This window comes from Nelumbo lutea, chromosome 1 (assembly GCF_056320005.1).
Source record: "Nelumbo lutea isolate HS-2025 chromosome 1, American lotus-T2T, whole genome shotgun sequence".
In the NCBI taxonomy this organism is placed as follows: Eukaryota; Viridiplantae; Streptophyta; class Magnoliopsida; order Proteales; family Nelumbonaceae; genus Nelumbo; species Nelumbo lutea.
In genome coordinates, this window is record NC_142684.1 from 220378521 (window position 1) to 220522699 (window position 144179).

General features: G+C 38.5%; 2 protein-coding genes, 1 long non-coding RNA gene, 1 other non-coding gene and 2 pseudogenes across 5 annotated transcripts; 1 reads left to right on the forward strand and 5 right to left on the reverse strand.

The window, feature by feature from the left end:
- Positions 1-2161: 2161 nt before the first annotated feature.
- On the reverse strand, positions 2162-5839 carry LOC148881155 (uncharacterized). Its single transcript, XR_016104757.1, has 2 exons — positions 5203-5839; positions 2162-2875 (listed from the first exon to the last, which is right to left on the reverse strand). It is a non-coding gene; the product is annotated as an uncharacterized LOC148881155 (long non-coding RNA).
- Positions 5840-30195: 24356 nt separating this feature from the next.
- Positions 30196-30302, reverse strand: LOC148881156 (small nucleolar RNA R71). The gene has a single exon (XR_016106337.1). It is a non-coding gene; the product is annotated as a small nucleolar RNA R71 (small nucleolar RNA).
- Positions 30303-47467: 17165 nt separating this feature from the next.
- LOC148881157 (dynamin-related protein 4C pseudogene) lies at positions 47468-49780 on the reverse strand (annotated as a pseudogene).
- A 4405-nt stretch (positions 49781-54185) lies between these two features.
- On the reverse strand, positions 54186-69092 carry LOC148881158 (large ribosomal subunit protein uL30y-like; annotated as a pseudogene).
- LOC148881159 (soluble inorganic pyrophosphatase 1) lies at positions 68161-74078 on the forward strand. Its single transcript, XM_088963445.1, has 9 exons — positions 68161-68310; positions 69111-69236; positions 69335-69363; positions 69762-69827; positions 70046-70153; positions 71002-71067; positions 71150-71270; positions 71386-71467; positions 73818-74078. The coding sequence occupies exons 2-9, from the start codon at positions 69113-69115 to the stop codon at positions 73858-73860; spliced, it is 639 nt and encodes a 212-aa protein (XP_088819571.1). The 5' UTR covers positions 68161-68310; positions 69111-69112; the 3' UTR covers positions 73861-74078.
- Positions 74079-100225: 26147 nt separating this feature from the next.
- DCL1 (dicer-like 1) lies at positions 100226-139598 on the reverse strand. 2 transcript variants are annotated; one of them, XM_088963447.1, is made up of 21 exons: positions 138862-139598; positions 137349-138663; positions 137122-137235; positions 120176-120386; positions 119560-119954; positions 119236-119467; positions 117761-117933; positions 117534-117656; positions 117279-117439; positions 116942-117175; positions 116696-116846; positions 116427-116609; positions 104434-104595; positions 104258-104353; positions 103517-104142; positions 103027-103127; positions 102720-102919; positions 101660-102580; positions 101388-101552; positions 100895-101262; positions 100226-100810 (listed from the first exon to the last, which is right to left on the reverse strand). In XM_088963447.1, exons 2-21 carry the CDS (start codon positions 138654-138656, stop codon positions 100627-100629), a joined length of 6108 nt encoding a protein of 2035 aa, XP_088819573.1. In that variant the 5' UTR covers positions 138657-138663; positions 138862-139598; the 3' UTR covers positions 100226-100626. The 2 variants fall into 2 exon arrangements, with proteins under 2 accessions (XP_088819573.1, XP_088819572.1); XM_088963446.1 differs by having other exon boundaries at positions 138811-139204.
- Between the last annotated feature and the right edge of the window lie 4581 nt (positions 139599-144179).

Here is a 144179-nt window from a genome sequence, read left to right on the forward strand (position 1 = left end):
GCACTTAATTAATTAGCTAAACCATAAGGGTAGTTTAAGAAATTTACCCTAAAAAAATCAACGTAATTGCATATTTTTCTCCTTTAATCAAAAAATAAAAAATAGAATCACAATATCACATAAACTTACTTCACGAATTCATTCCTAAGGCTGTTTTTGGTGTAAATGTAAAACTCCACCATCGGTTCACATTTTCACATTTATTTTCAGTATAAATACGGATCGATGTAAAACTCTTGTTTTCAGTATAAATACGGATCGATGTAAAACTCTAGTTTTCAGTATAAATACGGATCTATGTAAAACTCTACTCCTAGTATGTATTTTCACACGTTTATTTTCAATATAAACCTTCCCATTGGTTGACTTTTCCATCAATAATCAATTATCACATAAAAAAAAAACTCCCAGTCCACTAAAAATTTTAAATCCATTTATTGAATTTTCCATCCATTAAGTTGATGAATTTTCCACTAAAAACAAACGCAGCCTAAAGTATTATTTCTTAGCATATTTGCAAAACCTAGGAATGAGAGGGTACGGAACTTATAAGTATTTAAAGTAAACTGTTTAGGTAATTTAGTAGCAAAAAATTAAAATGTAGAACATATCGAGGATGATTCTACATGACACCGGTTGCTACAGCATAAGCCCTCTTTCCCAACCCAACCCGGATGAACGGTTCTGAAAACATGAGCAAGGGAATCTTTCATTAGAAAATGACTATAGGGCCATGTTGGGTCATTTGGGTCTAAATCGAAATTTTTATTGATTCTAAGTAGCTGAATCTGATCAGAAGTCATAACGTTAGCAACGACGTAAAATCATTTTACTGAATCTTCTAAAGATACTTGATTAAATCGAGTATTTTATGGGTAGGTCAGCCAATGACCAAAGGAACGATTAATAGAAAAGAGAAAAGAAAAAATAGAATTTAGATTACCAGAACTCTATACATTTTCGTTTGTTAACAAAGCACAGAATCTATGTACAGATTAAAAAAAGGACATAGCCATTCTTACAGAGGAATTCCTTATTCCTTTCATTTAAACAGTTGTTTGCTTTACCAAAAAAAATTAATAATCAGTTAAGCGACTGCAGAATTCTGATCACTGATAATCTAAATATCTAATATATGTAGGATATGCTGATCCCTGAGCTTTAAGATACATATTACAATCTGTTTTAGATATGGGGATAAATTAAGATACTCATGGATCAGCTATAAAAACAAATAAATCTCAAAAAATATAACATTAAAAAACACATACTTTAATAGTTTATATTAAGTGCAAAGCATAAGGAAAGACTTGGTAAACATTGATGGAAGAATTAAATAATGGTGTATATATCTGAATTCTTAAAAATGTGTTTAAATTTATAAGGTACCATGTTATAAGAATTAAAGTGGCTGAACTAAAAAGCTTATTTGTCTTTTATTGAATAAGTTTTTAAGGAGGTTGTGGCCTTGTAGGCTCCTTAATTGTTGAAGCTGAAGTTGGGAATATTATTTTCATCCACCAAAAGACAAAGCAATAAGTTGTTCGATTCAGAATCTCCAGCAACTATCAAACGGCTCATATAATTCTTAATAATCAATATTTTAACATTTATTGACAAGAATTGACTAAGAAGAAAAAATGTATAAATGTAAAAATTCACAAAATCCATTCATGACAAGTTGATAAAACATGGCATATTGGTGGATTTGTTATCTTTCAACCTAATGATCAAGGTATAAATCTTCTTGTAATTTTTATATGAAACATAGGAGTTAATGGGAGAGAACTGCTGACCCATTGACCTGGAGAGAACAGTGGTTCAACCTCCTGGCTGGTTTTTAAAAGAGAAATGAATTCTATGGTTGATTTGTCAAGCAAATAAGAAGTGGAAAGGGCAACAATTTCCTGCCCAGTAGTTTTTTTTTTTTTTGCTTGAGAAGGGGGTTTTCCAATTTCTTATACTGCATATGGTTATGGTATAATAAATTTATATTTTAGATTTAATGATTTATAGTTGCATTGCGTGCTAAAGCTAAACCCTATAATTCCTATCCATCGTACTAACATCATATTATCAAGTTACTCGTTAAAAAATCAATCTATGATAATTGAATGCCAATCAAGAGAAACTCAAGAATGATGATGTTCAGCAGAATAGAGAATAAACAATAAACAGATCATCTTCAATTGCACTCTGTTTTTTATGAATAACAGAAAACTTTCAATAAAAATTCAAGAAAAAGAGTACAAAGTATAAGGGGAGAGGTAAACCCTCTTAACCCTCCCCTAGGAAAAGTAACAAGCAAATTACAACATAGCACAAAACAGTTGTTCCCTTCCCACCCCTTGCTTAGCAAGAGTATCCACGAAGGAGTTGGAACTTCTCTTTACCCACTTTAACTGAATTTGCAAATCTTGTGCTAACCGATTAAACAATCTTTTTTCATTAGCGTACTTCCATAGACCACTATCTTCTTTTCAGCCAGCCAATAACCAGTTTTGAATCCCCTTCAACAATAAGCTTGTGCTAACCGATTAAACAATCTTTTTTCATTAGCGTACTTCCATAGACCACTATCTTCTTTTCAGCCAGCCAATAACCAGTTTTGAATCCCCTTCAACAATAAGCTTGTGCTAACCGATTAAACAATCTTTTTTCATTAGCATCACTTGCCAAGATCTCAGCCCGGAGTCACTAACACCAATATGACCAGAATATAAAGCAATGACTTTTCCTTCTTCATCTCTAAAGGCTCCACCAATGCCAGAAGACCCCGGGTAAACTTCACTACTACCATCAAAATTCAGTTTAACGAACCCAGGGGCTGGTGAAGACCAAAGGGGAGTAAATTTGGTCTTTGCCGGGGATGAATCTACCACAAATACCATGCAATAGATAGAAGGATAGAAGATTATTAAACAATGAAGAGCTTGGGTAAGTTTACTCACAGAGAAGAGACTAAAGGGAAACTTAGATACATAAAAAATATTGTAAATTAAGGTCAGAACCGAGAATCGCAATACCAATACCAGTAATAAAGGAAGAAGAGACATCAACTAAAGTGACAGTTTGGGACGTGGAGGGAGGAGACATTGACATAAATATGTTGATTTTCTATACTTTAACATGAAATTTGTACTTTTCTGATGAAAATTATGGATACTTATTAAGGAAATATGATTATGGAACCTAGGGAACTACCCTAGGATACATGTTTTTACTTAAAAAAATCCACCGCCTAGGCGCCCACCTAGGCGACAAGGCACCCCCCCTGTCACCTAGCCTCACCTTGGCACCTTGAAAACTATGGATCTGAGGCTTCAGAATCAATTACTTAGGGTGAAGGTTTGGAACTAGAAATAAGACAAATTGTACCTGACTTCACAAGTATAGCAATGGTATACCAGAAGAAGTAGAACATGAAAAGTGTCCCTTTGTCATTGCCAACACTTAAAGTAGACATATCATTTGTGATGCCTCGATTACCAAGATCATCTTCCTCCATAGCAATGGTTAGCCTAAAGAGGATGGGGGACATACAAATCATAGCAAAAATTGACTGTGTGACCCTCCCTTCCACAATGTGAGCATTCACAAACTGAACCTCGTCCACCACAACTTCTACCACCACTACCACCACCCCCTACACCACTGACCACCTACTTCTCTCCCCCCCCCCCCCCCCCCCCCCCCCACCCCCCACCCACCCCAACCACCCCTAGGCCCATGGCCAAAACCTCTTGTGACACCTCTAACTCTTCCTCATGCTCCTCAGCCTTGAAACCTTCTCCAGAAACTACTTAGGTTGACCTCTATGAGGTAGGAACATGGTCACTAACTCATGAGATGTTGAAGCCCTCCTTATACAGGAGACATGGATTTACTAAACCTTCTCTGGAAACTACCCAAAATTTGTGCCCATATTGATTCAAGCTCAGTTCTCAAACCTGATAAAAACCTTACAATATCTAGGTGCTCCCTTTGTTCCTATTGTACCCTCAAATCAGTGGACAAGGGCTAATGGACATCAAGTTCATTTCTTAAATTCTTCAAAGAAACATGATATTCTTCCACATTTTTATCCTCTTGTTGGAGAAAGATATAATCTTGGTAGTTGGTACAACTCATATGTTCTTGTGACATTATCTTGTCCATAAAGTTGCTTGACATGGTTCCAGATCTCCTTAGTAGTGTCTAGAAACATGAGATTTACACTGATAAGAAGAGAGAAAAGGACTCTTGCTGTTAGGGTAAACAGCAATGGGATAGATCACCTAGAAGAAACAGGTGAGAGAAAGGGGAAAAAAAGAAAAATTTCTTGCAACAACCAGAACATGAAAATCTAAAAAAAAAGTAGCCATGTTCTTAAGACACCAGACACTAGAAAATAAATTAAAAAAAAAAAAAAACTGAAACAATACCAATATCCCATAACCCAAAAATTCTGAAATTGGTACAGGAATTGGAATATTGGTTTTTTTTCCCATAAATTATTTCCTTGGTTCTGCATCAATTATACTTAATCAACTCTTTGCTGGAGGAGCATCATACAACATCGTGGGAGTAGAAAGTTATCTCTACTATGAGTTTAAAAATGATGACTTGGTTCTTTGTAAGAGCTGCAGAAGGTGCATTTCAGCCACTATTATTTGTGGTTAAGGATAATTCAGCCAGTTCACTGTTCCTTTCAATAACTCTACTCACAGATATCAAAATAGATTTTGATCTTTCTCTTTGAAAAAAAACATGCCTTACAGATTTATTTTCCCAAACTGAATATAGATGTATTTCATAAAAGTTCCAGTACCGCAAGAATAAGAACAATATAAAGTAAACAAAGGGCAGCCAAGTGGACAAGGCTCCCACAAAAGGGCAGCCATGTCCATCATAACAAGATTAAGTAAACAACATGACCCAATTTCTTGTGGTGTATAAGCAGTGTAAATTAAAGGAAAGAAACCTTCAAGTCCCATATAAATGGAAAGGAAGTGCAGATTCAAGGTCTACTATACAACTATATCTCACCTTGCAACACCAAAATCTCCAACTTTTAGGACTGGATTGTCTCATATTCTCATAAGGTTCTGTAAATTTTAGCCGAATAAAACAAATAAATGAAGCAAATCACATCAATAGAGTAAAGCCCTTGGCAGAAGGACATCCAATGGGATGCATTAAGTTTCATAGTTAAAATTAAACCTCTTAGGTTGCAAGTCCAATACTAAAATCTCCTGGCTTGAACTCATTGTAATAGTCCATTCTTGAGCAAATCATCATTCACCTTGTGGCTTAGATGCTTCTTATCGATCTCCATGGTGGCAACTTCCAAGCCCAGGTAACGATCTCTCGAGCGCCACATGACAGCGAAGGAACCCACCGAGAATGTAATCTCCGATCAAGTGGCACCGGTTGGCCTATCCGAGATCCATCACATGCCTAACTGATTAGAACTTATTGGAAAAATTAAATCCTCTTGTTCTTGGGATTAAATTGTAATCTCCTTGAGCAGATTATCGTTCACCCTATGCCTGCTTGTTTATTGTTTGGATCATCTGCTTTCCCTCTTATACCGGTTTTGTTCTCTCCTAAACACAATTACACAAGTTCCTTTGGTTTAGCCATCCGCTCCAGAAACAGAGTCACCATGTTCCTTGAAAACCGACTATCAATCACCGTGCTTTGGAGATAGGAAAAACATGGTGACTCTTACGTTTGATTAATAAGAGGCATGAATCATGATGTTCTTAATCAGGTCTCCAGAATTGAAGATCAGAAATCAAGTTCACTTCAAAGGCATCAGAGATCCTCTCACGCAAGAATCGAAAACCCGGATTGCGCCTGTATCTCTCGAATCTCGATGGCATTTTTAGCCATAGAAGCCATCTTCTCCTTCCACGAATTAATTATTTTCTTTTCCCACCAACTTGGATAAGATCTTCATAGGGGAGAAGTACAAATCAGCACAGCTCAAAATTTATTATGCCCAAAGTACAGGGGGAATGCATCCTCACCGTGAATTGATGCCAAATTCACGAGTACGATATAATTTATAGGGGAACAAGGCTAGTTGTCGGGGGGCTGGAATTCAGAATTCTGCATCGATGCATCTGTACGTTTTAGGAAATTCGCCATTAGTAACTTGTACTTTGTCTAAGTGACAATTTGATCCCAAACTTAAAAATATGATAATTTAAGTATTTATCATTAAACAGTTATTAATTAGTCATTAAATGATATTTAAAAAAAACAAATATTCTTCAATTATCATTTAATGATCAATTATCCAAACATCGATAAAAATTTAACAATTCCAAATCCTTGTTTCTTCATTCAAGAATGTTGAGGTCACCAAAATGGCCACTAAGACATGATCCCAAGAAGGGATTTGGAATTGTTAAATTTCTTTCAACGTTTAGATGGTTAATAAAGAAAATTAGATGATACTTGAAAGGCATCTATGTCTTTTTCAAATGCTACTTAATGATTGATTAACAATTGGTTAATGATAGATATTAGATTGATACGCTTTGAAAGTTCAACCGCTCTATTGTCGCATTTTAAAGTTTTGGGACCAAAGTGACACTAAACAAGTACAGGCAACTAATGGGGAATTTTAGGGTGCTTTTTTTAGTAGCGGAAGTTGGCATATCACTTCGCCTTACCCACTAAGGTTTTAGGATGCTTTTTTTTAGAATCCTTGTTTGCCTATCTTGCCAGTGTCTTCCAAAGCCTCAGGTTACAATTGTTTTTAAGCATGGTTTTTAAAACCGAATTGGTCAAGGGTCCGGTTACTAGTTTGAACGGTTCAACTATTTGATTTGAACGATCCAATCATTTGAACGATTAACCAGCTGATTTGATTTACTGACCAAAATCAATGATTTTAGAGAAAAAAACAATTCTAGGGAAAAACGGAACCAATCAAATGACCGATTCTTAGCTTTTCCAGTCCAACCGTCTGATCCAGTCCGATTTTGAGAAACCATGTTTTTAAGAGGAGACTTAGCACTTAGCGGTCAGACGCTTAGAGCTTCCGGTGACGTGTCAAAGTTCGATGACGAATAAATGGAAGCAGGGATTTCTTGTGATGTGAATGTGATAAAAAAGTGGTGACTGGGGTGCCTGGATTTTAGTAGCCTTAGGCGATATATTATTTCTTTTATGGGTAAAATTTTAAATAGCATATCGTAATAAAAGAAAAACAAAATGTCTATTTTACCCTTAAAGTTTAATAATCGCGTGAAAGATAAATACATGCCTGCAACAGTTACCGTTGCAACTTTCGGCCGGTGGTGTAACAAGTCAGAAGCAGCAGTTTCGTTGATCCCTCAGCGATTTGCATCCCTCACCGTGTGAGTTCCATGACCATTTGCATCCCCCGATAACCGAAACTCGATAGTTTCGTTGATCCTCCAATTCTGCCAAATCTCCCCACCGGTTTTTACATAAATTTGGAGATTTGGTATTGGGAAACAAATAACAATGTCATAATGGAATCTGTAATATGAAATAATCATATTAGTTGTGATTAACTGCAAAACAAATAGTCAATAACAATATCATCTTGAGGTCTCCATGTAAGTCAAATTATTGATTCATATTAGGCACTTGGAATCGAGCGTTCAAAGCTTAGGCCCAAAAGATTTACAGGGTTAGGGTTCTAACCTTTTGTTGCCATTAGTTTGAGAATGTCAGTGGCCCTAAGCTGTCGGTGGTTGCAGTAGAGATGGAATGAGAGAGTGAGTAGAAGAAGAATGAAGTTAGAGAAACAAGAAAGCTAGATAGAGAGAGGAGCTCAAGAGGCAGAAGCATGGGAAAGAATGACAAGATTTTAGTAGATTCCTTTCCACTTAGTCGGAATAGAGCCAAGATTTAGATCAGAGAAGCTTCGCCGCTTGGGCCAGATTTCAGTCTTAAGATTTAAGAAATTTGCCCAATTTTAAATTATCCTTAATTTTTAATAAATTAGCTTGGGCCCTATTTGGCGCATCTTTCTGCTCGGGCTGTCGGTTGTTTAGAAGCTTGGTAGATCATGTTTTGGATTTTTTCCCATTTGATTGGAGGAAAAATCTAACCACCAAAATATGTTACTCTGAAAAGATGTGAAAAACCCATCTTGGGAGACTTCAAATAGAGCTTTTCGACTTTTTTATTGCATTTTCGTGCAAAAAAATACATCATAACCAAACTCACACTGCCTTTTAGCTATCAAGTCTACTCTCACAATTGACATTCAAAGGTAATTATTAATGAAAATATTAAAAATACTATTTTGTCCGTTATTCTTTTTTTAAATCTTCAAAAGTAGTTCAGACAAGACAACTATTTGAAAGACCGGCATGTTTTCACTGGAGATGGAATAAACTACAATCGCGGACTGAAATATTTTTATAATAAGAAATGTGAAAGGGAGGGAGAGGTTTAGAGGAGGAGAAAATTAAGAGATTCAAATACCGGTGTGATCCACAGAACGACCAAATTGTATCATCATCAGCATCCCCCTATATATAAACCCTCCAACACCTGTACTCCACAAGAGAGCTGATCATCAATCCTTGACATTTTTCCATGCTTGTTGTCCCTCTTCAAAGGAGAGAAAAAATCTTCTGGTTGGGTTAATTAAAACCTGAAGTTTTTAAAATGATTGCAGAAGTAGCAAGTGTAGGTGATATTGAGTTGCTGGATCAAATATTAGCAGAAGAGTAGAAGCAGCTTTGTAGTGCTTGAGAGTAGGCTCTGAAATAAGAGAAATTATGCCATCACTGCAAGGTGATGTAGTCAAGTCTCTATACATAGTCCTCCCAAATTGGGAAAAACAATGCGACTCTAAGTGGAGGATAAAAAAATGCAGCTGCTTTTAAGTTTTGATGTTGTAAAATATTATTATATAATCGGATTCTAAATTATGCTCAAGCTAATGGCTTAGCTATCAAAACAGAGACCATTGTAATGGTAAAAGACAAAGTCAATATAACTTTGGCTTGTCTCTTAACCTGATCACACCTACAAATTGACATAGTGAAATGATAAACTGGATATCTTTGTTTTATTTGCATGTTAAGTCTTTTGCTGAAATTTTCAGGCACAGAGAAACCATGCATATTCACCAATTGCTCCTTCTAAAGATTCATGTAATGTCTACTGTCAATTACGCATATGCAAGAATGCGTTGGAGTTGTGATGGTAAGCATGGCTGTAAACAATTTGTGGATTTTCTTTGCAAATTTCATTAATAGCTTCAAGACAATAAGGGAAGCTTAAGAACATTGTGGGATACCCACATTAAAGAAAAACTCATGAGCAGCCCTTTCTTCTGTACCTATTTGGAAAACAGAATACCTTCTCTGGATTTCGTTGTAATGTAATCGTTTCAGAAGATGAAACAGAAGCAGCCAGAGGTGAGTTTGTTCAAAAAGGACGAGGGTTTTGAAGGTTTCAGTGACCGGGACAAAACCCTTAAAGAAAGTAGCGCATCATCCACAAAGGGTAACATTGGATTTTATTAAAAAAGATATATACATCACGTAGTGTTACATGTGAGCAGATGGTGGATGCTCACATAGGAGAATATTTAGAAAATTTGGGAGTACTAAGACAATATGGAAACAATTGGGATAGAGTAAGTCAATATCCTAAAACTTAAGAATACTTTAAGAGATTTGCTATTTTTTGCTGATACCCAAGCTAACGTACCAGTCACCCCTCAATTGGCTTGTGCAATCAAATAGACTTAGTCACCTCACGCTTTCACATGGCTCGGTATGTCACATGTGTGTGAAAATTAAACAATAAGTTTAGGTCTTATATCTTCAAATTTTATTTTTTAAAACTAAAAAAAGAAAAGAAAAATAAGTAAACAAATTAAATTTGATGTCAATTCGATGGGTTGAGTGAGAGAACACGCATCTATGACAACATCAATTGCTGCAAGACCAAGGCTCAAAGTATAAGAAACACAAGGTGTATCGGAATGGTAATTTTAAGAGATGTATCGAGATATATTTTGGAAACGCATAGATATGGACGGAAAATCAAGATATGTATAGATACACTAGAAAATCTAAAAAAAAAAATCCTTAAAAAATATGAACAACAATAAAAATGAATTTTATGTGATTATAACTAATTTATTTAAACATAAAAATCATTCTTTAATGATTTATATAAAGTATCAAGATATAATAACTAACCATTGAAAAATAATAGAAGAACTAAAATGTATGTGTGTATATATACTAATATTTATTATATATAGATTTAGATAATATTTATTATGTATACAAGTTAATATATATCTTAATTTTTAATAAATAAATATAATTTGTATTCATCTTATTATTATATAAATATTGTTGGTGCTCGGATTGGCCGAGGTCAACACTATCAATTCACCCTTAAGCTAAGGTGTGTAGCCGAGGTGCGAGGTGCCTGAAGCCGAGGTGTCCGAGGCGGCCGAGGGTGGATAGGTCAATCTTGCAAGGTAGGAGAGCACATCAAAGGCCCTGGGTTGGTACCTAAGGCGGAGACTCTAACGGTCAAGTTAGTAACAGGAGGTGGAAGGTGGGCGAGGTCTTGGGTATGAGCACCCAGATGAGGCCACTAGAAAGTAGGAGATCTCAAAGAGCAATAAGAGCGCTTGGGAGTTCTTAAGTTCTGGGTCATTTACCTTATGGGGGTCACCCCCTATTTATGCTTGAGGTTGTCTGGAGGCGAGTAACCTCAGACGGTCTGGATGTAGTCCATACTGAGGGGTGTAGTCATTTGAGGGCGCTAGGTGACGTTGTGCGATTGGCTTTGTGAGGCCTGCCAGGCCCAGTTCCGCGCGCGCCCTGATTGGTCCCGTGCAAGGTGCCAAGTTCGGCTTTGCGCGTGCCCTGATTGGCTCCACTCTGGGCTTCGTCGCTTGACACGTGAAGGCCTGCCATTGGCTTAACCGAATGCACCTACATCATTTGCCCCTACTCCCGAGGCCGAGGTGGAGGTCTGGGCTGAGGGCTTCAGCTTCAACCGAAGGGAGTGCCAATAATGCCAGGAGGCACCATTGGGCCTCTTAACGAGGTAAGCCCTGTGGTGGTGTCATCTCGATCTTGCATTCGCAGCTGACCGAGGTCATATCCATGGGCGGTCGAGGGGATGCCTTTCCCCCCTGCCCCAGTTCCTCATCGTTGTGAGGCGGGGCTACAGGGGCCTCGGCCTCGGCTATGGAAACCAAGAGGGGAGGTTGAGGTGGCCAAGCTAATGACTCAATTGCTGTGGGAGCAGGTCAGAGCCGTGCGCGGCGTGGGTCCTCGAACTAGCAGGTCGGGACCGTGCCTGTGATGGGTCGTGGAGTTGCGCTCGTATAGGAAACAAAATCCTAGGTAAATCGGGTCGCACGCTTGCTTGGCCCACGTGACCAGACGGGCCGGTGGGTCATGGTGAACAGACCCATTGGTTCGCTCGGCGTCATTTCATCTTCTCAAGGCAAGTGATGCGTGTCAGTCGGAAAACGGGGTCTTGAGGGTGGTTGTTGCACAATCATTGGATCGAGTACGATCTGCACCATCCATTTTCCTTTAAATAGGGGCCTTAGTCGTGATTTTTCTCTCCATTTGGTTCCAGATGCCCTTGCTGTCAAGTGACCTTTGCCTCTAGAGCCTTTAACTAGATCGCCTACCTTAGTTTCTTTCAGTCTTCGCCCTCGCCTTAGGTAAACACCTTGTCTCCATGTCTTGCTCTAATTTCGGTCCTGAGTGCTATGAGCTTCCCGACCTCTTGGGAGCGAGCTCCTATCAGACTCTCATGCCTGCTAGCTCTGGCCGAGGCTCTTCGGTAGCCGAGGTCCTTGCCCCGAGGCGTGAGGTTGAAGTGTTGAGGGAGAGGACTGCCTCTAGGGGTGCCAAGGGCAACCAATGAGGGATGCCCCTAGGTGGTAATGGGAGAAGAGGTTCTTGAGCCCAGCCTGTGGACGGTGGCTGTGTACGCTGCCCGAGGGGTGACAATAGGTCGCCTACCACATTCGGAGTATGACAGTATTTTGGACGTCGACCAAGTGAAGTCCTTGGCCAAGCGATATCATATTCCCCGGTCCTATAGTCTTAGGGTTCCCAACATCGGTGACTGGACGTGGACTCCAGAGGAGGGGGAGATCTGTGTGTACTAGCACTTCCTAGAGTCCGGCATCAAATTTCCTCTCCATCCTTTGATCTCCAAGCTATTGAAGTGGTATGGGATAACCATTAGCCAATTAGCCCCTAATGCCCTTAGGACCATAGTAGCCATGCTGGTAGTGTCTTGGCTTCGAGATGTAGAGCTGACGACGAAGCTATTTCGTGCCCTCTTCGTGCCAAGGAAGCATTCCACCGAGGCTGGTGTATACTACCTTCAGCCTCAAAAGGGTAAACCTGTAGACAACCCTTCATTCGTCCAAAACTAGAGCAAGTTTTTCTTTGTGTCTTGTCCCAAGGGCTGTCCGTTTAGGTCAAAATGGGGGGAAGTGTGTGTGGTGTCCAAGAGGCTCCCCCCCCCCCACAACTCCGGTATGAGAAGGTCGATGAGGTAGCCCACCTACTCATGCTTGGGAGGATCTAGGCCAAGCCCTTAGTGGAGGCGGATCTCCCTTTGGTGTTCGTAGGGCTCAACTCTGCTCCCCTCGGTAGGAGAAGTCCTACTACAACCATTTAACACACTCGGCTTATTTCTTCTTTTTGGTGCACTAACCTTTGCTTCTTTTTTCCGTAGAGATACCGATGGATGCCAAGCGAATGTTATTGGAGAGTGTCCTAGCACGGAAGAAGGGCCAGCTAGGGGACATGTCGGGAGGGCAGACACCGAGGCAGCCTTCTGAGGCAGTTCTTGCGAGAGAGGAGAGGAGGCCTGCACCTACTAGGGGAAGCTCCCAACCACAGGCCCCCGACAGAGTAGGGGGCTCCCAAGGGAAAAAGTCGGCCGAGGAGAACCAGCTGAAGGAGAGTGGCCAAAAGAGGCATGTTGAGGTGCCGCCTGCACCTCCGGTGAAGAGGCAGACATAGAAGGGTCGTCCTGCTAAGGGAGGTGATCAAAGGGGTCTTCTCGATGCTTTGGGGGAGACTTCCACGAAGGGGCCTGCCACCGGGCCTTCGTCTTCTCTCTCGTAGGAACCACCTCGGTAGGATGCCTCAACGTCTACCTTCCTGACATGCCCCCTAACAAATATTAATAATCAAATTTTAACATTTGTTGGAAAACATCCACCAAGGCAAGAAAAATTACTTTAAATATAAAAAACATGTTTTAATAAGCAATTAAGGTTGGCATAATGGTTAATTAATAATCGTTATAATAAACAATTAAGGTCCTACTAAGGGCGGTTAAAACATGTTGTTTTAACAAGTTATTTGACTTAAATAACATTTAATGACATATAAAATGCCGTAACTGATTCTTAGCAGAGGTGTCCATGTCAGCATAAATAACAATTTTCATGACCAAATTACCCTTGAATGGTGAGTAAGAGGAAAAATGGTCTTTATCAATTTTCAATTTTATTTTATTTTTGCATTTTCCAATGTTTTTTATAATTTCTATTTTTTTACATTTTTCTATTTTCTACAATCTATAAAATTTCCTGTATTTTTGTTATTTATTTACAATTTCTGTGTTTTTCTATAATTTTTTGTGTTTTTTCTACATTTTTTATTTTCTGATTTTGTTTTTCAATTTCTATAGTTTCTATAATTTGAAAATAATTTTTTTTTATTTTGTTTGCAATTTCTATAATTTTTTATAATTTTTGTAATTTTTATGTTTTTATGTATTTTATATTTGAAAATATTTTTTGAACTTTTTCCTTTGTTAATGTCTAAATATTAAAATGGTAATATATTAATATCCGTTAATTTATTTTATATATATTTTATATTTTTCTATGATGGTTAAAATGGTAATATATTAACACCCGTTAGTCTGTTTAACGTCAAGTTAGTGACATTGTGAGTTTTAGACATTTTGAAAAAGTTGTGGTGTGTTTAAGAGAAATGCTGAAGACTCATGGTGAATTTTAGATAATTTCCCTAAATTTAAAAAAGAAAGAAAAATTAAATGCTAATATTATTAATGTACGAAGTCGATACTGACGAAAAAAATATAAAACCATCTAATTATACATCTTCCGTATATCAAAACTCTTTCAAAACAATACGTATCGACCGACAAAATTTAAAACCTTGTGCATGACCCAACGTGCGACCTCCAATGATAACTGAACACGACTCTTCTATTAATTTCATTGAGAACTAATGCTATCTTGAACCTAATGGGTGGATTTGTGTGATAGATCCAAAATAATTCAGCGCCTTTTTGATCAAGAAAAATTTTCTTGATCATTTGCAGTGAAAGAGGGATGAGGAATGTTGTAATCTATAGACAAAATTTCCCTATGGACATGGAAAAACCCATCGATGAATGTATAGTTCTGGTTGGTACACATCAATCTACATATTCAAGTTTTTTCTTCAGGTGCGCAAGATAAAGCCATCCATGTGGTGTAGCTCGTCTTGGTGGATGGTTATTCTCATTTGAACATTACATGGAAGCTGAGATGTACAGTTCTTTAGAGCTGGGGTTCAATAGTTCAATCTTTTGAAATGATTGATTTCTTTTTCTTTTAGCTTGAGTTTGTTACCCTTCGACCAAAAAACCAAAAGTTTGTTTCTCATATAATGGTTTTTATATGAGAAATGATCTCTATCTTGGTGGCCCGTGAATTCCAAGGTTATTCAAATGGGGGTAGGGTTACTGAGAGAGACTCAGAGAAGGGAGCTTGGCTGAGAGGAAAGGAATGAATGGGGAATATTCACGAATGGACAGGAAGGCTTCAGTTCTATTTGGGTTTGGCGGAATTCAAAAAGGTGCTGAATTATTTTGGAGTAACAAATCCGCCCATAAGTTTCAAGTTACCGTTAATTCTCAATGAAATTAATAGAAGAGACGTTTTCAGTTATTATTGGAGGGGAAAATTAAACTAAGGATCCGTTTGGTTTGTAGGAATAGGGGTCTAGAATCGGAATCAGAATGGATTCAGACGTTTGGTTGGGTGGAATTGGAATCCAATTCCCATTTCAAGCAGAATGATAATCCCCCATTTGAGGGAATGGCCATTCCCGACTCACCCCCAGGAATCGTAATCCCATTCCCAATTCTTCAAATAACAAAAGAAAAAACAAAATTACATTAAAGCCCTAAACCCTTTTCACTACCCGATTCCAACTTTTCTACCCCTTTCTCACTCATCTTTCGTTTCTCTCTCCTTGCAGCTGAAGAAGAACGTATTTGGACTGAAGCTCCGTCGATGGCAAGGTAAGTCGCTGTCAATTTTGCTCTCTCTCCTCTTCTATTCTTCTTCTTCTTCTTATCCTCTCTCTCTCTCTCTCCCCCCCCCTCCCCCCCCCCTCTCTCTCTCTCTTTCATTCCTCCCCCGTTTTGCTATGGTAGACCAGACCAGACCAGGGTGATTTCTTTTTGCTATTAGATTTCACACACTCTCTCTCTCTCTCTCTCTTTTTCACTGCAGATCTGACTAGACCACTGCAAGGTAAGTTTCCTCCATTTTCCTTCTAGCAAAGTATTTTTTATATAGATCTAGTAGAAAGTATGAAATGCATGTTAAATTTGGTTGTTTCTACTGGTTTGCTGCCATGCTAAAGTGTAATTTAATCTATACCGATGCAAAAATATGGGAGTTGAAATGATCTGTCTGTAAATAGATGCTTACTTTTTTTATTTCAGAATGTGATTTGCACGTTTAGAATTTTGAGGATGGTCTCAATATGGTTATGATGGGTTAAGATTTCCAACATGGATGATTATGCCGAAATTCATCATGTGCTATGATCTCCTGACTGTTGTGGAACTTCAAAATTTCAATAAGTGCAGGTTCCTCCCTCCTTTTGGGAGTCTGCCTTCATTGAAACAATTGGTTATGGCAAACATGAAGGAAGTGGAATATTTGGATAAGAAATTTTATGGATGCAACAATAATAATACTAGAGGATTTCAAATATTGGAGAAATTAATTAGATCTTTGGGGCATGAGTATTTTGAAAGAATGGTGGGGAGCATACAAAAGTGGATTTTTGCTATAAATTTTAATCAGAGATGATACTATTAGTTTAGTTGAAATGATGAGTGTTCATGAGTTAGTTCAGTACGGTTGTAGGCTATTTGGCTAACCAAATGACCTAGTCATGTTGGGGAGTTGGTCAGTTGAAACCGATTGACCTTTTGTAAAACCAATCTACTCAAGTTGCATCGGTTTAGGCTATATTTTTTTTGTTTGGTTAGTCGGTTCAAAAGATTTAAACTTAAAATTTTAATTTAATTTTAAAACTTATAGTACAATTATAAAAAAATAAATTTAAAAATTATATTTATGATATAAACATTTTAGACTAAGAAATATGGAAAATTTCCCACTTTTCCATATTAAGAGTTATATTTAAAATATATCCATGGCTAGGTCGTTTGGTTTTGGTCGGTTTACAAATTGCCAAAGTGAAATAGATCCAACTTGGTCCAATTGGGAAATGTTTTAGCCAAAGCCAACCTAAAATACTAGAAACTGACTAACTCGGGTCGACTTGATCGGGTTAGTCAATTTCATCAGTTTGATGAATAAACCTAACTGAAATTTAGAGTCCGTTTGGTTCACATCCAGAATCAGAATTGGAATTGGAATTGGAATCAAAATCCTTCAGAATTGGAATTGGAATCAAAATCCTTCAGAATTGGAATTGGAATCAAAATCCTTCAAAATCAGAATTGGAATGGTCTATTCCCATAGTCTGTTTGGTTCAAATAGGAATGGGAATAAAAATTAAAATCAGCAAGAATGGGATTTCATTCCTAAGGGAGGGCCAGGGCATGGCCATTCCCTCAAGAATGGGCAATGCCATTCCAGCAAGAATGGAAATGGGATTCCAATTTTGCCTAACCAAATAGTTGGAATCAGAATAGCCCATTCCGATTCCAGCTCCAGACTCCTATTCTTGCAAACCAAACGGGACCTAATTATTATTATTTTGGTATTATAAAAAAATTTATTAAAAGTAGTATAAAAATATGAATAATGATTAATTATTTAAAAGTTTAAAATCTAAAATAATTGTATACTCTTATGTGTTTATATTAGATTCATTTACTAGAACACACTTTATAGTTTTACATATTTAATAGAACACACTTTATAGTTTTACATATTAACTAGAACACACTAAAACATCCCATATATTTTACAACTTATTTACTTAATCAACCTTTCATTAAGGAATGTTTATTTTGCCATTAGGCCTATGATTTTTTATTTCAAAAATACCCTTAACACCTTTTTGTACAAAAAACAAAATTGACCAAATATAGCCAATAGAGTAATTGTTCGTGTCTTATTAAGGGAAAAAATGGTATTTTATTTTTAGTTTATTTTGATTAAATTTATTTAAATGAACATTAGGATCAACATTGTCATTTTCGTTGTCATTTAACGGAAGATTGATTAAATCCATTGCAAATTATAAGTGGTGTTTTAGTAAAATGTTAACAATAGGGTAGATTTTAGTAAATCTATGAAACTATAAGGGGTATTTTAGTAAATGACCCTTTCTATTATTTAGCTTTCGCTTAATAAATCCCATGCATTGCATAGGTCCCTGCTAGTAATTAATTAAAATATTAATAAATACAAATTTAATAATTAAAATTTTTAGTGAAAATTTAATTTCAATAAATATAAATTTTTTTTTTTATATTTTCAATAATTTTGATATTTACTATAATTTTTTAGCAATAATTAATGATTTTTTTAATTTAGAAAAACTAAAATTATAAAAGTTCTAATTTTTCAAATAAATAATTGGTAAATTTTAATAATCTCCATAAGTATTGGATACTACATTTATAATTACCATAAATAATGGAATTATATTTATGGTTTATAACCCCAGGGTAGGAATGGCAATGGGCGGGTTTGGGGTAGGGATCATACCCCCCATCCAGACCTCGAGTTTTAAATTAATCGTTGTCAAAAATTTTAGCCTAGATCCCTGGTCCTCGATAGAGAGGGCTTCCCCATTAGGGACCTAAATCCTTGAATTTTTTAATTAAAAGTTTGTTTTTAGAAACATATTTATTAAAATAAAGGTAAAATTAAAATAAAAACTATTTTAAATACAGTTTGATATATATAATATAAATAAGATTTTAAATAACATAAATAATATTATATATTTAATATAATATAAATACATATTTATTTAATATAAATAATATTATATATTTAATATAATATAAATACACATTTATTTAATATATATAATTAGGGTTGGGGCGGGGTGTGGACTTCACTCCTTGTCTCGGTGTCCCCAATCAGGTACAAGAGGCCAGGTACTTGGTAGGGATGGAGAAAATTTTCCATCCCTACCTCCGGGGTGGGTGTGTGTGTATTAAAACAAAGCGGTCAAGAAATTTTCTCCTTTTTTTGAATTATTTATTTATTTTATTCCATGTCATTTTTGAAACAACCAATAAGATGCACTTTCCCAATAACCTAAATAATCTCTTCTCCTAAGCTACCTCCCCCACTTTCTCCAAAATTATCTCTAATTCCTAAATATCTTCTAAGTTATCTCTAATTCCTAATTATCTCCAAAATTAATTCTAATTTAGTAGAGAGTTTCCCTCCTAAATTATCTCTAATTCTTTTTATCCTCTCCCCAAATTTTTATCTATATCTATCTAAAGAAAGATTGGATTAAAAAACTTAAGAATTATTTAAGTATTCTAACAAAATTATATAATAACTTTAAAATATTTATTAAAAACACAAAAAACATTTTTATATTTTTACAAAATATATCATGAAATTATGTACTAACAATTTAAATTATAATTTTCCGAATTATCAATTTAAATGTTTTTCAAATATTCAATAATATGTAATGTATTTAAATAAATAAAATTCAAATACGAAAAACTATAAATATTTCATATATTATTTAAATATTTAAAAATAAAATATTTATCATAAATACATTTTAAATAGTTAAAATAACAAAATTATGTAACAAATTTAAAAATTTTCTTTAAAGTAGAAAATAATTATAACATAATATTGAAATTAATAATAATTTAATATATTACAAAATTAATAATGAAATTATGTAATAATAGTATAAATTATGATTTTATTGATAATTAAATTCAATAAATAATTAATATCTAAAAATTTAAATACTTTACATATTGTTTAAGTATTTAAATAACAAAATATTTAACGTAACTAGATTTTAAATAGTTAAAATAAAGAACTTACGTAATAAATTAAAAAAATGAAAAGTAGAAAATAATTATAACATAATATTGAAATTAATAATAATTTAATATTTTTACATAATATTGTAAATAACTAATTTCACTTATATCAAGTAATTATTCGAGAAAATAACTTTAAAAAAAACTAATATTTATTAATAATAATTTTAAACTCTCAATCTGTATTTATGATAAAATTATATATACTAAAATTAATATTTTTTGTATTTTCAGTAATTATTTATTGTTTTGTGATAAATGTATTTTCAATGATTACTAGTAGGGACCCGTAAGTTGCATAGGATTTATTAAGCAAAAGCTAAATAATAGAAAGGGTTATTTGCTAAAATATCCCTCATAGTTTCTTGGGTTTACTAAAATCTACCCTATAGTTAGCATTTTACTAAAACACCACTTATAATTTGCGATATAATTAATCAATCTTACATTAGATGACATTGGAAAATGACAGTTGATGTCACGCGATTTGGTCACTCCTAGCCGGCACTTGCGTGGCTCCTGGAAGATACCTGAGAAGAAGAAGAATCCTGGGGGGAGTTACCCGGCGGGAACACTCCGATAATTAAGTTAGTACTCGATAGGAGAAGCAAGGAGAAGATGAAGGCTAAGAGTGAAGATAGCACAAGTATAGAAGATGAAGATACCTCTCCTCCCTGATACTAAGCTCCTTATAGCAGAAATCTGTTACCTCTGGCCCATTGGCCTCTGACAGGGCGGGTATAACCGCCACTGCCAACCTGCCGCAACCGTTATTGGCTAGGCTGAGGTGGCACGTGCGAGGCCGTCACTACTGGGTACGTGCCTATCAGGTGTAAGAGATCCTTCTGCCCTCCTTCATGCAGCTTGCCAAGCTGCCACATACCGGGCTGCATTGAGGTAGATCGGTCCCTGCCTCGAAGCACCAAGGTGCTCCCTCCCAGGGGGGACCTTGGGATTCCTTAGGGGGGAGCCCGGGCTCTCTGAGCTAGGTGGGAGACTGACTCACCGAGGTGTTAGTCCTCGGTGAGTTGTCAGTCTTCGACTTGGCGTTTCCTTCCCATTGAGTCTAGATCATGCTGTCAGGCTGAACTGTTCACCAAACCAGGTCATGCGCACGTGTTCTTAGGCCATGGGGTTGGGCCAAACCGTCCTCCATCAATTGCCCCCCACTCCCCGTGCTGGGGATGGGGCCCCAGTGCGAGGATTTCACGGTTCATCGGGCGGGTTTGGCTCAGTACTCACACTGTCTCATTAGATGGATTAACGACCGGACCGGTTGGGTATTCAGTTTTTTACAGGAACAAACCCACGTCGCGTACAACTCACGCGCGGACGTCACACACTTTATGCTACGCGAACGCCAAAAAATGCACAAAATCAAATTCGCATTGAGAGTCCTACAATCGGTTTCTTTGAGGTCCGTTGGATTGATCCAATCTTGACCATTGGTCATCGGGCCCCGCGTCTATATATAGCGGGTTTCTGGCATTCTCTTCGCTGCTATGTATTTTTTGCCTTGAGCTCATGTCTAAGGTCTCCAGCTCAGGTCTTTCAGCTTGGTTTCGCCTATTTCCGGTGAGTCCCTGAGTCTTTCCTTCTTTCCTTTTTTCTTTCGTCTTTTCTCAGCCCGTTCTCCCTTATGTCTAGCGAGAGTAGCTTTTCGAATGAGCTCGAAGCGGGCACCTCGGGTCATGGTAACCCTTCCCTGGCCTGACCTTCCCGCGAGGCTTGGGCAGCCTTGGGTAAGCTGGCGTCCACCTCTCATCGAGGTCGGGTGCCGGACTAGTTCAGTCCCTCTACCCTGACGCTGGAGAGGCTTCAAGACCTCGTCTAGCAGTTCAACCTTCCTTCTGAATACTCCTACAGCCTTCCGACCGGCAATTTCCCCTGGGAGCACGGTCCGGATGAGGTCGTGATCTTCAGGGAATAGCTTGTCGGCGGGCTTCGTCTCCCTCTTCACCCCCTTATCCCCGAGGTGTTGAGGCGTTTCAATATCACGCTTGATCAGCTCCACCCCAACTCCATTCGGAATTTGGTGGGAACCATTTCCCTCTGTCATGAAAAGCAGTTCTCCTTGGACGCGGACATACTCTACTCCATACTGCTGATAAAAAAGAGTGCCTCTAGTGCTCCCCCTGAGCATGGGCAGGTCTACTACTTGTCTCCTCACCCAGGCTTCAAGCTACTGCACAAGTTTCCGAGCAAGGTCCCGGCTTAGAAGCAGGACTACTTTATGGTCCAGGCCAGCACAGGGTGGCCCTTCCTCACCAGTTGGAGGGTGGCTACCCAGGCGACCAGCATCGCCCACAACCAACAGACGTGGGAGACCTTCCATTCATGGGCTCAGGCTGAGCTCGATCATCAAGAATACATCACCAAAGAAAAGCTCGTTCATGCTGGTTTGAGCTCGGGTAGGTTTATTTATGTCTTTTTGCGCTTTGCTTTTAACTGCTTATCATTTTTGGATTTACTGACGCCAACTTTGTTGTAGGCCCCATGGACAAATTAGAGAGAATCACGGCTACCAGGCTCCTCAACCAAATGAAGAGGAGGAAGAAGCGGATTGCCAAGAAGACTGCCAAAAAGGTTCGTGTGGGGTCACTGAGAGATCCCTCCCTTGAACCTGATCATTCCCGGGCTCCAGCCCCTGAGACTGAGCTCAACAATGCCCCTCCGGCGATAGATCTAAAGGGTGATTTTCCACCCCAAAGACTTGAGGCTGCGGGGGGGGGGGGCTGGAGAACGAGCCAGCCGGGGCTGCCGCTGTGGCTCCGAGCTCTGCTGGGGCGGTTGCTGAGGCTACGGAGGAGTCGGCTCAGCATGCTGTAGACACGGCAGTGTCCAGCTCAAGGACTAAAGAGGAGGAGTCCATCTTGGATCCCGAGGTCAGCCTCAACCGAAGTAAGAGGGGCGTCATCAATGCAAAAGTCGTGAGTTGGGCAGAACTCTCCCTAGGTCAACTCGGGGGTCGCGCTACAACCCACATCATGGTGGTCAGTTCGTATTCAGTGAGCCAACACTCTATCCCCCCCTTTTTTTCTTTTTTTTTCTTTTTTTTTCTTTTTTTGATGATCAGTCTCTTTCTACCAGGCGAACATTGCCGTTCACACTTTGACTCTACAATCTGATACATACCCGAGGCACGCTTTGGCTGCCGAGGAGTCGTTCCACGTAGCTCATGCCGAGCTGAAGGCAGCACAGGACAAGGTCCATCAGTTTGAGAGTGTTGCCACTGCCCATAGAGGTCTGAATGACACCCTGGCACTAGAGAGGGAGGAGCTGGCCCGAGAACGAGACAGACTGAAGGCCGAGGTGAATGGGCTCCGAGTTGGTCAGGACAAGGTCCATCACTTCTTTCAACATCACGAATGACATGGCACGCCAGGCCATGTATGAACCAGACTCTGAAGATGATGGCAGCAACGGGGAGGCTGACGCCACCGATCTGACTGATTCTTCTGAGGAGACCCCTGAAGAAGCCCCGAGTAAGGCTGATGAGCCTCCCAAGTAGTCAGGCGCTCCTTGTATTCTAGGACTGCGAGCTCAATTTCCCTCTCTTTTGTACTGAACATATTTAGGTAATGAAATTTATGTAATGGAGCTTATGTAATGAAGAAACATTTTTGGCCAAACACTTGTGCAACTTTCTTTTACTTGCCGAAGTGGTCATCTTACTAGGCTGATTACCCGAAGTGTGGGTTCCTCAACTATTGTGGTCCCGAACTGCATTCCAACACTTAGTAAAGGTAGTCTTGTGTACATCAAGGTGAGTGACAAAGTAGGGTACATGCCTGACCTGTTTGCACCTGGGTCAAGTTGACATCGGTTGTCCCTTACAGGTTTAACTTGTTGCATGCCAAGGCGGGCTATCCGTCGCAGGGTTCCGGCCGAAATGCCTATGCCTTAGGCATTGCAAGCACTTAGCCAATGCCGATGAGGCAACTAGGCCTACTCGGTTCTTACAGATAGTATTGTCTTAAGTTGACAATATTCCATGCCTGAGGCACTTGTTTCCCTTCGAGGGTCTCGAGCTTGTACGTTCCTTCCCTGAGCACTCATTTTACTCAGTAAGGACCTTCTCAGTTGGACCCGAGCTTGCCAGCGGCGGGCTCAAGTACCATAACTTTATGAAAGATCAGGTCGCCAATGCGGAGGTTCCGCTTCTTGACCCTGGCGTTATAGTACCGAGCTACTCTCTGCTAGTAGGCTGCGGTCCTGATGTACGCGAGGTCCCTTACTTCGTCGAGTAGATCGAGGTTGGTACATAGCTCATCTTCGTTTGTCTGATCACTGTATACTTCTAGTCGTAGCATAGGGACTTTGATCTCTGTGGGGATGACTGCTTCGGTGCCGTAGGTGAGGTTGAAGGGTGTTTCTCCCATGGCGGTCTTCTCCGTGGTATGGTAGGCCCATAGAACACTGGGTAGCTCATCTGCCCATAATCCTTTAGCTCGGTCTAGCCGCGCCTTCAGTCCGCGGAGGATGGCTCTGTTCGTGACTTATGCCTGACCGTTTACTTGAGGGTGTGCAATTGAAGTAAAATTCTATCGGATTCCCATGTCATTTGATGTCCTCAAACTGCTTGCCGTTGTCAGAAATCAATACCCGAGGTAACCCAAAGCGGCATACGATGTTCTTCCAAAAGAAGTTTTGGACGTTCCGGTCTGTGATCGTTATAAGGGGTTCAGCTTCTACCTACTTGGTGAAGTAGTCCACTACTACAACTAAGAACTTCCTCCCACCCGTTGCTGGCGGGATTGGCCCGAGTAGATCAATGCCCCACTGTGCGAAGGGCCACGGGCTGGTGAGATACTTGAGGTTGGCAGTGGGTTGGTGGTGAATATTGGCATGCCTCTAGCATTTGTCACATTTTCTAACGAGCTTAATAGCATCTACCTTCATTGTTGGCCAATAATACCCCTGTCGAAGTGCCTTCTGGGCAAGGGCCCTGCCCCCCAAGTGTCCGCCGTGCAAGCCCTCATGAGTGTTGCGGAGTACGAGCTCGGCTTTGGTAGGTCGCAAGTAACGCAGGTAGGGGAGTGTGTAAAATCTCCGATATAGCCGTTCGTCTATCATGACGTATTTGGTTGCCTGGTGCTGCACCCTTCTTGCATTGCGATCTGTAGGGAGGGTCCCGTGTAGCAAGAAGCTCGCGAGTGGGTCAATCCAGCTCGGCTCTGCTTGAACAACGGGAGCGACCTCCTCTGCCCCCCCGCGAAAATGCTAGGCTAAGGCAAGTCCTCTACGTACACGGTTCTCTTGGTGATGTCGCTGACGCTGGCTAATCTAGAAAAAGCGTTGGCGTCAGCATTCCCTGACCTTGGGATTTGCCTGATAAAGTGTGATTGGAAATTGAGCAGGGCCTCTCTGACTTTGGCTAAGTAGAGGTGGAGCTTCCGAGCTGCAATTACTGCAATTACTGATAAAGTGTGACTGGCTAATTTGGAAGTACAGGCAGAGCTTCCGAGCTGCAATTACTAGTGCGTATGCCAGTTTTTCTATCTCTGGGTATCTCGTCTATGCTCCCTGCAATACTTTACTAACATAATAGATGGGTCGTTGAACCTGATCTACTTCCTTTATTAGTATTGAACTAACCACTTCGTCTCTTGCAAAGAGGTACAGTTCTAAAATGTCACCCTCCTTGGGTCGAGTTAAGACCAGCACGCTAGCGAGGTATTTCTTGAGCTCATCAAACGTGAGCTGACAATCGTGTGTCCATTCAAACCCTTTGCCCTTGATTTCCTTAAAGAACCATAGACAACAGTCCATCGATTTGGACATGAAGCGGCTCAGGGCGGCTATGCGGCCATTCAACCTCTGAACCTCCTTCAACTTCCGGGGTGGTCTCATATCTAAGATGGCCTTAATCTTATCCAGGTTGGCCTCAATGCGGCGCCGGTTAATTATGTATCCTAGGAACTTGCCCAAGGTCACACCGAAAACACACTTGTTTGGGTTCAGTCTCATATTAAACTTACGCAAATTTTCAAAAACAGAATGCAAGTCTTGTATTAATTCATGTGAAAATTGAGTTTTGATGACCATGGCGTCTACATAGCATTCTACTTTCTGCCAACTAATGGCACAAACAACTTATTTACAAGTCTTTGTGATGAACTTACAATTTATCTATAATTTTTGAGGACTTTAGCATGTATTTTTATGCCGGTTTTATTAATTTTTGCCTTAATTTAGCTTAATGCTAAGAATAGGTTCAGGGATAATCAATCCAAGAGAAGGAAGGAAAAAGGCAAGAAAAGAAGATTCAAAAAGACCAATTTCAGTCCAGCCCGGTCGTGGAAGCAAGAGAGAGCACTTCGGCCCAAAAAGAGCAAGTGAATTCCTTGAGAAAACCCCAGAAAATAAAGCCTAGCTATGAGGAGAATTCGGCCCAGCAAGGAAGGCCCATTTTTAGCCCAAATAACAGCCTAGAGTGTAGCCCACATGAGCTCAAAAGCAAGCTAAGTTGTAGCCCAAATAGCAGCCCAAAGGGAGCTAGGGGCGGCAACTTCTAGGAGTTTCTTGAAGAGGAGGGAGCACTCTAGAAGGTTCATGAGGGGTGTAATACACCCCATTCTAGAGGCTTCAAGAAGGGGCAAGAGCCCCCTTGAAAAACTATATAAGGAGGCCTCTAGGAGGGGAGAAAGTTGTTCAATTGCTTGAGAGGAAAGCTCTCCCACTCTTAGAGGTTCGGCCACCTTGAGAGAAGAGAAGAGAAGAAGGCTAGGCGCAAGGAAGAAGAAGAAGAAGGGCTGAAGGAAGTTCAAGACAAGCAAGCTAGAAGAAGAAGGTGAGTTCGAATTGAGAGTTTGTGATTCAAAGATCTTCTGTAATAAATCATTTGTAGTTTCATTCTCTTTTGATTTGAATTCAGTTTCTTAGTTATATGTTCTTTCTTCTTTCTCCTTGTTTCCATTCTTCCTTGATGTATTTCAGCTTGTAAAATTTCAGTTCAGCAATCTAATTCTTTTTGATTCATTCAAATGGTCATGCATTGTATTTGAAGTTTCTTGAATAAGGGTGTGATTGTAGATTAATTCGGCCAACTAACCTTCAAAACTCAGATCTGAATTCTCAGATCTGAGATTGCAAGATCTGAATTGCTTGAAAGAGAATTCAGATCTGCAATTTTCAGATTGGGCGAATTAATCTACAGCTTGGAATTCCTAGAGTGCTTGAGAGAGACTCTAGGAATTCAGATCTACTATTCAAGAACTGAATTGAGTGCAAGGTTAGAGATAACTTGCACAATTCAGTTGGTGATCAATTCAGATTTGAATTGATGCCTTAGAAGTGTTTGAAGAAATGCATGCATGGGGATTAGATTCTTGCTAGAGATAGAAGAACCGTCACTCATGCATAGGATGAACATGCGCTTGAGAGAGGCTGTTCATGACCTTGGGGTTTCACCAAACCAAGGCTCAATCATGATTCATTCGAATGATCCAAATTGATAGATTGCTGAATTCTGAGATTGACATTTACTGCTTACTCTTCTAACCTGAATTGAAGGCAATTGGACCAATGATTTAGATAGATTTTAATTTAGGATTTCTTAGCTTTCATTAGAGTTTTGATTTATTTGTTGATCAGATAAGAAATGTTCAATTTAGTATTGGTAATTGTTTCCTAAATCCTCGTGGGAACGATACTTCACTCACTACTTTATTACTTGAACGGCTAGTGCACTTGCTAGTGTCACAATGAGCAACACATCAAGTTTTTGGCGCCGTTGCCGGGGATTTATAGAAGCAATATTAGGAAACATTGAGCATTCTTAATCTGATCTCATTCAGCATTGCATTCATAGTTGGGTTAATTTGCTAACTTTTTCATTTCAGCTTGGACTGCAACTGCTGTACTACTGTAGTTATGTTTCTTCTTTCTTAAGTAGATTACTTTCTTTTTTTTGGTTTCAGTTTCATTTTAATAAAGGCATATTTGATTTCTATTCAATCTTGGTGTTGTTCCCTTCAAAATGAAAAAAAAAAGGAAAAAAATTCACATAAAGATGAGTGTTGCAGATCTGAGTTGCATTCGGCACTCAGATCAGCAGATTTCAGATCTGCAGCACTCAGCCGAAAAGAGTTGCTTGTGTTTCAGATTTTATTATTCTTTTCTTTCATTACAAAAAGAAAAAAAAAAACAAATAAAAAAAAAGGGGGAGATCTTTTGAACAACCAGAGGAGCAATTGAGAATTCGGATCAGAACTCAGATCTGAGTTCAGATCTGAATTCTGCTATTGCAGATTTGCAACAGTTCAGATCTGAGTTCCTCTGAACTCAGACCTGAACTGATGAAATTTTGAGGGGAATTGGGTGTCATCACCACCCCAATTCACCCTAGGGCACTTCTGCTATTCCCCAAAAACAATTTGGTAGCAATAACTGAAGGTAAGGCAATTGAGATTTCAGATCCGAACTCAGACTTGAGTTCAGACCTGAACTCTGCTATAGCAGAACTGCAATACTCAGAAAAAAAAAAATCTGTTCTCAGCCCTTTATTATTCTTTTCTTTCGTTGCAAAAAGAAAAAAAATATATATTTAGATGGTGAAAAAAAAAGAGAGAGAGAGAAAGAACCATGGAAACCAAGTATTCGGATCAGAACTCAGATCTGAGTTCTGCTGTAGCAGATCTGCAACAGTTCAGATCTGAGTTCTCTTGAACTCAGACCTGAACTGATGTAAATTTAAAGGATAATTGGGGGTTATCGTCACCCCAATACACCCTACAAAAAATCTGCTATCTCCCAAAAACAATTGGATAGTCATGGTTGAAGAAATTCGGATCTGCAACCACCTAGATCTGAACTGGGGTTGTGAACAGAGCAGGATACAGGGCATACTTTGCTGTATTAAATAACTTGTACTCCGATCTATCTAAGCTGATTTGGTTGAAGAAAAGTATATTTAATCTGAGAATTTTTTTATGCCTCAAGAGATTTCATGAAAAGTGGCACTTCCACACCATTTTTCTATTAGAGTTCAGACCTACCGCAGGGCTACTATAGCAGACCTGCTACAGCAAGACTGAACCAGGGCAGGTTTTGAACAGGTTTGTATTACAATTAACATTACTAAATTGGCATTGTGAATTGTCCTAGGCAGATCTTTGAAATTTTTTTTCAAGATAGATAGCTCTGATTTCAGCTGTGCATGAATAGAAAGTCTAACAGATCTGAATGGGTGTGTGCAGCCGTGTGTACTACATTCCAATAAGTGTATAATCCATCAAGGGCTACATTGATGGAGCCATGTTTCTTCTCTTGATACTTGATTGTTCCATCCTTAGTTTCAGTTTTAATGTAGCTTATGCAAATCAAATTTCTCTTCTTCTTTTGGTTCTAAAAAAAAAAAATACAAATAAATAAATAAATAAATCTCACAATGAGTTCAGATCTGAATTGCATTCATCAATCAGACCTGCACTCATCCAAAAAGATTTTGGTTGCATTGCTGTATTTTGTTTTAGTTTTCTTCCTTTAAAAAAAAAAAAAAAGGAAAGAAAAGAAAAATAGAAAAAGAAAAGAAAAAGAAAATAAGATCCCAGCATCCACACCATGGTGAATACAGGTCTGATTTCAGATTATTTTTTTTCTACTGATTGATTTCGGTTTTGTGCAGATCTGTATACAGCATGTTTCATTGCTAATATCAGTAGGTTATCCTACTGAATTGCTCAGTTTTAGTATGGCTACTCCATCTGGTGTTTGGTGATGCATAGCTCATCAAAACAGTGGGCTCAGATCTGATATTTAGTAGCCTTCCAATATGGAAATCAGACCTGAGCACAACTGTACTGTTATCAGCAGCTGCTATTATATTTATTGTTGTTCTCAGTGGCTTCTGAGATTTCAGAGCTGATCTCAATTTTGTGTAGAACTGATGTCTGAATTGCTATCAATCCTTTGTACATTGACTTCAGTTTAGTGTATTGACCTTCAGTAGCACAGAAGAGCCTTTTAATATGAAACTCAGACCTGAACACAATCACTGTTGATCCGCACTTGGCTGTCCTCAGTAGCTGCTAAGATTTCATAACTGTATATTACTGTTCTCAGTAGCTACTGAGATTTCAGCTCTCAGCAGTTTAGATCTGTGTAATTAAATCCCGTCCCTGATTTCAGCAATATAAAGAAGAGGAATTTGTAAACTGTTGTTCTACTCAGAGATTACTGAATTCAGACCTGTTTGTAAATTGCTACTGAATTCTGTATATTGAATAAAATGTTGATATGCTTTTAGTTAGCTGCATTTATTTATTTTAGGATGTAGGTTTGTATATTCCAATACTTCACTTTACATTTTCAGTTGTAATAGGATTAGTTATTTATTTTCTTTTGTGAATATTGGCCTTTTTATTGCTTTGACCTTTACAGTTTATGACAAGCAGACCTGAACTGGAAGAGATCCTTTACGACCCGGAGATTGAACGGACTCTCCGTGTCCGTTTGAGAGTTGCTAAGCAAGTCAGACAAGAAGCACAAGAAATGGCTGAACAAAGAACTATGATGGATTATGCCAAGCCTACCCTCACCGGGACTGTCTCCAGCATTATCAGGCCAACTATTGCTGCCAATAACTTCGAAATTAAACCGGCCATAATCCAAATGATACAAAATACGGTTCAGTTTTGTGGTATGGCCCATGAGGATCCGAATACCCATATTGCTAACTTCTTGGAAATCTATGACACCTTCAAACACAATGGGGTAAGTGATGATGCCATCCGGCTGAGGTTATTCCCATTTTCTTTGAAGGATAAAGCCAAAGCTTGGTTGAACTCATTACCGGCAGGATCTATAGCCACATGGGACGAAATGGCCAGCCGTTTTCTCTCTAAATATTTTCCCCCTTCTAAAACTGCTAAAATGAGGAATGACATCACTACTTTTTTCCAGCAAGAGGGGGAATCTCTCTATGAGTCCTGGGAACGTTACAAGGAGCTACTAAGGAGGGTTCCTCACCATGGCCTTCCGATTTGGCTGCAGGTGCAAACATTTTATAATGGTCTGACCGATTCAAACAAGACCATCTTAGATGCAGCAGCTGGGGGCTCCATAAACAATAAGACTCCCGAGGTTGCCCATGCACTCATTGAGGAGATGGCAGCCAATAACTACCAATGGCATTCAGAAAGGACACCAGTTAGAAAGCAGCATGGCCTTCATAATGTGGATACATACACAGCTCTCTCTGCACAAATAGGAGCACTTAGCAAAAAAATTGATGAGATGCAGATGGCAGCTATGCATATACAGTATGATAAGTGTGGGGGAGGCCATGATAGCACTGAATTCCAAGTTGGCAGTCAGACTTTTCAGTCCACAGAACAAGTAGACTTTGTTGGCAACTTTACAAGACAGCCAGGAAATCAGTACCATCATGCCCATAACCCCGGATGGAGAGGCCACCTGAATCAGCATGCACCTAAGCCTTTCCACCAAAACTTCTATCAGCCGGAACCGAAATCTAACTTGGAGGAGCTGATGACCAAGTTCATAGCTAGTGCGGAAAATAGATTTCAGAAAAACGAAACATCGATAAGGAACTTGGAAACTCAGGTTGGGCAGCTTGCACAGATGATTTCAGAAAGGGCTCCGGGTACCTTACCTAGTAACACCATGGTAAACCCAAGGGAACAAGAGGCTGTTGGGAGAATTCCCAATTCAGATACTTAGTCATAAACTGTCTTACTTGCTTTTTGTTTTTATTTTTCATAGCATTTAAGTTTAGTTAGTTTTTCTTAGAATTTAATTGAATAAAGATACTGATCTCCTCTTCTAGTTTGCAAGTGATTTCTAGCAGAAGAAGTTTTCCACCGACAACATATTGCAGAATTTAAGAATGATCTTCAGGGAAGTCCTCTAAATACCTCCTATTACTTGATGATGCTCTTGCTAGTTTTATTGTTACTGCCTAACACTACGAACATTGAGGACAATGTTCATCTTAAGTGTGGGGGAGTGAACCCGAGGCTAGGGTATGGGGGCTGAAACCATGCACCCCAACACACATATGCAGGCAATGACATAACCAAAAAAAAAAAAAAAAAAAAAAAGACTGGAACCCCTCAAGTTCATTACTATTTATTTGATGATTTTTTAAGAAGGAATTCAATGAGTTGAGGGAGACTGATGTACTTGTTAAGTTTTTATTCTTGTGAATGACCCAATTTGATTTATGCAGGAGAAAAGGGGAGCTGAATATGCCTTTCAGCATGACTAGCCCTAACTTCCTTCATGTGTATGGAAGCCCTTGATTTCATTGTTAATGGTCAAGAGAGCTAGTGCACATCTGAAGTGCTAATTCTTGAGGTTCAATAATTGCAAAGAAGGACAAAAGCCCAAATTGACTCCGCTATTCTGAGCTGAATAGTAAAACTAGCAGCTTAGAACATGAGTCCTATTTACCTACCTCAAACAAGTGACCAGTGTGAGATGGAGCATAAGATGCACTCACACCAAAAAAAAAAAAAAAAAAAAAAAAAAAAAAGAGAGAGAGAAAAGTGTGAGATGGAGCATAAAATGCACTCACACCGAAAAGAAAAAAAAGAAAAAAAAAAAAAAAAAAAAAAAAAGGTGAGATGGAGCATAAAATGCACTCACCCTTAGAAATAAGTAATTGTGGTGACAACCGAGGTTCAAAGGGGCACTCTAAAGTTGAACTCTCATAGAGATTTAGTTACAGATGTGAAACTTAGTGAAATTTGATTATTAACCTTGACAATTAAGGAGCTGATTTATATATGAATTAGGAGTGAAGGCTAGACTATGATGAAATTCATATTCTCCTTTCCTCGGATTTGATACATATCTTAAATGGTAATTTACAAGAATAAGAGTTGAGCACTTACAAAAGTTCCCCGACTACTCAATGCATTTCTATCTAAAAAAGTTCACCAGGTAAATGGTGAGAACAGAAGGGGGGAATGTTAAGTTTATGGCTGATGTCTTTGCTTGAGGACAAGCAAAAGCTTAAGTGTGGGGGTATTTGATGAACTTACAATTTATCTATAATTTTTGAGGACTTTAGCATGGATTTTTATGCCGGTTTTATTAATTTTTGCCTTAATTTAGCTTAATGCTAAGAATAAGTTCAGGGATAATCAATCCAAGAGAAGGAAGGAAAAAGGCAAGAAAAGAAGGTTCAAAAAGACCAATTTCAGTCCAGCTCGGTCGTGGAAGCAAGAGAGAGCACTTCGGCCCAAAAAGAGCAAGTGAATTCCTTGAGAAAACCCCAGAAAATAAAGCCTAGCTATGAGGAGAATTCGGCCCAGCAAGGAAGGCCCATTTTTAGCCCAAATAACAGCCTAGAGTGTAGCCCACATGAGCTCAAAAGCAAGCTAAGTTGTAGCCCAAATAGCAGCCCAAAGGGAGCTAGGGGCGGCAACTTCTAGGAGTTTCTTGAAGAGGAGGGAGCACTCTAGAAGGTTCATGAGGGGTGTAATACACCCCATTCTAGAGGCTTCAAGAAGGGGCAAGAGCCCCCTTGAAAAACTATATAAGGAGGCCTCTAGGAGGGGAGAAAGTTGTTCAATTGCTTGAGAGGAAAGCTCTCCCACTCTTAGAGGTTCGGCCACCTTGAGAGAAGAGAAGAGAAGAAGGCTAGGCGCAAGGAAGAAGAAGAAGAAGGGCTGAAGGAAGTTCAAGACAAGCAAGCTAGAAGAAGAAGGTGAGTTCGAATTGAGAGTTTGTGATTCAAAGATCTTCTGTAGTTTGATTTGAATTCAGTTCCTAAAACAAATAAATACTGCTAACTAAAAGCAGATCAACATCTTATTCAAGGTTCCTTTATCTACATCCATCGATTGCAACATCTGAATTCAGATCCAATTTAGTTGAGTTCAGATCTGCAAGTCTTTGGTATTGTTAGTCTAGAGAAAATTAACAAAATAATAATTCAGATCTGAGTTGTATATCTCATACACACTCATTGGTATACACTACAATATACATCCATTAAGGTTGAAATCAAATCTGTGAAGCTTTAGGGTTGATATCAGATCTGATATGAAAAATAAATTAAAAGGACCTGAAATAAACTAAAACCAGTCCTGAGTTAGGCTTGGTTTAAGGATTTTAAGCTCTACAATTGAAGCCCAAACCTGTATAGTTGATGCATATCAAACACTTGCTAAGACCTGAAAATCGGGTCTGCAATGTTTGGTATTGCAAACTATTCGGTCCACACAACTTTTGTAGAAATCTGAAATCAGGTCTGCTAACTGTTGTACTATAGCAGCCCTGCTACAGATCTGAATGCTAATAGAAATACTTGGAAAGTGCTATTTTTTTATTAAATAACTGAGGCATCACAATTATTCACTCCAAACATACACCTCCTTAGCTAATGTAGCTCGGTTACAAGTGGATACAGCAAATGTTCAGTTCACCCAAAATCCAAAATGTGCTCTGTATCAGTTCAGTCCTCAACTACAGTTCAGATCTGTATCAGTTCAGATCTGAATTTTCTTTCTCATTCTTTTCTATCCAATTACCTTTGGGGTATGTTGGATGTATCATAGGGTGAATTGGGGTGATGATGGCACCCAATTCACCTTAAACTTGTATCAGTTCAGGTCTGAGTTCATCTGAACTGAGCAGTTCTGCAATAGTAGAATTCAAGCCTGAACTCAAGTCTGAGTTCGGATCTGAATTCTCAATTGCCTTACCTTCAGTTATTGCTACCAAATTGTTTTTGGAGAATAGCAGAAGTGCCCTAGGGTGAATTGGGGTGGTGATGACTCCCAATTCCCCTCAAAATTGCATCAGTTCAGGTCTGAGTTCAGAGGAACTCAGATCTGAACTATTGCAGATCTGCAATAGCAGAACTCATATCTGAACTCAGATCTGAGTTCTGATCCGAATTCTCAATTGCTCCTCTTGTTGTTCAAAAGATCTCTTTTTTTTTTCATTTTATATATTTTTTTTCTTTTTGTAATGGAAAAAGAAATAAAAGTCTGAAACACAAGCAATTCTTTTCGGCTGAGTGCTGCAGATCTGAATTCTGCTGATCTGAGTGCCGAATGCAACTCAGATCTGCAACACTCATGTTTTTGTGAATTTTTTTCTTTTTTTTTTCTTTTTGAATGTAACAACACCAAGATTGAAAGGAAATGAAATATACCTTTATTAAAATGAAACTGAAACCAGAAAAAGAAAATAATCTACTTAAGAAAGAAGAAACATAACTACAGTAGTACAACAGTTGCAATCAAAGCTGAAATGTAAAATTAAGCAAATTAAACCAACTATGAATACAATGCTGAATGAGACTAGATTAAGAATGCTCAATGTTTCCTAATATTGCTTCTCTAAATCCCCGGCAACGGCGCCAAAAACTTGATGTGTGGCTCATTGTGACACTAGCAAATGCACTAGCTGTTCAAGTAATAAAGTAGTGAGTGAAGTACCGTTCCCACGAGGATTTAGGAAACAAGTATCAATACTAAATTGAGTACTTCTTATCTGATTAACAATTAAATCAAAACTTTAATGAAAGCTAAAAATACTAAATTAAAATCTATCTAAATCATTGGTCCAATTGCCTTCAAATCAGGTTAGAAGAGTAAGCAGTAAATTTCAATCTCATAATTCAGCAATCTATCAAGTTGAATCATTCGAATAAATCATAATTGAGCCTTGGTTTGATGAAACCCCAAGGTCATGAACAACCTCTCTCAAGCACATGTTCATCCTATGCATGAGTGACAATTCTTCTATCTCTAACAAGAATCTAATCCCCATGCATGCATTTCTTCAAACACTTCTAAGGCATCAAGTCAAAACCGAATTGATCACCAACTGAATTGTGCAAGTTATCTCTAATCTTGCATCCAATTCAGTTCTTGAATAGTAGATCTGAATTCCTAGAGTCTCTCTCAAGCACTCTAGGAATTCCAAGCTTTAGATCCATTCAGTCAATCTGAAAATTGCAGATCTGAATTCTCTTTCAAGCAATTCAAATCTTGCAATCTCAGATATGAGAATTCAGATCTGAGTTTTGAAGGTTAGTTGGCCGAATTAATCTACAAAAACACCCTTATTCAAGAAACTCCAAGTACAATTCATGACCATTCGAATGAATAAAAAAGAATTAGATTGCTGAACTGAAATTTTACAAGCTGAAATACATCAAGGAAGAATGGAAGAAGGAGAAAGAAGAAAGAAAATAAAACAAAGAAACATAATTCAAATTAAAAAAAAATGAAACTACACTTGAGTTATTACAAATGATCTTTGAATCACAAACCCCCAATTTCGAATTCACCTTCTCTTCTAGCTTGCTTGTCTTGAACTTCCTTCAGCCCTTCTTTTTCTTCCTTGCGCCTAACCTTCTTTTCTTCTCTTCTCTCAAAGTGGCCGAACCTCTAAGAGTGGGAGAGCCTTCCTCTCAAGCAATTGAACACCTCTCCCCCCTCCTAGAATTGGGTGTATTACACCCCTCATGAACCTTCTAGAGTGCTCCCTCCTTCTCTTCAATAAACTTCTAGGAGTTGCCGCCCCTAGCTCCCTATGGGCTGCTATTTGGGCTGCAACTTAGTTTGCTTTTGAGCTCATGTAGGCTACACTCTAGGCTGTTCTTTGGGCTAAAAATGGGCTGGGCCGAAATTTCCTTCTTGCTAGGCTTCTTCCCTTGGGTTTTCCAAAGAGTTAGCTTGCACTACTTGGGCCGAATGAAACTCCCTTGCTCTCATGGATGGGCTGGGCTGAACTTGATAAATTTTGGGCTTTCTTTTCTTGCTTTTGCCTTCTTTTTCTTGATTTGGCTGCCCCTGAAATCTTTTTTGCAATCAAACTAAAATAGGGCAAAATTTAATTAAACCGGCATAAAATTTCATGCAAAAACCTCATAAAATATAGATAAATTGTAGGTTCATCATGCTACAAGAGATCAATGAAATTCTCTACGAAGGACACTTGGGGGGTAGGGCATTGGCTTGAAAAGCCCTACAACAAGGGCACTATTGGCCCACTATGAAGGCAGACACAATACAGATCATGCAGGAGTATGATAGGTATCAGTAGCATGCCATCATACTTCACCAGCCAACGACCGACCTAAGATACCTGACTAGCCTGCGGTCATTTGCACAATGGGGGATTGACATACTCAATCCCTTTCCATCAACAACCGGGCAAAGAAGGTTCTTGGTCGTCATGATAGGTTATTTTGCTAAGTAGGTAGAGGTCAAGCTGTTGGTATCCATCATAACTTGGAACATGCAGAACTACTTCTGGAAGAACATCGTTTGTCACTTCGAACTTTGAGCGTGCTGATGGGAAGTAGTTCGAAGACATCAAGTCCTAGAACTGGTGCACCGAGATGGGTATCTAGTGGAAATTCACCACGATAGCTCACCCACAAGCAAATGGCTAGGTCAAGGTGACCAAGAGAGCAATCTTGCAAGGTCTTAAAGCTCAATTGTTCCGAGCTAAGGGTTTGTGGGTGAACAAGCTGCCTAGTGGTGTCAACCTTGCAAACAGAGGCGTACGAAGAAGAGACAAACAATGATGAGCTACGAATCAACCTAGATTCAGTAGAGGAGGTTTGTGATTTATCTTATATCCAAACTATGACATACCATCCACATGTAGCCTGGTACTATAATGCCCGAGTTAAGAGACACCAATTCCGAGTTGGCGACCTGGTACTCAAGAAGGTTATGGTACATGAGCCCAACTCAGGAAAGCTAGGTCCTAACTAGGAAGACGACCCCTATAGATTATGCAAGGTGATCGGTGAAGGAACGTATGAGCTCGAAACCCTCAAGGGGAGATAGGTCTCTCATGCATGGCACATCAAAAACTTGAGAAGATACTACATATGAAGATTACCTAAGTTTCGACCTACGCACACCAAAGTTGAGAAAAATATTCTAAGTATGGATCACCACCTAGGCCGAAGAATTGCCATCCTAAAACCTGACTGCTCGCTTTGGCGACCTGGTCAAGCCACCCTACTAGACCTGTTCATGGGCCGGGTGGCCCGACGGGTCAGCCTGGCCCCCGGACAGGCTTGAACATGCAAATGAGCCCGCGGGCTTAACCTCAGGCCAAAAATCCCGGCCCACAATAAATTCGAGCCGGGCTCGGGATTTGACAAAATAGCCCGGCCTGACCTATAGACTAAACTTAAAAAAGCCTAAGCCAAACCTCTCTTCTCTTTCACCTCTTTCACCTCTTTCCCCTTAGTCGAACCTCTCCTCTCTTCACATCCTCCTCAGTCCTAACACTCTCAGGCAGCCACACAACCGACGAGGCAGCGAACATTCACCGACGCAACAACTTCGGCAGTGAGTCCTCTCCTTCTCTCTCTCTCTCTCTTTCTCTCTCTTTCTTTCTATCTCCCATTCCTCTTCTCACTTCTCTTTCAAATCTCGGGCATCGGTGGCGGCAGTGAGTTCTCTCTCTCTCTCTCTCAAATGCGAACTGACACATTTTTCACTGTTAAAATCGTAGCTCACCGTGAACTTAGCTCTAGCGAACATAGTCACCAGCGGTGAGTAAAAGCCCAGGCTCGGGCTTCGGGCTTTTTATCAGGGCTGGGCTCGGGCCCAAGTTGTAGGCCCATTGGTCGGGCCAGGCTCGGGCTCAGCCCATGAATAGGTCTACACCCTACGTACGCTATGAACACTTTGACTTAAAGATTAAAAGGGGAATCCAAACCGCTTTCAGCTCCAAGGCACCCTTAAGCTAACCTTGAAATATGGTTGTTCACAAATAAATTCAAACTGACCAACCCTGCGCGACCCAACCCAGTTTGGCTGGTTTTTCTTCACCACCGGTCGATTTCGGATTGGAAAGATGCGTAAACCAATAATTCGGTTCAGTCTCAGTTTTCACACATGAAAATTGAAATCGAATCGAGTTATTTATAAATATATTCTCACTGAAATATTATATATAATATGTATATTCCGAAATATATATTTCAGTTTTAAATATATTTCTTGAAAATATATTCTAAAATATTATATATAATATGTATATTTATTATATATATATATATATATATATATATATATATATATAATGCTGAAATATATATTTTGGAAATATATATATTTAAACTAAAACTGACCCAAACTAACCCAAACCGACCTAAACCAACCAGGTAGGGTCAGTTGTAAGAAAACTAGAAAACCGACCCAAGCTGACCTGTAAACAGCCCTACCTCGAAACATGTTGGTAGTAAATGGCTAGCCTATGCAAGTCGACCCCATCCAATCAACTTGCAACATTTTGACTTAGCCAAAATTTTAAAAGGCCAATTCGCTCTTAGCACCTCGGCCTACCCATGCTTTGACACCGTGGCTTACGTTTTAGACATAGTCATTTTCTAAAACTTGGAAAATAGAAGAATATGAAGGGGAGCACAAGTTTCAAAAAAAAAGGGAATTTCATTACTTAGGCAAAAGAAAAGAAAAAGTACAAATTCAAAAAAAAAAGAAGAAGAAAGACAGCAAATCTAAAGCCAAGCATACAGGTTCAGGACACAATAAGTTTGAAAGAAGAAAATATCATAGTTCTTGGCACCTACTCATCCTCATCACCCCCCTCCTCCTCCTCCTCCTCATCGTCTTCCACCTTGGCATCATCCTTGCTGTCCTCAACTCCATCCTCTTCTAGGGTCAAAGGCTCCTGGTTGACTTCCTTAGCTAGTTCGTCAGGAACCAACCTAATCGACACAGAACCAAAGTCAAAGTTGGGGTGAAGGGATTGAAGAAAGCGGCGGAAAATCTTAAAGCCCCTCTTCAGAAAGGGCACAAAGGCATGGATCTTCTCATGCTCATACTCTAGTGATAGACAAAACCGTTCGACCACCACAACCTCAGCCCGACGGCTGTCTTCTGTGTACTAAGTCTAGTCTATCGCTCTTCAAGTTGGCAGTCTCATGCTTGCACTTCGCTGGTTAGATTGGCGATGGTCCCCCTGGCTTCCTCCAACTCTTGGTTCATGCTAGCACTAAGGTTGCAAAAGCGCTTATGATCTTCCATGGTGCTATGATAGGCCTCTTAAACACTGACATGGGTGCCCTCCAGCAGAGCTTGTAGAGCCTCAATGTTCACCCTCATCTTGCGGGCCTTGCGCCTTGAGGTGGCAACCTGGTCCAACAAAACTTGGCCCGTAGTGTTGGCTTGCGAGCAACAAAGAAGCATAGTCAGAACCAACAAGAACATGAAAGAATAATTTCAAAGTGGAGCTATAGACCTGCAAAATACACCGATCCATCCTAGTGTTGACCTCAGCGGGGTCGAGCTCCATGTAGGCCCTAACATCTTCAAGGAGAATCCCCTTCTCCATCTGAAGGGCAACTAAAGTATCATGAATCCGATCAGTCATCAGACATTCACATGGGGGATGAATGGATGAACTTGTGAACTAGAAGTCCTAGTCGTGTGCTCAGGGGTGGTGACGTGGGGCGAGGAGGTAGTATAATCCAGGATGACATGGGCAGATTTGACATACATAGGGTCCCCACCCTCTTCGACTTCGACCACCTTGTGCACATGGTCAACCGACCTACCCTTGACTGGTGAACGCGTTAAGGAGTCTCCAACCCTCCTCTTCTTCTTTGAAGCTTGTTTAGTAGTTGCGAAAATAGAAGTAGTACTAGACATATCTAGAACACAATAGCAAAGAGTTAGTCCAGAACAAAGAAGCATTTCACAGCACAAAAGTAATCAACAACAATCAGGTTGACCTACCTACGGGGCTCAGACCAGCCCGTACAAGCATCGGCTCGGCTAAGGAGATCTTGGCTTGACTATGACTCCAAGGAAATTGATCCGAGTCGGGTTCGATGTAACCAAAGGTATTCAGAAATTGAAAAGTTGAGATTTGGCCTATGATCTCCTCTCCACTCATCCCAGTAGGTTCGAATTGTCCTTGGATCTCGTTGAGAGGTTAAGGTCCCTGTCTAGGACCCCTGACACTCTTGAGCCGAGGTACCCACCTCGGCTTGGCCGGACTGAGAGGACTCCCTCCCCGACTCGCTTGAAGACATAACTTAAAATGAAGGACAAACTTACACAAAGAGGGGAGTGACCGACCTTGCCTAAACCGAACTAACTTTGCCTAATTGAAATCGGCCTCATCGCGGACTTTGTCTCCGACCTCTCTTTACTCCTTCGCAAGAAACCCAAATTGGTGCAAATGGAACCCTTTGAGGGGCCCCTATTTATAGCCAAAGGGTGCGAACAATTGAAAGTCAAGATGCGCTAAATATGAAGGTCCACAGGGGAGCGCATCATTTCAATTTCCAAGGGCAAATTTGAATTTTGATTTTGCGTGCTCGTTTTGAAATTGAAACCTAACGCATGTGCCAGCCCACCCATTGGATTGGCTCGGGTAAGCAGACTGAGCTGACAACAAACCAATTGGACCTGTCACTCCGAGCCAAGGATCCACAGTGAGTCACTCCCTTCATCGAATCAACCTCGACTTGGGAGTGGGGCAATTGATGATGGGTAATTTGGCCCTTTAGTGTCATTGTGACACATGGCACAAGGGGTGGCCATAAGCTTAGCTTCTCATGAGCTATTCGAGCTCGGTTCATGAAAAGCTCGACTCGGCTCAGTTTAAGCCGAGTTTCAAGCCAAGCTTGAGCCTGATATATAGGCTCGTTTGCTAATCGAGTCAAGCTTGAGCCCAATGAAGCTTAGCTCGTAAGGCTCACAAGCCTAATCAAGCCTAGTATAATAAATAAATATTATTTTATTATATACGTACATATACATATAAATATATAAATGTGTATAATAAATAAATTTTATTATATAATAATATTTCATATATAATACTTTTACTTTTTATGTATAAATAGTAAATATTTTTTATAATTCTTATTATTTTGTATGTAAAATAAAAACATTTTTATATGTATAATAATAAATAATTTTTAATTGTTTGTATGTAAAATAAAAAAGTACTTTTATATTTATAACTTTTATTTTTTAGAAAAAACTAGGCTTGTAGTCAAGCTCAAGTTAAGCCAAGCTTGAACTTGCAAGATTTGAACCGAGCTGAGCTTGAACTCAAGTCTTTAGCTTATTGAGCTTGAGCCTAATATAATTTCAGAGAGTCGAGCTCGAAAAGCCATGTATTCAGATCAGCTCGGCTCGAATCCACACCTACATGGCATCCTGGAATTGCTACATGACACCTCATCGCCATGTAGGCAGTGACTTTAGAAGCTCTTCAAACACATTATACATGCCTTAACTGCCTCGAACCCACATCGGCAGGCCAACCTACAGACGTCTCGAAAAGGGTTAGGTCGACATAAGAGGTGACTTGCTTCCGCCAACTGACCGAGGCCCAGCTGGCGACCTGCACAATATGACAGGCGACCTCCTTCATGAGTAGGTTATCGTCTCCAACTCCAGTATTACGTTGCATCATTGACAAAACTAACTTCCACCTCGCTCATTTTGGAGGCAACCGGATAAGCTCTATCGCTTTACGCAGAGTCTAACTTTGGATGTGAAACCACCTTCGAACGAGAAGGACCGATGATCTCGAACGCGCTTCGTGAAGCCCATTGAACCTTTATATATATAAAGGCATCCTTTTGAGCAGAGAAAGTATGCGTGATTTAGCATTGGAGTGCCCACCCTAGGTAAAGTAACCCGGGTACTCTGATACTATTCTCTTGCAGCTTGACCAAGCAACCTCACCAGCTTGACATCCGAGCTGTCCTCCAACAAGGAGCTCCAGATCACACAACATCAATATTTATCACAAAAATACAATAAATATTATTAAAAATATAATAAAAATGAATTTTAGTATATATAAATATATAATAAATATAGATTAAGATTTTAAAATTATTAATAATAAATATCAATTTTCTAAAAGTTATTTTCTAGAATTATTAATTGATATAACAATTACTATTATATATTTTAATATATATTAAAAACATTTATGTTGAATGTTATTACCTATTTTTGTTATTTGAAAGCTTCAATACCTCTAAATTATTTAATCAATTTTTCATTATTTTAATGATATTTAAAAATTAAATTATTTATATTATATACTCGGATTAATAAATATTATTAAATCTATAATTTGCTTTATTTAATCTATTTCATTTGTTTTTAAATAATACTTAAAATATGATTAGTTATTATTTTTTAGTATTTAATATTTGTTATTTAAAATATTATTTATCTATTTAAATGATATCATTATTTAGTTACTTCAATATTACTTATTTATTGAATTTCATAATCCATAAAACTATAAGTTATATTATTATTACATAGTTTCGTTATTACTTTTGTAAAATATAAAATTATAATTAATTCAAATATTATGACATCTATTATGATGATTTTTTACTTTAATAAATTTTTAATTTGGTTACATAATTTCGTTATTTTAACTATTTAAAATTTAGTTATTTAAATATTTAAATAAAATGTAAAATATTTAAAATTTTTCATTATTTAAATTTATTACATAATATTAAATATTTTGTTATATAATATTTAAATATTTTTAATATTTTTTTATTTATAATATTTAGTTATTGAAAATTTTGAATAATATTTTTTATTTTAAATTTTATTATTTGAATAATTCATAAAATTATAGTTTATATTGTTAGTACATAATTTCATTATGAATTTCATAAAAGTATAAAATTATTAATAATATGAATATTATTAAATCTGTGATAATTTTTTAATTGGATCTTTCTTTTGAATCCAGTAAAGGGTATATAAATAGATCTGGTTGAATTCAGTAAAGGGTATTTAAAATAGTTTATATTGTTAGTACAAGATGGTGATGTATTTAAGGCTAAAATTAGATAAGATCTAATTCAGTAAAGGGTACATTCAATCCAATCCAATAAAAAATCATATTGATCTGAATTCGATAAGAATCTATTGGATTTTTAAGAATATGATTCAAATTTGAATATCTTTTTGGATATCTGATTCGATTAGAATTGTACTAAAAATTTTATCATATTTTTTTATATAACCTAATAATATATTGTAATATATAACATACAATTATATAAATAATATATAGAATATAGATATATAATATATAATATTTCATAACTAATGAATCGGATCAAGTCATGATAGAGTATATCTGAATTTGTTACATTAACTAAACAGAATGGCTTTTCCAATCCAATCCAATTTGTTAGGAACAAGGGAGATATACCAATTGGACTCTTAACGGATAAAATTCAGATTTGAAGCGGATCAGATCTGATCTGACTTATTTGCAGCCCTAGATGTGTGGCTGCTGCAATTCAAGGCGGGTAGAGTGTGGTTTGAACACTCAAGCAACTGTAAATCACTTTAACAAGAAAAAAAAAAAATTGATGAAAGTCTTTGTACCTAGGAATGGCAATGGGTAGGGTACCCATGTAAATTGCCCTACCCATTCCTGAACCCTCCTATATTCTTGATTCCAAACCCGTCCCAAATCCATCTAATATTTCCTCTCAATTTCCCAATTTTGTTCTATCCCAAGCCCATTAAACCCGTACCACCCGTAAAACCCCCTGACCCAACATTTTCCACTAAAAAAAGTTTATTAATGCTTATAGCATTGTTTGAACTCGGATCAATTAATGATACCACCAAATCTCTCAACACTACTTTTAAGCCACTAAGACATCTCACCTTTTGTATTACTAATATACATGTGCATGCATTTGCCCGTGGTAGTATCTCTAAGACAGCTATTTATAATTCATGCATAGATTTTGAACAGTTATAAGTGGGTTGTTTCTGAACTTATAAGTTGTCAGTTTTTGAAGTGAGAGTAAAAGGCATATATGCCCTCTTTATGCCCATTCTATGATGCTTAGACAAGGGGTAGAAAACGTCCAACGAAAATTACAGAAAGAAGGGACATTTGCTCTTTTATAGGTAGTATAGATTTAATGAAATAAAATAGGTCTTACTTACTTTTATGTTCATCCAAACAATCAATACATATATATGATTAACAATTCCAAGTAAAAATTAAAAGAAATAATATTTAAATTAGCATTTTATAACTAAATGAAATAAATAATCTATAAAATCCAAATTTACATCAAAGGATTATTTTAATCCCAAGAAATTTATACAAATAAAATATTAATAATAGAATAATTATCTTAGTACTTAAAATTTATAAATTTGTTCATGATATATATCTTACAATTTTTTTATATATTTTTATAATAATCAGTTAATACTTTAATCTATATTAAATAACATTATATTTTTCATTTACAAAAAAATAAAAATTTTGTTTACAAAATATCAAGAATATAATATTAAATTGAATATATCAAATCCACTAATTTACATTTACATGAAAAAATGATTTTTAGTTTCAAAAAAATTATAGAAGTTCAAATTTTAATAATAAAATAATTATTTAGTAATTAAAAATTATGAATTTGCATATTATATATATATATATATATATCTTATAAAAGTTATCAGATTTGATATATTTTGAGTAAAAATTATATAATATATATTTTTATAAACAGTTAAATAATAATTTAATTTATATTTGAGAATTTAATATTTGGTTAACCTTTTTGTTAATGTTAAAAGTAAAAATAATAAACTATAAAATAATTGATATAATAATTAGGATAAATATACTGTGTTCATATCTTTTGTGTCTTGTTCTCTTAATTAATGTATTGTTTGATATTTATGCATCCCGCTAAATATAATAGGTTCATATTTATGCATCCCGTGTATCAGATATGAATACCCTAAAGTCAAAACCCAAACCCGTCCCAAACTCTATAGGCTTTTAGCCTAAAATCAAAACCTGTCCCAAAGCCTATAGGGTTTTGATAAACAGGTCCTATTAGGGTCGAGATGGGTCGGATACCCAAAACTTCCCACAAAATTACCATCCCTATTTGTACCAAAGACCTGGAAACCATAAGTCCAAAAGTTAATGATTTTTTGTGCCCACCTTGTTATTAAAAATATTGACTTAGTCAAATTTACTCCATTTGCATGTGTTTAATTAACACATATATCATACCCTCTAATATTAATTATTTTAATTAAGTTTGTTTTGATTTTGAATTAAGGTCATTTACTCTATTTTTTGTGAAAAACAAGGTCATTTACTATTACACACCCACTATAATTTGCAACTGCTTGATAAGACCTTCGCTCATATATTTGATTTTTCATATGGGAATAGTATGTCCTCTTAAAATGAGTGCAAAATGTCAAAGGGCATGAATACATTGTTTTTTATTCCAAAAATACCTCTGACAATTAAAAGATACATTGTTTTTTGAGACGAGAACTATTAAGGGTATTTTTGAAATAAAAAAACTAAGACTACTCATGGCCTTTCACAGTTTCCACTCATTTAAAAAAAGGTCAATTGACCATATTCCTATGTAAGGTCAATTATGTGAATTGGGGTCTGTTATTCATAGAGCGCACTTCACACCAAGGATTAAAATATCGGTATCAGGTACCGTATTGGATAACTCGGATATGGATATAGATATGAATACGTTTTGGAAACGCATGGATATAGATGAAAAATATGAAAATGCATGGATACACTACGAATAATACATACAACTTCCATAAATGCAATAATATCATTAAATTTAATATCAAAATAATCATGAATAGTATATAAATACATAGGAGATATATATTTTAGTGATACATATGAAGAATTATATTATAATTAATATATCAGGATGCATAGATATCAAGTAATTTTATTTACAATGCATCAATCAAGAGTCCAAGGCACTAAACATATGGACCTATTATATTTTAATTATTATATAAATTATTTTTATTTTAATTTTTTACCATTAATAAAAAATCAACTAAATATTAAATTCTCAAATACAAATTAAAAAATTAATTAATATTTTATAAAAGTCTAATCTTAACTTAAAGTATACCAAATTTGTTAAAATTTATAATATACATATCATATGAAAATTCATAAATTTTAACTACTAAAATAATTATTCCTTTATTAATATTTTATTTATATGATTTTTCTAATATGAAAAATATTTTTTTTTGAAATAAATGCAGATTAATGTATTTGATAAATTCAATTTAATGTTATATTCTTAAATATTTTATAAACAATATTTTTCTTATTTTATAAATAATATATATGTTGTTATTACTTATAAATATAATTTAAAGTATTAATTAATAAATTGTAAAAATATATAATAATTTTAATATGCATATCATTTGAAAATTTATAAATTTTAAGTATAAAAATAATTATTCTATTCTTAATATTGTATTTGTATAATTTTCTTGATATTAAAAATCATCTTTTTTATATAAGCATGGATTTGATAGATTATTTATTGTATTAGTACATAAAATACTGTTTTGAATATTATTCTTCTGAAATTGTAGTTTTTTTTTTTTTTGTATTCGTTTTGAAATTTTAGTTAGAGTTTTTTTTGTAATAGAGATTGAAAAAATGACATATAGAGATAGAAGTAAATAAAATTTATTTTATTTTATTTATTATCATAACGATAAACATGGATTAGTGGCTTAGAACATACCCTGAGGAAACTTCATTGAAAAGTGTTAAAATTACAAGAAAGACAACCATGAGTGAACCAAACCAATCAAAGGACAGATTTGGAAACAACTTGCAAAAGAGCAAGTGAAACCAAATACCCAGGAGGAAACTTGCAAGATGTTTGCCAATAAATCGAACAGATTTGGAACACCAAAAAGGAGGACAAACTACCTCCAATACAGAGATCTGACAGCAAACTCTTACACCAAAGAAACCCAGCCAAGATGCCATCGTACTATTTCACTCACCATAACAAGCGGTGTTTATACATGTGAAAAATTAATTGCCAAAATAACCCTTTCCTTGGCGATAAAACCTCCAATATCCACGTTTAAGTGGAGATAAGACGAGTTCAAATCAGCCCCCGCAACGTCCGATGTTCTTAATACACGGCATGAATGTGTTGCGGGACGTTGTTGGGGGCTGATTCGGTCTCAGATAAGAGGACTGGGCCAGATTTGAATATATAAAGCAACCGATACCATCACTCATTCACCCCCACCCCACGAATAACGTGCCCTTTGTTAGTATTACTTATAAATGACCACAAACCATACATATCATATCAATTATCAACACAATATTGATAATACATAGAGAGGTTACTTAATTAGGTCCCATTCCCATATATATCCTCTACATTACAGAACAGTCAACAGAGAAAGAGACTAGAAGAACAGAAGAAATCAGCTGATACGGTCCATAATCTTGGCCACAATCTCCTTGGATTCCTTGAGTAATTTAGTGCTCCTATTGAGCCGATCTCGCTTCTGGGTAACAGATGGGGATTCGTCAAGCAACCGTTCAATCCCACCAACATGAGGCCCCATCAGCTCAATCACAATCTCCTTCTCCAGCTCTTTGTTTACCAAGTTCTGAACACTGAAGAGAAGGTGGAGCGCCAAACTGTCCACCAACCTCTGTAGCACAATCTTCCAGTAAGCCTTGATTCTCATTCTCATGTCGAATGCTTGCTGCACCATCCCACTGTAGGCCCTCAGATGTTCTACCTCAATAGTCCCATAACCTTCAATCGTCGCACACTGATTCTGATGATGCACGGAGATGTTGTTTAACTGCATCATGAACTTTTCTTGTTGCGCCATGAGACTGTGATAGGTTGACATGTAATCTGGGTTGCAGGTATAATCCGTCATCTTCTCCATCTCCACGATCTCCAGCACTCGATCAACAGAGTGGTTCTTCATCTTGGCGATTAGATTCTGTGCTGTCCTTCTTGTGCAAGATTGAAGTTGTGGGTAGCCTTCGGAGTGGTGCATCAGGACTCGGACGACCACGTCTTCTATGTAAGCCCACACATCTTGAACGAAATTGACGGGAGTGCCTGATATTTCTTTCACTTTTCTCTGTAAAATGGTGAGGAAAGCTGTGCGAGGAAGGAAATTCGGAAGCTCAATGCCTTTCGCTTCTTCGAGGACTCGAATTTCCTCCATTAAAAACTTATCCTTGACGACTTCGGACCTCAGTTTGAGCTTTTCGGAATACTCGTTGAGCTTCTCGGCCAATCTAGCGGTGCAATGCATGTATTTGTCATCTGGGAACTCATCAAACTCCGCTCTCACAAGGATTTTCCTGAGAGATTCTTTCGTAGACCCAATAATCCGCATGAATGCAGCCATGGCTTCACCCGCGCTGGATAGCTTCTGTGGCAGTTTGTTGAACTCAGAAACTTTTAGATTGAGTTTCTCGTCGATCTTCTTTACGATGTCCGGCAGGCATTTTGCGAGACTGGCTGCTTGGAGTTCCACTAGTTTCTGAGCCAAAACAGGAATACCCACGATGGATTTGTCAATCTGAGAGAGCAGAGGATCGGATTGAAACAACCTTGCCTCCTCGGCCCTGGCTTCCTCGTAGGACTCGTCGTTAATGCGATTCCTCACGCAAACATAGCCAAGGCCAATGTGAACATCGTCCGAGGTCACCTTCTCTTTAAGACCTTCAGGAGCCTTATCGCACTTAGTGACCACAGCCAGAGTCCTCTCGCCGGTGGTGTCGACACGTTGAGACATTCTGATCGATTCGCAGGTCGGGAAATCGACAGTAGCCGATAAGACGTTGAGAATGATGCTCTCTTTGGGCTTTATGTACTCCATTATAATGTCGGATATCTGCTCGTAGATGTCTTCGGGCTGGTCATGAACAGGGACCCTCGTGATACCAGGCAAATCAATCATGGTGAGATCCGGGGCGCCTTTCTTTTTCACCGTGAGAGTGAGACGAGTATGGGAGATGCCTTTGTTCTTACCTGCGATCTCATTGGTGGCTTCAATGATGTCTTCCGCGACATGGACTTCATCAGTGTCGACCTTATGGTCGAGATACTCCAATTGGAGTTCTGGGTCGTGAGAAGAATGGCTCTGCAATCGCATTATGATGGGAACCCGTGTGCAGATGCCTACGCCGCGAGGGAGGCTGATGCCGGCAAGGGACTCGAGGACACTAGATTTGCCGGAGGATTGGTCGCCGACGACGACAATGGTGGGGAGCTCAATGCCTTCTTTCATGACATTGAGGTGGCGCAGCTGGTCTACGGCGTCGAGGAGGGGTCGAATCCGGTTGTAGGAGGAATAGAGAGGGATTGTTGCAACTTCGGTAACCTCAGCGTCTTCTTCCTTGGCACTGGCAAGGCCAACGTTGGCCATTGTGTCTTCTACAGAAGAAGTTGCAGAAGTCATGAGAGATCGATGAGAGAGAGAGATGGTTGGATGCGTTGGGCTGCTTTCTTTTCAAATGTATAAGAGTTGCGTTGCGCAGAGTGAGAGACGAGAGATCAGAGATGATGCCAGTTGAGTTTACTTGGGAACAGAGGAAGATGAATTAGATAATATAAACAAGAAAGAACTTATTCGACAGGGAACAGATGAATTAGATAATATAAACAAGAAAGAACTTATTCGACAAAGAAATGTACAAAGGGATCACTTTTCAATCGTCGATTCTCATTGTACGGATTTTCTTATTCTTTTCCGCGACACTTGTTTGAAATCTGTGGAGTTTACATCTGCCCCCACAAAACGCGCCACTAAAACATCCAACTCGCACATCTCAGCGTGCATCGAGAACATCTCCCGTACTTGTCATTGAGAGATGTTCTCGATATACGGTTGAAATGTGCTGTGGGACGTTTTGAGACGTGGACGCTTCTCCTTGTGTGAATCCTTTTCACGATTCCTTACGTGTTAATGGTTTATTGACTAAAGTTTTAGACACTTTTTTAAAGAAGAGACACCAGACGGTGTAGCTCGGTCCCATGAGACCATGAATCACCCCAACAAATAGCAACTAAAGTATTCCGGAAGGCTAATCAAGTACCAGCTTAGCTTGCGCATGAAAGCTCAATTTCTCCTTGGGACTTGTGTATAATGCAATTTTGTTTAATTCAAAAAAAAAAATAACATTGGCCATTGGGCATTTTCACTTATAAGCATTCCTCAAAGATTGTCCTTAGCCTTCACGGTGTATTAATCTTTGACTTGAGGTATAAAATAAGCAGAAGAGAGTCCCAGGCAACCCAAGCTTCTGATAAGTTTATGGTACGTAGTATTACCAACAAAATAAGCTTTGACCTCCAAGTTTTTCATATGGCACAAGAGTCATGGAGATGCATCATAGTTAATTTTATCAATTGAGGGCTGGTTCGTTGATGTATTAGTTGGATTGTCTCAGCATGGACGCAGAACCACTTTGAAAAAAAAGAAAAAAGAGAGGTACAGGAAAAATGGGAAAGTATTGCTGATGAACAAAAAAGAAAAAAGGAATCATAGTTCATCATCTATTGAGCATTTTCAAATTCTTTCTATTCTCCATTTCCCCCTTCAAGAGTTCCTTTTACTATTATCCAAAATCAAATAAAGAGCACAATTTTGTCCTCTCCGCTCTTTCATGACAACTTATTATTAGACATGTTCAGCACAAAGTTTTAAGCCCTCAGGTTTGGGCTCGAGCTTTATACAGCGGGCCCAATCTATCCTTTTCCAAATAAGCATGGCCTGATAAACCCTTGGAATTTAAGTTGTTGGTTAAAAAATCCTTAACAAGATACCGATTCAAGCTCATTTAGGGCGAGTGTAACGATGAAGGGATTCCTCGAAAGAAGCACGAGGTGGGCGTCTTCAAGCAGGCACGCTTTGGGATGGGAGTAGTTGGGAGTCGGTGCGATTAGTTGCTTTTAGTTTCGAGTGAGGGAGTGGAGTTCAGGGAAGCCCTTGTATGGGGGAGATCCAAAGGGGGTATGTTAGTCAAATAGAGGGGTCTCACGGGGGCGTAGTCCACGGCTTTAGCCTTAAGCTAGTAAGGGCTGTAATTCTTGTATTGGGCGAACCAAACCGTTAAATAGCGCCGTTTAGTGGCGTGCAGGGAGTAGTGGTCTTGTTGCTGGTAGGTGCGACTATTGGAGTTGACTACCTTAAAGGACTGTTCCCTTCCATTCAGTGGGACTGGGGTCATCACGCAGCTCCGAAAGCAGAAGGAAGGGCCCTTTCTTGTTGTCGGGGAGGGCGGCGGAGCATAGGAATAGATCACACTTTTGATGTCCCGTTTGACCGATCCAATAACCGCCGTATCACTATCCCTATCCTTCCCAGCGCTTTCCCCATAAGCCCTACAACCCACCCTTTGTTGTTGGTGAGAGAGAGCCTACTACACTAGACTGATCGCCCTCCTCTCGGCATTGCCCGAACAACTACCTGACCCCCTAGTGCTGCAGCCGCTTGAAAATCTTGATGAATTGTTGTTACGGTCTGATACAGGCTTAATTTTACCTACACTTGGCAGGCTTACGTTGAGGGACATCACCATCATTTTCACCTGTAAGATTTTTGGGAGAATTGATGTTATCTTCAGGCAAACCACCAAAAGCTTAACGTACTCTTTGAGGAGGGGTGGTCGACCTTCTTGGGTGTCTGACCTTGGCACTCCTAGACCATCATCCCTTGCGGGGCGGCCCTGATTAATGGCTAGCATGGCTACCAGAATTCCTCATGGGCGCACACATGCTCATGGGGACAGTGTATGGACCAGCACTGCGCTGTCGACACTCAAGGGAGGCTTGGCATGCAGGCCTGGCTCAAGCATAACCCTTCACCACGTCAGCCCCTTGCCCAAGTTGAGTGAGCTACCCCATTGCCTCTACCGCACGGGTGTGTTACGTCCCAGCGGTTGCCTCTCAATATGGCACACAGGTGCCCATTATCATCGGCATACAGGAGACCCCTCACATCGGTGCCAAGTCACCTCTTCGGCGCACAGTCGCCTTGCATTATGGCCGTCCCCCTTTAGCACGTAAGTGGCACCTCCCATGGACCGATCTAAGCCAGCCAAGTGCCCCGGCCATGCGACTGGAGGTCATGATCTAGTGGTACTGACCTTGGTGGAACCATCTCACCGGGCAACTCCTAACCTCTAAGCACACAAAGGCTTGTCCTGACCTCTAACCCTGTGACATTATGACAAACCTCTGATCAAGGTTGGTCGCTCGTACTCTAACTCCCTCCATTAATGCTTGAAAAGAAGTTCAGGCTCATCCTTAACATCTCGCGACAACGGGTGACTTCTGATTGGGTCGATGCCAAACCCGCCTTCGCGGTTGATAAAGCAGTTGAGGCTTTGGAGCGCTCTCATGAAATTGCTTCGTACTGTGACCGTATACGTTCAAAATGGTCCACAAGCTCCTGGGTGGAAAGGTCACTACGGATGGACTAATTTGATGACCCAGTTCACCTTGGCGGTTACGTCTAGGGCGGAACTTTAGCAGCAGAAACAAAAGTAAACAAAATCAAGACCAAAAAGATAGTCCTTATGAGCCTTCAACACCCTTTTGACAGGTGGGCTGCCGCGAAGCTCAAGAAGATAATCTTTGAGCTCCGCTTTTGTCGTTGGATCCCCCAAGTGATAAAAAACAACTGCCCGAATCTTATGTCGATTCGTCAGAAGATATTGTGCGCTAACCCCAGCTGGTAAAATGAAATGGTTGAATAATTGAAAAATGAGATTATTCAGGAATACGCATTGAATGCTGAGACTAGGTATCGAATTTCTGGTAATAGATCCATAATCAAAAAAGTGTTTGTGATTGTTTCAGAAGAAATGAAACAAACGATACGGTAGAACTAGGACAGTTATTGTAGATGAAGGGTGATTTGGCCCGATTTCATAACAGGGGATATGTGGACGTGATTTGGCATAAGTGACAATTCAGCATGGTCAGTTCGTCGTAGAACAACCTCGAGTATCTTGTTACTCCAAACTAAAGTTACTTCGAGCCAAGATCATCCCGAACTAGGATCACCTCGACATCAGGTCGCAACGAGTATTAACAATACCGAGTCCGCAACAAATTGAGCCCGAATAGCTAGATCACCTTAGGAGGAGTCCACCTCGAAACAAGCCTACCTCGGTACAAGAGCACCTTGGTACTAAGGCACTTCGGCATTCACATCAAGTTGAGCACGAGCTCAAGTGATGCTGACCACCGCATGGTAACTCCAAGGATCTCACCACTGTACCCCGCGTCTTACGGGATCATGCCTTATAACGGCAAGTATTATCTCACCCACTCCCCGATTCAGGTGGAAATGGGCAACCTTACCAGTTGGTGGTGTTATCCCCAACTAATAAAGCAACGAATCCTACCGCAGTGAGAATCCCAGAACTACTACACCAAACCCATGAGGACTCCAATAAATAAAGGCCTCACCCCCCAGGGGTGAAGGGTATGCGTAATCTCTGCTCTTTAGTTTTCTATCATTTTTAAGTTCTCATCAACTCGCAACCAAGTACTGACTTAAGCATCGGAGCGACCTCGCCGGGTAATCCACCATGTGTTCTCTAATTTGATTATTGCAAATCAATCAAGTCCGTCGTTTGTTGGGAGCTAGGTCACCTCCAGCTAGGAGCAGTCGGATTGCACTACATCATTTGGCGTCGTCTGTGGGAAACGCTTCAAAAAGCCTCTTTTCGCTAACCATCCAAAACTGTGTCAATGGCATTCTCCAGTAACGCCAGACAGAATGGAGAAATGAATGTCTCCGGGGGGCAACCTCAAGTCCCTACTATGTGCATTGGTCAGTTCACCGTGCCTCTCACTACAATCGGGGTTCCCACATTGAACATGCCTCAAGTCATAGTGCCGGTGAATGCCCCACTCCCTCTGATGGTGGGCGCAACCTACAACGAACCTTCTGTGGTTCTCCCTGCAGTTGGACAAAACCAACTAGATGGCCTGGTACACTGAGTGCGGGCTATTCAGGTCCAGATGCAACAGGTCCAGCAGCTCCAGCACTACCAACAACAGGTGATGCACCACTTTTACCAGCTACAATGTTAGCAGCAATTCCCTCTGGTGTCGTGGAGTCAATAGTCGGTCCCACCTCGGAGTCCGCTCCCACAGCAAAGCGGATCCCGTTGTCAGAACTCTCACCCTCCTCGCCGGGGACAGACTCCCTAGGTTCCACATCCCCTCGGGAGCCAAGTCTCGTCTCGCGGCAGGAGAGACAAACAAATAGCTCCTATTTTGGAGAAAAGATTAGGAGACTCTTAGCCCACCAGGGCCATTTCGCCCAAGTCGTCGCGTCAGGAAGGCTTACTCACGGGGAATCGGTTCAGGGTTCTGGTCGCAGATTCCAAACGAGGACTCTCCATCCATAGTAGCCAGTACTAGCAGTCTGAGTCACCCCGCGACCACACCGAGCCTGATCGTATTGAAGCTAGCAGCACTAATGTGGAACTTGCCAAGCAGCAACAGAAGCGGCATCATAAGACGTGCTGAGTTGTAGCTTCGAGCCAGCTCGTCACTCCTGATCAAACTGAGCAAACAAAAGTTAAAGAAGAGGCAAGCTTGGGAGCTACAAAAATTCCCCTCCTCTTTGGGTTTTCTCTGCTATCTCCCGACCTCCTAGTGACCCCAATGCCAAAAGACTTCAAAATGCCTCCGTTGGACAAGTATGACGAGTCATTCGATCCTAATGATCATGTAGACTCCTTCCAGTCCCAGATGCACTTAACTAAGGTTGATGAATCTTGCATGTGCGTAGCTTTCTCTACGACCTTCAAGGGTTGGGCGCAGTTCGTACAGATGTTCACCTCGCACTTCATCACCAGCAAGAAGTGTCCAAGGTCGCACGAAAGCTGCCTCAGCATAGTCCAGAGAGAGGGGGAATCAATTCGGAGCTACATTAAACGCTTCAACGACACTTGCCTGCAAATCCCCAATCTAGATCCCGCTGTAAGGCTCACGGCGACAAAGAGAGGCATCACTCACAAGGAGTTCAAATGGCACGTGGTAGCCAACAAGCCCAAGGATATCACCGAGTTGCTCCAGCTCGTCAATCAGTTCATCGAGACAGAGGAGGAGATGAATCAGAAAAAATGAGTCTAGTCGAGAAGAGGAAGCGAGAAGGTGATACCTCGAGCAATGGGGATAGCAAGTGAAGAAAGAGCAAGTCGCCAACCAGAAGAGGGAACAAGTCAGGTCGATGTTCCTGAACTCCTATGGTCGAAAGGACGAGCTACATGCCCCACAACGCAAAGCGAGGAGAGATTCTCATGGTGATCAAGGATGCCTCTTATGTAAAGTGGCCACCCTGGCTGAGGGGGGATCCCACCACTAGAAATAAAAATGTATTCTGTCATTTTCATAGAGATCACGGTCATAGTACCGAAAATTGTAGAAACCTCCGCGACGAGATCGAAGAACTCATCCGTCACGAATATTTGAAAAATTTTGTACAGAAGGATAATAAGAACCAGACAGATCGGCAGGGGGAGCAGAGGAGAGATGCTCCTGAGTCCAGCAGTAGGCAAAATGAATAGAGACAGCTTCCCAAAGAAAGACCGGTATGCGGAGTAATCAACACAATCACTGGTGGATCTATTATTGTGGACTACTCCTTAGCAGCGGGGAGGACCTCGGTTTGCGAACTAGAATGGGAAGAATAGAATCCTTCAAAGCGATCAAGGCTCAAAGACCCCATATTCTTCACAGAGGACGAAGAGCGTGGAATTCAATACCCCCATGATGACGCTCTAGTCATAAGGATGAGGATCAACGATTTTGAACACGTCCTAGTAGATTCAGGCCAACGAGTTATCCTCTGGTAGGCTTCAGCGGAGAAGAAGTAAGGCCCCTATGATGGATTTCAGTACCTGTGGAGGTCGACACGTGGCCCAATATCGCAAGGTTTGAGCACACCTTCTTGGTGATCGCGACTCCCTCCCCGTACAATGCCATTATAGGGCGGCCCATCACCCATGCACTTCGCGCGGTAGTGTCTACCTACTACTTGGCTATGAAGTTCCCCACAGACTTCGGAGTAGGGGTAGCGCAAGGCGACCAGGCTCGAAAATGCTACGTCGCCGCCCTCAAAGGGAAAGCCAGGCTGGCGGATGACATCGAGCCAAAGTGACCCGTGGAATATCCCATGGAGCGAGCTACATCAACCGAGGAGTCGATCCATATCCCAACTTCAAAAGAAAATTCAACTAGAACTCTCCAGATCGGGGCAGCGATCGAGGAACCTCTTCATTCTCAGTCAGTAAGCTTTTTACTTAAAAATTTAGACATATTTGAATGGTCCGAGGCAGAAATACCTAGTATAGATGCAAAGGTAATAACTCATAAATTAAATATTGATCCTGCAGTCAGGCCCGTTAGACAGAAGAAACGCAACCTCGCCCTAGAGCACTGGAGGATAGTTGGCAAGGAGGTTGGGAAAATCCTTGCAGCCGATTTCATCAGGGAGGTTCATTATCTGAGCTAGGTAGCAAACCCCATTCTGGTAAAAAAAGGCCAACAGTAAATGGCACATGTGCGTCGATTATACCGATCTAAATCGAGCTTGCCCGAAGGATTGCTTTCCACTCCCTAAGATCGACCGTCTAGTGGATGCGACCTCAGGGAACGAGTTGCTGAGTTTTCTGGATGCATACTCAAGATATAACTAGATCAAGATGGACCCCGCTGACGAGGAAAAATCAGCATTCATAACCGAGCTAGGACTGCATTGTTACAAGGTCATGCCTTCGGACTGAAAAATGCCGGGGCGACCTTCCAATTGATTGAGCTGTTGATCGGCGATAAGGTTGAATGCTATATAAACGACATGGTCGTCAAACCTGACTTTCAAATTGTCTAATAAATGACTTGCAATGTGTTTTTGAAATTTTACGCAAATATAATATGAAATTAAACCCTAACAAATGTGTCTTCGGTGTAGCCTCGGGAAAATTCCTGGGTTACATAGTTAATCGGCAGGACATCGAAGCCAACACTGAAAAAATAAAAGTCATCCTGGATATGAAGTCACCTCGTAAGTTAAAAGAGGTTAAGAGGCTGAACGGCCGTATAGCCGCACTGAGCCACTTCATGTCCAAATTGGCAGATCGCTGCCTACATTTTTTCAAGGCAATTAAGAAAAGTAGAGAGTTTTGTAGGACGTCGACCTGAGGAGGGAGAAGTTTTAAAGGTGTACCTCTCCGCGAGTAATGAAGTAGTCAGCTCGGTACTAATAAAAGAAGTAGATTGGGTCTTCCCATGACTCGTATAAAGATTCCCCCTCTTGCTGAAAAAAAGTAGTGATGTTATTCCTCATTTTAGCAGTTTTAGAAGGGGGAAAATATTTAGAGAGAAAACGGTTGGCCATTTCATCCCACGTAGCTATTGATCCTGCCGACAATGAATTCAGCCATGCTTTGGCTTTATCCTTCAAAGAAAATGAGAATAACCTCAACCTAATGGCATCATCACTTACCCCATTGTGTTTGAAGGTGTCACAAATTTCTAAAAAGTTAGAAATGTGTGCATTGGGATCTTCGTAGGCCAATCCACAGAATTGCACCATGTTTTGAATCATTTGTATGATGACAGGTTTGATCTCAAAGTTGTTAGCAGCAATATTGGGCCTGATAATGCTGAAGGCAGCTCCAGTGAGAGTGGGTTTGGCATAGTCCATCATAGTCCTCTGCTCAGCCATTTCTTGAGCCTCTTGAGCTTCTTGAGCTTCTTGCTGGACTTGTTTGGCTGCTCTTAGTCGGACACGGAGAGTTCTTTCAATCTCCAGGTCGTAGAGGATTTCCTTCCGTGGGCGCGGCTCGTTCTTCGCCTTGCTCTATGGGCCGCTCTAGTTCGAGGTCGTCGGCCACCTTGGTCTTTCCCTTCAGGGCGGCGACATAACACTTGCGCGACTTGAGCTGTTGCCCCACGCTACCCCACACCAAAGTCAATAGGGAACTTCATAGCCAAATGATAGGTGGAGACCACCACTCGTAGGATATGGGTGATCGGCCGACCTATTATGAAATTGTATGGAGAGGGGGTTGCGACCACCAGGAAGTCGTGGTAGACTCTGACTACACAGGGCCATGTGCCAACTTCTACAGGTACTTTTATTTTCCCAAGGGGCCAGACTTCTTAGACCTCGAAGTCATTGATCCTTAGCTTTATCACAAGTGCGTCATCGTGGGGGTAGTAGACCCCTCGCGCATCGTCCTCCGTGAAGAAAATTGGCTCTTCTGTCCTTGGCCGCTTTGGAGGATTTTGTTCTTCCCGGGTGGCTTCACGAACCGACGTCCAAGCTCCTGCTGAAGTACAACCCACGACGATCGAACCTCCCACTATCATGTGGATGGTGCCCCAAATCGGCCTCTCTTCCGGAGGCTGCCTCTGTGACTGTTCGGCTGGCCTGCTGCTAGACTCATGAGCATCCTTACCATGCTCCCCTTGCCGACTTGTTTTATTTTACTATTATTATTATTTTGTACAAAGTTCCTTAAATATCCGCGACGGATGAGCTCCTCAATCTCGTCGCGGAGGTTTTGACAATTTTCGATACTATGACCGTGATCTCTATGAAAACTGTAGTACAAATTCTTATTTCTCTCATTGGGATTTCCCTTCAAACAGGGTGGCCACTTCACATACGGGGCATCCTTGATTGCCATCAGGATTTCAGTCCGCTTCGCATTCAATGGGGTGTAGTCAGTTCGGTCCGCTACAGGAGCTCGGAATGACTGACTCGGCTTTGCCCCCCGAGCTGCATACTTTTTCTTTCGGCTGTCCCCTTGACTGGAAGGCTATCCCTCTCTTTTCCTCTTTTCGGGCACACCTTCATCCTTCTGGCTGATCTCTTCTTTAGTGGCTATAAACCTATCCACGAGCTTAAGAAATTCAGTTATGGTCGCCGGTTGGTTGATAACCATGTGCCATTTGAAATCCTTGTGTGTCACACCTTTCTTGGCTGCCGTGAGGCATATGGCGGGGTCCGAGCACGATATCTACATACAAGCATCATTGAACCGCTTGACATAGCTTCGAATGGACTCTCCCTCTCTCTGCACTATGCTGAGGAGGCTTTCTTCAGTTCGCAGGCACCGTTTGCTGGTGACGAAGTGGGACGTGAAGGCTTGTGCGAATTGCGCCCAACTTCTTATTGATCCAGGCGCCAGGTTCTGGTACCATGTGCAGGCTACTCCTCTAAAAGTGCTGGAGAAGGCCACACACATACACGACTCAATGGCTCTTGCCAGGTGCATCTGTGACTGGAAGGCATCTACGTGGTCATTTGGGTCAAACAACTCGTCATACTTGTCAAGAGGGGGGAGCTTGAAGTCTTTAGGCATTGGGACTGCCAGGAGTTCGGAAGACAGGGGGGACGAAACTGAAAGGAGGGGGGCCTTGGCTTCGCTTGAGCTTGCCTCTTCTTTGCTTTCGAGCTTACCGGGGAGCTCAGCGGTGGCGGCTCTGCTTCTTGGTGGGCTCGACGTTCGTGCTGCTCAACTCGGTGTTGTCTGGAATGGTGTGTGTAGGAAGTAGCTCAGGCAGCTGGTGATGGCTGCAGACAAAGGGATCCTGCTTGGAGCCTGCGGCCAGGATCTCGAACCCGTTCCCAAGGAACGGGGTATCAGGCTTTGAGGGTTGAGGTGACACGGATCTAGCAAGCTGAGGTCCTCCCGACCTGACTGCCCACGATGAGACCGGAGTGGCTGGTCTTTCTTGTTTGCCGCGGGAGGAGGCCTGGCTCTTAGGAGGGTTCTGGGGGGCCTCCTCTCAGCGAGAAAGGTGCTCCTCCTGGCGGCAAGACCTAGCCCGCGGTGAGACTGGGTGCCGAGGAGGGAGTTGTAGTTGTTGAAGCTGGGGTTGAGGTAGTTGAGGGAATTGCTGCTGATACTGGTACTAGGAGACGTGGTGTAGCACTTGCTGTTGATAAAGCTGATGTTGCTAGAGCTACTGCACTTGGGCTTGCATGGCGCACATGCACTACATCAGATCGTCGAGCTGGCTCTGGCTAGTCGCCAGAGGGACGATAGTTGGTTCAGCAAAGGTTGTTTCGGCCGAGGAAGGCAGGGGAACGCCCACAGGCGCCGTTGCTGGCGGCGTGTTCTGGCTAGGGACTCCGTCCGCCGAGAGGGGAATGGTATACTATCCAATACAGACCAAGGGGACCTGGGGTTATTCCCTGGAGTTACCCATCTCCATGCTTCATCCAACGTTGCTCGAGGAAGCCATGAGCATTGAGTTTTCAGAGGAGGAATAACGGTGAAGGTTTAGAGGAAGGCTTTTAGAAGCCTTTCCCACTGATGGTGCCAAATGATGTCGCGCGATCTGGTCACTCCTAGCTGTCACTCGCGTGTCTCCTGGAAGGTACCTGAGAAGAAGAAGAATCCCGGGGGGAGTCCCGGTGGGAACACTCCAATGATTAAGTTAGTACTCGATAAAAGAAGCAAGGAGAAGATGAAGGCTAAGAGTGAAGATTGCACAAGTATAGAAGATGAAGATACCTCTCCTCCCTGATACTAAGCTCCTTATAGCAGAAATCTGTTACCTCTGGCCCATTGGCCTCTAACAGGGCGGGTATAACCGCCCCAAACAACCTGCCGCAGTCGTTATCGGCAGGGCTGAGGTGGTACGTGCGGGGCCGTCACTGCTGGGTACGTGCCTGTCAAGTGTGAGACACCTTCTAAATGTAACAGGCACGATGCTACTAGACGAGGAACATGGCTGTTGTCCCCAGGCTTGTCGGGTACGACGTCGGGCAAGAGATCCTCCTGCCCTCCTTCATGCAGCTTGCTGAGCTACCACATACCGGGTTGCATCAAGGCAGCCCGGTCCTTGCCTCAAAGCACCGAGGTGCTCCCTCCCATGTGGGAGAGCTTGGGGTTCCTTAGGGGGGAGCCTGGGCTCTCCAAGCTAGGCGGGAGACTGACTCACCGAGGTGTTAGTCCTCTATAAGTTGTCAATCTTCGACCCGGCGTTTCCTTCCCGTCGATTTGAGATCATACTGTTAGGTTGAACTGTTCACCAAGCCAGGTCATGCGCATGTGTTCTTAGGCCATGGGGTTGGGCCAAACCGTCCTCCATCAACAGTGTTGACCCTAATGTTGATAAAAAGTATGGTAAATTATCTAACATAATTTCTTTAAATTTATTACATAATTATTTTTCTTGAAATTAATAATAATTTAATATATTACAAATGTAATAATAAAATTATGTAATAATAGTATAAATTATGATTTTATGGATAATTAAATTCAATAAATAATTAATATTTAAAATTTTCAATAATTTACATATTATTTAAGTATTTAAATAATTAAATATTTTAAATAACCAAATATTTAACATAACCAAATTTTAAATAGTTAAAGTAAAGAAATTATGTAATAAATTTAAAAAATCTAAAACATAGAAAAATAATTATAACATAATATTGAAATTAATAATAATTTAATATTTTACATAATAATGAAAATAACTAATTTCACTTATATCAAGTAATAATTCAAGAAAATAACTTTAAAAAAATAATATTTATTAATAATAATTTTAAACTCTTAATCTGCATTTATTATAAAATTATATATACTAAAATTAATATTTATTTTATTTCAGTAATTATTTATTATTTTTTGTGACAAATGTATTTTCAATGATTATGTAAAGTTTATTTTGTTTTGTTATTTAAAAGAAAACTTTCAATAATTATTGGAGATTAAACTACTATTATTAAAATTTTTAAATTTAATTTATTGTACTTATTGTATTTTTGTTATAACTTATTGATTAATAGTTATTAGAGATTAAACTATTATTTGAGATTATACTATTTATTGACTAAGTTAATATAGTTTTAGTACTTATTGTATTTTTGTAAATATTAAAATTATTGTATTTTTTGTTATAAATATATTTTCAATATTTGTGTATTTTCACTATAATTTTTCAATAATTAGTGGAGATTAAACTATTGTTATCTATTAGAAATGAGGCTATTAATTTAGCTGAAATTATTAGTGTTCATGAGTCAATTCGATTCGGTCGTATGTAATCTGGGAACCAAATTGACCTGGTCAGGTTGGGGAGTTGGTCAGCTGAAACCGACTGACCTTTTGTAAAAACTAACCCACTCAAGTTGAATTAGTTTGGGTCAATTTTTTTTGGTTTGGTCAATTGGTTCAAAAGATTTAAAATTAAAAAATTAATTTAATTTTAAAAATTATAGTGCAATTATTAAAAATAAATTTAAAAATTAGATTTATGATATAAAACATTTTATACTAAGAAATATGGGAAATTTTCCATTTTTCCATATTAAAAGTTATATTTTAAAAAATAAAATATTAATATATATCTATGGTTAGGTCATTTGATTTGGTCGGTTTTCAAATGGCCAAAGTGAAACTGATCTAACTTAGTTGAATTTTGAAAATTTTTTACCAAAGCCGAACTAAAATACTAGAAAACTGACCGACTCGAGTCGAGTTGATCGAGTTGATCAGTTTCATCAGTTTGATGAATAAACCTAATTGAAATTAATTATCGTTCTTTTTGTATTATGAAAAATTTATTTAAAGTTGTATATAAAATATGAATAATTATTAATTATTTAAAAAGTTAAAAATATAAAACAATTGTATACTTATATGTTTCTATTAGGGTCATTTACTGGAACACACTTTATAGTTTTGCATATTTACTTAGACCTACCTTATAGTTTTCCTTTTACTAAAACATCTCATATATTTTACAACTTATTTACTTAATCAACCTTTCATTAAGGGGTGTTTGTTTTACCATTAGACCCATTATTTTTTATTCCAAAAATACCCTTAACACCTTTTTGTACAAAAAACAAAATTGACCAAATATAGCCAATAGAGTGGTTGTTCGTGTCTTATTAAGGGCAAAAATGATATTTTTATTTTTATTTTCTTTTGATTAAATTTATTTAAATGAACATTAGGGTCAACACTATCATTTTCCAATGTCATCTAATGGAAGATTGATTAAATACATTGCAAATTATAAGTGGTGTTTTAGTAAAATGCTAACTATAGGGTAGATTTTAGTAAACCCGTGAAACTATAAGGGATATTTTAGTAAATGACCCTTTCTATTATTTAGCTTTTGCTTAACAAATCCTGTGCATCACACAGGTCCCCGCTAGTATATATTAAAACAAGGAAGTCTAGAAATTTTCTCTTTTTTTTGAATTTTTTATTTTTTAATTTCATATCATTTTTTAAACAACTAATGAGATACACTTTCCTAATACCCTAAATAATCTCTTCTCCTAAAATTTCTCCTAAACTACCTCCCCCACTATGCCCCACTTTCTCCAAAATTATCTCTAATTCCTATTTATCTTCTAAATTATCTCTAATTCTTATTTATCTCCAAAATTATCGAGTTTCTCTCCTAAATTATCTCTCATTCCTATTTATCCTCTCCCTTACTTTTTATCTAGATGCATCTAAAGAAAGTTTGGATTAAAAAATTTAGGAATTATTTAAATATTCTAACAAGATTATATAATATCTTTAAAATACTTATTAAAAACACACAAAAAATAATTTTATACTTTTACAAAATACATCACAAAATTATGTACTAATAATTTAAATTATGTTTTTCCGAATTATCAATTTCAATGTTTTGAAAATATTTAATAATATGTAATAGCTTTAAAGAAATAAAATTAAAATAACAAAAAAAATTGAACATTTTATAGATTATTTAAATATTTATCATAACTATATTTTAAATAGTTAAAATAATGAAATTATGTAATAAATTTAAAAATTTCTTCAAAGTAGAAAAATAATTATAACATAGTATTAAAATTAATAATAATTTAATATATTACAAAATTAATAATGAAATTATGTAATAATGGTATAAATTAAGATTTTATGGATAATTAAATTCAATAAATAATAAATATTTTAAAATTAAAATATTCTACATATTATTTAAATATTTAAAAATGTTTTAAATAAAAAAATATTTAACATAACTAGATTTTAAATAGTTAAAATAAAGAAATTATGTAATAAATTTAAAAAATTTCTGAAAAGTAGAAAAATAATTAAAACATTATATTGAAATTAATAATAATTTAATATTTTTACATAATATTGTAAGTAACTAATTTCACTTGTATCAAGTAATAATTCGAGAAAATAACTTTCAAAAAAATTAATATTTATGAATAATAATTTTAAACTCTTAGTTTGTATTTATTATATAATTATATATACAAAAATTAATATTTATTGTATTTCAGTAATTATTTATTGGTTTTTGCGATTATTGTATTTTCAATGATTATGTATAAATTTATTTTGTTTTGTTATTTAATAGAAAACTTTTAATAATTATTGGAGATTAAACTACTATTATTGTAATTTTTAAATTTATTTTTTTGTACTTATTGTATTTATTGTATTTGTGTTACAACTTATTGATTAATATTTATTAGAGATTAAACTATTATTCAAGATTATACTATTTATTGACTAAGTTAATATATTTTTATTACTTATTGTATTTTTGTAATTTTTGTAATTATTGTATTTTTTCCATTATCAATGTATTTTAAATAATTGTGCATTTTCGCTATAAACTTTCAATAATTATTGGAGATTAAACTATTTTTATTTATCAGAGATGAGATTATTAATTTAGCTGAAATTATGAGTATTCATGAGTTGATTCGGTTCAGTCATAGGCTATTTGGCCAACCAAATCGACCTGCTCAGGTTGGGGAGTTGGTCAACTAAAACCGATTGACCTTTTGTGAAACCCGACCCACTCAAGTTGTATTGGTTTGGGTCAACTTTTTGGTTTGGTCAATCGGTTCAAAAGATTTAAAATTAAAAATTTTATTTTATTTTAAAAATTATAGTGCAATTATTAAAAATAAATTTAAAAATTAGATTTATGATATAAAACATTTTATACTAAGAAATATGGGAAATTTCCCACTTTCCATATTAAAAATTATATTTAAAAAATAAAATATTAATATATATCCATGGTTAGGTCGTTTGATTTTGGTTGGTTTACAAATGGCCAAGGTGAAACTGATCCAACTTGGTCAAATTGGGAAATTTTTTAACCAAAGCCAACCTAAAATACTAGAAAATTGTCCGACTCGAGTCGAATTGATTGGTGTCATTAGTTTGATGAATAAACCTAACTGAAGTTAATTATTGTTATTTTTGTATTGTAAAATATTTATTAAAAGTAGTATATACAATATGAATAATTATTAATTATTTAAAAAGTTGAAAATATAAAACAATTGTATACTCTTATGTGTTTCTATTAGGGTCATTTACTAGAACACTCCTTATAGTTTTACATATTTACTTAAACCTACCTTATAGTTTTCATTTTATTAAAGCATCCCGTATATTTTACAACTTATTTACTTAATCAATATTTCATTAAGGAGTGTTTGTTTTTCCATTAGGCCCATTATTTTTTATTCCAAAAATACCCTTAGCACTTTTTTTTTTTGTACAGAAAACAAAATTGACCAAATATAGCCAATAGAGTAGTTGCTCATATCTTATTAAGGGAAAAATAGTATTTTTATTTTTATTTTCTTTGGATTAAATTTATTTAAATGGACATTAGGGTCAACACTGTCATTTTCCACTGTCATCTAATGGAAGATTGATTAAATCCATTACAAATTATAAGTGGTGTTTTAGTAAAATGCTAACTATAGAGTAGATTTTACTAAATCCATGAAACTAGAAAGAGCATTTTAGTAAATGACCCTTTCTATTATTTAGCTTTCGCTTAATAAATCCGTGCTAGTAGATCCATAAAATAAGTTGGGTAAATTACACGTGTCCCTGCTAGTAGATCCATAAAATAATAAGTTGGGTAAATTACAAGGCCCCCTTGTACTATGGGGTCAGTGACAAGGACCCCCCTATACTTTAATTTGCGACAAATACCCCCTTAACTTTTACCATGTGACAAATACCTCCCTAACCATTAAGCCATATGACGGAATCCATTAAATTACCAAAACACCCATAAAAAATTTCTTTATTTTCTTTTTATTGTCCTTTTCTCTTTAAAAAACCCTTTTGTCTTAAATTATCAATCCAATCCAATAATTCTTTTTTGGTCCCAAAAGCAATAACAAATCTAACTCGCATCATGAGTAGACACAGATTTGGAAGAATCAGTTCTGGTCTTCTTTGTAAACAAATTGTGGATGTTGGGCATTAGACACTGCTTGCGATTATAACTGTACCAAGCAACCTACTGTCTATTGAGTTCTTTATCATTCAATAATTCCTCCCTGTGAATTGAAAATAAAGCCACCCCACCAAGTTGATGTAATGTTCACGGTTTCTAGCATCTCCTTCCCTCAACATAATGGATGCTCTTCTTTTTCAACCCACCCATTCACCCAATGGAGCCTTGAGCTTAAATGGCCACAAGAAGTTATTTGCCTCTTAAAGTGGGGACCAACAGTCATGATCCCATAGAGCCTGTTCAATAATTGAATCGTCATTCAATGCAATTCTTTGTTTGTTTAGCTTCCCATAATGGTACCCCTCTTGTAGATCAATTTACGAACACTCTTCAAGGCTCCACCCGATGCAACATGTTCATTCTTGCTTTGTTTACCTTTAGACAGACACCATTAAATATTTGTCTTAAACGTAAAAGCTTCAAAGTCTTTCTGGCCTTTGAGTGATTGCATTGATTCCATGGATTCGGATGGTAAACCATAGTTTAGCCTCTAGATCGACATAAAATCCTCCTTTCAACTTAGACTCATGCTTCAACTGAATCAACTCTTTCTGGCCTTTGAGTGATTGCTCTTTTGAAGATAAGCTTTCAATTCTCTCCAGTCTTCTTCTTCGCGGCATCAAACTCTTGCTTCTTCGCCTACAGGGCCCATCCCTCGGTTCCCTTTCTCTTCTTCTTCAACACTGCCTTGATCGGGAACCACAAGACCACCCTTGGCTTCTTCTTCTTCTGCTCAGCAGCCTCAAGCCATTTGTTACATCTTAGATATATGCTTGAGTGAATATATAACAGAGTTCTATTGGCTAGAGAAATTTTAATTCTCGTCCATGGTGATTTTGTCCACTACTAGTGCTTTTTAGGTGTTATGGTATGTCTGATGTTTAAGTAATTGAGATTATTTGGCCGGTGATTTCTTCTCACTATTCAAATATACAAGAAAAGGGTAGTTTAGGGATTTAAAAAATTAAACTGTTAAATGAGAATCTTTTTCAAGATTAATTAACGGAATACTAACGGAAGGGGTCTTTGTCCAATGGCTAGGGGTGGATTCGAGCTGAGCCGAGTTGAGCCGAATAGTACAAGGCTCGAGTAAAAAACTCATAAGCTCAAGCTCGATTCCGAGAAAAAAATATTTTATAAAAATAAAAATTAAATATAAAAATATTTTTTACTTGATATTTAAAAATTAAGAATTTTAATAATTAAGAATTATAATATTTTTATTATATATATTATTTTCTCTCTCTCTCTCTCTCTCTCTCTCTCTATATATATATATATATATATATATATATATATAGACTCATGAATTGGGCTCCAACTTGGCTAAAACTGATCTTTGTTGCAAATTAAAATATAGGGGTCTTTGTCACTAGTACATGGGATCTTTGTAATTTACCCTAATAAGTTTTAACTTTTTAAGTCAAATTCTCGGGGCCCGCTGGTATATATATACAGTAGAGATCCGGAAGAGATGCGAGTAGACGTAGACCTATTAAATCTCGAACCAGGTTAAATCTTAACACAATTTTGAAAGGTCAATACTCAATACAAAACAATAGTTGTTGTGTAAGTATAACCGGGTAATACGGTATTTTGTATCTGCGTGGCCCTTGCGATTTGACCATCTTTGCTTGTATAAGGAGGAGAGAGGCACAGAAAAAGTTTCACTCGTTATTGCACTCAACTGTGTCTTGCCCCGTTGGAAAGACTTAACCATCATCCCCTTCATCCATTTGATAAGGACTCGGGCTCTCTCAGGATTTCACTCCCTCTTCCAGGGTTCTTCCTTGATCGTAATTCGTAAGGTGCATTATCTTCATGCTTTTGTGATTCCTTATTTCTTAATCCCCTCCTCCTATTATGCGCACTTTTTTGTTTGTGCTTTGGTGAGAACAGTGACAGATGACCATTTTCTTCATCTTGTTGGGTTTATTGCTCCGCCTTTTTAACATTGATATTCTATTGACCATTCTAATTGCATTTATGTTTTCCGCATTCAAATTTTGTTCATCTACAGATCCATATAGAACCTGGAACTGTCACCTTATTACAGAGAAGTGATGTTTTTGAACCTTAATGTAGTTCAATCAAGACTTACTTTCAGATCTTTTCCCTCTCTTTGGAACAATAAGACAGGCGTCAGATATCTCCACTTCCTTTTTTAAATGAAATATTTCATCATAGTGGCTTCTTTTATCTGCAGACCATTTAAAGGATCAATAAACAGATAAAGGGTCTTCATCAATGAACATTAAGCCGAGCTATTTTCTCCTTCCCTGATTTTTCTTGTCAACTTTTACTAAGCCAAAAGTTTTACCAAGTCAACTGTAATCTTAACTTCCCCTAGTAAACTCCCAATAAATAGAAGTAAATTATATCATTCATCTTCCGTAACCAGACACGAAGCCATTTTTAGACAGTACCCTTTTTTATCTTTCTGTGGCTGATGAAATAGTCAACCATCACAATTGCATCAAGCAAAACAGTCCAAACGCTTTAACTTTCCATTGTCATCACAATCTCTAGTGCCACAGAATTCCCACTCCCAGACTTCCCAATCCCAACCCCACATCATAATCATCATCATCTTTAGCTTTTGTTACAGATATGAGTGGTGAAGCGGGTATGGAAGATCAACAGCAACGTCCAGTCCCACAACTGAATGAAAGGATCCTTTCATCCTTGTCAAGGAGATCTGTTGCTGCACATCCTTGGCATGATCTTGAAATTGGTATAAATATAGACATTTTTTTTGCATCACCTGGAGCTTTTTCTGTATACATAATAAACACATTGAAAGTAATTATCATTTACAAATCTTGTATGCAGGACCTGGAGCTCCTCAAGTTGTCAATTGTGTATGTATTCACTCAAATGGTTTTGTCAATTGAATAAATATTTGTGTTTGGTCGTGATTTAAAGTATTTTCACATTTTGAGTGGAAACATGATACCACTGGAATCAAGGGGAAATGAAGAGTAAAATCTTATTATCAGCAATCTCATTTTCTTCATCTAGTGGAAGGCAAATTACCAAGCTTACCTGACACTGAATAAGAGTGTAGTGATTTCATTCTAACACTTAGTTCTTGTGGTACACTTAAGTTGTGCCTCTCTGTCTAGCCGCTTGCTTATTTTACTTTCCTTAGTTCTATCTTTGTCAAGTCAAAATGCAGTTTGAAATATGAATATATGCTGAAAATATTGGCACTTTAAAATAAGGTTTGAAGTTTTAAGAACTAATTTATCTGGTGCAGGTTGTTGAAATCACAAAAGGAAGCAAGGTGAAATATGAGCTTGACAAAAAGACAGGACTGATAAAGGTGTGAATGGGTGATACTCATTCGGATTTCGGAATGCTTTTCCAGATTTTACAAATTGCAAGTGTCAAATCTTAACTAATTTATAGACTATTTTTTATACTATAAATTGGAAGGTACCTTGAAGGCATATCATCAGGCCATTCATTGCACTATCTATCCCTGCATTTTAACATCCCTGTAGTTTCTTGCAATTGTTCTTACTGTCAAATGGTTGCCAGGTTGATCGTGTCTTGTATTCCTCTGTGGTGTATCCTCACAACTATGGTTTCATCCCCCGCACGTTGTGCGAAGACAATGATCCACTGGATGTTTTAATCCTCATGCAGGTACGTCAAACCTACTTGGTACTTGGCATTTGATATCTGTGAAATATGACAATATATGTCTGCAAGGCTTGTTTTCTGTCAGACCCTTCTCTCTCATTTGTTTAGGTTGGCCAAGGCTTTCAATTTCTTGAAACTTTGGTTTTGCCTGGAGTGAAGAAAACCAATAGCTAAATATCATGGTTTTGGAAATTTTGGTTGAATGTTAACTGAATTTTAAACATATAAAATATATATTCATAATCATATGATAAATCGAACATATTTTAGTCCAGAGAAATTTCAGAAAAAAGTTTTGATATCAAAAACCTTCCTTTAAACCAAATTACAAACACCATCATCACCTAAGCCTTGTCCCAATTATATGGGGTTGGCTACATGAATCATATTTTGCCATTCCGTTCTGTTCAGTGCCATATCCACTGTCAAATAATGGGCTCTTAAATCACTTCTTACTATTTCCATCCAAGTCCTTTTTGGTCTGCCCCCAGCTATTCTAGCCCCTTCAACTTGTAACAGATCACTTATTTTAATGGGTGCTGTAGATGATCTTGTATGCACATAACTAAACCACCTCAATCTATTTTCTCTCATTTTATCACCTATTGTAGCTACTTGTATGTTCCTTCTTATGACTTCTTTTCTGACCCTATCCTTTCTAGTTTTATCTCTCATCTATCTGAGCATGCGCATTTCTGCCACACTCATTTTTTAGACATGTTGTTTCTTAACTGTCCAACACTAACATAGCTGGCCTTACAATTGTTTTACGCTTTCGTCTGTTATGATTACTAATAGTGGTTAGTAAAGAGAATCAACTGATTCAAAACTGTATTGGCATTTGGAAACAGGAACCAGTTCTCCCTGGTTGTTTTCTCCGAGTCCGAGCTATAGGGCTCATGCCCATGATTGATCAGGTATGGTTGATGTAAATCCCAAACAGTTCCTTCCTTCAAACTGAGCTTTGATAATTGGTTTTGTTTTGTTTGCATCAAAAAGGGAGAGAAAGATGATAAAATCATAGCAGTGTGTGCTGATGATCCAGAGTATCGTCACTATACCGACATCAAACAACTTCCTCCTCATCGCCTGGCTGAGATCCGCCGATTCTTTGAAGACTGTACCCCTTCTCTCTTTTAGCTTTTACTTTCAGTTACTTTAATTTCATTCCACGTATTTGAGGTTTGATATCACATGAGGTAAACTTTTGAATATTTTCTTGACAAATAATCCAGACAAGAAAAATGAGAACAAAGAAGTTGCAGTTAATGAATTTCTGCCTTCAGACGCTGCTCAGGAAGCCATTCAGCACTCAATGTAAGTTTATCTCAACTTATCAAACAACCAAGATCACTTATTACAACTGTAGAAATGGAAGATATAATCAAGAGTAAATTGCTTTGATCTGCCACATTTGCGCCTTTGCATTTTCACTGTCTAAATGTTTAATATTGCATATAGCTGACTTATTTTTGAATTCCTAACATTAATTCAACTGTTCAGTTGTTTCCACAAAAAACCAAGATGCCCTCATTTAGAATAAAACCAATTTCTATAAAATTCAATTAAATGTAGCCTTTTAGTGGCAAAACTACCATTTACCAAAATAAGTCCTTATTTCTATGAAACACTTTATTCCTTGAACAAAACCATTTTGTTTCACCTCTTTGTTGTCTTTGTCACCTTGTAATTGCAATTCTGTCTTTGAACGTATCTATTTAAAATTACCAAAGGCTTGAAGAAGGGACACTTCTTTATATATAAAGCTGTCAATGGTTCGGGTCTGAGTTGGGACAGGGTGGTTCCAGTCCCGAACCAACCATAATCAGGACAAAATCACAGACCCAGACCAGGAACTGATTATTAATCAAATAATTGGTTTGGGTCTGAGTAGGTTTGGGACAGGAAAGAATCGGAGACAACCCAATTATTTAATCGGGACAAAATCATGAAATCAGAACTGACATAATTGGTTCAAGACCCATTGACAGACCTATTTATATAGTGATTTGACTCTATGGGACAAGGGCACAACTCTTTGAGATAATAATCATCCATAAATGGTTATGCCTATCATGAGATTTTAGAGAAAATTTTGGCAACTCCTAGTTTTTTGCTCTAATGTTGTGGGGATATGAATAACACATTCCAGATGCAAGGACCCAGAATACAGTGGATGGATGCCACCCGAGGGATCTTTGGCATTGATTACATTGATATCTGGCAAGAGAAAAATTGCACGTCTCCCATGGATATATATGGTCTGCATTACACACTAGGAATCATCTGATTTAGATTAGATAATTCCTTTATAAACATTTAAACGAAAACCTAGGGCAATGATTGTATTCTCAAAGAACAAACTGTTAGACTATGAACTTGTTGGGGCATAGAGTAGGTGGTGATTACTGGTAGCTCACTTTCTGATTCATCTCCTTGTTCATAGGAATCTGTTTATGCAGTAACCTTGGTTCCAAAGTTTGAGATCTTTCTTCTAATCCTGTGTAAGGCAGTGTATGTCGGTGGTCTGTAGTGTTCTGAAAGTTTCCATTTGCAACCTGAGTGGAGTAGAAAAGAAGGGATGAGTTTTGTGGGGGAGCTGCAGACTAAGGGGATTAGGGTTTCTCAGTGAACAATGAAGTCCTTGAGGGGGAAGTATTCTCTGGAGAGCTATATAACCCCAATAGAATGTGTTGCTGGATTGTTGGTTGTTCTCATTAGTTGTGTTGCCACTCTTTTATAAACGGATATCCCCTCCAGTGGCGTCTTGATTGGTTATGCCAGCTCAGCACAAGTTATTACAGGAGAGGCGTGAAGAAACTCGGTACTGAATGGCGTGCTCTTTCCTCTCCTGAGCTCCTACATGTTGTCCTGCCATGTGTCACCCCCTTATTCCTTTGCTTTGCTTATTAATTAGGGCATTCATAAGGTTTTGCTTTGCAGACCTTCAGGAGCTTGGATGCCGTGTGTTTACATACAGCTTGTTTTTAGGTGCCATGATCATTGTGTTGGTCCTATTCAACAAACTGCCACTTTTTAATCCCTTGGGGCCGGTATGAGTGTCATGACTACTACAGTTTGAGTTGTATGTATCTGAGCAAGTCTGGGTTTAAGCAGTAGTTTACTTCCTGCCATATAACACGATGAAATCCTACCATAGGAATGGAAGGACTCAAGTAAAGGTGAAACTAAAAGGAGTTTAAATTAATGGCTGAGATTCAAAAATAATGTATGGGAAAAGGATTTAAAATGAGGTAGCAGAAGGTAATTTTCCCTATATCTAATTTACATCAGAAATGGCAAAGGCGGCAAAGATAAATCATACTAAGGCGAGTTAACAGAGATAGAAGAGAGTTCATGATCGCATGGAATCAAAGTTTGGCAAGCAGCCTGGTGGACTCGTTACCTCAACAAAATTATAGATTAGATCCTCAGAGAACATCTCAACTCAATTTAGTTGGATACCAAGGATGTATCGATTCTATGGCAGATGGTCTTTTGCACTCTTGCTAGAGAATAGAGATGGGTGTAGGCTGTGTAGCAGCTGGTTGTATTTCATAGCAATAGCCCACCCCCATATTTCTAAAGGGAGCAAACACACACATGCACATCAACCATTTACTAGGACAGATCGGGATCATAATATGGCCTCTTTTCTGTGGTGCAGGGACCTTTATGCTCAGTACATCTTACAGACCTTGAGGCGATAGACGTCATGCGGGTATATTCTACCTCTCTTAATAATCTGCTCAGTTGGGGGCAATAGAAGCCGAAGGGGAAGAGTGATACTTTTATCTATTATATGAGTTTTGGTTATTAGGAGTGATTTTTATTTTTATTTTTTTAACAATGTTGTTTCAATTGGTTGTATTGAAACACAAATTAAAACTCGGAATACATTATTTGTCATTCTTATTTAGCCTCCTAACGGTTCAACTTAGTATTTACAAATTTTCCAAACATGTATCTTTGCACACCGGAATCCCAATGCAGTTGTTACAGCACTATATATAGTGTAAGAAATTCGGGGATTGGCAATTGGTGTGCCATGTTAGTGGCGTTTTTGTAAACAGTGCCAGCATTATTTCTCAGTTATGATTCGTTGGGTAGATTTTCAAAAGCGTACATTCTATTTCAAGTGGGGTGATGGAACTCTTTGGAGGTTCAGCATGATTGCGTGAGGGATGGCTGACTTTACACTATAATCTTGCCTCTCCATGCATGGGCATATCGGACTCTCCTTTTCCCCAAAGCTTGGGTGTGTCCTCAGCCAAGCGGTTGCCTTGTATCGTATAATTTGCTTAGAAGTGCATTTCACAGTGTCAGAAAGTTAAATCACCCTTCCATATCCCACGAGGTCATGATCTCATCGATGGGGCTATGACTTGGGTAGTATTGGGTTGAGTTTGAGGTAAGGGTTGTTGAAAGGTACAACCCTCAACAACCCGGCATAACTTCAAGTTAGATTAGGGTTGAGGCCTTTCCAAACTCAACCCAACCCGAGCCTATATTATATATATATATATATATATGTATTTATGCATAGGATATGCACAAGACACAAAATTTGCATGACATGTTTAAACCGTATGATACACAAATGTAATAACTATTTTTGAAAATTTCCCAATTAGTATCCTATACTTTGGGCCTAGTGCCATTTTGGTCCTCAAATTTTAAAATGCAACAGCTCAATATCTGAAGTCTGAACTTTCAAAATATGTCAATCCATTTTGATCCCCAATTAGTATCTTATACCTGTTGTTAACCAACCATTAAATGGCATGTGAAAAGATACAAATGCCCTTTGGGTGTTATTTAATTTTCTTTATCAACCATCCAAAATATTATTTATCTTCTTCCTCAAGAAAATGAAATAGAGGTATGAAGTTTTTGGTATAATTTTGCAAGGGAATGGTAATCATTTGACTCCTACAAACACCAAACGACTCCCCTCAAATCCCCAACTAATGAATGTAATAAGTGTTGAAACCCCAACGGGTTTATAGTTGTTCACCATTGCTTTGGTTCAATCTTAATTCCTGAGGAAGATGATGAACAATATTTCAAAGGGTAATTTTGAAGGAATGAGAGATTCATCGTATGGACGCTCAAATCTTGAGGAATAAGGTGGACAAATTATAAAAAATTTCTCTCCCTTTCAACTGGGAATCACATTTCCTATTTAGAAAATCATATTTTCAATGATCAATCTTGAACCATAAACTGAACCAGATTTGAACAAAAGCAATAAGAGAGGATTATACCTAATACGGAGAAGTAACATCTCCCAATGAAGGTGTTCAGGCCCAAGGAATGATCCAAAGACTGCTCCCACTGAAAATGGTGCAGTGTAGGATGGAGCAGAATCAGTAGTGTTCTTCTCTAAGAACCTGTTCCTTCGCAAGAAATAGCATGATAGTATGTGAGCACAGCTTCCCATCAGTCCCTTCACAAGGAACTGATATCAAGATCGAATCTTGATTTCTCCCACTGAACAGGAGGTCGAAATGGCAGGTGAGGCGGCGGCAGGAAGGAGGCGGCAAGAGAGAATTTTTGCAGGTATGCTGAATTCTCTCTTCTATGATTTCAACTATAAAGACTTGCAGTGATCTGATGATCTTGTGATAATCTCAAGGCTGTTGCCCCTTCATTGTTTTGTGACCTTAAAGGATCATCTCCTAATCCCATTAGGAGTTGCTGATCCAAATCTTATTTAGATCAGACATCCCTTTAGGTGATAAGGATAAACCCTTATCTTATCTGTATATTAGATCAACCTTCTCATAATCTCATTAGGAGGTTTCCAGATCTGAATCACATTCAGATCTGGACTCTCTGAGTGGATAGGGTTAAGACCCTATCCTATCTGTTAATCCATCATAGAATTCGCCCCATGTTTAACTAATTAAAACACCCCTGTTTGAAATGGGCTTTATGCCCATTAAGACATGTGCTCACTTAGCCTTCCTAACTGCTGCCTAGCTGGGCTTCCTTGTATGGCATGAGACCCAAACATTGATCTACACACCAGTCACATGGGTTCGGCCCAGCCTTTGTTACAAGGCCTGGCCGAATACACTGTTATGGACAGTGCACCCTCTGAAACCCATCACATGGGCTCTATGGGCCCAACACTTACCCTAAGTGGTCCCTGGGCCAAGCCACCTTATAACACGCAGGGACTGTGGGCAGATGCAAGATTAGCCCATCAGGTATTACCCTCTATGGTCTTACACTCAACCTCTCAGCCCATAATGATCATACACTGCCCGACAAGAGAGAACATCTCCCTCGGCTGCAAGGAACAGTGTTGCACTCTCTACTTATATGGATCCCGGGAATTAACATTTTGCAAACATTTTAGAAACCATAGTATATATACTTTTATATCTCATATAAAATATATTTTGCAAACAAATCTCAACGATTGAAATCGACTGCCGGCAGTCTTCGTTTCCATCAGAGATAGTGCATCCCCAATCATTACCTTTGTCCAACAAAGGGGCTGATCCTGTCACTATGATCACCCACTCAGATGAATTCTAAAACTGTCCCAACATACCCAGGTTTTGACCCTCGCTAAGGATCTCACTGATTGGTACATCAAAAACAACCCAATCCGACACCTAGTGCATTATCATAATCGACTATAGGGGTCGGGTGTAACTTTCTAGTTTTGCTCATTAATCTCCAAGGTCTAGGGCAATACTAGAAATCTGGTTCGGTTCAAAGACTCAATTGATCATACACTGCATGTGCCTAGGGTCTCACCCCGGCAGCTGAGACAGGCCACCCCAACTGACTTGGTGGCGCATCAGTGTCAACCTTATCAGGATAGGTCTCCCCAGACCGACCCACTGGCTGTGAACATTCTAAACTAACACGAGTCTCATTAAGTGTCCAGTTTAAGGGTATTACACAGAAACATACCAAGGGAACATGAATAAAATATGTACTTTTATTCATTTACAATAAACTCATAATATACATCATTCTGATTGAAGCTATGGGCATACAAAACTGTCTAACAAATTTTTACATTTTCAAAAAATTTAAACCACATGTCATCAAGTAATACACATAACTAATGGCTAATTAATGACAAGTATTGGATTGGCACGTTTTGAAAGTTCGGATATTGAATTATCACATTTTAAAGTTTAGGGACCAAAGTGGCACTAGGTCCAAAGTAATATGTACTAATCAGGATTTTTTCCTAATTATTTTTTAGGAAGATGTTTTAGAGTTAAGATAGGAGGGATTTAAATGGTTAAACCTAGGGACCCCCTACCCCCACCAAAATCCCTCTAAACTACATGTCACAAGGTTCAAAAACCAAATATTTTAAACCTTATATATGGCAAAATTTTTCTAAATCATGATGGGTATGACTTTTTATATTCTCTCATTTTTAATGGTATAGGGCCTATAGTCGGTGCTCAGGTAACAGTAATAGAAAGCATCTGCATGGCTTGAAAAAAATAAAGCATTTGCAAAACTATGTCAAAACTAGGTTCAACTAGTCTACTCTCAAAATCAGAAGATAAATTGCTAGGTAAAAGGCAGCTATGAAAATTTTCCCTTAATCGCTGGACCACTTCGTCCAAATAGTTCATAGGCAAATCCTAAAGTACAATATGCAGGTTAGAACTTAGAACAGGCAGGGGATTTTCCCTTGAGGCTTCGTTTGGGAAGAGTGCAAATAGAATGTGAATGCAAATATGCAGAGTACATTCTAGTCTATACAAATGTAAAGTTGGTTTAGTTTTGCAGTGATAAGTTTACTTTATTACCACACAAAATCTTAGTTGTAATGGATGCAAAAACAAATCTCAAGGCAGAAATGTGCCTTTTTAACATTTGATTACTTTGAGTGCAAATGTACATCGACTTTTTTATGTAAAATTCCCTCTCATTTTGGGTGAAAACATGCTTTAGAAACTGTGTTTTTTGTCATTGTCAATACACAAATATATTCTTGCCAAACACTAACAAAACTGAACCAGAGTGCATATATACACTGAACCAGCATTTGCACATTTCCCAAACGGAGTTTGAGGAGCTAAAAGCAGTATTCAAATAAGCTAACCCAATAATTTGCATTGTAGTTGATCACACCAAAAGAGCTGTTCCTTGGAGATTAAGGGTCTCCAAGCTAATGTTCAGAGGCCGAAGACGTACAAGGCAAAATAGATTGCTTTCCAAGGTGTGCCCATAGGTTTTACGGCTAGTGATTGTTGAACAACTAGCAATTGCCACTAAGGTCCAAGACCTTTACATGCCCATTAAGCGTGATAAACCATCCATAATCTGAGGCCTCGTAACAATCAACCATAGAAAAAACCATAAAGTAATTGAAATAGCAATAAAATAATAAAATCTGAGTAAAGATAAATAAAAACAAGTACTACCAAAAATACAAAGGATTTATGTGATTTGACCTTACTATCTATGTCCATGAGAGAAATGAAAAGTGTTCTTTACTATGAAAGAAAATAAGAAACAATAATAGGTATTTTGTGGATTGCAACCCAAATCAATCCTTAACCCTTGTATATCCATTCTCATTTTCTTCTCTTAACCTAAAAAATAAAAACAAGAGAAAAAATTTAACTCTTACACAAATAATAAACTTTTTCTTTAAACAAGAGAAAAAACTCATCTTCAACAAGAAAAAGAATAAATTTTTTTTTTCACTTATCTAAACTCTACATACAAAAAATGTCTTTTATATATAAAACCCTCCTTAATCTAAAGAAGGACATCACCAACCATTAGATTAAAAATAATCCAATAGAGAAAAATAAGACACAACCCCAACAATCTCCACCTTGGTTTATTTTTCATGTGCTTTGAAGATCTACCATTTGTGCCTCCACTTATTCACAAATACCGCAAACCTCCATTTGCCTTATTAAAGCACCAACTACACATAACCTGAATCACTTGGTCCTGACTCTACCTAATTCAAACAAACAACTAATATATCTATGTAACTGCATCTGGGCTAACAATCCTAGTTAACTTCATAGAAGGGACCTCTATTCTTCCTCTCCTAGTAGGAACATTCCTTTCTCCATTATTTGTATCCTAGAAATTTGTAGTATTTATCTCCATTCCATCAATGAAAGATTCTTTGTGTGGCCACACTACTTTGTACACTCCATTTTGAATATCCCATCAAGATCGTGAGAACCAATGTACTCCTAACCAACATTTTTCTCCCTTCATCAAGACCATAGCATTGTGTATAATTTTTATGACTCTACTTGCAACAAAGACCTTGTAACCCTTAGAATCCAACCAGCTAAGATGCATTTTTAGGAAATACGCCACACCACCTAAAGTGCGAAACTCCATTAAGCATTTTGGTTTTCATGTCATACGTAGATCCTATCACTCAAGGAGACTATGAGAATATGTCCATCGTTTTTTTGTATACGCCAATCTCTCTTTATGTGACCAAAGTCCTTGTATTTGTAATATTGTACTTTGCCCTTTTTCCTAATCTTGTATATAAATTTGCCATTCTCAGATCCCCTATCAGACGACCTTCCTTTATGATTTGTTCCCTGCATAATTAATGCGGAATTCTACCAACTCTCCTAGTCGGTTTATTTCTAACATCATTGGATAAAAGAGATGTGATGACTTCTTCTAAATTTATTATATCGTTTCCATACAACAACATTGACATTAGGTTTTCATACAAATCAAAAAGTGAAGTAAGAAGCAAAAGGGCTTTTTCTTTTTCCTCCATCTCGATATCAACTTTTTTTAGTTGATCCAATATACTGTTAAACACGTTTAGGTGTTCCAAGATATTCTCACCCTCTACCATCTTTAGCCCGTGCAACTTCCGCTTCAAATATAACTTTGTAGTTAAGCTTTTCTCTAAATAAAGTTTTTTTTAGTTTGTCCAACAACTTCGATGTAGAATTTCTCTCCATAACGTTATCAGCCAAGAGCAACCGAATTGTACTAACACACCTTTACTCAATGTCCTCCAAATTAGCACCATTCATGTCTTTTGGCTTCCCATCCTTTTCCCTTCAACACTCTAGCTAAGCTTTGTTGATAAAGATGACAATTTGATCAGTCCTCGTGGGGCCCTACCTTAACTTGCCTCAACTGAGGTGGGTTTTTTTACCACTGGTCGAGGTTCGGGGCGGGTATGGTATTTGTCCACCCTACTCTGGCCTCGAACTTGCCCCAAATATATTATATAACATAATGTATTTAATTGTTAATATATGATAATATATTATATTATATTATAATGTTATTTATTATATTATAATATATTATGTTACATAATATAAAATAGTTCTAGTTAGGTTTAAATAAATAAAAAACCTGGCTCCACCCCACCCCATTGCCATTCCTACTTGTTGAACCATGATGTCCTTTACCATCCTTTTCCATAAGGTAAAGCTACCTTTACCATCAAATCTTTAAATTTGGAATTGAGAACTTGTACCTTTTGTTATCATTATCTCTTACGCAAAGTATTTGAAAAAAAAATCACCAAATAAATAAAAACAAGAAAAAAAATCACCCATAGGAAAAAAAAAATCACAAAGTATTTGAAATAGCAATCAAGAAAAAAATCCAATAGTAACAAAATAACGAAAGCCAAGCAAAGACAAATAAATAAAAACAAGCATCACCAAGTACATAAAGTATTTACGTGATTCAACCTTACTGCTTACGTCCACAGGAGAAATGAAAACTATTATTTAATATGAAAGAAAATGAGAAATAGTATAGGTACCTTGTGGCTTGCAATCCAAACCAACCATTAACTCATGTTCACCCGTTCTCCCTTTCTTCTCTAAACCCGAATAATAAAAACAAGAGAAAAAACCCTATTATTACACCAAAAGCGCCCTCCTTTTCCTTACCTCTCCTTTTTTTTCTCGAATAAAAAAAAGAATAAACTAATTTCTTACTTGTCTTAACCCTACATACGAAAGAGACATTTTATATGTAAAACCCTCCTTAACATAAAGAGGGATCTCACCAACCATTAGATTAAAAATAGTCCAACATTGAAAATAAAACAAACCCCAACACCATCAAGTTGGTTACTTGGTTAAAGTTAAAGAAAGATGAAATTATTTAGGGCAAATTTCTTAAAGTAGCCTATGGTTTAGGAAATTAACTAACTCTACCCTTACTATTTACATATTATCTTAAAATACCCTCTAAGTTTTTTGACAATTGACATCGTCATAAAGTACTAGCAGAAAAGTAAAATATCAAATTTTCCCTCTACTATTACTCAAATTTACAAAATAAAACTCAATTGATGAAAACTTTCAAGAACTACATTTGCTCCCCACTTGATAACCGATTCAGCCTTGTAGACTCTCTCCGGGTCTGTTGTTGAATGTATATATCATGTTCTTGATGCCAGAAAAAGCCTCTTTACCTTTTGTAGAACTCTTCTTTGAGGTCATGTTGTCATGTTAATTTCTTCCTAAGACGCGCGACTCAACAGTAGAATGTCTGCCACCAGCAACGGTGTTGGCTCCTCTAAGAAGAACCCTCAGTGGGGTGTACGATGAGGCGAGAATTCGATTAAGTATTGATTTGGTGGCTGAATCCAGAAGACACCTCTTCTTCTTGAGAACTGTCTTCGAATCTCCTTGGCTTCATGACCCCTCCACTATTTCCCAAGCCATCCGAAGGTAAGTCGATCATCTTGCCTTCTCACCCACTTCATCTCCCTTTTCTCATCTCTTTGGTTGATACGAATATTAATGATCAATACCCAATGGTAATCTTTTACTAGAAACGAGCTGCTCTCTAAATCGGTAAGTGGATGCCCTTCATTTCTAATTTGACAATGGGGTCAACGTCGCCTGTTCTTGTGCCTCCTTTAGACATTCAATGGGTCTAGCACTACCACTCTCATAAAAACCATCTTCTTTTCTATGTTCCTCCTTAAGGTCGTGTTGGACGGTGTGAATTGACCACAATATATTCAGTTTCAATCCACACCACGTCTGTGCCATGTGTTCAGTTGTTTGTGGTATGGACTAATTCATGCTATCTCATGGATTGGTCAGCACCACAACCCATTTTCTCATCCACGAGTTTATCTCGTGGAAGCATCATCATCACACCGTTTTGCATATGGAATAATGATTTCATACTTTGCATGGCATAACACCTGATGTTTCACCTAAAGCAGATGATGAAAATCAAGGAGATGATTAGATGAAGATGCAGGTGGAGGTGGAACTTGAAGAAAAATGTTGAAGTCAATATTTTTTTTTATTTTTTAGTATACTCGATATTTCAATTATCGTAATTTTTTTCAATTTTAAAATTATTATAATTTTTTCAATTTTAAAATTATTATAATTTTTTAAGTTTTATTTAAATTAGTTGTTATTTTTTCAACAATGTAATTTTATAGTTTCAATTTATAATTATATTATATTTTTATATTTTATTCCATTTTCTATATTTCATTCATCCTTTAACTATCGTATTGTTCATATTCAAGAAATAAAATTCCTATTTTTTTCCAATTTGTTGTCAATTTCGTATTTTGTTAAGTATTTAAGTTTTTTCATTTCTTTGATAGATTTTTTTATTTTTCCAATTTGCTTCCAAACCTCAAAGGAATTAAGGAAAGTGAAGTATTCTAGTTTTAGTGTTTACTTAGCAAAAAAAAAATCAAAATGTAAAAAAAAAACAAAAAAATAGAGCACCAAGGCCCAACCTATAGCCCAGTTTGACACGGGCTAGGCCTACGGTGCGGCTTGCAACCCGTGGCACGGCATGGCCTAGCATAGGCCAAAACGGGCTCAGACCGTGGGCCGTGCCAACCCCCCAAAGTATCCTAGGGGAGGGAAGCACGGCCTGGCCTGACCCGCACTTTGCACCGCACATGGGTTGTGCCTTGTTGGCCCAACATGGCCTGACTTATACCTCTGATTAAATATTATCAATATCGATGTTAATATTATCAATTATCATTAACACTACTATTTGTTTTTAATTAATATTAATAGCATTATTTGTTATTTAATATTATTAATATTACTTTTATTAATTATTAAAACTAGCAAGGGGTGCCCATGCTAAGCACAGGCGAATTGTTACATGACTTGAGTATAGAATAATTTAATGAAATAAAGCAAATTTCAATAATTAATGATAGGTAATAAAATCGCAATGTGCCAATGAACCTACTAAAACATTAAGACCTTTCAATTTTCAACTTTCAACAACACCAACTGAAATGATAGCGATCAAAATTACATTACAATGCTTCAACAACACTTAGTTATTTTTGTTAAAATTAGAGAACTTTGCCATTGTCATCTTCTTGTTGCCATGATGGCCCACGAAAAGTCTTTCAAGGAAGCACTTCTCGATCAAATCTACCATAATGGTGTATCATGTATTGCCACATTGTGCGAATATTCCAAGATCGGCGACTGCCATGAAGGAGAGGATTAAATAGTCATTAAATTGATGCGTAATCAGTGAAAAGGAAGAAGATGATGAGAGAGTCACTTGTGATGGATTCTACCAAATGAAGCCCTACATCAATGCCTACCCGTAATGGTAGCTTAAAATCATCCCCACCACCACTTCCCTTGGTGAATTCTCTCAACCGTCTCAAGGACTGCAGCTTCAAATAGGAAACCCTCGTTGGTGTTGCCACCATCGAACACGTACGTCAATCTCAGCCACCTTGCCGACGACCGGATCGAGGCCACAACTATCGTTCTCCTCCACTTCCTTGTCTTCCTCCCACGCGCCGCGCAATGCCGCCTCCAGCCATGGCAACTCATTTTCTACCTTGGCTCCCTAGACTACTCCATTGACTTCGGCCTCGCCTCACCCATTCTGTATTCTCCCCTGTAATAAAGATGAACCACCGCATCAATCCAGAAAGCTATTATGGATGCTTTGCAAGTGAAAGAAAGAACAAAGATAGAGAGAGAGAGAGAGAGACAACGAGAAAGGGTTTCAAAGCGAAGATGGGGTGAAGCCCCTCTTCATCAATCTGCTGCTCTAAGGAGTTTGGTTGAGTTCTTCTCGATGGAAGCTCCTTTGGTTGACTGTTGTTACGCTCAAACCTTCGCCAAATCAAACTGTAGACAAAAAGTCCTTGTCGTAGATGAAGAAACCGTATGCATTTGAGAACAGTCAATGTAACTATCCGTTCCCTTCTAACTCCTACTTTTCAGGTGTAGGGTTTCATTGGCCTGCAGGTTTTGCTTCCTGATCTAACTTCACACTTTCTGCGAGTCATCTCGTTCGTTTACTGCTAAATCGGGGAGAGAGGAAAAGGGAAACAGAGAGACGTGGAAGATGGACAATTAGAACGAGAAGATGAATAGGGAGAGTGGGAAGTAGACCTGTTCATGGGCCAGGCCGGGTCGGGCTCGAGCTGGGCTTTCACTCTGTATTAACAGATTTTTCTAAGGGAGCCTGGCCCGACCATCGGGCCTACAACTTGGTCCCGAGCCCCACCCTCATAAAAAGCCCAAAGCCCGGGCCTGGGCCCAAGCCTAAAATTTAGCCCATACTGTTACTATTACTACTGCTGAAGCGGCTAAATAGAGAGAGAGAGAGAAATTATAAAGAAAAGAATAATATATATATATATATTAAATTATAAATATATATTTTAATAAATATTATATTATTTATATATTTTATATAATACATAAAATACATATTATATATTTTATAAAATATATAATGCCGAGTCAAGCCAGGCTGGGCTTTTTTGACAAATCCCGAGCCCGGCCCGAAACATAGTCGGACTTACTATGTTAGGCCCGAGGTCAGGCCCGCGGGCCTAATTACATGACCAAGCCCGATCGAGGTGTAGACCGGGCCAGGCTGGGCCATTGGGCTACCCGACCCATAAACAGGTCTAGTGGGAAGAAGGGTCGAAGAAGAAAAGACCAAAAGAGAGAAGTGGTCAGAGTAGAGAGAGATACAACATTGACATTTGTCTCTCATGCAATGAAAATATATATTTTTTTCACTGAGATTGGTCACACGTGCAAGTCATTGATCTAAAGCGAACTACAATACTATAACAATAAGATTTCAAATAGCGAAAGGGGAAAGCACCCCTTTGGCTTATATATATATATATAAGATTCTTAGCAATTTACTTAAAATTTTAATGATTAACGACATATATTATCTCAAATGTTGTAGTTGAGATGCATGGAATCAAACACAAGGTGTGACTGAAATGTGCCACACCTTGAGAACGCCCATAAAGGTGTGGTGTGGATTGGTCCACAATTTTTTGTCTACAGTACAAAATAACTACCTTGTTGGGGTGTGGTGTGTTTTCGTCAGTGTGGATGAAAACACACCATGCAATTTCTCATCTATGCTATAGTACACCCCCTAAATCCTCTTCTTCCCCTGACCCCACCATTTCTTCAGGTGCATTACAAGAAGTACTACAAATCAAGATTCAACAAGTTAATTGGGAAATTGACAATCTTCGATGACAAGAATGAAGAGTATGCCCTCAATAGATGCAGGGATATTTGGAACTAGAGATGCCCATCGGAGCCTTTCCAGCTCCAAGCCTATACAGATTCCTCTCTGTCCACCTTGATTTCCAATGAAGACATCACTATGAAGTAAAAAATGTGAAGGGTCAGAACCCTTATTTTGGTCAAAATTAGAAAGTCAGATAGGGAAATTTCTCAATCTATGCAAATTCAAAGATGAATCTGTATATAATACATGCAATGGATACTAAACGGGAATACTGATCTCTAAATTTATGCAAAACATATAGAAGTCCTATGTATCTCTGCCTGGCCGCTATTAGATGGAGAATTTCCAACATGTAAGGCTCAAAGAACAAAGTATAAAGAGATTTGTGCTTGGTGACCTCACTCAAGATGTCTTCATTGGTAATTGAAGTGGATGGAGAGGAATCCATATCGGCTTGGAGTTGGAAAGGCTTCGATGGGTACTCTTCATTCTCATCATCAAAGAATAAGGGTTATGACCCTTCACATTTTTCTTTTTCTTTATAGTTAAAGGGTATTTTAGGAATTTTTAGAAAATATATCAATTACATGATGTCACATGTGATGGAAAGTTAACAATAAGAAATGTTTTAGACAATTATCAGAAAACTTAAGGGTACTTCAAGACAATATGTAAACAATAAGGGTAGAATTAGCCAATTTCCTAAACCATAAGGTTACTTTAAGAAATTTGCCCAATTATTTAATACTTATGCCAAACTGCATGTAGAGTGTCTTAACGAGCACGGGGTTGTGTGATGAATAAAGTTGCAGAGCTAGAGAGAGTAGTGGAATTTTGACATGTCATGTTTGTGGATTGTGTTTTAACAAAAGTGAAAGAAACCCTGCAACCCTCAACTACAAAATGGATACTCATCAATCTTAATATGTGCCTTGGTGAGGGGAACAAGAAGGACAAGTCGAGGGTTTCGTATAGAAAATGAGATTGGGGACAAGAGATTGACCGTTAAGAGAAAAGCCATGGGAAAAGCTCTTAGTATTGACGACGAAGAAGGGTAAAAGAAGATAAGATCTAAGTAGGGGTTAGCAAGAAACACTGAAAAATCAGCCAAAACTGAACTGAAAATCCAATTAACCAAACTGGTTAGTTTGGTATTTTTAAAAAACTGAAGGTACCGGTTCGGTTTCAGTTAACCAATATAAAAAACTAGTGGTTAATTGAACCGATCAATATACATATATTTCTATATATTTTATGTATATTATATAATAATTTATATATATATTTATATATTATAAATTAATAAATATGCGTTGTATATAAATATATTTATAATATATAATATTTTATTTATTTTTAAAATATAATATTTTATATATATATTTCTAGTTTTTTCTTATATATTTATATATTTTTATAATGTATATTGTAAATATAAAAAACCAAAAACTGACAAACTAAACCAATGGTTAACTGAACCGGTCAACTAGTTAACTTATCGGCTTTGGTTTGGTTTTGGTTACCAGTTTTCTAGAAATCGGTAATACTGGTTTGGTTTCAAAAATAGGCCCACGATTTGGAACCAAATTGTAAGTACCCCTAGGTCTAAGAGAGTTGAAAAATTCCATGTAATAGGAAGAACAAGCTAAACCGAGTTCGCATCCTATAAACTTGTGGGTTCACAAAAAGTGTAAATCCACCAATAAGAAAAGAACACATTGACAACTTCAAAAGTTTTTAACGTTAACGGAATTTCAACTGTTACTTGAAGGAATCCAGTTGAATCAAACACAAAAGGACAAAAATCACTTTTATAAATCAAAGCAAAGGCTTCAATCAGTGCAGGAGATGTTCAAACACCGTTACAGTCTTGCATTGGGAATATCTCCATACTTCTATGCTTTGTTTCAAGGGGAAATATTTCCAATGCAAAGTTATAAGGACTATTCGAATGGGCCTTGCACTGACTGAATCCGATTTCATGGAAGCATCCCATTTTATTGGAACACTCTTCCTCTCATTTCCTCTTCTCTGAACCCTAACCCAGAGAAGCATCCCACCGACAAGAAATCCGTTGTCTTTAGGATGCACTTCGTCCCTACTTGCCCATACCCAAGCCTTGAGAAAACCACAAAGCTTTGCTTGAAAAAAGGAAAACCCATCTCCATTTCATGCACATGACCTCCATTGGAAGATACACTTGCAATTTCAGATGACAAAAGTTTCAATAGAGAGTGGCTTGTAATCGGCTTATCGGCAATGGTACAGGGCCTAGAAGTTGGTCAGACAACAACATCACCTTGGTTGGGTTATGGTCACATCTTCCTCTTCTCCTACCTCTGTTCCTTGAAAGCGGTGAAGAGGTTGTTCATCATATGAGGTTTTTGACAAGGTGAACCTTTCTTACTCTGAGCAGTTTTTGAGACCTCCAGAACCGGATTCATGGATACTTTTGTATTTGGGGTTTGATCACAAGGTGATGTTTTGAGCTCTCTTTCATTTATCTTATGGGCATGGCGGCTCAAACTAATATTCTTAGCGTCCTTCAAGCAAAAACACTTCACAAAATGCACAAATCTAACTAGTGGCAGAAGAAATAGGATATAGGGAAAATGGTTTGAGAAAGTTTGCATCTATTACATATTTAAAAAAGGATAAATAAATAATTTCATTTTTTTATTTTTTTATTTTGGGGTTGGAGGAGAGTTAGAGTATGATCCTTTACATTTTAATTCAAGTTTTGGAGGGCCAAGAACCCAGTTTATTACATTTTTATCCAACCTCCCATTAGTAACCCTATATAAATAATGGTTTAATTAACAAAAAGTTTGGGGGGGTGTCAAGGAACCCCCCATCAGTATACTTAGCTCCGCCCCTGACTCACTTACCTTATCTTACAGATTTCAGATAGTTTGTACTGAGAATCCAAAAACAAAGTGATGAAGACATGTCGGCGAGATTTTTTCAATGGACTGAATCTGATTGAAATGCTAAGTAAGTCCAATGCAATGCTAACTATTATATAAGACCTGCAACTTCCCCTTCTCTTGGTTTTCAAAGCGAACGTGAGCCAGAAGTAAAGAAAATCAAAGTAGGGGAGTAGCCATGAGATAGCCATTCTTGAATGCAATTTTCAGCGTATTAGATTGTAAAGATTAACAAAGTATAAAATTTCATAGTCCCCCTCCAATAAAAAAATGAACAGAAGGCTAGATAGAAGAAAAACATTTGGACTTACCATACCAACCCAACAAGTATGAAAGGTACAAAAACTGAAATAGTTTTTGTTTCGCTCGCTAAAGCCAATGGCCTTTTCAATCAAAAAACCGCAGAACTTGAAAGAGACGTTAAGAGATAGAAACAAAAGAAAAAGTGGAAAAAAAAAAAAAATAGTTGCGGGGATTTAGAGAGAGAAAGAGAGAAAGAGAGTGAACTAATGAATCTCATAGACACATGCAAGAAGAAGAAGACAAACATGCTTACCGCCATATTTCTTGCTTCCGCCAGTGGATTCCAGGTTCACAGATAAAGAGAAAGAGAGTGAGATCGTTGGTGGGATGCTTTTCTTGGTTAGGGCATGGAGGAGAGGAAGAAATGAGAGGGAGAGTGTTTGAATGTATCAAGGTTCAACCGGATTCCTTTAGGTAACGGTTGAAATAACTTTTGAAGCTACCTACATGCTATTATCTTATTGGTGGGTTCACGCTGCCCATGAACCTACAGGATGTGAACCTAGCTAAATCGATCCCTCTTGTTCACTCACATTAGATGGACCATATGTGGACCCTCCAATCAATACTTGCCACATTTTCAATCTTTTATTTCAAAATTAATGGGGAAACTGAGAATTAATGGGACTTTCCCCTGAATGAGCACTATTCATCTTCTCCATTGAGCACGAAACAAAGAGAAACAACACCTTCCTTCTTCCTCCTCCCTTCCCTTCTTATTCTCCATTTATTCCACCTCACCTCTCCTCTATTCTTCCTCCACCATCACTATAGCCAACAGAGAAGTAGAGCTGTTGCTTCTCCCATCCTTCCTCCCTCTTGTCTCCCCATGTTCTCAAATAAAAACAACGAAGACCACCGAGTTCCTAAACCATTGATCCCCAAAATAGAGTTTGTCTGATTGTAGACATCAAAATTCCATAAGACAACCAAAAAGGTATTCAGTGATGGAGAACTTTCACACTTTGCAATCTCCTTGGGGTCTCATGGTTCTACTTGATCCATTGACAACTCTCCTTTTGTGATTTGGTTCTTGAATCATTTAAGACAAAATGTAATAGGACAACTAGCACCGTCAATGCTTGGTGCACACTGGCATTTCTTTGGGTCCCAACCACCTGATATCTTGATCAAAATACCTTTTGTCTAAATGAAATAACGTAGGTTAGTGAAGTTTCTAACCACGAGCTTACCAAATCGTTCTTCACTGCTTTCTACAATTAAGAGCTATAGAAGACAGAAATCTCTTCCAAAAGGGAAGTTTGTACATGGACAGATCATCAAATTGGGGTTATTACCAGAAACCCAATTCAAATTGGGATTATTACCAGAAATCTCTTCAATCATCTTTTAAACCTATATTCAAGTGCTCAGATTTCTTATCCGCCCATAAAATCTTCAAAAAAATGCTATAGAGAGAAAGAGAGAGAGAGATTATATGAAAATGAATTTATTTTGGAGTGAATATGGAAGGGTATTGGCCGCTGCTGAACTGTGCTTTGGTGGTTTAAGGAAGAAGATGAAGAATGTGATTTTGGAGTAAATTATGTTAAGTCTGTCTTTTTCATAAATTGACTTTTCAAATAGACTTTTTTTTTTTTTAATAAGAAGCTGGAGGAACTACACAAGGTGGGAGTGGCTCGGCCCCAAGAATCACTAGGTGGGGAAACACAAGAGAGCTTGAGGTGCCAACCAATCTGCAACTTGATTCGCCTCCTTAAAAGTGTGAGAGTAAGAGATTCTATGATCCAACATCCGGCCAACTTTGGGTAGTCCATAATGCTCTTCACTCTCCACGGGATGTTGACTTTGTTTTCTAAGCAAGATATAACCAACGAAGAGTCATGTTATGGGCTTCTATACTTAAAAGCCATGTTATGGGTTTCTCAAGCAGCCCAAGCTTGAGCCACATTGATTGTGGAATTTCTAATAAAGCATGCTTTAGCTTCTAGAACATTTCCGAAATGGTTTATAGCAATGCAACCAAGTGCACAATGTCCTCTGTTGTTTATGGAGGCATCAAAATAGACCCAAATATACCTTATGGGTTGGTGTCAATCCCTGATTTTTGCTTAACCTAAACCTCCAATTTATCCCAAACACCCGATCAAGCCCTTTCAATCCTTCCAAAACACCAAAAAAACCAAAGAGCCTGAATTTTTCAACAAGAGCCCCAATCTGACACCGTTAAATCTTCCCCGATACCAATCCGATGACCCCAATCAACCCCCATCTACAGTTTGACCCCTAGATCAGACCCCACTATCAGACTCAAGACTTCCCAAAATACTTATCCAGCAAATCTCAACTTAAAATTCCTCCATTTACTCTCTCATTAAGTGAAGATTACATTTCAACCCCTCTCATTAGCCTAAAACACTCACAACCCAAATTCTCTCGATCTTAACACATCCGAATTGATCAAACTACACCATTAAACCCTAAACATACCAAAACACTTGCCCATAAAGTTTTAACCTAAGATTCCCCCATTTACCCTCCCATTAAACCCAAATTCCGTTCTGGATCCCCTTGTTGACCCAAACAATCTTGACCCCCTGAACCAATCAGACATTATAAGCAGACCCTGTGTACCCTAAAATACCCACCTATAAAATTTTAGCCTAGAATACCTTTGTTTGCCCCTTCATCGCACCATGATTCCACTTCGAAACCCCTAATTGATCGAACCACTACCCTCTTAGATTTGTCTGATCCGGGCCCAATTGGGCCAATCCAACAAAATGTCTGAAACCCCACCCTATGAAATTTCATCCCAAAATACCCTCATTTACCCTTCCATTTAAAAAGATTCTATTTTGACCAATCTCACTGGTCCACACATGTACAACCCCTCTCTGCAATCAGACCCATCTCAACCATTGATCTTTGACCCAAAAATCCTAGCAATACGTTAAAGAACCCCAGTTTGACCCCATTTTTCCAAAATTACCAAACTACCACTAAATTTTCAAAATTACGAAAATGCCCTTTTAACTTGGTTAAATTTAACCTAGGGAAAATTCCCCATCAGTACCCTAAGCTTTAAAATGCGATAGTTCAGTACCCGAATTTTCAAAATGTGACAATTCAGTACCTGTCGTTAACCAGTCCATTAATCAGTCGTTAAGTGAGATTTAAAAATTAAAAAATTCCCTTCGAATGCCATCTAATTCTCTTTATCAACCATCCAAACGTTGACAAAAAAACTGAACCCTATTTTTCTATAATAATAATTCTCTTTTTATTATTATTATTATTATTATTATTATTATTATTATTATTATTATTATTATTATTATTATTATTATTATTATTATTGTTATTGTACAGGGTACATTGTACCTTGTACCCTATTTTTCTATATTAGTACTCTGTACTCTAGTGCCACTTTGGTCCCCCGAACTTTAAAATCCGACAATTTAGTATCAAAACTTTCAAAACGTGCCAATCTAGTACATGTTATTAACCATCTCGTTAATCAGCCATTAAGTGACATTTGAAAAGACACAAATGCCCTTTTAGTGTCATCTAATTTTCTTTATCAACCATCCATATGTTGATAAAAATGAACAGTCCCAAATCTTTGCCTCTTCTGTTAAAGAAAGTTGGGGTCACTAGAATACCCACTATGACGTGACTCCAACTTTCTTGAAGTTCATTTTTATCAACATAAGGATGGTTGATAAAGAAAATTAGATGATATTCAAAGGGCATTTGTGTCTTTTCAGATGTCACTTAATGGCTGGTTAACGGATTGGTTAATGACAAGTACTAGATTGACACATTTTGAAAGTTCGGGTACCAAAGTGGCACTAGGCCCAAAGTACAGGGTATTAATCGAGAATTTTCCCCATTTTTTATGATATTCTTAGAGGTCCCATCACTTTCATTGCTTTAATTGATAGGTGGCAACTCCATTTTATCCCAAGTGAGTCGTTTTCCAATGCTCACAATTGGCCCCACTACTTAAACATACTTAAAGGTCCCATCACTTCCATTTCTTTAATTGATGGGTGGTGACTCCATTTTAGTCCAAGTGAGTCATTTTTTGATGCTCACAGTTGGCCCCACTATTTAAACATACTTAGGCCCATCAGTGATCCTTGAAAATCAATGCCATTATCCGACATCCAATCCAATTATCTCGAATTCAGATGATGTATTTATGTAATCGAATTGGATATGGATGTTATTAATAATTGGATCGGATTTGGATTTGACCCCATATGATCTGATTAAAATCTGAATCAGTGTATATTATAATATTTATTGATTTTAATATATAAATTTTATATAATTATATGTAAAATTATATAAAATATATTCTATATATATTATGTTCTATACAAATTTATATATAATAAATTCAATATGTTATATCTACATTAATTCATTACATATAAAAGTTGAAAAGTAATTAATTTTTAATTTTGGAATTTTATAAAATAAAGCGGTGTCAAATTAAATTCGAATCCGATTCGATTATGTTAGAATTCGAATCCTAAATCTTCAAATCTAATTGAATCAGATTCAAATGCATATTTTTATTTGTCAGATTGGATGTGGATTTTGTTGAATCCGATCCAATTACAACCCAAAACGTACCCTCCAATAATGAAATGCCACATATGAACTCATTTAAAATTTTTAAATTTCTATTTTGCCCTTCTACTACATTCACATATCTTCCTGGCCAGAGAAAATCCATGTTCATTCCTATATTTTATAGTTTTAGAGTCACTAACTTCTCTCAATCCTAATCCCAAGGCACCGCCGAAATATTAAAGGTTCAAATATAGTTGGTGATTAAAACACAATAAAATCTTTCATGTTTTCTAATTTGTGGCATCTTGTTCATCTTGTAAGAATGTCTCACAAAAAAACAACAAAAAAAAATCAATTTTGCTTGCTAAACGTTGAAGGTGCTGCAAAAAGGAGAAACAAAAATACGCTTTGGTCATTGGTTTCAGAGAAAAGGCTGAAGGTTGGAGTTTTCTCACATCTCATCTCATTTTTATTTTAAAAATAATGGTGGCTACTGGTTAACATTGCAATTTTTTGATTTCTACTCTTTTGGTTTTTCCTTTACCTCTAGTAGGCTTATTCTCATTTCTTTTCCATTAATAAGCTGGATGACACATGTGATGCTGCTCAATCCAAGGTGTTTCTTGAACCGAGGTTGCAGTTAGATGATCCTACCAACTGGATAAAGCCGAGGTGGAAGGATGAAAATGCATAGCAAGATCTAAAACCAAGAATAGAGTTAGAGGCCCGAGGAGTTATTCCCCGGGTAATTACTCTGACGCTCAAATAAATGAAGAGAATGGGTGGTCAGGCCGAGTAGTTGAGGGAACAGTGTTGGTCCAAGCAAAGTAACAGTATGGATGTTGAAGAGTCAAAAGTCCCTTTCTTGAGCAAAGATTACCTATTTATAGTCGAAGATTCGTGTCCTATTTGGATGATGCTTCTAGGATTGTCGGGATGAGGTTGTCCGTCGAGGTCTTCAGTATAAGACCTAATTCCTAACAGAGTTGTCCTCTTGATCTATACGGGGTTCTCCTTCCTTGGTAGCACTTATCCATCTGACATGGTGCCAACGTGGTTAAAGAGATAAGATGGCCACGGAGGTGACACATGGCACCCAGGGCCAGGTCAACCATAATCCAAACACCACTCCCCCAGTTCTGAAGTTGAGGAGTATAGTGCTCATCCGCAGTGTGGCATGGAAGAGCTCTTCGGTTCTTGACTGAGGAACTTGAACTTGAAGTCTGGTTCAGCGCGTTGTCTGGGTTGAATGGCTCAGGGTTGAACTAGTTTTTTGGGCAAACCGGCTAGCTCAATGCCTGTTTCGCTTCTGAGAGAGGTTTGTGGGAGTGTCGTTTTCTTTCCCAAGAGCACGCGCGTACGAAGGGTGATAGTGTCATTTCATCTTCCTGAGCTGTCAAAGAGCGGCATTTGATCTACGCCGTTGATTTGCCTCGACCTGGATTGTTGGAAGCCCTATGAAAGGGAGTGCAAAGCATTTCCACTTTGTTTTATGTTGACTGAGGTCTTTGGTCTTCATTGGTTGAGGTCTCTGCCTTAATGGCCTCGGTCTTATGTTGACCGAGGTCTTTGTCTTTGTTGGTCAAGGTCTCTGCCTTAGTGGCCTCGATCTCATGCTGATCGAGGTCTTTGGTCTTCGTTGATCAAGGTCTCTGCCTCAGTGGCCTCGATCTTATGCTGACCGAGGTCTTTGGTCTTTGTTGGTCGAGGTCTCTGCCTTAGTGGCATGAGTCTTATGTTGACAGAGGTCTTTGGTCTTCGTTAGCCAAGGTATCTGCCTTAATGGCCTTGATCTTATGCTGACCGAGGTTTTTGGTCTTCGTTGGCTAAGGTCACTACCTTAGTGGCCACAATCTTATGCTGACCGAGGTCTTTAGCCTTCCTTGGTCGAGGTCTCTGCCTTAGTGGCCTTAATCTTATGCTAACCGAGGTCTTTGGCTCTCGCTGGCCAAGGTCTCTGCTTTAGTGGCGTCAATCTTATGTTGATCGAGGTAGCCGAGGTCTTTGCCTTAGTGGCCCCAATCTTATGCTGACCGAGGTCTTTGGTCACCATTGGCCGAGGTCTCTTCCTTAGTGGCCTCGATCTTATGCTGACCAAGGTCTTTGTTCTTCATTGGTCGAGGTGCTTCCAAGATCTCAACGTTGTTGGGGAGCTCAGTGGCACCTGGTGTTGGAGAGCTGCAGTGAGAGCGGGAACCCCAAGATGAGGAACGGAATTCGGAGCGGTCGGATGTGTCTCTAGGCATGATTGTCTTGGGTGTGCGGAAAGAGGTTTTGGGAGATTGCTTTTTGTGTGATTCCCACAAACGGTACCAATCTGATGTTGCTCGATCCGAGGTGTTTCTTGAACTAAGGTCGCAGTCAAATGATCCTGCCAACTGAACAAAGCCCAAGTGGAAGGATGAAGCCGCGCAACAAGATCTGAAACCAAGAACAGAGTCAGAGGCCTGATGAGTTATTCCCCGGGTAGGTACTCCGACGCTCAAGTCAGTGAAGAAAATGGGTGGTCTTGTCAGCCAATTGAAAGAATAGTGTTGGTCCGAGCAAAGTAACAATATGGATGTTGAAGAGTCAAAAGTCCCTTACCTTGAGTGAAGGTTACTTATTTATAACCGAAGATCCGTGTCCTGTTTGGATGAAGCTTTTGAGGTTGTCGAGATGAGGTCTTCGGGATAAGACCTAATCCCCAACGGAGCTGTCCCCTTGGTCCGTACAGGGTTCTCCTTCCTTAGTCGTGCTTATCCATCTGACATGGTACCAACGTGGTCAAAGAGATAAGATGGCTGCAGAGGTGACATGTGGCACTCAGGGCCAACTCAACCATAATCCAATAAAGAATGGCATAGATGCCAAACAGCCTCATTGACATATAATACAAAAATAAACGGATGATAGTGGCTTTTCATGGGCTGTTTTCCCAAACAGCCAAAGTATTCGCCCTTGGTGGAACAGTTTTGAGTTTTTATAAATTGACGCATATGTGCCTTCAAATAAAGAGGCAATCTGATACGTCCACCGCCAATATGAGTTTGAAAGTTTTAGAGCATATTTTAAAAATGTGAAGAAAACAAAGGGTAAAAGAATAAGAAGATATATTTAAGTCTACTTGAAATGTTTTAGTCAATTTATAAAAACTCATGGTATGTAAGTATTTTACCCTTAAAAAATATTATAAGGACGTGGCAAGAATGATTGAATGGTTCAGGTAAATGGTGGACCAAAGGGTCCATAGGATGTGCGTTCCTCTTGTTCAACAATGTTTAGTTTGAGCATTTTGAAAAAACAAAAAAAGAATCAAAGCAATACATAATCTATTAGGTTTCTAAAGGTGGACTAATAGAAGGGATAAGGTGCCATTTGGCAAGTCTTTTTAGAAGATCTTCTAGTAGACATAACAGACAAAAGAGAATGTGAGCTTTTGCATTAAAATCCTAATAACTTGAAGACCGTTTGGTTAAGGTGCACCTTTCCGCATGAAGACAAGTTAAAAAAGGCAAAAAACTCCATTTGGAGCTTTCCGAAAATAGTACAAAACAAGCTTCCAACGTTTTTTTAAGATTGTGGCTTTCGGTGGCCAGATCTTTTCCCAACCATATGGGAAAAAACCAAAACACGGTGCCGAACTTCTAAAAACCCAACAGCTCATGCAAAAAAACATGCCAAACGGGGCCTAAGTATAGTTTACCACAAAGGTCAAGGTTTAGGGAGGTTTATGAAAACCAAACCAAATGGTTTGATCATCTTATTAAATATTGGTTCCAACAGCTCAAGTGTTAAGTTAGAGTTGACCTCAACAAAACCCAACTTACACCCGTGAACATTAGGTGTTGACGTTTGGTGTGGCTGAGTAATTCAATAGTCACAAATTACTCCACTAAACTACTCCACCATCTTGCTGAAATTTAGGCACCACGTTCCCATTTTTTCTCTATGTAAAAGGGAGCTTCCAGGGAGAAGTTGTGGCGTGGGTAGTGAGCATTAGAGAGCACTTATACAAAGAGGTTTTACAATCGGGAACCCAGAGATCTGAACTTTAGAAATCCTTCATTCGAGTAGTCTGCATATTCAGAGAACTCTGCAACAGAGTAAGAGATAATTGAACTATCAGACAACGTTTGATTTGAAAATCCATTCAATTGCGTGTGATGAGGGCGGATTTGGCCCTCCAGTGAAATTGCGACACATGGCACCTCATGCAAACCAAATGTAGCCTCTTGACAACTGGGTAGCTCGGGAAGCTCGGGTAGCTCGGCAAAGCTTGTCACTTACGGGCAGCTCGGCATGGCTCGCCACAAGCAGCTCGGCATAGCTCAGGGAGCTCGGTATAGCTAGGGGCAGCTCGGCGTAAGCAGCTCACCACTCCGTAGGCAGCCTGGCATCTTACGAAGAGCTCACCACTTAGGGGCAGCTCGGCACTTACAGGTAGTTCGGCATAGGTAGCTCACCACTAAGGGGTAGCTCGGCATATCGCAGGAAGATCTCCTGCCTGGCAACCGTACCTGACAGATCCGGAGACCTGTGCCCACGTCTCTCACTAGGCAGCGTCGTGCCTGCCAACCCTGAGAGCTGTCCCTTGACTGGCAGAGCCGTACTCTGCAGCAGCCGCCTGCACCCGCCACCTCAGCTCTGGCAGTAACGGCTGCGGTAGAGAGACAAAGGCAGTTACGCCTTACTTGACAGAGGCTGTTACGCCTGATTTGACAGGACACCACTATATAAGGACTCCGACCCCCAAAGACAAGGGGGAGAGAATGAAAAAATTGAGGTAATCCCTACTCTCTAGCTCTCTCATTTCTCTCCAAGCTCCCTACAATCAGAATGCTAACTTAGGCATCGAAGAGTCCCCGCCGGGAAAATGCCCCCGGGTCCTCTGATTCAGTTCTTGCAGGTCCCTTAGCTCCCGCCACCTACAAATGAGAGAAGATCACCTCATGCAGAGGGCAGTCGAGTTGCATTACACCAGGGAGCTCCGCTATCCCCTGAGTTACAGGCCGCCTAGGAGCAGGTCAAATGACGAGTCCACCCAAGTAGCTCACCACCAGGGAGCTTGTCACCAGGTAGCTCACTGCTAGGGAGCTCATCACCAGGTAGTTCACCGCTAGGGAACTCATCACCAGGTAGCTCACCGCCAGGGAGTTCATCACCAGGTAGCTCACCACCAGGGAGCTCATCACTAGGTAGCTCATCGCCAAGGAGCTCGTCACCAGGTAGCTCACAACCAGGGAGCTCGTCACCAGGTAGCTCACCACCAGAGAGCTCGTCACTAAGTAGCTCACCACCAGGGAGCTCGTCACCAGGTAGCTCACCGCTAGGGAGCTCGTCACCAAGTAGCTCACCATCAGGGATCTCCACCATCCTCTCCTGGAAACAGGTCAAATGGCGAGGCACTTAACCAAAAAAAATTGGTATGTGACCAGAAACGATTACATTAGCGTGCTTCATTGAATGTCCAGTTCGTGAAACTACAACGAAAGAGATTTTCTCTCATCCAATCGGTTCAACAAACTCTCAAGGTGTCTGGTTTCTAAAACTACAACAATAGAGAAGTCTACAACTTGAAGGTGTCCAATTCAGCAATCTTTCAATAGCCTATGTCATGGAGTGCGCCAAGACTTTGTTAAAAGCATCTCGACACTATTAAGGTAGCCAATTTGTAGTACTCTCATCAAGGACATGAATAAAACAAGTTCTCCTTCCTCTCTGGTGGATGTAGGTCTCTTTGACCAAACCACATAAATGTGGTGTCATCTTTACCTTTATTATTTTCTTTATAATTAACATATTTCTCAATTATTTTTGAGTTTGTTATCTGATTGCCCTACTAATTAATCAGTAATTCAGAGTATTAATCTTGGGCCTAGTGTTCACCCATTCTCATTTTGTCTTGGCCGCATGGTCATCTTTTGGTACCATAATTCCCAACTAAGAATCTACGATACAAGAGCAAGCAAAAGTGGAACACCTAGATGACATCATCGACTATCACTGAAAGAATGAATTAAGGTGGTGTTTGTCGTTGCCCTAAAAAATGCGCTACATCAGCCCATGTCAGAAAAAAACATTACTGTGAAAAACAGGTAGCTGTTTGGTTCCGGTTTTTTAGAAAACGGAGAGAACGAGCATGCCTTGAAAATTGATGTGTCGTTTGAGGAATCATCAAATTGAACGTTTTCCCATTTTCTCATCCATTGCTGCCATGACTGCTGATGTAGCGCAGCGCCAATGAGATCACCATTGCTGGGGATCTGCACCATCACCGGTCTGCAATGAGACCTACACCATCGTGGAAGACCTACACCACCGAGATCTACACCATCACTGTTTGCAACGAGATCTACACCATCACCGTCTGCAACCTCTACACCACTGGTCTGCAGTGAGGTCTACCACTGCCGGAGATCTACACCATCACCGTTGGAGTGCTGTCTGAACAAATATTACCTGTTTCAGCGTCTATTTTGCCTATGTGGCAACACCCATGTCAAACAGAAAAAAAGAGCCATTTTCTCAGAAAATGGTGCAATAGACCTCATCCTTACAGCACCATTTTCTCAGAAAATGGCTGAGGCAACGGCATCGATGCCAAACACCAGCTAATGGTAAGGTTTGATTGGACGATATCTCATATCAAATCTCTGCATAAAAGGCTATGAACAATATCTGTTTCATCCAAATTTGAATTTGATCTGGTTAAGGGTAACCCATGTTTTAATGGAATATGGAACCACCTCTATCTGATCCATGACGACTCAATTCAATTTAATCATCATCATCTAAGCCTTATCTCAACTATATGGAACTAGTTTCATATAATTTATTTTCAATTCATTTTGTTCATGATATATAATATCAAGATCATTTTTAGTTCATTTTAATGGGTTACAATTGTTGTGTATAGTTTTACCCTGTTAACGTTATTCAATATCATTTTTTATCAGACGTTATTCAATATTAAATTGCAACATAAATACAATTTGAATCCGATATTAATCCAACAAAAAGATCAATTCGAATCCAAATATAAATAAAACAAATTTCGATCTACCTGTATCTGATTCTGTATGCAGCCCTATATGTTTATTGACATATTTAAGTTGCAGGCCATCCTTGGTCTGGGAGGGCTGAACCTTTGGGTTGAGTTGAGTTGCTTTCGATGAGCAGCTTTACTCTTTAGAGAAGCATACTATCCACTCATGGATGTGGATACCATTTATTAAGAAGCTCCAACAGAAGAACAGCGGCAGAATCCTTGGCCTTCTTAACGCTTGGCATGGGTTCCCCAACGCAATCATCTGTCCACCCCCTATCAGTAGTATTCACACGAACAGAATATGTAAACCTCTTTGCATGTGCAGGACCACCTTCATTTACACACCTAAAAGTAACAAAACATAGGCATGTTAAAGGAATATCAATCTACAGTTTGAATATGGTTCGAAGGTTGGTAATCTTCTCTTACCGATATTGAGGCATCGGCCACTGCCTCCGCAAGCATATGTCATTCAATGTCTGTCTAGTGAATGTTTGACTGCCGTTCTTTTTCTTTCCATTCTCTTCACCCTTCTTAGCTTTGGATGTTTCCTCGTCTTTCAATACAATGAGCGCATTCCTTGCAGCTAATTTCTGTGCCATCTTCTTCTGTGGGTTCTGAGCAATTCCAACCTGAACACCATCAATGTAGACTTCAACAGTAGCCAGATTGCCACTTCGAGTGGCTTTGTATTCCAACCCTTCAGCCTGTTGCTGGCATCGCTCTTGCAGTTCTCTGACAGGATGCATTGGAAGGGTTTCTGGAGTTACCATTGGATGCAACAACGGTTGGAAAACCTGGGAATAACAACAAAATAGAAAGATCAGCGGCATCAGCCAATCAACACATTTTCAGGGCCTGCAATTTATAGCATAATTCAAGATCTAAAAACTCCAAAGGCATGATCTGTGCTCAAACTTACTCTCCACACGACAGAAGTATCCCCTCCACTATCAAGAAAAATGGCACCAGCAATGGATTCAACAATATCACCAAGTACCTTGGGAGCTTTACAATCTCCCAAGCCAAAAGAGTTGAACCCTGGCTTTAACAATTCATCTTGGACATCATTTACAAAGTCCCGAATCTGAGAAGAAAGACCAAAACTAATGTCACAACAACTTCCTGCAGAAAGAAATTTGCCAAGGCCAGTACATGAAAAGATAACAAGGGTGGAGAAAGGGGAAGATGGACCTGAGCTTCAAGGGCACTTGATCCGTGCCGAAGGTGCAGATGGAGCTTGTGCTTAACTGCAACACGTGCAAAGTTTTCATTGTTTACAGCGGCAGCACGCAAGTCAGTCAAGCGGCCTGGTGGAAGATCAGTGTATGTGAAGAACAAGTGCCTTGTAATCAAATGATCCAGAACAGCATCACCAACAAACTCTAGGCGTTGATAACAGGAAACTCCCGATGAAGGGCGTGAAGCATGAGTAATGGATTCAACCAACAAACCTCTGTCTTTAAATTTAATATTTAAAGCACCTTCCAGGGCTTCAAAATTGACACTCCTGAGTATGCTTTCTGGGATAGCACGTGGCTTGTTTGAGCTTTCTATCTCTTTAGGATCAAACTCCACCTGAATTCCAATCCATTTCATTAGGTGATTTGCAGCTTGCTTCCCACCTTCAACATAATATACTCCTATCAATGCTTCAACAACATCAGCCAATGTTTTGCTAGAGAGGACTCTATAGCAACTTGAATCACTCTCAACTTCACCATCCTCCATTTCATCATCTTCATATGAATCACCACACAAGCTTTTTCCTGGTTCAACCTCAGGTGGTGTAACATCCTTCTCAAAGAACGATACTTCTGCTTCCTTGGTGTCCTCATCAAATACAGGTAACACACCAGGAGCAGCCCATCTTGATGGAGCAAAACGATCGGCTTGAATATATGACTGGAGTCCTTTATTTAGAGCATACTGGTAGAGTACCATGTTACTGACCATTTGCTGCCTCATCCTAGTAAGCTGACCCTCGTGTTTCTGGGGGTATTTAAGAAAAAGGAATCTGCTAACAACCCACTTGAGGTAAGCATCTCCTAAAAGTTCTGCTCTTTCATAGCAGAAGGTCTCCTGACATGAGGCAGCGGTCAAAGCCTCCAAGATCTGCATTTTTTTTTGGGTGGGGGGTGGGGGTGGGGGGGTAGGGAGAAGACACAAATTACTACAAATTATAAATAAAAAAGAACCAACAAGAGAAGTTGCTGAAATCTCTTGAAAGCTGATGAGGTGGGATATATGATACCTTTGAAGCAAGAACAGGATAATTGATCATATCCTTCAATTGAACTGCCAAAAGCATACTTTCAACTCTCCTCATTATTGAGGGCAACCTCTGAGCACCTCTAACAAGTGAACCCGGAAGTGGATGTACAAAACATAGTTCAGGAGGCAAGAACACATAGTATGTTTTATCAAGAGCCTCATCAGATTCACTTTCACATGCTACGAACCAAAAGATATTAAGTACATAAGTTCAACTGCTAGAAATATGTGAAGTAATTGAGCAATTTGCATATCAGAATAAAGTGGATGGTTTCAAAACAGCAAACCTTCAGAATGCTCAAATCGAGGGGAGAGAAGATTTTTGCAATATGAGACGCCACGTCCTCTTATTAGAGGTTGCTTCTTATATATCAACTCTACTCCATACCTGATAGTATAGAAGAAACGGATAACCAAATGCACCTTTGTGTCACACAAGAAGAAACAAAAGCATTCCCAATCTATTCAAAGACTTGTAGGCTACTATTCATGGTGAAATATAAGGAACATATTTTAGGGCACACATATTTCACATGCAACAGTAGTCAGCGGGTTTATGCTTCTTTGATAGATTGTAATCAGCTTTTCTTCCCCAAGCGCAACACTTCAGGTGCATTCTAGTTATCCATTCCTTGCATTCAATAGTGAGCAAAGATCAGTTGACAAGTTTCAGCAAGTAAAGGAAAAACTCCTAAGAGCATATTTTTTCTTTTTACTTTTCATGGAAAGATGAAGATGTAATATTGGATGAACTTTAGGATTAAAAGGGAAACATACTTTTGCCTGTAGTAGTCAGCATATGAACTATACTCCAGTGGACCTAAATAACCCTCTTTCCTAGGGAATGAATTTTCAGCATTCATATCATAGCGCACAGAATCCACATAGAACCTCTTCCCTGAGTGAGCTGCAGTGACAATCCTCCCCACTAAAGATTCTGCATCAATGCATGAATCAGCCATGAACAATTTGCCTTGGGTAACATCCTCATCAAGGTTTTCCATAGCATCCCGATTAGGAACTAATCCAGAAGCTTTGACAACATCAAATTGTGCAACAGCTCCTCTAATTCCATAGGTGGGATGGGATTTCTGGCCAAAAGCCATACCATGCCGCAGTTTCCCAAATCCATATTCTCTACGGTCTCCACCTAGCGTTCGTTCATTTGTACCAAGGTAAACATCCGGACGAGCCCTCTGAAGGGGATTGCTCCATGCATCTGTACTTATTATATTTTCAACCAGATCCCAGTCAATTTCTTTTATAGGATCATGACATATCTTGTCAACAACAGGAACAAATAAATATGCCTTTGCAGGATCCCAGGGAGTGGTAGAGGGTTGAACATCCACATCTAGAACAATGCTCATGAGTCTAACATGAAAACTTTTCAGAGAAACCAGCTGCATGAAAAAAAAAGTAAATAATTAGATTAACAGCCAATTTGCATTTTTAAAAACCAAAATTTAAGAAAGTTCCCACTCTGAACATTGCTCATTAAAACAAGAGACAACTTACCTGGGTTTCTGTAATATCTATAGGTCCCCTATAGACGAGGGATGCCTTTGTTATCATAGTTCGAGCAACAAAGAGATCCATCGACATCGATAAAACCTAGGAAAAATCAGGATGATTTTAGAGAAGTAAAGAAATTCAAGTTTCCAAAACAATAAGAAAGCAATTAGATGGAGTACCTCTGCATCCAGCTCATTGCCAAAAAGTACTGCAAAATCTGAAACTTGAGTCAAAAAAGGATCTTTTGAAGCGCCAACGTTTACACACTTCACAGCATATATATACAGGTGAATCAATTTGAAGTTATCGCAGACATCTTTACCAGTCAAAATCCAATCTCCCTGCAAGACCATAAAGAGTTATATTAGAAAGCGTGTAAACTTCCAATAAGTACCAAAATCAACCTACTCCTGCATTTAAGAAAATATCACCTCATTACTGAAGAAATAACTTAAAGTAGAACCCATTGAATCCCCATCAACCATCTAAATGATTACACTAGAAAAATCAATGACTTGTACAAGAAAGATTAACTACAATTGTCATCTGACTTGACGCTACTTTGCCTAGGCATCATGGTTAAAAAACATCAACAAATGCCATGACGTATCTTGTAAATTCTGCTTTACCACTAACAGAATTGCATTACTAAATATAGAGAATTTTTAAGAGCAAAGTAAAAGACTTTACCAAAAATAAAAAAGGTTACAAGAGAAGAGCTATTAAATATATAGAGATAAGGAAAAAATTGTCAACTCCCACAGAAAAGGGATAGAAATGGTGCAACAATATTCTGAAAATTGTAATGGCTTGTCGAGAAAGTTGTTCGAATTTTGAATTGTATTGTAAATCAAAAGATTATTTCCGTTTTTTACAAAATTGTCAAATTAATAAAAAAATAGATAAACAAAAAAATCAAAATACATTTTGAAAAGTGATTTTACCTTATTTTCAATCCATATCCACCATATATGCATCTAAAACAATTGAGTTTAGCACTTGTATACTAGAAGCCTAAGATGATATAATCAAGTTTGACTTTCAAGTCAAATAATCCACATACAATAGCTTGTGATGGTTAATAAACTCAATACAAAATTAAAATGAAACATTTTCTAATAAAGCCTTAAAATAAATCTCCCTTGACAACTAAATAGAAATAAAGAGGTAACGAAGTAGAGAAGTAATTCTGATCAAATTGGATTAAAATTGCATAAATCATATAAATCATATTATTCAAGAATCAAATAATGTAGTTCACACAAAAATCTTAAGATTTTTATGGAAAAGGATTCAGACACAAGGTCCAAATTGAGAGTTGATACCCTAGGCATTTGTGATTCTAATCATGAATTGTATTGTAAATCATAACAATGGTGACTTCCTGCTACCCATGGAAGAAATGGTTATCTAATCCTAGAAAACGAAATTAAAAGAAAAGAGCCTCGACAAAGTGAGGATTAGGATATCTATACACACCTAAATAGACAAAAAAAAACCAAAAGGCTATACAATTTAAATTCTTTTCTTGCTCTTAGTTACCTAGAGAGGAACCCACAATTGTACTAAGAAACAAAATAACCCAATGGTTCAAATAATGAATCCTAAAAAAAGCGTTTTATCAATAACTGTATTGGCCTTAAGAAAAGAACTGCCATCATTTTGGGGAGATGGAAATGATGGACCAAGGGGAGAATAACCACAAGCAGCAACACTGTCAAAAAAAACAAATGCAAAGACAAACAAGATAAAGAAAGCATTATAATAACAGTTACAACTTTCATTTTTTTTATTGGAAAGGGTGTCTTTCATTGATTTGGTAAAGGAGTACAATGCCAATCACTCACAGCATGAGTGTTGACCCCATATTTTATCCCAAGATTTACAGTATATCCCAAAAAAGATTTTCCCTTTGAGTCCTCTGCTTTGCCAAAGTATCAGCCACACTATTGGCTGACCTCCTTGTCCAAATAAAGATTACTCCAGCTTCCCTTGCTAAGCAATAAATCTCCCTCATCTTCTGTCTAAAAGTCCACACCCCCAGACTTTTTGCCTGCAGCCATCCTATTGCAACCCTCATTGCAAATGAATGCATAGAGTATAGAAGGAGACAAAAGGAAAAGGGGTTGGTTTGTAAGTTGGACTTGAAAAAGGCTTATGACATTATGGATTGGGACTCTTTTCCAGAAGTTCTTAATTGTAGGTTGTTTGGAGAAAGATGGTGTAGATGGGTGAAGGGTGTATTTCCTCGTCATTTTTTCCATATTGGTGAATGTAGTAGCCAGGGATTTCTTTCCTATTAAAAGGGCCCTAAGACAAGGAGACCCGTTGTCACCCTTCCTCTTTACTCTAGTAGCTGATGTTCTAAGCGATCTGATTTCAAGGGCTGATGCTAAGAACCTGATTAGAGGTTGGAGAGCTGGGAGGGAGGAAGTGGTGGTCACACATCTTCGGTTTGCAAATTGTGAAAATAGATCAGCCGAACCAGTTTCAGAGATGGAGAAGAGAGAAAGAAGAAAAGAGGAGGAAGAAGTGTCAAACTGATATATATATACACAAACACACACAAATATAAGGTACAATGTCAAGTATGCCCCTACTTAAGTGTGGGACATGTAACTAACATAGTACACAAACAAATGGTGAAAAGACTGAAAATACCCTTCCTTAGCCGACTCTAACACTCCCCCTCAAGCTAGAGAGTGTATATCATATAGTCCCAGCTTGTTACATATATAGCTCACTCATCCCGAACTCAACCCTTTTGTGAACAAGTCTGCCCATTGATCACATATTCTCACATGCTCTATACTTGTGACATCATTAAGGACTTTTTCCCTTACAAAATGGCAATCTACCTCTATGTGTTTAGTCCTCTCATGAAAAACTGGATTGGATGAGATGTGAATTGCAGCTTGGTTGTCACAGTATAGCTTCATGGGTTTGTTTATTGAGAACCTGACTTCCTGCAAAAGACTTTTCAACCACACTAGTTCACATGTAGTGTATGCCATGGCCCTGTATTCTGCTTCAGCACTACTCCTCGCTACAACAGTTTGCTTCTTGCTCTTCCATGTCACTAGATTTCCTCCAAGAAATGTGCAATAACCTATAGTGGATCTCCTATCAGATACTGAGCCTGCCCAATATGCACATGTATAGTAGACCTGTTCATGGGTCGAGTAGCCCGACGACCCGACCCGGCCCGGCCCGCACCCCGGCTGGGCTTGGTCATATAATTAGGCCCACGGGCCTGACCTCGGGCTTAACACAGTAAGCCCAACTGTGTTTCGGGCCAGGCTCGGGATTTGTCAAAAAAGCCTGGCCCAAGCCCGACCTGGCCCGACTCAGTATTATATATTTTATAAAATATATAATATGTATTTTATATATTATATAAAATATATAAATAATATAATATTTATTAAAATATATATTTATAATTTAATATTTATATATTTTATTCTTTTCGTTATAATTTCAATCTCTCTCTCTATTCAGTTGCTTCATCATTAATAATAATAATAGTATAGGCTAAATTTCGGGCTTGGGCCCAAGCTCAGGCTTTTTATGAGGGCCGGGCTCGGGCCCAAGTTGTAGGCATGATGGTCGGGCTGGGCTCGGGCTCAGGCCTTAAAAAAATTTGTTAATACACAATAAAAGCCCGGCTTGAACCAGCCCGGCCCGGCCCATGAACAGGTCTAATGTATGGCTAACTATTTCGGGACTACCCCCTGGCTTGTATAGTAACCCACACCATGGAGCCCCTTCAAATACTGCACAATTCTAAGGACTACATCCTAGTGAGGAACTCGAGGGCTTTGCATAAATTGGCTTACCACACTGACATCAAATGAGATATCTAGTCTAATAATAGTTAAATAATTCAATTTTCCCACTAGCCTTCTTTATCTTCCGAGATCATCAAATAATTCACATGTATCACTGCCCAAGTTCACATTCAGTTCCATGGGAGTTTCAGCTGGCTTAGCACCTAAAAGCCTTGTTTCTTCCAATAGGTCAAGAACATATTTCCTTTGACATAGGTTTATGCCTTGCTTCGATCTAGCGGCTTCTATACCCAAGAAATACTTCAACTTCCCAAGATCCTTTGTCTAGAAGTGATCTTGTAGAAAGATCTTCAATCTATCAATCCCAAGTCTATCACTGCCAGTGATGACCATGTCGTCCACATAAACCACTAGCAAGACCTTCCCAGCTTTAGAATCATAGTTAAACACTAAGTGGTCAACTTGACATTGTCTCATTCCGAACTCTTTCACTACTTCACTAAATTTGCCAAACCAAGCACAGGGAGACTGTTTGAGCCCATAGATTGCCTTCTTGAGCTTACACTCCATGTACACTTCCTCTAGAAGATCACCATGGAGGAAGGCATTTTTAATGTCAAGCTAAAACAGAGGCCAATCATTCATGACAGTTAAGGAAATCAACACACGTACTAAGCCAATCCTAGAAATAGGAGAAAAGGTTTCCACATAATCTATACCATAAAGCTAAGAATATCCTTTGGCAACTAAACGGGTTTTCATCCATTCCACTCTCCCATCTGGTAGATATTTAACAGTATACACCCATTTACAAACAACAACATGCTTACTTGGGGGAAGATTGGTGAGTTCCCACGTATGATTGTGATTAAGGGAAAAGAGTTCCTCTTCCATAGTTTTACGCCACCCTGGTGAGGTAAGAGCCTACTGAACATCCCTAGGTGTAGACACAAAAGATAACAGAGAAACAAACTGGCGATGGGAAGCGAAAATGTGAGAGAAAAACATAATTGGATATGGAGTGCAGACTATAGAGTGCAACTACGTTTACCTTTCTGCAAGGCAATAAGAGGGTCAAGGTCAGAAGACAATTAGGGTGTGGAAGAAACTGGATCTGCAAACGAAGTAGAAGCTAGAGGAGGTGTTGGTCGTCGGAGAGTATACACTTGACGGATTGGTGGCCTTTCAGTATGATCCTACATTGGAGGAGGTGGAGACTCGACCACAACGGGAACAACATGAATAGGACTATCAACCGAAAGAGGAAGAGAAACCTCCTTGGGAGGAAGAGAAATATCAGGACTTGAGAAGTACAACATGGAATGTAACATTAGGACAGACAAATGACTTCCAAGTAATGGGATTGTAGCATTTATACCCTTTCTGAGTCCTAGAGTAGCCAAGAAAGATACACTTAATGGAGCATGCATCCAACTTGTCTAGACCATGGCCTAGATTCTGAACAAAGCACACACATCCGAAGATCTTAGGAGTCGAGGGATATGGAGACAAAGTGGGAAACAAGATAGAGAACGGAGAATGATCGTCAAGAATAAATGAGGGCATGTGGTTAATGAGAAAGCAAGTGGTGAGCACTGCATCACTACAAAAACATTTAGAAACATTCATATGATGAAGAAGAGACCGAGCTGTTTCAAGTAGATGTTGGTTCTTCCTCTCAACCACCCCATTTTGTTGAGGAGTGTTTGCAAAGGATGTCTAATGAATAATGCTATATTGTTCCAAATACTGGTGAAATGAAGTAAGGAAATACTCTCTACCATTGTCTGAATGGAGAATTTTAATTGAAATACCAAATTGTGTATGTACTTCAGCATGAAACTTTTGGAAAATGGAAAATAATTCACTCATTTCTTTCATTAAATAAATCCATGTCATTCTTGAATAGTCATCAGCAAAATTAACAAAATACCTGTAACCATTATAGGACTCAATTTTAATTGGACCCCAAATATCTGAATGAACCAAAGCAAAAGGACTCAACATGCGACTATCAACTCTAGAACTAAAGGAAACCAGGTGGTGTTTCCCATATTGACACAACTCACACTGCAAAGAAGACAAACGACTCAACGATGGAACAAGTAGCTTGAGAGCTTTAAGAAATGGATGACCAATTCTACAATTCCACTGGAGAGGAGTCAAAGAAGTTTGAAGTGCAACTATAAAACCACCCCCGTCAAGGTAATACATTCTACTAGCTTCATGCCCTCCACCAATCTTCTTCCTCATCTTGAGATCCTGAAAAATACAAGAGGAAGGGTAAAAAGTGATAGAACAATTGAGAGCCTTAGTTAATTTACTAACACACATAAGATTAAATGGAAACTTGGGTACATATAAAACAGAAGACAAAGAAAGAGATGCAATGTCAACATTACCGACACCACAAATGGGGGAAGTAGAAGCATTGGCTAAGGTAACATTATGTGATATGGAGGTCTGAAAAAGAGAGGAAAACACACCTGGAGTTCCAGTCATGTGATTAGAGGCTCCAGAGTCAATTATCCAGGGTGAAGGTTTTGATGCCAGACAAGCCATACCTGAATGGGCAAGGGTGCCAGTGTTATGATGTGAAGTAGCTTGGAGGAATCTCTCATACTCATCTCTTGGGGTACTCATCATCTCCTTCCCAGAAGTAGTTGTGGTTGTAGAAGGTATTGGATCAAGTGGTTGATTATCACTGGCTTCACTGCCACCAATAGCTGCATGATTAGCCGATGTGGAGGGTGGTCGTGTAGATCATAACAGAAGGTAATTGTGTGTCTGTCTCTTCCACAGTGTGATACGTTTCCTAGTAGTGCTTCCTCTACCTCCACCACGGCCTCCCAATGAATCACGACCTCCACCAATACCATTATTACGACCAAACATAGGGTTACCACGACCCCCTCGAACTGCACAACCACCTCCTTTGTTTCCATAAGCTCCTCCTCGTGTTCCAACAAGTACTAATCTGTCATGAGGTATGGTATTCTCTGTGGGACCAAGAGAAATCCTACGGAGACAGGCAAACACTTCCTCTAGAGTGGGGAAGGCAAATCCACCTAATATATGTGCTCTGATAGGTTCATACTCTGATTTCAGCCCCACTAAGAATCGGGTAACATCAAGTTGTTCCCTTTGTTGTTGAATCTTGACATCTGGAGTTAAGGGGTGGTAGACATTAAGTTCATTCTGAAGATTTCTCATACTGGCATAATATTCCTCAAGGGTCAGATTTCCCTAATGCAAACTGAAGTACTCCTGATAAAGCTGATAAACTCCCGTAGTGTTGTCTTGTCCAGAATAGTGTTTCTTAGTGTGCTCCTATATTTCCTTTGTTATGTCTAAGAACATGAAGTTAACACTGATTTTAGGTTCCATACTATTCCACAACCACATCATGATTTGAGAATCCTCCTGCTCCCAAGCACATCATGATTCAGTTGTAGTTTTCTCCTCCCGCACATGTTTTACTTTCTTCTTAGCCTTAAGAAACACTTCCACCGACTTAGCCCATGGCACATAGTTTTCACCGTTGAGTTTGATGGATGTCATCTATACACTAAAAAAATTAGAGGAAATCATCACACTCGATTTTGGTCACCACTAACATCTCCAATTGATGCCATTTCAATCTACGAAGCTGGTTCTGCCCATCCAAAAAAAATTTCAGTCCTAAACACGTCAACTATTGTTTGTTGAGTACTACACCAACACACACCACCGTACAACGTCTCCTCATCCAATCACCACAATACTACCCAAGCACACATTCGGCCACTTCTGTTAACATAAAAAAAAAAAGATTTCTAATAAGAAACCATAACCACCATAAAAAACATCCCTCTTGAAGCTGCTCAATAGAGGGTTCAGACCACCACAAGTACAACCACACGACGACTAAGGCTGTCACACATGGTGACGGCAATCCAGAAATCTCCTACTAGGGCTTTCGCACTCCCCTTTCACCTGTAACTAGGCCATTGTAACCCTAGGAACACCTGAATAGGTTACTGCAGACTTCTGTGGATTGCCACAACCTTCTCACACACTTACTCCAGGTTGCGCAGATCAGAAACAAAATAAAAGAAAGAAAGAGGAAGGAGGATCTGATTGAATGAAGCTGTAGTCTCTTTTTCTCCTGTTTAGCGATGCTCTGATACCATGTGAAAATAGATCAGCTGAACCTGTTTCAGAGATAGAGAAGAGAGAAAGAAGAAGAGACGAGGAGGAAGTGTCGAAACGAGAAGCCGAATATATATATCAAAAATAAGGTACAATGTCAAATACGCCCCTACTTAAGTGTGGAACGTGTAACTAACATAGTACATAAACATATGATGAAAAGACTGAAATATCCTTCCTTAGCCGACTCTAACACAAATGATATTATATTGTTTTGTGAAAGGGAAAGGGAAAGAGAGCTCTTAAATCTAAAGAGATTAGTGCACCATTTTGAGAGACTTTCAAACCTTAAAGTAAACCTGGGCAAGAGTTGTGTGATAGGTGTGAATTTAGGGAGGGGAGAGGTGGACAGTCTAGGTAGGGTCTTGAGATGTGAGGTAGGGGATTGGCCACTGGAATATTTGGGACTACTATTGGGAGGAAATCCTAATGCAGACAACTTCTGGAACGTAGTGATCAAAAGATTTACTAAGAGGCTTGCAAACTGGAAGGTAAAATACATTTCTTTGGGGGGTAAGATAACTTTGATCAAATCTACCTTGGCCAATTTACCAGTGTATTTCTTAATAGTTTTCAGGACTAAGGATGATGGAGGCCTACGATTAGGTTATATCAAACTGAGGAACATAGCTTTGTTAGGGAAATGGTTGTGGAGACTGTTGTTGGAACAGGATAGACTATGGTTTAGACTGATTGTTAGCATACATGGATTGGCAAACAATGGTTGGGATGCAGGTCTCGACCCTAGCACTTCTCATTGTTCTCTGTGGAAAGGTATTCATGGTATATTGTCCACTATGCTTCCTGAAATCGAATATGATGTCTGTACAGGTAACAAAGTGTTGTTCTAGGAAGACATTTGCGTTAGAGAGAGTTCCCTTCCATTTACTCTATCTCAGAAAACAAAGGAAAAGTGATCTCTTAGGTTTTTATTGGTAACTCACGGGATTTGGGCTTGATGAGAGGGTTAAGGGAGTCAAAAATGGGGATAGTTGATGAACTTGTTGCTCTTTTTGGGCCAGGGCCATTCAAGTTTCAACAATTTCTCAACCTGTGCCCACCCAAGTGACACCTCTACTTATCAACTCCACCCTAGCTAACCAGCCCACCTATCACCTCTCCATTTTTAAAATCCTAGCCTGATCGCAAAAAGGTCGGAAAAAAATGATCAGAGACGTCCTTTAGAAGCCGGGGGTAGACTAAGAAGGATCATTAAATATATTGGGAGATGATGCACAGAATGAAGGATCAAGGGGCATTGGGATTAGATAATTAGACTTGGGAATTCTCCGAAGTTGGTCCAAAGGTTGTAGAGATTTCCATTAGAGGTGAATAGGTTATGGCATGATGTGATAGCCAGTATTAAGGGGGTGCATGCAAATGGCTGGGATGCAATCATGTAAGTGTGGTTGCGAGTAAAATTGGCATGTCCTTTGAGATCTATTTCCAATTGCTTCCTTTGTTTTTGAATTGTGTAAGATATGATGCTTGTTCTAGGACCAAGACTAGATTTTGGGAGGAGCTTCCTTTGGTGGAGGAACAATGCTTTTCTATCCAATAATCAAGGTAGACTGGTTTCCTCTCTTACCTCCTCTAGGGGTAGTTCTATTTCTTGGGTTTTGGTTTTCTTAGGGGACTCAGACAGACACAGAAAATCCCCCTGCAGGGAGCTGCTCTTGAGTCTATCTGAGAGGAGAGAAGCAATTGAATATTCATTGACAAGTCAAGGCTTATCTTGGAGAACATCCTAGTAGAAGTAAATGATTGGGATTTAAAATTGGGTCTCTGTATTTTGGTTTTAAAAGCACAAATCCTAAAGCTTTTTGGGGGTAAATTTCTGAATCCTCCTGTGAAGTTTTGGACCATTGCTAAAACCTCCCTTGAAGTTTTCTAATTGCAATCACCTCCCTTGAACTTTATGACACAGTTGCAAGTAGACCCCCTCTGTTAGAATCCTCTAAAAAGATGCATGAAAATGTCCAAAATACCCATGCAATTACCATTGAGGCTAGTTTCACTAGAAAAAAACAATACAAACTTTATGAAAACAAAAAAAGAAGAGAATTTAAAGTTACAACTTTACATTTGAGCAATTGATATGAAGGAAAAATTTGGAAAATAAATCAAGTTCAGAAAAGAAATTGGAAGGGTTTGGAAGGGTTTGGGGTAGTGATTCATATATTTTTTGGTCAAAGTAATTGCATGGGTATTTTGGACATTTTCATGCCTTTTTTAGAGGATTCTAACTAGTGTTTTAAAAGGCGTGGGAGGTGTATGCTTGGAGGCGCGCCTCCAGGCGAGGAGCTCCCAAAACGCCCTAAGGCACATGCCAAAGGCACTAACACCTCTAAGGCATACGCCTCAGGTGCAAGAGGCATACACCTCATGCGCCTCATGCACATCTTATATAAAAAGACAAAAAAAAAAAAAAGAAAAAAGGAAAAAAGGAAAGGATAGCAAAGGAAAAGAAAGGGAAGGCAAGGGAAAGAAAAAGAAAGAGAAGAAAAAAGAGAAAAGGAATAAAAAACAAAGGAAAAGGAAGGGAAGAAAAGATAAGGGGAAACAAAGTGGTTTGCCCCCTGCCCCTTCGGCTGGGGGGCTCTGCTTCGACAAGACCCCCTTTCAAGTAATGCTATGCATCTTTATTCTTCTTAATATAAAAGATTTTTATTAAAAATAAAGAAAAAATGAGATCCCCCCTTCCTTCTCCTAACCATGGTTTCAAATGTCGCCAAATGTCGCTAATGTCGCCTGACATATGTCAATGTTGAGGCTCATCGACATGAAAATGGATGGTAATATAAAAATTACATTATTTCGGTCAACATTTCCTATACTTCGGAAATGTCAACCAAATCGGTCCAAATAACCAAAAAAAATGCAGTTTTTCCTATTATGTCGACAAGATGTCAACTAATTTCGACAAAATGTCGACTAATGTATATTAATAAGATTTCCATTAATAATTTCTATTTAATATTTCAAACAAAATACTTATAAAAAAGAATTAACAAAATATAAAAACAAAAGAATAAATTAATTACTTTATAATATAAAGCATAAAATATTTTTCAAGTAATAAAATATTAACTAGATAGTATTTTTTTTAAATATTTATTACAAACAGAAAATGTTTATTAAATTTTATAATAAATCATATTCTACATTTAATATAAAAAATAGAATAAATTTAATAAATTTTATACTAAATCATAATTTATTATAAACTTAGTACTAAAAATCATAATAAATTCATTAAGTTTTATAAGAAATCAGAACTTATCATAATCTTAATACTACAAAAAGGAGAATCAGTTTATTAAATTTATAATAAAACATAATGCATTATAACTTTAATATTTAAAAAATCAGAATAAATGTATTTCTATTTACTAGTGTGAAATAAATACATTAGAATTTATAATAAATCAGAATTAAAAATAAGAAAACAAAATATCAGATAACCTTGTAAAAACATCAAAATGCATAATAAATCAGTAAATCATCATCTACTAATTTGTTATTTCTTAGCTTTATATAATGGTTGGGAATAAGATAATAGTCTAGAAATATGTATTCATGCTTCTTTTATCATTTTACAAAATATCTTTGCATATTTCCACATATTTCATAATATTTCCACAATGTCTCTAATTTTTACAATATTTCCCCTCGACATTTCCGACATATGTCCTATATTTTGGTAAGCAACATTTCCATCGACATCGACACTTTAAACCTTGCTCCTAACCCCCTCCTCTCCTTGTGTCCGGGAAGGTTACGCCTCTTGCGTTTTGAACTACGCCTCACGCCTCTAGGTAGTGGAACGCCTCGCGTCACGCCTCCGCGTTTTAAAACATTGATTCTAACAGAGGGGGTATATGTGAACTATATGTCAGAAAGTTCACGTGAAATATAAGTAATAACCACATCCCTGTGAAGGTCATTTACAGAATCCCATTCAATCATTTAAGTGGATGGAAAATGCTAATGGAACCCATGTGGCACCACTTGAGTGGGCCTTGTCATCATTGCATCTGCAAAAGGGATAAAATACCAGGGGCACTATGGTCAATGAAAGTGTCTTCCCAGGTGTGCTGGTTGCACTCCCTTTCAGTGGGCATGCTTAACATAAGACTGATGCAAGATAAATACACACATCAAGATATCAGTAGGACAGAAGAACCAACCCAAAGAATATCAGCAACGCCTTCAGGATAGAATTCTCTATGCCTTGCAGTTCCAGGGAGAGGATCCCCTTCATCATTCTGGTCAACCTTCTCACCTTCCTCCCCACTTCCCTTGTCTGGTAAGAGCATGTCAGTAAAAGCCCCCATCTCATGCAGCTTCTTGCAGGCAGCCAAACATACAGCCTAGACAATAAAAGAATCTTGTATTAGTGACATCATAGAGAAAACTGGATTTAATAATAAATTTCATAAGAGAATATTAGCATTGCCTGTTGTGCTAGTCGCATTGAACTGCATAAAGGACCCTCAAGCTTTTCAAAGGGTGCATTACAGGGAAGTTGAAGTTTGCATGAGTACTCGGTGGAACCACCTGGCTTCTCGTGTCTCTCCATAATAAACTCAGGACGAAGTATTGAATACCTAGATATAGGATAGGAACAGAGTAGGAGATTTATTTTCCTTATCTTCTATTCAAACAACATAATACTGTCAATCATATAATAAAGAATGGGCACCTGTCACTAGGGAGCTGTGAGCAGTAAAAATGTATTAGTCCGACAGCAGAGTTCAGGCTCACAATAGCACCAGTTGACTCCACCTGATACACTGAACCTGGTATTGCATCCATTGATGTTAACCTTGAAGTACCCTTAAGATGGCTAAGGTCAGTTCTCTCTATGGCTTCCTTTCGCAATGTTTCCTCACTATTCCGTGCATTTCTCAGAAAAGTTTCATGTGATAAATTTCCCCTATATGCAAAATTTGTTTGAGATGATTCATGTCCAAATTTAGTCCAAGAATATGAAATACATCAAATAGTTCATTAACATGCATCAGGTTCAGCCTAAGTACCTCTCAACCATCAAAATGTAATCAGACCCGGGCTTCCTTGCACGGCCCCTGGACTGAATGTATGCCAAAACTGTCTTTGCAAGATCAAACCGAATGACAACATTGCATTGCCGAATATCCAACCCTTCTTCCGCTACACTAGTGGCCACTAATAATGTCACCTGCCAATAGAATTTATTCAATTTTCATGAAAAACTGCCTGAGACATCAAAGCAGCAGATTTATGTTTTATTATAGCTCAGTTTCTAAACATACTCGACCATCACGGAATTTTGCAATTGTATCCTGCATTTGACAAGTACGCATTTCCTGACTATTGTTATGTCCAATCAAGCTTGCACATTTGATAAAACTAAGAGATGGAAGCTCTGCAAAAACCTGAACAGTTGACAGGAAGATAATACATCAACTACTAAAGCCTTGCTATGGAAAGAAAATTATATAATGAAGATACCACAAATATAGGCATTAAAAATTTCAACCTTTGGAAGAACTAATGCAGCCACAACTCTCTCCACAAAAATGATTGCACGGAAATCCTCTGTGTGCTGATACTTTAGAAGAATTTTAATCAATGATTGCACTTTTGGTGTCACTTTTCCATCAGCTACTGCTGCTCCAATTATCACATCCACATGCTCTCCACCAGAGACAACTAGATAGTAAAGAGTGGTACACAATTCACATACCAATTCATGACATACTTACCAAGGACATGACAGGAAATATATGCTGAAGAATGAAGAGGCAACAACAAAAACAAACAAAATCTTAATCATTGGGCAGTACAACATCAAAAGACTACCATAATCACAAACCAAAAGATTCTGTAGAAAAAACCACGGGCCAATAATCACCCTACCATCATTGAACAAATGTCAGCCACCAAACCAATTTCCTTTGTTGAACAAGATATTCCTTGAATGATATGACAATTGTTCTATTTCCAATAAGTCCAAATAAACTGCAAAAGGTATGATATAAGATTTTGGCTCTCTTTCCTCTTGGAAATGCATACCACCTTAAAATGGAAAATCTCACTTGGAATCCTCTTGACCTTAAAAACCAATGATTAAAATACTGCCTAAACAGAGCAAACATGTGAATGCTTCCATCCTTGGAGGACCTGGGTTTCCCCAAACACCCTTAAAAGGAAAATTCTCCATGGGATTCTGAATGAAAGCATCATAAAAAGATGAGTTCACAGTGAACTTACCATCGACATAGCATCCCATGTGGATAGGTCAATTTTTTACACTTCTGACTTTCAAAGTAAAGAAATACATTCTTCTAACTCCCTGTCCAGTAAAGAGCTACCTAAAGACAAAAAAACCAAAAAAATCTAATATCCTCTTCTTTCAAAGCATCGATTGAAAGAAACCTCCATAACGTTTAAAACTTCACTTTTCTCCAAAACCATTTGTGTTGAACCAACAATATCTTATGATGCTTATTTCAGTTTATTAGAAAGCACCTTTGCAATAATTTCACACACACTAGAAATAAGACTAATTGAGAGAAAAATCATTCAACTCCAATGCTACTTCCGTTTTTTCCAAGAAAGTAATAAATAGCTTTAACACCATTGGCCAGCATACCATTATCATAAATTTCAGCAAACCAACAATAAATCATCTGTCAGAATTGATTTGGATGAAGATGAAGAGATAGCAAGTGGGCTTTATGAAGAAATGAATGTAACTTTAATCATGGCATTGAACAGAATGGAATGGAGGGACAGGATTCGTATAGCTGACTCAATATAGTTCAGACAAGGCTTATAAGAATCTACAAACAACAAGTCAATGCAAAACAACTTTCATCTATCAATTATTTCAGATTCGGCCATAAAGGACAGCGGCTCAAGTTATCATGATTTGATATGATAGATTTTTTTTTAACTAAAGACCAACTTAATTAACTAAATTTTTTTGAAAAGCATATTAGTAATACCTACCATGACTATCAGGAAGCTCCCCTTCTTCAATTTCATCAGGATCACCCCCATATTGAACATTACCATTCTCTCCATCTGCACCTTTTGCATCCTTGTCAGATACAGCTCCCTCAGATAACTGGCATTGTAAGAGAGAACCTACTCTATTCAAGTAGGACTCTTGAAACTTCACATCAAGCTGATAGTTTGCCCTTTCATCATTCTGTAAGGCCATTAAAAATGAATGTGCAACCTGTGGAAATGGATTGGATACTTAGTTGAATAAACTTTTACCTTTTTGAATGAATAGAAATGCAATTACCACCATCACTGTCCCATGGATACCTTGTAAGCACACCACTGTCCTAACTCTCCCAAAGCATAGTTAATAGCCCTCAATTTCTGAATTAAATTAGCAGCTCCATCGCTTTCAGTTCTTTCAGAAACACCATAAACAAGGCGCAGCTCTTCTTTTGCTCCAGCATCTCTGGCCCCCATAAATTGCCATTTACTTCTTCTGGAACTTGAATGTGCAGCTTCTTCAACAGCTAATTCCATTTGTTTTATCTGTTCGTGAAGGGACCACAAGCTAGCTGCTTTGTCATACTCCACCACAACTTCTGATGGCATAGGAACATGTTTTTCCAGCTCTTTCCGGTCTTTTATTGTACAAACTATAGAATCTAATTTACTTTCAAGATTCCGAATTTTTATTGCACAATCCTCTTGGCTGGAAACACCTGTGCAAGAAGAACAACGAATAACCAAATGCTCTGAAAGATAGATGTCTAAACAATACATTAAAAAAAAAAAAAAACATTAAGCAAGCATAAAAAGAGAGAATCAGTTAATATTAAGCATGTTAAGTAGCTATTCTTGGATATGATAGAAGATGGCATTAGCACTCTGCAGAAACATAATCCCCCCACCCCAAACACACACACACACAACAGATATATACCCTTCAAGTTGACAGGAGAAGCCGTCATTCCAAAAACAGCAGGTCTCTTTTCCTTTGGAGTGGTATGATAGAACTCAGACATCACTAGTGAATATGGATGTTTCTTCACAGCATGATGGCACTCATCCAAAATAAGGAGATGAATGGATTCCATCTTGATTATACTATGCCTGAGAATGTTCAAAAGAATTTGAGCCGTCATTACCAGAACCTGCAGTAGAAGGAAGCAGTCACTGTCAAGCAGAAAAATAAGTATAATACTTGGTTCATTATAAGCAATTACCTAAAAAAGTAAGTTTAAAGAAAAATTAAAGAACTATAAGAGACACTGCTGGTGTTGCATAATTAATCTAACATAGAAATGAATTGGAAATATAGCTAGTTTTGCACTTCAAAGGAAGAATAACAACCAAGATTGGATTAGTCCTTTCTTTTTGCTCTGTAACCATGAAACTTATTTATAAATATTTTGGAAGAAGGAAAGGGAATTTTATTGCTAATAGCAGAACAACAGTACAACAGAACCCACCCCTATTCAAACACAGAGCCATAGTGGAGCCAAACAACAGTAACAGAGAGCAGAAAGGATTACAATTAATTAGACATCAAACAAACTCCGCTCTCAGCAGCATAAAGGTATTAGAGGAAGCAAACTCCTTTCACAGCAGAGCATCATAAGGCAATCTTCGCAATAATCTTTTTTTCAGATCAGCAAAAGAAACTTTCATTAATTGAAAACTTAAATCATTAAATATGATACTGTAAAATTAATCCAGCAACCCGTTCATGTATATCCGACCCCTTACAATTCTGCACAAAAAGCAGTTCACTAAAAACCCCTTGCTTTGCTGGGACATCAACCAAAATCCACTTCCGTTCTTTTCACCCATTTGAATGTAGCTTCTACCTCTATATCCAACCTTCTCATCTCCCTAAAACTTTGTTTGAACATCCAAGCACCTGGATTGTTGCAGCTTATCCAGGAGATAAATAGTTTTGAGTCCCCTTCAACCTCCACCTGCTTCATCCCAAGCTGTTTACCTAATACCAACCCTTTTAACTTGTAAGCAAGGTAAAACCTCCGCTTTTAATGAGTCCCTGTGTCCAATCGATCTTGAATACATTGCTACCACCACACCTTCTTCATTTCTAAATACTCCCCCAACTCCCGAGGGTCCAAGATTGCCCAAAGAGCTTCCATCAAAACCACTCCAACACAACCATGTCCTTCACAATTGTGGACTTTGTCACCACTTCCCATTAATTCATTGCTACCAAGAAGACCTTATAAGCTTCCATTGTTTTCACCCAATGTGCCACTTTCATCTTTATACTGCTTATTATGTCTTCTTCTGTGCTGCATTTGTCTTTAAAAATCTGTCATTTTCCTTCCTTCCCAAATAATCCACAACAGAGCTGCTCTCATTTCCCTCCACATTATTCCTCTCTTTTTTAGTTGTCTCACGAAGCCAGGTGTTATGAACCAAAAGCTAAGGAAAGCAGCCCAGGAGCAGCAAGCCCCGGTCCAGCAGGATGCCCAGCAGGCTCATACTCAAGGCCCAGTTCAAGCAGCAAAAAAAAATGTAATAAGACTATATAGAGCAGCCAACAAGAAGCACTCAGCAGAGCAGAGTGCTTATTGAATCATACTCCTTTTCTTACCTGTAATCAAACATTGAATCATTCTTCTGAGTTAACTTCAGTGCTTATTGAGTTGTAACAACTGGTATCAGAGCATAGCCACTGATGCCGCAAACCAGATCCATGTCCACTGAGGAGAGAGTAGACCAGCTTGAAGGAGGTGTTGACAGTGATAGCTTCCAAATTCAAGAGAATAACAGCTTCAGAGTAAGAATGGCGAGCGAAAAGCATCCAACAACAGCAGCATCACAAGACGAGTTGTTGGCCAGTAAGAATGACCAAATTGGAGTTTCCGATCTTCTCAAGTGAGGATCCTACACCATGGCTTTATTGAATAGAATGCTATTTCAAATTCCATGAAATACCTGTAGCCCAATGGGTGTTAATGGCTTTGATGCATTTGGGTGGTGAAGCCAGTCTTTGGTACCCATGGTACCACAAATCACATCCTCAATTGTCCTGGCTCACCTTCGTAGAAGCCCACTTCATTCGATTTGGCCCTTTTGGCTACCAAGACTTTGACGGAGCACTAGACAAGCTGAGGCAAACTAGTACGATTAGAGAATACTAGGTTGAATTTGAGAGATTGACCAACTGAGTTCATGGATGGGTAGAGAAGGCCCCAGTTCAGTGTTTTGTCGAAGGTCTAAAGGATGATATCCGGGTTGAGGTCAAGGCCATGCAACCAACATCCATACTATCAGCTATTGACCTTGCCAAGATACAGGAAGAAAGATTAAACTGTTTAAAGAAGATTCCCAAGCCCATGGGCCTTATTCTTAAGACACCACCCACTAGACCTAAGCCCAGCTGCATTAACACTCCTGGACCTGGACCCCTTGTTATACCATACAAACAGCTCACCTGGAAGGAAATGCAAGGCCACAAAGATAAAGGCTTTGCTATAACTATGATAAGCAATTTGTTCCGGGCCATCGTTGTAAGGCCCAGCAATTCTACTTGCTTCAGTTAGATGAAGAGACTGAAGAACCCAGTGAACATGTGGGGACTGAGGAGAAAGACCAACAAACAGGCCTTAGTTGAGATGGAACCCCCACAGACTACGAGGGTTATGAGCCAGCTGATGGGCTGGTGGGTGTCGGTTTTGATTGATAACGGCAGTTCTCTAAATTTTGTCACGACAATGATAACTCGGCAATTGGGTCTGGACATCTAGCCCATATAATCCTTCCTCATCCACATAGCTAATGGGAACCAGATCCAATGTAATGGTGTTTGCAAGTCCCTGACCCTCAAGCTTCAAGGGAATTCCTTCTTGGTGGACTTGCATCCCTTAGATTTCGCCGGGGCCAACATAATGTTCGGCATACAGTGGTTACAGAAATTAGGCCCGGTTCTGTGTGACTAGACAGCCATGACTATGGACTTTAATATAGAAGGCCGTAAGATTTGGCTCAGTGGGACCAAACAGTAGGGAGCAAAAGGGGGAATACCTGAATAACTCATGAAAGACTGCAATTACATGGGTAACCCAACCTTTATGCACCTGGGGTCTATGACAATTGGGCCCAATTTATTTTTGGGCTCAGCCGCCCAGGGATGCTGGAAACCGCAGATCACCAAGCCAAGTTGAATCATCTCTTGTACGCATACTCAAGATGTGTTCCAAGAGCCCACATCTCTTCCCCCTGTCCGCACCCATGACCATCGAATAGAGATGCAACCGGAGGTCCCACTAGCTAATGTAAAGCCCTTCCAATACCCAAACCACCAAAGGGGGGAGATCAAGATAATGGTCCAAGAACTCTTAAGCGTAGGATTAATTCAGCCCAGCAACAGTCCCTTCTCATCTCCTACTACTCAAAAAATAAAAATAAATAAAAAAAGATGGGATGTGGAGGTTTTGTTTCAACTACAAGGCACTAATCCAAACCACTTTCAAGGACAGGTTCCCCACCCCACTCATTGAGGAGTTGTTTGATGAATCAGATCAAGCCATTTACTTTTCCAAACTAGAATTGAGGTCCGGATAGCATCAAATCCGGGTCCATCCAAGAGACATCCATAAAACAGCTTTCCAGGCGGCTGATGGAACATTATGAATTCGTGGTTATGCCCTTTGGGCTTACTAATGCACCACCCACTTTCCAAAGATTGATGAATAATATGCTCCAACCCTTGCTATGACAATTTATTCTTGTGTTCTATGATGACATTTTACTTTATAGCCCTTCTTGGACCTCTCATATGCAACATTTAAGGGATACACTAGAAACCTTGTGAAGACATCATCTGTTTATCGCAAGGTGCCAACCAGCTGGTTGGTGAGGTCTCCTCCTGGTCGTAGCAGAGACTTGGGATTGAATCCCGCCTACACCTGGGTTGGGGGATGGGCTACCCCCATTGTGTAGCACTTCAAAAGATATATATATATATATATATATATATATATATAAAAGGCATCATTTGTTTGCCAAGCTATCTAAGTGCTCATTTGGGCAAACTCAGGTGCACTACTTGGGTCATATCATTTCTGGTGGCAAGGTTCAGACCGACCCAAAGAAGGTAAAATGCATGCTGAATTGGGCCCGGCCCACCACCAGAAGACCTTGAGGGGTTTCTTGGGCCTAACCGAGTACCACCAGTTTATTAGAGTTTATGGGAAGATGGTTGCAACCTTGACTCAGTTGCTTACGAAATAGTCCTTTGTATGGAAAAAACAGGCTGAGAAGGCCTTTCAGGCCCTCAAACAAGCAATCTGTGGATGAAACCAATGCTTCAAGCTGGGGCATTGGTGCAGTACTCATGCAACAAGGGCAACCTCTTGCATACTTAAGAGAAGGGTGCAGCAGTGGCTGAAGTGGATTATCAGCATACCAACCGGGATAGTATACCCAAATCCAGAAGCACCTCTCCAAGGCCCAGCAACAAATGAAATCCACTTATGACAAGTAGCATGGGGAATGAGGTCAAAAGTCTTTATCAGACTATTTCTTCCTTCTCTTCAGATCTGTTAGCTTCTTTTTGGTCCTCCAATGAGGCTCAAACTGATCTAACCAAGTACATGGTTCTACATCAAAGAGCCAATTGAAGGAAGCAATGATTGACACTATAAGCACAAGGGGAAATTTGCACCCGAGGCGCAAGGCGAGGCGCATGCCTTTTTAAAGCAAGACACTAAAATACAAAAAATGCCAAACAAATAAAAAATAAATAAAAAATATAAAAATATTTTGTATCAGTAATGGGTTATTAGAGTTTGTATTAGTAATTAGAGTCCACATTGGAGTGTCTTTATGGGTAGCCCTCCTCCAAACTCCTACACCTCCCCCCCCCAAACCGGGTGAAGGCAGCACTGTCACTTTCCGTTTCCTAGTACAAACTGGAATCTGTAGCTCATCCAGGTTAATACATCGGGTCTACAAATAGACTGTAATTGGAGTTCAACAAGAGTTGACTGGAAGAATTGAAGTTTGGTTTAGTGAATTTCTAGTTGCTGCAAGAGATTTTAGTTGGTTTAGTGAATTCTAGTTTTTGGCTTCTTGCTCATTCTTTGGAAGACAGCAAGCTATCTACTTGCTCTTCTACCCTTATTCTTCATCTATGATCCCTATTTCTCTAGAAAGCCCACCACCAGATCTTAAAGTAGTAGAACCCCTACCCCATCCTGCATATCTCTTATCTTTGAAGTTTCTTTTATGCTTCCAATTCATCCATAAGATTGCTACCCCAATCCATCTCAACATGATTTTGCCTCTTTTCTTAGGCAGGGAGAAAAAAGATGTTTAAAAAAGACTATTCAAGTCTACCAGACAATTCTACCTATTTCCACATAATGAAACGAAAAAACATCCTAAATTCCAGTCATACGCAGACAAGAGATTAGGCCTTCTCTCCTTTAAAATACTCACAAGTGTTGGTTTTCATGTGTTTCACCTTACAAGTGTTTGATTTTCCAAACAGCCAATAAAAGGAAAAGGCTTGGTTGTTTGGAAAAACAGCTCATGTGCATGACACGTTAGAATGGATGTTGGGTAAAAGAATAATTGCAATCAATGTTCTTTTAATTAACAAAGAAGAATAATGAATTAAGTGGGGTAATGTATCATGCAGAAGAAGCTTCAAAATAACCAGGCTGTTTTTTTTTCCAAACGGCCAATACCCTAACCTTGGGTGGTACCAGTCCACTCCAAACAGTTTAAAGCAAGAAATCCAAATGAGGAAATGGGGTTTGAGGAAAGAGCCTTGAAAAAGGATGAACAAGAGAAGAGACCCAGCATACTAGTTGTCTAAATTCTGCAATTGCTAAGAGAGGCATTCAGGAAAAGGCCTTCCTAAGAATTAAAGAAACATCCAAGATTTCATATTTTCTTAACCTTCTCCTGAAGCCAAAGTTCCAAATAGCATTCAAGAATCAAATAGAAACAAGTGGATACCAAGAACTCCTTGTATCCAATCCATATTGACTCAGATACCATGGATGCTCTAGATCACAGCATACAATAACCTATCTTATTCCAATGGGAATGTACATAACCGCTTCCCAAAATCCACATTCCTAAGAATAAGTTTCCCGTTCCTAAACCCCATTCTTTCTTCCATTTACACTGTCACCTAGTTGATCAAGTGATCCCGGAGGTGTTCATGGGAAGGACCAGGCCCTGGCCAGGCTTTGCACCTATGATAAGGGCTACTAAAGCAAAGGCCAGGCCCAGCCAGCTCCAGTCCATTGTCTTTTATATATACAATATTACACATACATAATACTTTATATTAAATGGCATATAATATGCATATAAATTTATTTTCTACATTATGTAATAATACAATATATTATATATGATATATATTATAAGTGTCATATTATAATACTTATATAATATATAATATAAGAAAAAATACATATATTTAAATATATGCAGGCTGGGCCAGGCCCAGGCCAGGCTTTAAGTATTAGGCCTAGGTCCACCCTAAAATTTGTGGACCCGTCACCTGGGCCCAGGCCAGGCCTGAATAGAAAATCTAGGCCCAAACCCAGAATTTTTGGGCTGGGCTAAAATGATCACCGCTAAGTGATACCTTTTTAGAAGCACCAAGGACCCAAAGGAAATTTCTGGATATCTTCTCTAATTTTCTCGCAATGAGGATAGAGATTTTTTAAGAGGGAAGATGGGGATATTCTGTCTAAGGGCCCCTCCTATCTCAAAAAAAAATGTTGACCCATTCACCAGAAACAAGTAAAGATAAGAGTGGAAATAACCCTTTGTCCATTCTCTCCCTCAAACCCACTTTTCACCATAACCATATCCAAGAATGTTCAATCCACAATATCTATCAAAAAAAAAAGAATGTTCATTCCACTACGTTCTAGGTTTTTTTTCTAAATCCAGCTTCTGTACTGACATTATTTGTCCTTCCTTTTGATGTTCCTATACACATTTGATTTGTCTCCCTTGGATAAAGGCCCCTTGAAATTGAGATATGATCTCCTTTAACCTCAATGGGAGAACCTTAGAAGTTATTCTATAAAAGAATCCCACCATGGTTCAAAGTATCAATACGTATCAATAGGCATGAAACACATAAATAGCATTTGGTGGATTCAAAAACTGATACGTATCGTATGCTATGACTGGTATGTTGGACTTCAGAATTAAAGCCAAAAAGGTCATACTGGCACAGACATGAATGATTCCCTTTTCATAGAATTTCTAAAATCTTCCATCAACTCGTCTTTGAGGATATCCCAAAAATACTAAAAATTGCCATTGAAAAACCATTGGACCCAAGGCTTTATCAATAGCCATTGGAAAGATAGTTTCCCAGTCTAAACTAGGCTGAGTCTTTCTTTCTACTTGAAGTCTCTAGGGGAGAGAAGTGTGATATAAAGTTTTAAAATGATAAACAAATGTATTGGCAATTTTTTTCCTGTTGATTGTTTCACCTGTGATTCCTATCGAACTCCATCGAGGAACCTAATGCATCCTACCATTTAAAGCCTTTAGATTCATTATTGCCATGGGAACCATGAAGTCATTTTTGTGACAAAAAGAATATTTTTACACTTTTATCTTCCTTTTATAATTAATGATAAAAGATAATTTTTTGTGGAAATTTAAACAACAACATCATGAAACTAAGACACCTGATATTGACAAGTACTGAATGGAGGATATTTACTCCATGGTGCAACCTCCCTCTTGTATTCTTTTTTCATTTAATATATTTCTTTTTAGGGAAAATTCCACTTTAGTACCCTGAACTTTGGGGGTAGTGTCAAGTTAGTACCCGAACTTCCAAACGTGTCACTGCAGTACCCAAACTTTCAAAAAATGTCAAGTTGGTCCAAAATCGTTAACAGACGTTAAGTATCATGTAAAAGGAGAAAAATTCCCTTCACCTATCATCTAATTTTTTTATGATTGGTATCCAATCTCTTTATTTGGGAAAAAGAGAACCAGGGCTTTGTTGTTGAGAACATCAACCACAGCATCTCTGTAGTGAGAATGGGCCGAATGGGCCCTAGTGTTTTTTATTTCTTTTAAGTAGTGTTTAAAAGTTATGTTTCTTAGCTATGGGCCTTATAGGCCTTTTAGTTTCTTTAATTATCTCTTTAGTGCTGGCCGCCCCATCAAGGGCATCCAAGTAATTGTACTCAAACTTAGAATTATTAATAAAAGTGATCAAAGGGGGCTAGAGAGAGGTTCGAATTTTTCTTTTCTCTCTTCCCTTCTTTTCTTCTTCCACAACCTATTGCTGAAACTTCTTTTCTTCTTCTTTCTCTTTCTCTCTTTTCTTGCATTATCTGAATTACTGTAGGTGTAATTTTCAACTTGGTAACAGAGCGGGTTCTCCCTTTCGACTTTTTTCTCCTTCTTTGCCCAACATAGTGTGTACGGAGAACTGATCGGCTGATCAATCAACTACTTATGCAGCTCAGTTAGGAAGGTTTTTGGAGAGTTTTGCAGAGGTTTTTCATCCTTAGTTGAAGCCCAAGGCAAGTTCTTAGAGATTTTTCCCAAAAACCCTATATTGGAAAAACCTTGTTATAGGTCATAAATACAGTTTGAACCAGGTGCTTGGGGATTACAGGTAAGCCTTTTGATTTCTATTAGGGGCAGTTTTGGTTGGATTGAATTCTGGAACATCTGGAAGGGGTGGTTGAAGTTTCTCTCTTTCTTTTCATCCCGTAAGACCCTATGAAACCCTAACTTTGGGGGGTTGAGAGGTTGTTCTTTGCTTAGAACAGTAAATCTAACCTAGTAAAGCCCTAATTTGATTTTCGTTTGCATCCGTTTACTCAATGGAGCAAACTAGAAGAGAGACCAAATATTCCACAGATTCCGGGTTTGGACATGGGGGGTCAGTGGAGAATCTTTTTGGGGTTGTGACTACTGTGAAGCTAGAAGGGAACAATTATTTAGCTTGGTCTCAATCTATTAAGATACGTGTGTGTAAGAGAAGAAAATGGTGTATATTACTAGGAGCAAGAAAAAACTAGAAGATGATGGATCCTACCTATGAAAGGTGGATGCAAGAAAACTACACAGTGGTGGGTTGGTTAGTGAATTCTATACAACATTACCTATGGATGGAAACTGCAAAACAAGTGTGGGATAGTGTCACAAAGACCTATTCCCAAAAGCTTAATGCTGCTCAAGCCTACAAATTAAAGCGTGATGTGAATAATCTTAGATAGGGGGAGAAGCCCTTAGCAGTCTACTTCTCTATGCTGAAATCTGTTTGGCAAGAGATTGAGCTGATGGAGAATGTTGTTTGGGATTGCACAAAGGATGCAGAAACATATAGGAGGTTGGTAGAGAAAAATCGGGTCGTTGAGTTCCTCACCAGACTCAACTCGGAGTATGATATTATGATGTAGAATGTTTTAGCAAAAGATGAGGTGACTTTGTCTTAGGCATATGCTATGGTGAGCAGCGAGGAGAGCAGAAGACAGGTTTAGTCTGTTGAGCCATAGGTTGATCACTATGCTAATGTGGGGATGAAGCCAAAGGTTAGCACTGGGAAGAAAGATGTTATCTGTGAATACAACAAGAAGCCTAAACACACTAAAGACACATGTTGGAAGCTGCATCCAGAGCTTGTTCCTACCAGATTCAAGAAAGAAAATGGTGGGAAAAGGGTTGAAACTAGAAAAGGTGGAAATGCAAATGCAGCCACTTCTTCACAAGGTGAACAAGGACAGGGTGGAGAGAAGTCAGTGGGAGAACAACTTGTAGCCGCCAGGGCTGAATATGAGAAGTATGGCCGAATCATCAGTCACTTGGAATCCACTGCTATAGCTCCTTCAGAGACTGTTCCTTCCTCTGCATATGCTCACTCATGTATTCATGCCACTACACATCATGCTTCTCTAGTACTCATAAAACCCCTTGGATAATTAATTCTGGTGCTTCTGACCATATGACCAGTGTTACAGTTATTCACCTCTTACCAACTTCTTTCTGGTTAAGATAAGATAACCCTTGTTGATGGCTCCCTAGCCCCTATCATGGGAAAGGGAGACATTAAGACCTCTAATGCCCTAACCTTATCATTTGTTCTTCATGTACCTAAACTTAATACCAATTTGCTTTCAATTAGTAATTTGACTAAATCCCTGAATTGCAGTGTGCCCTTTTTTCCTTCATATTGTGTTTTTTAGGACATAGAATCTCAGAAGGTGATTGGGAGTGGCCATGAGGCAAATGGGATCTATATGTTGGACATACATGAGCAGAGCCAAATACAACCTAAGAGTAGGGGTGTAAACGAATCGAATTTGAATCAGATCAAGCAATATTCGAATTCGAATCCGATTAGAAAATCCGATATCCGAATTAGATTTGATATCCGACGGATATTAAAAATTAATATCCAAATTCGAATCCGATTAAATATTCGAATATTCAATTAAAATTTAATTAATTATTTATTTTAGATAATTAATAAATATTTTATTGATATAAAGTATATAAATATATAAGTTATTTATATAACTTAATTATTATATATAAACTATATAAAATATTTTATATATTATATATGAGAATTAAATAATTGGTCAAATTCGGATATTTATCAAATCGAATCAGGTCATATCCGAATTCAAATCCGATTAACTATTCGGTATGAATAGGATATCCAAATTCGACCGATTAGATATTCGAATTATCCAAATTCAATTCGATTATGTCGAATATCGAATTCAAAATCGGATTTTCGAATACCGTTGACACCCCTACCTAAAAGAACTGCATTTGTTTCAGAGTCTACTAGTCATATTATGTTATGTCATAGTCGTTTGGGTCATTTGTCCTTTACTTCATTGAGTCAGTTGTTTCTAGAGTTATTTAAAGGAATTAGTCTATCAAGTTTTCATTGGTGAGTCTTGTGGGTTCTCAAAACATTGTATGAGCACTTACCCTTCAAGTAATAAAAGATCAACTATTCATTTTAACATTGTTCACTTTGGTGTGTGGGGGCCTTACCATTTAATATGTAGGTGGGTATAAATATTTCATCTTGTTTATTGATGATTTTTCACGATATACTTGGATTTACCTTATGCGCTCTCGGGCTGAAGTGCCTAAACTTGTGCAACAATTTCATGAACACATACTCAGTTTAATACCCGTATCAAAATATTCCAGTCAGACAATGCTAAGGAATATTTTGAGAAGGACCTTACCTCCTATCTTGAGAAGTTTGGGGTTATTCATTAAAGTTCTTGTGCTCGCACTCCACAACAAAATGGAGTAGCGGACAAAAAAAACAAACACATTGTGGAAGTTGCAAGGAGCATTCTTTTTGCCACCCATGTTCCTGAGAAGTTTTGGGTGATGCAATTTTAACAACTACATACCTTATTAACCGCATGCCTTCTCGAGTCTTGGGGTTAAAATCTCTCTTTGGAGTCCTCTTTCTTGATGTTGAGATTTTCTCTATTCCTCTGAGGGTCTTTGGTTGCGCTTGTTATGTCCACATTCCCAGTTCCAAAAGACACAAGTTTGACCCCAAGGCTCAGAAATGTATCTTCCTTGGTTATGCCTCAACACAAAAAGGGTATTGTTGTTTTGATCCCATTGGTGGCACTCGGTTTGTTTCCATGGATGTTACCTTTGCAGAGTCAGTTCCTTTTAATAGCCATCCTTCTAAGGGGGAGAGATCTCTCAAGTTGTTTTCTTCATCCCTTCCTTTGCCAACTTCAATTGAGTTTTCTGTCGAGACCTCCACATTTACCTCCATTCTCATGGAAGGATCTTCTCCTTTGAGGTCTTCCACTCTTGCTCCTCCCCCTCCTCTTGCTAATCCTACAATTGTTTCCACCCATCCTATTCTCCAAAGGTGGTACCAACGGCAAAGGCTAAGGTAAACATAGGTTGATCCCACACCTCCAGTTGAGACTCAAGCGCTCCGATTACTAAAGAGAGGCCATGTCCATCACCCCCTCCACCAGCACCCTCGTTTCCAGACCTTGACCTACTCATTGCTTTGAGAAAAGGTAAGAGAAAATGTACAGCTATTGTATTTCCAAACACCTTTCCTACAACTTATTGTCCCCATCCTACTATGCCTTTCTAACCTCCATTTCCTCTCAATCCATCCCAAAGTCTGTTTCAGAAGCCTTAGCCACACCAGATTGGAGGGATGCTATGAGTACTAAAATAGAAGCCCTTCATAAAAACAATACCTGGGATATTGTTGACTTGCTAGCTAGAAAGAAACCAGTTGGGTGCAAGTGGGTTTTCACTATCAAGTATCGTGTAGATGGGTCAATTGAGAGGTATCAAGCTTGGCTTGTTGCCAAGAGATATACCTAGGTATATGGGATAGATTACATTGAGACCTTTTCTCCAGTTGATATGATAACTTCGGTGAGAGTTCTTTTATCCTTAGTCGTGAGCTATGATTGAACTCTATATCAATTTGATGTTAAGAATGCATTCCTAAATGGTGATCTCACTAAAGAGGTATATATGACCCTTCCTCCTAGTATATACGGCAAGGAAATGCAGGGTAAAGCATGTAAATTGAAGAAATCACTTTATGGCCTAAACAATCTCCACATGCTTTGTTTGACAGATTTAGGGCTGCTCTTGTTCAGTTCGGCTACACTCATACTCAATCAGATCATACCCTCTTTGTTAAGAGAAAATGCACTCTGGTGACATTCCTTATAGTTTATGTAGATGATATTGTGGTTATTAGTAGTGATACAGAAGAAGTTAGTGCTCTTAATAAGTTTCTCAGTTCTGAATTTGAAATTAAAGATCTAGGGGAGTTGTGGTATTTTTTGGGCATAGAGGTTGCTAGGTCCAAGGAGGGTATCTTTACTTCTCAACGGAAGTATGTGCTAAACCTTCTTAATGAGACTGGAAAACTTGGTGCTAAACCCGCCTCTACCCCTATTGATGTGAATCATAAACTCTCAATTAATGATGGAGAACTTTTAACTGACAGGGGAGTGTTTCAAAGATTACTAGGGAAACTTCTTTATCCATGTATGATTTGTCCAGACATTTCATATGCTGTGAGTGCCATCAATTAGTTCATGCATGCTCCCAAAGACACACATATCGCTGCAGCAGAAAGGGTGTTATGCTACCTTAAAGGAACCCCTGGGAAGGGTATATTAATTGCTAAACATGGACACATGATGGTAGAAGCATATACAGATGTTGATTGGACAGGAAATGTGGATGACAAGAGATCCACATTAGGATATTATGCTATGGTAGCCAGAAATATTATTTCCTAGAGAAGCAAAAAAGCAATCAATGGTTGCAAGATCTTCAGCTGAGGTAGAGTATAGAGCTATGGTCCATGGTGTTTTTGAGTTGCTATGGCTTAGATCTCTCCTTAATGAGATGGGTATTTCATGTGACGAGCCACCGATGTTGTATTGTGATAACCAAGCTGTTATTAATATTGCTCACAACCCAGTTCAGCATGATAGAACTAAGCACATTGAGATAGACAGACACTATACAGGAGAGAGTGGCTTCAGGAGAGGTGTGCCTACCTTTCATTGCATCAGAAGAGTAGCTAGCAGATTTTCTAACTAAGGGAGTTCCAAAGGCAAAACTTCAACATTATGTAAGCAAACTGGGCATGATTGACATATATGCTCAGCTTGAGGTGGAGTGTAGTGAGAATGGGCCAAATGGGCCTTAGTGTTCTTTGTTTCTTTTAAGTAGTGTTTAAAAGTTATGTTTCTTAGTTATGGGCCTTCTTTTATTTTCTTTAATTATCTCTTTAGTGCTGGCCGCCCCATTAAGGGCATCCAAGTAATTGTACTCAGACTTAGAATTATTAATAAAATTGATGAAAGGAGGCTAGAGAGAGGTTCGAATTCTTCTTTTCTCTCTTCCCTTCTTTTCTTCTTCCACAACCTATTGTTGAAACTTCTTTCTCTTTCTCTCTTTTCTTCTTTTCTTGCATTATCTAAATTATTGTAGGTGTAATTTCCAACTATCTCAAATACCAAGAAGCCATTTGATGGCTTTCTCGACAGAACCAGCACAAGCGGAACACTATTGGATGAGGGTGTTCTGTGTTCATAATCATTATCAATCGCGTCAGAGGTGAAGCGCAAGGGAACAAAGAAAGTGGAGCAACACAGATCGGCTTTAAGTACAATTTAATCATTATTGTATGGTGCATTATGTGCAACGAATGCAACCCCAGTACCCCACTAAGTTGGTCTTCTTAGAACACTCTGTGTTGAAGAGAAAATCCCAACCATTTCATCACTTAGGGGAGCTATATTCTATTCTCACTACTCACTTTGAAATATTAAGCTCCTTGATCACCTGAAAAATATTAAGAACAAGAAATTCCTCCACCCCCACTACCAAATCCAAATGTTAGAAAATAGAGAAAAAAAAAAACAAAACCCAGAAATATACCTTGTTATCTATGCATGAAAATGAGAAACCATGATGCATATGTACACTCAAGACCAGACAAATTGCCATTGTCAGTACATAAACTTGAGCTGATGGGAGAGAAAAGCTGATTCTCTCCCTGTCTCTCTGTTTTCTAAAAAACCGAAAAAAGACGGAAATGCAGACAGAAACAAGGGAGGGACCGGCATAAACACGGGAGGGTTGAGCGGCCCAAGATGATCGGCGGGAGCTCAATATCATATTATTATTAGTGCATCACTCATTCATTAAATGCCACACGATAACAATTGGATGGCCAGTTTGGTCACGTCCAAGCAAAAGAATCCAAATGGCATTAGTTTATCCCTCTGCGTGGCTCCCCTCACGCGGAATGTAGTTGTAAAGTTAAAGCTTGCCTCTTGTCTTCTTTCTCCTTTTTCTTTAGATAAGTGCTCTTGTCTTATTTATCACAGGCCTAGTTTATGCACAGAGATGACGATTCGTTCATGCAACCCAACATATTATTTTATTTTATTAAATCATTTCTATTTTCTTTTTTTAACCAAATCATTTATGTTGTCAAATAAAGAGAATTCCGAATTGAACAACCAACCATTTCATTAAATTCATTTCAAGTTGAAGATCGCTTGACTGAGAAGTATTAAGAAAGAAAATCCAAGCCTCTATCTCGCTCATCATCATGTTCCTTTGCTTTGGTAGGGTAGAAAGCCAGGTTCGATCTCTAATCTCCCATCCTATGCCTGAGGATTAGATGAACTCGGATTTTGGTCCATGGCCTAGTCTTGGATCGCCTACAATTCAATAGGTTTTTCTTCTTTCCAAGTTTAGCTTGAAGGGAGAACTTCCAACATTTTACACCTCCAACATTAATTAAATAAACAAAAAATGGCAGTGGTTTTACACCTCAACCAATTCAGCCTCAAGGTAGACGACAATGAACAGTGTCTTCTTTTGAAGGGTAGTTTTGACATTTTTAAAAATTTTAAGTTGCACATGTCATCATGTGATCAGATAACTGACAGTCGGTTAACGGCAGGGACCAACTTGACACTTTTTGAAAGTTTGGGTACTGCAATGACACATTTGAAAGTGTGGGTACTAACTTGACACTACCCCCAAAGTTTAGGGTACTAAAGTGGAATTTTCCCTTCTTTTTATTATCAAAAAAAGATTCAAAAGCATGTCTTGCCAATGGACATTTTTGGTTTTGGATTGACACGGGAGCACTCCTAGTAGCAGCCACAAATACTCACCTGATTGGGCCACTATAAAGTAAAGACTTGTTCGACAGGTTGTTTGTAGTGTTTTCAACCTATCATTAGCCCATCTAGGTGGACCGATGATCCATCACAGTTCCAATATGGGTCAACCTACAAACCAGGCTTTAGGAGATCGGTTATTTTCTCATATTCACTTTTTTTTTTGAAGCAAGTAAAGTATAAGTGTATTGATTATTTTCCTCATATTCACATCCTCAGAGTATTGATTATTTTTTCCCCACCACTAAGTGTATGGGATGAGAGGCATGTCATATAGGTGACAAAGATGGGATGTTATCAGGAATAAAGATCAAATAAGAACTTAGTAATTCATGAGGCACCTCTGATGACCTGAACAGGATAGAATATTAGATGCCTAAGACAATTGACTACAAGTTGACTAGAGCAAGCCTCGTGGTCTTAATTAATTTTTACAGAAACTAACAGAGATGAGGCACAACTATGTTGGGATAAGGCATGGATGATCAAAAGAATCAAATAACAGAGATGAGCCTATTATCAAAATAATTTTTACAATTCTTAAAACAGAAACTAAGTTCCTTATGTTGAACATACAAAGCACAACTATGATATGCCATATTAGACACCCAAAATGGGCTTGGTACAGATTAACATAGAGGAATTATCCATATAGCTTAAAGTTCTGAGTGCACTATGTTGGGTTTAGGCTTATAAATAATGGAAAAATTCTATAATGACTACATTGAATATGTTTATGAATTAAGTGTTGTTGACAGGTGGACAAGGTCAGAACAATATCAGCAAATAAATGATGGTGATAACAAATGACCAAACAATTAACGAAAACAAGTTGCACTCAAAAAGGTTAAAAGGCTATGACTTCAAAGGTTTTCTTCCATTGGCAAGATAAGAAAAATGAAGAAAACAAATTGCAGAAGACTATACATCAGGATATCAGATAAAAATGTTCATTAACCAATGTTGGTCCCAGCTATGTGGGGCCTTGGGAGGGCCGGAGGGGGAACTGGATATGGACCTAACATTTGGAATCTTTTGCACAAAGTGGTTGTGCTCAGACTTGATCCAGCATTTTCGTGTTTGTCAGCCCAAGATTTTACAATTACACAGATGAGGATATCAAATAACCATATTTAAATTATAAGATGTATCCATGGAGACATTTTAGAAGTACCTGTTTTGATTCAAATTCACGCTGCCACCTACGAGCATCCCAGAAATCTTGACCCATCTCACCGCAATAATGCCCCACTTTGTAACCAGTTCTCTCACGAATAACTTCAGCTTGCTAAAATTTGAAGGTGAAGAAGCAACAATAATGAATCAACATATAGCTAGTAAAGGCATGATAAAAGAAATGTAAATTTACCGGTAAAAGAGAGTTTACAAAAGTCCTGTTACCTGATATACAAGTGGAACCTTGGGTACCAAAAATATTGCTAGCATTTTCTTATTTTCCCTAAGAAGATTGTTGCAAACACTCTTGATAAGGAGAACAGCTATGAGAGTTTTTCCTGCTCCTGTTTCAAGAAAAGCTATTGTATTCTTCTTCTTTGCCTGTTCCAGAACATCCAACTGATACTTCCTGGCCTGCTCTTCTGCTGGTTTCTCCTTCTTCTCATCTGTTTTTTTCTCAACAGTCTCAATTGGACCAGGGTTTTCTTCCTTTGCTCTCTTCAACTCCCTGTTGTACTCAGCCTCCCAAGAACCAACATGAAAAATGACCTTGCCAGAGCGATCCCTCTCCCAGTAACCTCTTCTTTCTCTCTCCCTCCAATCCCGATCCCTAAAGTCTCTCTTATCACTACAGTAAAGCTCCCTTTTACTGCCCCGATCCCTATCCCGCCTTTCAATCTCTTCACGATCTCGGAGCCTCTTCCTGCTTGAACGCTCCCTTGGGAGATCATGGCGGCTGACTGAATAATCCCTCCCCTCACTACAGTAGCTAAGACGAAGCCATTTGTTGCATCTCTCTGAATTGTCAATGCCTCCATCTCTACTAACAGTCTCGCTATCCCGACTTCCATGCCTTAGCACGCCATTGTCTCTCCTGACCTCACTATCCCGACCACCATGCCTTCGCACGCCATTGTCTCTCCTAGCCTCACCATCTCGATTTTCTTCATGCCTTCGGAATCCATTCTCTTTCCTAACCTCGCTATCCCTATTTTCACGCCTTTGAACCCCATCGTCCTTTGAGTACGTTTCCTCCCAGTGTTCTGAACCATCAAAACGCTTAGTGGAACTGTGAGATCCGCAACGCCTATTAGCGTCAGTACTACTTCGATTACACTCAATCCGCCGTGCTCTTCTTAAAGGACTATCCTCTTCAACCGTGGCATTGAAGGACTCCTCTACTCGCATTTTGGAGTCCCCATACACTACGTTCTCTGGTCGAACTTCTCCGACAAAACTATCATTAACTCCTTGACCAGTTGCGATCGGGTCGCAAACAGGAGGCTGTAAACCACAACCATTTTTTATGCTATCAAGAATCTTATCGATTCCCCCAAAGAAACAGGCATCAGCACCCTGGCTCAAAGAAGAATCGTCGACTGCTTCGGGGGCAACCGAATCAAAATCAACGAAGTCACTGATAAGGTCGCATGGCATATCTTCACAAGCATCAAGCCAGTAAGAAGACTTAACATTGTCCGGGGACCTAGTCCCTTGGCCGCCAATGCTCTCAAAAACCCTAGCTTCCTCCATTAATTTACTAGTCAAAGAAGAGTCGTCAAAAAGAAGAATCGATAAGAAAATGAAAATTACAAGAGAGAGAGAGAGAGAGTAAAGAAACGAGCGATGAACAAATTAGGAAGAAGATGATCGACAGAGAGATAGGAGGGATGGAGCTTTAACTTACAGTGATTTAATAACTAGAAAGTAAAAGATATAAATGGGTAAGAGAACGAACTGGTGGACACACTAGGGTTTAGTGGATGGATTGCTGCGATCACTTTTTCTGTTTTTCGGTCGTTGATGCTGTGGTGGTGATTGTTGCAGAGCGCGTTGATAGACCGTACGAAGCACGCAATACTTGATAGTAAGAAACTGTAACTAGAACAGTTATTTAAATAACAATAACCATATTCCAAGATTCGACGGTCTATCGACGCGACTCTGCTCCGCTTCTTCTTTATCCCTTCTTCTTTCGCTTTGCTTTGCTTTTATGCTTCGATCCTCTCTATTTTTTTGAGGTTTTGACTGTCGGATATGCGCATGCGCAGCGCGCGCTCTGTCTCAACAAAGACGATATTGAGAGTTTAATGGGGAGAGGAGTAAATTTGAGAAGAAGAAAGACAATACACCACACGTATAACCGGTAGCAGTTTTCCGGCAGCAGTAACCGGTAGCGGTTTTTCGTTCTCTCTGCCCGATAGCTCTTACCGTACCACCTTTAGATTCGCTACCAACAAATAACGTTCCAACGCAATCTACCACCCACAGACACGCTCCAGCATGGGAACATCTTCCATCAATGAGAAGGGAGGGAGATGATCCCAATGTACGGTTGGTTTATTGGGACAGTATTAAGAGCGTTTTATAGGCAGCAGGCAGTTGCTGCTGGAAGCAGATCCCAACTCTACTCTTTTAGAAAGGCGAAAAGAAAAGGTCAAAAAAGGGAAAATTCCTGTTGGCACAGCCTGACCTGATGCGTGTAGTATCCTTTGGGGATTAAGACCGGCATTTAGTGGGTCCGCTCCGGTGTCAGCCGCTCTCCAATCCAGCCCAACCTCAAGGCATGGAGAAAAATGTCTTCGGCACAAAGTCAACCTAATCAAGTTGATTTGTGGTATCTGATTTGATTCCACAAAAAGGGTCCGTGAAAGATTAGATTAAATTGAATATTTTCGACCGACCAGATCTCCCGAGTGGGACCATTTTCCAATGAAGCGCGTTATCGGGGCATATATGCAACTCGGATCAAAGATATTGTGCTTATACGGTGTCATTTTCTCGCTGGATAACTCATAAATAATCGTCAGCGTCATCGTCAGCGTAAGGGTTACATTTTTTCTCGGTAAGAAGTTATATTTTGGATCAGCTGTCAAAAATTAAAAAAAATCTGGAATTTTACTTCAGTTGGTTAGTATATATATATATATATAATATTTTATAATATATATTCAAAATATATAATTATATTTTTTATAATATATTTCTATTTTTAATATTTAAGGCCAAAAAAAGTATTTTTTAGTAAAAATAGTGGAATTGGGAACACGTAATCTCAAAAAATTATCCATCACTCCAATTAGATTCCAATGCAAAATTATATTCTCTAGAAATTTGCATTTATGTTTATAAAAAATCGACTAATTTTTTAAAATCGAGACCGATTCTATTGGTTTCTAGTTTAACCTGCTAGGTTTACGTAGAGGTGTAAATCGGGTCGTGTCGTCCACGGCCTGGCACGATTGTATGGCCCATGCCAAGCTTGGGGTTTCAAGTCCGCAGGCCAGACCGGCATGGCCCAACAGTGTCGCCCATGGCCCATGGGCTAGCACGGCCCATATGTATTTAAATATTTTATATATTTATATATAATATATTATATAAATTATAATTGTTTAATAATATATATTATATAATATATTAATAAAATAAACAATTATTTTCAATTTTAATTGTTGTATATATAAACAATTGTATACATCAAAATTCATATAACATAAAAATTTTAAGTTTTTTTTTCAATTTTTTTAAATAAATAGCTTTAGCTTGACACACGGACCAACCTGGTTCATGGCACGGCACAATATGGGTCCGCATGGGCTCAAGTTGTGGACCATGCCGAGTTAACCCCCCAAAATATCCTAGGGGAGGGAGGCACGACCTACAAGCCCAGCATAGCCCATTTAATTATGACTGTAAGTGTATCCTTCAATCATGCGTATTGGCCCAATACACCACCGTATCACTGTATAACGTATAGTATATCAACTGATATGGTCCAATACTTAGCGATATAGAGGTGTATCGAGGGCCTATAGTTAAATGCGCTATAAAGATTATAGTGTGGTGTGATTAGAACCCAAGACACCCACAACCAATAATTAAACAAGCCATTAACCACTAAACCAATAGTCATTTTATGATAATAAGTGAAATATATTAACATTTATTCAATTTAACATCCACAACCAATTTAAATAAATAACATATATTATATTCAACCTCTCTAACTATAAATTAAAAATAATAATATTTAGGATTAATATTTTATAAACTAATAGAACAAATAATCTATCATATCCAAATTTATATCAAAAAATGATTTGTAACCTCAAGAAATTTATACAAATAAAATAATTATTTTAGTACTAAAAATTTATAAATTTGCACATAATATGTATCTTAAAATTTTTATAAATTATTAATGGATATTTTAATTTATATTAAATAAAAATGTATCTATTATTTACAAATTATTTGAGAATGTAAATATAAACAAATCTACATTTATATAAAAATGATAATTAAAAAAATAAAAATATTAATAATGAAACAATTATTTTTGTAATTAAAAATTATGAATTTACATATGTTATGTATCTTCAAAGTTTTAATAGATTTAATATATTTTAAGATTATATATGTTTGTAAATTATTAATTGATATTTTAATTTACATTTTATAATAACATATTTATTGTTTAAAAAATAAAAATATTAGTTACCAAACATTTGAGAATTAAGCTTTTGGTTGACCTTTTCTGTTAAAGTTAAAAAAATAAAAAATAAACATAAAATAATTAATGTAATAATTCAAATATAACAATTGCATATGTTTTTTTGCCTTTGACTTTAATAGAAAATAAAATAATAATAATAATAATAATGATTGTGTATGTATTAATTTGTAAAAATCTATATAATATATTTCTTGGGCTCTTGATTAATGTATTATATATCAATAGAATTCTATGATATATATGCATCTTAGTATAACAATTATAATGCATCTTCATATATAACACAAAATATACATTTCCAATGTATTTATACACTATTTGTAATTATTTTGACATTAAATTTAGTGGTATTAATATATTTAGGGAATTTGTTTGCATTTTCTTAACATATCCAAGCGTTTCCATATTTTCATCCGTATCCATGCCTTTCCAAAGCGTATACGAATCCAAATCCAAGTTGTCCAATACGATACCTTATACCAATGCTTTAATCCTTGATTGGAAGAGAAGAGAAATTAGTGGATCAAGTTAAGTGACAAACCTATTTGTCTTGATCCAATCAATTGTTGTACATGCATCAAGTCTACAATAGTCTTAATCAATTTTTGAGTTGGGGCTAATATATGCCAAGCCCCAAGTCAAATTGACCCACATCTATTGGATTACAAACTCCTATCTATGACAATGCCCATGACAATGGGTATTAGAAGTGCAAAGGTTGATACTCTAATGCATGGGTGTGCAAAGCATTTACTTTCTCTGCTGCATGGGAGCAATCGAGGTGGTATGATTTGATTTGAGTTAAGTATGTCATTTAGAGTGGACTAGAGGCAAATGATTCATTTTCTCTTAGAATTTGGTTATCAATATGATATAAACAATACATAAATGATGGTACTACTAATACTTCACTACTCAAAAATTGCTTATAGGGAAGAAAGGAGCCAAATCGAGTTGTGTTTTACAACTGAGGGGGTGAAAGACATATCAAATTGGATATATAGCGATAAAGTAGCCCAAAGACAAGAATTGACTAGGCTGAGTCTAGATCTACTAAAGGTGTTTTGAAAAATCTTCAACATGATTTCTTATTTTTTTCTCTTACGAGTTCCAAAAACATATCAAAACCAAATGTTTTGACAACAAATTGGTTTCTAAAAATAGAAAAAAACATAGAAATCATGATATTGTGTTATGCATGTGTTTTTTGGTTTCAAAATTGAAAAAAAAAAATCCTTAACCAGTTTATGGTTCAAAGAACAATGTCTTCGCCCTGGTGGTTGATATCACTAAACTATTAGATCCCACCTTGGTTAGTTGGTTGCCCTTTCCAATTGTGCAAGAATTCCTACCCTTAGTGCACAACATGATGGCATGACATCCCATACATTAGGACCAAACCAACAAAACATGTTTTTTTTTTTTTTTTTTTTTGGGGGGGGGGATGGATTCAATCAGTGCAAGACCCATTCAAACAGCCTTTATAGCATGGCATTAGGAATATCTCCCCATGAAATAAAGCACATAAGTAAAGAGATATTCCCAATATAAGGTTGTAAAGGATGTTCAAATAGGGTTCGAACGGGTCTTGCACTGACTGAAACTGACCTCGGGGGAGGGGGGATGGATTCAATCAGTGCAAGACCCATTCAAACAGCCTTTATAGCATTGCATTAGGAATATCTCCCCATGAAATAAAGCACATAAGTAGAGAGATATTCCCAATATAAGGTTGTAAAGGATGTTCAAATAGGGTTCGAACGGGTCTTGCACTGACTGAAACTGACCTCGGGGACTTTTCCCTGTCCATTTTCCAATCATCTCCCACTCCTCCCTTTCCTTGCCTCATTCTGCATCCAATGGCAGATCAAAGCTGTGAACCAAAGAGCGCATAACCACCAAAGAAGGTTAGCATCAAAAACCACTATTTAGGACTATAACCAACTTTTTTCCAATTCGGATTGCAACCGTAAACATTGGGAACCATTTATGATAAGTAAGAAGAACACTTTCTTCCGGTTGAAGACCAACTATAAATAGTCACCATTTTTGTAATTTCTTAATTAAAAATAATAAAAAAATTTCCTAACATCTTTTATAAAACACCATTAGTGGGGATATGATACTAGGCTATACTAATATTGAATTCTTCGTATTCCTTGCCAACTTGACATGTGGGACTCATATATATGGAGATAATGTAGGGGATGTTGTATTTGACAACATGGTTTTGTTTTAATTTCAAAAACATAGTATTTCCATGTCAACAAATTAAATTATTTCTGTTATGTGGTTATTGTTTTTTTTTTTCAAAAACAAAGCCAATCATACCATCAAACATCCTTTTAGAGTATTGTGATTGACCAATATTAAGTTGAGGAATGTAGTGTAAATAATTCACCACAAAAAAAATGCCTAATAAATGTAGTGTTTCATATCATGGTGTTGCGTAGGCATTGTAGAGTTGTTGCCACATAGGCATTTCCACTAAAATCCTATTTGGTTGATTGATCAATTGCAATGGTTTTTGTACTTTT

What these genes read in the sequence shown, in the direction of transcription:
- LOC148881159 (XM_088963445.1), top strand. Translation starts at nt 69,113, where the DNA reads ATGAGTGGTGAAGCGGGTATGGAAGATCAACAGCAACGTCCAGTCCCA. An exon ending in TTGGCATGATCTTGAAATTG is followed by an intron (nt 69,237 to 69,334) that starts GTATAAATATAG and finishes TCTTGTATGCAG; the next exon opens with GACCTGGAGCTCCTCAAGTT. An exon ending in CCGCCGATTCTTTGAAGACT is followed by an intron (nt 71,271 to 71,385) that starts GTACCCCTTCTC and finishes CAAATAATCCAG; the next exon opens with ACAAGAAAAATGAGAACAAA.
- DCL1 (XM_088963447.1), bottom strand. Translation starts at nt 138,656, where the DNA reads ATGGAGGAAGCTAGGGTTTTTGAGAGCATTGGCGGCCAAGGGACTAGG. An exon ending in CTGCATTAGTTCTTCCAAAG is followed by an intron (nt 117,657 to 117,760) that starts GTTGAAATTTTT and finishes TCAACTGTTCAG; the next exon opens with GTTTTTGCAGAGCTTCCATC. An exon ending in TGGCCGATGCCTCAATATCG is followed by an intron (nt 100,811 to 100,894) that starts GTAAGAGAAGAT and finishes TGTTACTTTTAG; the next exon opens with GTGTGTAAATGAAGGTGGTC.